This window comes from Trachurus trachurus (genome assembly GCF_905171665.1).
Source record: "Trachurus trachurus genome assembly, chromosome: 10".
Lineage (NCBI taxonomy): Eukaryota > Metazoa > Chordata > Actinopteri > Carangiformes > Carangidae > Trachurus > Trachurus trachurus.
Window position 1 is genome coordinate 7,749,926 of NC_139894.1, and position 121,896 is coordinate 7,871,821.

General features: G+C 40.8%; 1 protein-coding gene across 1 annotated transcript; it reads left to right on the forward strand.

The window, feature by feature from the left end:
• Positions 1–40,518: 40,518 nt before the first annotated feature.
• rxfp1 (relaxin family peptide receptor 1) lies at positions 40,519–117,998 on the forward strand (the record flags this gene model as incomplete). The annotated part of the gene is made up of 18 exons (XM_083981187.1): positions 40,519–40,561; positions 53,717–53,854; positions 83,978–84,061; positions 95,334–95,439; positions 98,591–98,662; positions 99,517–99,588; positions 103,531–103,602; positions 103,887–103,958; positions 104,150–104,218; positions 104,363–104,434; positions 104,646–104,717; positions 107,287–107,358; positions 108,206–108,277; positions 108,726–108,797; positions 110,347–110,576; positions 115,982–116,392; positions 116,610–116,828; positions 117,568–117,998. 18 exons carry the CDS (start codon positions 40,519–40,521, stop codon positions 117,996–117,998), a joined length of 2,379 nt encoding a protein of 792 aa, XP_083837313.1.
• Positions 117,999–121,896: the final 3,898 nt, after the last annotated feature.

The window sequence follows — 121,896 nt, forward strand, 5'->3', positions numbered from 1 at the left end:
TTTGAAAGCCAGAAGCCTACTCCTGGCCTCAGGTGCGTTTTGGTATTTCTCATAGTTTTGTAACCCTGACTTTCTGACTTCCTGCCTCTTTTTCTCTCCTTCATCTGTCAGACTTTCAGTTCTTTATTCATGTCCTTTAAAGGGCCAATGTAAAGTTGGCAAACAAATTTGGTCATTCATTTGAAAACCTGTGAATTCACTGTCAGTCATTTTACTGTGATGCCACAGTTTGCTGAAGTACTGTACTGCTGCAAAAGGATCAGTTCTCACATAAATAACATAACTAACATAAAGACATGAGAGCTCTCTGACGATCCTTCAGCTCTGCTTCCTTAATCCATGTACAAGAGGGGAACAAGTTTTCACAGAGGTAATTTATTGATATGCAGCTTGTAAATTCTACTTTAGATTTTCTCCTGATAATAAGGGTGGAAGTTTGCACTGCTTGACATGCTTGATCGCTATGAAAGTAAATTAGGGCCAGAAATGTTTGACAGCCAGAAAGGGAACAAGAAAACCAACCAAAAAATGTGAATGTAAAAGCAAGAAGAAGCAAAATGATGAGTGAGGAATAAAATCAAAAGGAACGACAAAACAATTGAAATGACTTGTTCTGTTTTGATTACTGTAACACTACCAGGTTTTTCACTTGTGGATCCCTATTTGCTTTCATGGTTCAATTCTTTCATTCTCAGTTCATTGTTCTTTCTCTGTTTACGTTTACAGCTTTGCTTTCTCTTTTTTGTGGTTTGGTTATATATTTGTTATGCCATATGTCTCTTACATGGTTCAGTCGTATGTTAATCCAGCAGCTTTATACATATCATGTATGTGAGCAATCAAAGAGGAGCCTCCAAAGTTGTTTCGGGTGATGCCAGTGGCTGAAAAACATGGTTGCAGTGGTGTTACAGTCAGTCTGGGGTCCTATGTTAACAACAAGTCTACATGCTGTCCTGAGTGTGTTCTATACACTGTGAGCTTAATTAGTCCGGTCACAGTGATTGACACAGTCCCGCTGCTCGCCAGCTTTTTGGGAAATTGTGTTTTGCTGCCACGTGGCCTCCGGCTAAGAGTCCACGCCCTGAGGCTACGAGTCCTGAGGCTTCCCACTGCAGAGAGAGTCTGCTTGTGTGTTGACCCGGGTTACGATGTCAAATGTCAGCAAACTCTGGCATTTACTCGGTTTTGTTACCTGACGTCCTTCTGCAGGGAACTCTGAGCATGGCGGCTGACATGGCTGAACTGCCATGCACTTGTTAAAGAGGAACTATTCAAGATTTGTACCTTAAAGGGATAGTTCACCCAAAATTCAAATTTCACTCATTATCTACTCACCCTCATGTCGACTAAGGGCTGGGAGAAGTTTCAGAGTCCTCCGTGCCTTCTCTGAGTTACAGCGGGGCTCCGTGCAGCACTGCATGTCCATACGGTTGAAAACCTCCATAGTGCTCGTCTGTAATGATTTGGACAGACCAGGAAGAGTAGTGCTGGGAGCTTCCGCTACAAACAAGCTTAAAATACAGACTTATTGGGGCGGTGCGTGGCGCAGTGTTTAAAAGCGTCCGCCCCATGTAGAGGCTACAGTCCTCAACGCAGGCGTCCCCGGTTCGAATCCCGTGACGGGCAGACCTTTCCTGCATGTCATTCCCCCTCTCTCTGCCTGTCTATTTCTACTGTGTGTTATCAAATAAAGGCAAAAAGCCAAAAAATATACTTAAAAAAAACAACAAAAAAAACAGACTTATTTAATTTTTTTTCGGAACAATTTCTCATGTTGTCTTCAATACAAGAGGGACATTACAGACGAGCACTATGGAGGTATTTGGATGTTTTTTGGTGTGTCTTTTTGAACGAAGAAAAGTGAGCCCCGTTCTCAACCGTCATATGGACATGCAGTGCTGCACGGAGCCCCGCTGTAACTCAGAGAAGGACTTCTTCCAGCCCTTGAAATTTGAATTTTGGGTGAACTATCCCTTTAATTAAACAATAAATAAAATAACTGTGATGGTTAAATGACTTGGTACAGGGAGAATGGAGGCTCTCTGCTTTCCACCTAGCATCTCTTGGTCGAAAAACAACCTTGGAAGATCAGCAACTCCGACCCAGTGTCACAGATCTCGTCTTGCAAGAAACATGGACTGCTTTACGGCACTACGGGCACTACGACACAAACACAAATTGTAATTCTAGGATAATTTCAGGTTTTCTCATTCTCAGTCAGGAGCAGGAGTTCTTTTATCCAGCAGTGCAAGCACATGAGCAAACAGAGACGAAAGAAGCTGCAGCCAGTGTTTGGTATTGTTGTTGTTTGCAGCTGTGCTCTCTGCTGATACATTGTTGTTTTGTTTTCTTTGCATTTGATTTCCTGCTGAAGCAGCGAGCACAGTGTGAACACAACACAGTCAATTTCTGTGAATCCGTCGGTGTAATATGAAACGCTGAGGTCAAATTGTGCCAAACAATAAATATACTGCTCATTTTTAATTTTATATCTTTTATTGATCCATGAATTGTCAAGTAGGTCCAATGCCTGAACTATTTAGCATCTTTAGTGGGATGTATTTGAGGTCTCATGTCCTCTGAACTTAAGCGATTGAACCCATCTCACCACAGCAGTTTTCATGTTAAGTCAAGTAATTTTATTTGTCCCAACTTGGGCAATTTGATTGCAGTAAAAAAAAAATGTTTCCATAGCTAACTTAGTGGGCTAATGTAAGCCCTCCATCTCTAGAATAAGAAATATAATTGTCCATTATGATCACATGTTGAGAATACAGGTTAATAGACTGAAACAGCGACAGCATAATAATTGTAGACCTCTAACAAAGTAACTGTCATTCTGATGAATTGTTGTGGTTTTTGCTCATGGATCATCAATGACAAACAACCCCCTCCCCCCCTTTTCTTCACACATAGATACAGGTAGACATGAAACATTAACAGTGTGTAATTCACAATCAGCTCATTCTCCAAGTTGTGTGTGCACGCGTGTGTGTGTGATTGGTCTCCACACACATAAAATAATAAGCCAGTAGACAGTTTAATTGGATACAGACACACACAGCAATGAAACACTTACTTCCAGGTTGCATTGAGAACAACTACTGTAAGTAAACTGATGTAACACATAATTCTCCATTCTCACTCAAACAATTATTTTGGCCACTGTGGTTTCAATTGTGAGCAGGACTAGCTCACCTCACCATTCAACCACTCACCACCACCGGACACCAATCAGCTCTACTTGCTGTGCTTCTTCAGAACAGCTCTCTCACCAGTTGGCAATCTGTGTCCTCAAGTCAACCTTTGGGTCCTTTATCGTTTCAGTAGCTCACTTGGAAACTCAACAGAGGTGATGCCAAAAATACAAAAATAAAAACAACATAAAAGCAGAGAGTCAAGCTGAGCAGGTGTCGTGCAGTGAGTGGAGAAAGGCTCAGCCTCCTCTGAACGTCACTGAAGGACAGAATGTAATCACGAGAAGAATGAGCAAATGCCTTTTCAGGACTTTGCATGAGGTTTTTCATTCACTTTGTTTAAATCTAATTATTAGATTAAATTTGTTGACAGAAAATGATTAATAAGTCATCTGAATAATTCCCATTTTCAAGCTCCCTATAGCTACTGTAGTCATGAAGGCTCTTGTGAATGACCAAACAAATTTATAAGATCCTGGAAAAAATATAATTGGTGTATTAATAGAGAGTGAGGATGCACTAAACTCTTTTCCTGATATTCCTCCTCCTTATTGTGTGGTCTTTCCCTCTTTCAGCTCACACGGCTTTTCGACGTCCAACAAAATACATAGTTATGTGATCTGTGGCTAGTATCAGACACTGATGTAACAACAACCTTAATTGACTCTATTATTCAAAGGGGGGCTCGGAGTTCACAGACTCCTTATCTTTACACTCTGTTCCTACACTTTTGAGAATGAAATGTTTTAATCAGTGTCCTAAAAGCAAGACTGACCTTCTCTGAAACCTTACACCACGGTATTAGAATTTCAAACGCAGACACTTGGACAAAGGCAGTTATGAAATACTGGAATTGGTTTTATTTTTTAAAATTGCCTTTTTTGTGTATTGTGCATTAAAACTGTACCGCACAAATGGGTTTCCAGTTTGAGAACAAGCCGGCCCATGTTAAATGTTTTATCTCCGGCTCCTCTATTTCATAATGCTTATTGTACTTTGATGTTATTGAAATTCTCCAATCTTCCTTACAGCCCTGTCCTTTGTGTCTTAGCATCAGGGGTTGTAACTGCAATGAGACACACACACTTTACAGTATGTGGTCCTCATACAGTACACTGAGCCACAGGCACAGTTCATGAACACACATGTCCCACTGGTTGAATATTTATTTGAAGGATCTTTTATCGACATCAGCATTTTCACAACTTTTAGACTTCCTTTTCTTTTTTTCTTTTACTTTCTCCACCTCACTTACCAGCAGCATGCAGATCGGAGGTCCACAGGGTTTGAATAAGTGATTTAATCTAATTGGTACTATGGGAAAGCAGCACTTTTCTGGATTTAGTAGAAGATAAAGTAAGTTTCGATAAATTGCCTCTTTTAACGCCTTGTTCCCATTTTTGGATTTAAAATATTATTTTAAAGCAGAAGTAAGCGATCCGGTCGTTTTGGCTAATGCTGCGTTCCAGGCAGGCTTTTGAAACCGTAAATTACAGTTTCAAGTCACAACTTACGACTTTGTAGCGTTCCAGCAACCCACTCGTGTTTTTCCGACCTGTTTTACCTGTGAAAGTCACTATAACGGCCACTCGTAACTTCCGACCCGTGAACTCGTACCAGATCGAACTGGTACGACTTCACAGGTCGGAAAAACACGAGTTACGAGTTTCCTTGAACGCACCATAACAGTCCTCGTCCCTACGTCACCACATTCACGGCGTCCCTTGGCTGCACACACAGCCCTGCATGCCGTTCTCTCTCCTCATTGGATAAAAACTGTAGGATAAGATAAATGTTTTCTCCTCGGCTCAGAGCAGAGCAGAGGGACTGGGAGACCCGTGTTTCGGTCCAAACACTCTATGTAAGTGATTGCTGTCGGAAGATATAACTATTTAAGACTTATATTAACACAAATATATCACTTACTTCTGCTTTAAGTAGTTTCTGTAAAAAAAAAAAAAAAAAAAAATGTAAGATCTTCTGTCAGGAAAATATATAGATAGCCTCTCGCTGGTCTGGCTGAGTCTGCATTAATTCTGCATTCAGGCAGGTTGTGATATAGCATATAGGCCTTGAATTGGAATTCAGTAAAATAATACAAAAGCTGAAGAAAAGTTGAGGATATGTTTTCCTGTATCTGAAGTTGTCATCAGAACTGAACAGTTGCCAAAACAGCAAGTTCAAACTGAAGGTGACTTTTTTCCTGTGGTGTTTGTGTTCTCACTATGTTCATGTAGATTTCCTCCAACATCAGAGGAGCCATGTTGCTTCTGTTGCCCTTGACTTCCTGTAGTGACGGCGTTTATCACACCACAGTATCAAATGCAGAGAGTCTATCGATTATTCATCCCCTCTTCAAACAAAGAATCTCTTTCATTCCTAATATTTAGGCCTAAAACATATCAGTCATACTGTGTTTGCCCCACACTCACACAGGTAAAGGGAAACATTTAGACATAATCCACCGGGTTGATCTGCTGTTGCAGTGTGAACCTGTGACCTTACAGCTGAGTCACTCTGGTTCAAGCCGGATATCAGCATCTGTGTGGTTGACCTGCTGTAATGTCCCTGGGTGAAAGGCTGCACGCTACAATTGTACAGTAAGACATGTCTTCACTAGGGCTGCACGATATGACCAAGTAACTATTATGCCAAGATGAAAATGTGATTCTTTTGATAAGAAATTTATAATGCTGTGATTTTTGTTGGATTTTGCGCTAAATGATTTAAACATAGCACAGCATCTGTAAAAACCACAACCTAGATATTGCAGGTGTTACGGCCGAAAGGGGTTCGCCCTTGTTTATAATAATTAATTGTGCATGTTTGCATAATTTTTTTTTACAACAACTGCTGTGAATTCTCTAACACAGCATTGCATTCATCTGTTCATCAGGCACAAATCCCACTTCCGAAAGAAGCTGAAGGTCTGAAACTGGTTTGAAATTGGATTATTATACAAGCATTGACCTTAACTTCCTCCTGAACTCAGACAACAACAACATAATTAAATGTTTTTATGTATTTTTTTTTTCATTTCTGATGTTCTCTCGCTCTGCATATTTTTTACCTTTTGGTAGCAAGACGTCTTGTTAGTCCCGCTTTTCTCCACCGGTCCAACTCGAACCCCAACAGTGTGGCTGGACTGAAACCCCATGTAGCCTGAGGGTGAGACAAACCTCATCTGAAAGGTCAATGCACGAGCTGGAAGAGGTGATGGATGATGGTGAATGCATGGGGTTGAATTGAAATAAGAAATCCACCAGTGTTTTGAGCAGGTCTCATGTCCTGTGTGTTCTTACAACACTGTGTGTGTTTTTTTTATTCACTTACCTACTGTATTTGAGTGTGAAAGATCCAAAGTATTTTGGTTTGAAAGCTGTTTTGACTTATTTCACACTTTGGTGGTTTCAAAAAGGCAGGAAGTAGGAAACGTTTGAATTTTGACAACAATATTACCAGGCTGTAAACTGTGTGTTGGTTGGATCTGTAATGGCGTGTTGGTTGGAGATGCAGAAAAGCTGTTTTACGACTCGCTGAAGAACTCGCACGCTGCTGTGAATTTTCAGTTTCACTTAAGTTTCAGTTCATTTCCTCCAGAGCAACAACCCGACTCCTGATCATCAGTGACATCAGCCAACAGACAAAGACACCATAAACATGACATGAAGCAGAGCAACGACACGCATAATAGGCTGTCCAAAAAAAAAAACTCATGACACATTTCTGTCAGTTTAGTACTAAAATCCAGTCTTCAACACTGACTGTGACCTCAGTTTCAGTATTTGTTCGTATATGTAAGGAAGTTATTGAGAAAGTTTGACGTTGTTGACATGTGCCATGTGCAGCTTCTGTCCATCAGTTCTACTGGGATGTGAATGGCGGCCTTTGGATTTGATGTGGGGCAAACTACCACCTGACACATGATTCATTTCTACAGCCGGTTTATGGCAATTTTCTCTTCAATGAAAGTGACAGGAAACGTTGGTCCTTTTGAAACAGTTAATCAAAGTGCCTGGCATTTTGACAATATATATGTTATATATGTCTTTTCTTCCAGCTCTGGTGAACGACAGGACTGATGATGGAATCAAACATATTGACACTAAATTGCAGGGAAAAATTGCCGAAGACGAACCGCTGATAATCCTGGGAAGGAGTGCTGCAGGAAGACAGAGTGTTTCTTCTTTCCTCAGAGGATTTATGACCTCAACTGGAGGTAAATCCGTAATGTCACTGCTTTAATTTTAGTTTGTGGCTTTCAGAGCCAATGCAGCAAACCCAAAATAACGACTTCGTGTTAAATTCTCCTAGAGCTGGTTCCACTTGTTAACAATGTCGGAGCACTGTAAAAAGATGAAAAAATCATGAACAAACAAGATTTTGACATTGCATCCCAGCAAGTAAAACAATGCAGCTAAGGTGTATGAAATAGGAGGCTCATATCTAATTTGTGAGGCTCATATCTAATTTACAATTACACAATGCTATTCATCATTTATGTACATGTAGCTACATGGATTTCCCAGACTTTTGAATTAATCCTAAATCAACATAACTGTGAAAATGTTGAAATATCTCCTTAAATCATCCTCTAATTCAGCTTTTATGGTTTATTACTAAACATCTGTTTTGTAGTTTTGCCTTCCAGCTCAATCACACTTTTAAGTAAGTTCTACAAAAATATGCACAAGTTGTTTGTCGTTCCTTGATTAAGTGCAGAATAACACCAGTGCATGAGAGCATTTCCTCTGTGGTACATCTTAAACAGATGTGAAGATGTAAACAGAGGGAAAATCCAACTGTGCTTGACCAAAAGTGTAAAATATACATCAAATCAATCCATCAGAGTCCTAGAAGAAGGTCCATCAAAGGCTTCACCCCAGATTTAAGGGAATATTCATGACACTGGGGCATAATATCAGCAACTGTTTACAGTCGGTCACATTGATTTGCATTATATACACTTCATAAAAATCATGTCTCCTGTGTAAATGACAGCAGCATGTCATTTTCAAAAGAAAATAGAAAAAGAGACCAAGAGTACTTCTTTTTTTTGTACAAGGCTGTAAAGTTTTTTATTCCTGCTGGATGATTTTTTTAATTATGTTTATTTTTTTACTGGGGGGGGGGGGGTAAAGGTGAATTCACTTCCAACAAGTATTCACACAGTCTGCTGTAAAAGCTGCATAATAAATAAACCTGCTGTCCCTCTCAAGTCATTAGTCATTTTATCACTGACTTTGCAGTGGACGACATTGAATTTGTCAGTCACGTTAATGTGTGTATTTTTCAAGGTTTATATCAATATAACAAAAAATTGAATATCACCAGATTTCCACTTGGATGGTGCTCATGTTATCACTTCAGCATTTTTTTTATTCCAAATGCAGTGAGGTCTCTGGACAATATTTCTCAATGACTTATCATGCTTAATTTGGAGAAATTGAGCTTTTTCATTAAACACTTGAAACGTATCCCCTTAAGATGTCTTGAACAAATAAAATAAAATAACCAACTAAAAAGTTGGATTAATTGTGGTTAAAGCAGAAGTGAGTGATCCGGTCGTTTTCGCTAATGCTGCGTTCCAGGCAGGCTTTTGAAATCGTAAATTACAGCTTCAAGTCACAACTTACGACTTTGTAGCGTTCCAGGCAACCCACTCGTGTTTTTCCGACCTGTTTTACCGGTGAAAGTCACTATAACGGCCACTCGTAACTTCCGACCGGTGAACTCGTACCAGATCGAACTGGTACCACTTCACGGTCGGAAAAATACGAGTTTCCTTGAACGCACCATAACAGTCCTCGTCGCTACGTCACCACATTCACGGCGTCCCTTGGCTGCACACACAGCCCTGCATGCCGTTCTCTCTCCTCATTGGATAAAAACTGTAGGATACGATAAATGTTTTCTCTTCGGCTCAGAGCAGAGCAGAGGGACTGAGAGACCCGTGTTTCAGTCCAAACACTCTGGGCCCTAGTTTCCTTGACCGCGCGAAGTCTAAGTGCAGCGCAGCTTCGCCACGGCAACGGGGCGTGGACCAGGTCCATTTCGCAAGATTGGTGGGCCGCGCAGTCAGACTTAGACCAGCGTAAACCCTCCCCTCGTCCCTCCCACCGGCGCAAACGGCAAAGAGGGAGGAGAGAGGGCGGGAGGGAGACAGGAGGAGGAGAGAAAGGCGTGGAGTGGGTTTGACACAGCCGAGTCAGATCTTCACCAATCAAATGAGCTCCTCTCCTCACCTTTAACTGCGCGGCGGGTGATGCGCGCTGCAAGTTTGTCATTTTATACTTTGACATGGACGGAGGAAACAGCGACGCCAGAGGCCGAACCTCTCCCCGGAGGAAACAGCTGTTTCCCTGGAGGTCCGAGCTCAGAGTGACCAATAATGAGTTTACTAATATACTTAACCAGGATTGATCTGATACACTGAGAACCGGTGCTCAGTGTAAGAAACAACAACTAATAAACTAATAAAGAAACTCACATTTATTCAAACTCTGTGTAAGCAAGATGAGAGGTGTAGCCTACACTAATCACAACATAAACACCATGCGGAATGAAATCAGCTTAAAGGACGCGCTCTCTCTCTCTCTGTCCTCCTCTCTCTCTCTCTCTGTCCGTCTCTTTTTTTCTCTTTTTTTTCTGTGATAGAGAGTATACTGTAGTAGGCTATATACTGACTATCTGATACAGAGGCTGTGGTGGACTAAGAGAGATGATGATTTGTGTTTTGTTTTTCATTACGGCTGCGTGATGCGGTCGCTAGCTCTAATGAATTAATAAGTAAATAAATAAATAAAGCGATCATCACAAGGGCAGAGTGGTATCTCAACACGGCAGCGACATGCAGTCATCCACCCTCAGTCCTGCTTGGGACATCCACAGCTGCTTTTCAGTGCCAGTTCGTCCCTGCTGTGTTAATTCAGGTGGAGTTTCCTTTACGCGCCGACAGCCTTTGATCTCTGCTTTGATCTGACGTCAGATGTGACGGGACAATCTATATAGATATAAATTCACGTGTTGATTCCATTAGTTGCATTAAATAGTGGTTATTGTGGATATTTATTGCATTGAAATGTGTCTTGAACTGTGGAGATCTGCCTGTGAGGTCTTGGTGACGTGTGTGCACTGCAGGTCAGTCAGCCAAACTTCCACTGCACCTGCTGCGCTTCGCCCTGCGCTGAGACTAGACCTGGTTGGAGGTGGCGAGCTTTCAGCGCAACCTCGGTGAGACATTTTCGCACAAAACTTCCACTGCACCAAGCTGAATCTGTGACGCCTCCCCCTGCTGCGCGGCCACGCCTATCTCAGCGCGATCTGCCAATCTTCCAATCTGACTTTGCGCTCGGCTGCGCTGGTCGAAACTTGCATTAGACCAGCTGCGCTACCTTGCGCTACCTGCGCTGCGCCACCAAACTAGGGCCCTCAATGTAAGTGATTGCTGTCGGAAGATATAACTATTTAAGACTTATATTAACACAAATATATCACTCACTTCTGCTTTAACTACTGACATTCATGTATTTAATCATGATTAGAGCCTGAACAAACTATGATTTAATAAGGTGAAGTGCTGAAGCGAGGTCTAGTGGAGATGAGCCAGATATTCATACTAATGTGTATTATCATAACTCTAAACAGAGTGAATATTGAATAATATATTCAGCTACTTTCCCTCCAGTCTGCCGCCAGCCCACCATTGCTATCACTTCTCCTGACACATTCTCATCTTTACATTGAGTCCTTGAACGCAGCAGGCGCCTCTTTTGCCCAAAGTCAGGCTTTGCTCCTGGCAGGAAAACCCTCTTAAAGGCCTCCTTATGTCAAGCAGGCACAAAGTTGGACGGCCTGGCAAATATAACTGATCACAGAGATGACTGGAAGATGCTGAAAGAATGAGAGACGAGCCCTCTTCATTTTCAATAACTTTAACCCTCAGTCAGTATAAAATAATCACCAACTGCTGTCGGCCGCTTGAGAGCTCAAAGCAGTTAGATTTGCATATATTCAGTTCCACGCTATCAGCCTTTATACAAAAGCCTATAATCAATCAGATAGGGATGTAGAATATACAGTAGACCGATGATCTCATATACATATCTTTGATGCACCTAATTTATTATACATTAAATCCAGTGCTATTCATCCTGCAGCTACAGACGCAGAGTTTAGAGGCCTCATAATGTTTAGGGCAGACACGATCTGTAACTAGAGTTTATCTGCAGTGTATAAAACAACTCCATCCAACTTCTTAGTCACTAGTTGAATTGTGAGGACCTGACTTCCAACTTAAGTGATCAGTTGTCACAGTCATCGACATAATAATTTTAAATTTCAGCAGCCACAACATCTTCATATCAGTTTGTGGAAACAACAAACTCCCATTTTTATTTGATGAACAATTACTGGAGGATGAATATTTTATGGACACTCTAATGCTCAAACTATTTGTGTGTGTGTTGGTATAGTCACAGTGACGTATTCTGCCTGTCTCTAAGCATCATTCATTTCAGTCTCTATTGTCTGACAGTGATGATGATGTGAAGAGTTTCCCATCAGATTTCCATCTGCTTTGACACAAAGTTCAACACATTTGATCTTTTGCTGCATAATAGACACCACCACACACACCACACAGACTCGCAGCCCTTTATGCATTTTAAAGCCGTAAACAAACAAATACTGTGAGGCACAGTAGTGTCACAGACACACGATATGAGAAGGCAAATGACTCCTATTTTTAGGACTTTTCTAATTGAATGTACTCTGAGAGGAATATCTAAAAAAAAAAAAAGAAGAAAAAAAACATGCTCAAAGCAGATGGATTGCTGGACATGACCTAAACTAAAAGATTATCTAAGGACTTGGCCAACAACTCCACTAAAAACAAAACAAAAACTAATAATTGAGGGCAATATACCTAAAGATGACGGCCCCGTCCATAGAGGTTTAGAAGACACTATTCAATTAGGATGGCTGCGGAGCAACTTGTAATTTAGCGATAAATTTAGAAAAAACATTTCATAGCATCCATTCAGTGTCTTTTACAAATGTGATATAACGTCTGTCTTCATTAGATTAGATTAGAAAACTTTATTGATCCCCAAGGGGAAACTGCTTTGCCACGCAATAAAAAACACAAACATCCACTTAACAAACAATACAAACATTTCCATACCATTGCACAAAACTTATCAACATGATTGGATACTTCATACAACAGAGATATACTTTCGCTATATACGTATCTTACTGAAATAAAAAATAATCTCCTTCTCCCACTCAACATTATCACCATCAGACACACTACACAGGATACATTCAGGTTAAAACTTGTGTTAACTAAACAGACTGGAGTGTATTCTAATGACATGTTTCTGAGTTTTCATGTGCATAATTGTGAAAGTTGAGTGTCTTGAAAATACATTTCAGAGCATGAGCCACCTTTGCCTGCAAAGTGCCCTTCTGCTAATGTCGTTAAATGAGGAAAAACTTCAGATTTCACTGACTGAGCTTTGGCTTTACAGTAACCTACTAACTAAACACAAACACATCACTACACTTAAAGAAGATGAGATTTGACGGGACGCGGTTTCACCTCGACTCAACCCTGTTTTGGTCATGATTAATTACACTGAAAGCGTTGTGGTTTGTTTGTGCAGCCTTTGAATGGTTAATTTGTTCATGACTCGCCCGCCCACCATGAGTCCAGTTCAATTCTGTCCACCTGTTAAAAGGAAGTTTTTCCTCCCTGTCACAAAGTGCTTGCTCATTGTAAAGAGTAAAGCACAGTCTGCACCTACTGTATTTAATTTCTCCTTTATTTATTCAGGGAAGGTCAATTGAGAGCGAGCTCTCTTTTTCAATGACGCCCTGATTACAAAAACACAATTATACAATATACAAGGTCATGATTCACAATTACATACAGGTTGTAAAACATTCGATAATAAGTTTTTAAAACTATCTAAGGAAATAAGACGATCCAGTTTCAGACAGTTTTGTAGGTTATTCCACTTTTGGGGGGCATAAAACTGAAAGGCAGTCTTCCCCAATTCTGTCCTGATACTGGGAATTTGTAAAACCAAGGTGACATGTTTATGAAGAGTATCCTGAGATAACTCGGCTTTGTATAAGTTCAATGCGGGGAAAGAAAAAATAAAATCCTTATCAGATCAGATAAAACATATTGGCCTCATCTGTCCAGTCTCTGTGCCTCTAGCTCTGCTGCCATCAGCTGCTGAAAATTTAGCTCCCATACCAGTTCCTGCGTCCTCATCCTGCACTCACTCTCCACCAAAAACCTTTTTTGAAAACTGTGTCGGCCTGAGACAGTGAACGTAACTGCTCTGAGACAAAATAACTTCAATAAAGCTTGAATATATGAAGAAATGAGACACTGGACACACACATCAATTTAGATTTGATCCAGTGACATGTCACTCCACTTTCCCTTGATAACAAACTTTAAAAAGTTATGGCACAGCCCGACTGAGGCCTAATTTGGCAAATTACAAAGTAAGAGGATTTTTTTTTTCACCTCCCTTCAGGCGGTAAAAAGAAATTGGCACATTGAAATACAAGCATTTGAATTTTCTGGTTTGATTTTAATAATCTAATTATAATAAACTCTTTTTTTTTAGTTTTTGTGACTCACATTGACATGCTGAAGAAGGATGAAAATTCAAGCCAAGAATCTTTTGTAGTTTTCACTCATGAAAATGCTCCCCGTGTTTCCAACTGCACTTGAATGATGCCTAGATGTGCATGTTTAAAATGTGCATAGCATACTGTATACAAAACAGCCCCTACAGTAAATATAAGCAGTAGCAATGAAATGAATCTAGTTTTTCCTCAAGGGAAATGTATTAACTGCTGATAATACATGGTCAAAGATTATGATTTCCTGTATGCTCATACTGTACATTATATCAAAAATTGTAATAACTTTGACCTGTAGGTTAATCTTTCATAATCTCTTCCAACAGAGATTTTACAGTGTTGTAGATAATCTAATCAGTTTTTCCATTTTTTGAAATTCATTATGCATTCTCTTTATATGATCATTATTTATTTATTTATTTATTTAATTATTTGTTAGTCTTTACTGCTCCCCACTTATTGTCTATTATCTCTGAGGAGAAACTAGCTGCGTTAATACATGGAGGTAATTAATTCACAATAAAACAAACGTATTTAATGTACCCTTCAATGCAATGATGAACTTCACCAGCTCTGATACTGTAGCTGCTCTGAACCACAGCAGCTTTTTTGAAGCACAACAACAGGCTTGTGTTTTCAGCTATTTCTATTCCTGGACATCTTTCATCATCATCTTAGGCCAGGGTCCTGCTCTGTGGAAGCACTTGAGGTGCATTTTGAAATTGTTTGGGTGTCGTCACCTCCTTCCTCAGGTCTGAAAACACAGCGACCAGAGAGGAGAGAGTGTGGTTTGTAAAACAATCTCGCACTCTTTGCTGTGTGGGATCATCAGTGTCTTTGTGTTTGTTGCACTATAGTGACATCCACCAGTCAAACAGCTGCTGGCTTGGCCTGAGAGCCTCTCTGCAATGCCGTAAACATTGTGCACTCACAAGTTAAATTATTAATTTGTCTGAACTTGAACTAATGAACTTTTTGAACCAGACAGACAATTTTTTTTAGCTCAGCCAAAATGCAAAATGATTCAATTAATATTTATTTCTTTGTTGTGTCAATAGAAAATATAATCTGGTTTGCAAAATGCATTTGCTGCTATATAGTAGCTTTTTTTTATATAAATGGACTTTGTAAGAGACGCAGTTTAGTTACTGACAAGCATCAGGATTAACACTGAAAATTAACTTTGCCTTTTGGAAATTGAATTTTTGCAGACAATACAAAGGTAAACAATACAAAGACATACTTTGATCAGCTGAATCTTTGTGAATATTGAACCTTTTCAGCCCTTTTTTTAATTGTACCTCTACAACAGTTGTGTTTGTAGTTGCATCAGCACTGCAGAGCTCCTGCTGTCAATTTCTACCTCTGCAATGTTGAATGAGCTTCATAAATTATAGATGAAACAAGAAAAAAGAGACAACTTTAATTTGACAAAATAGATCAATAAATAAACTATGAATTTGCAGTTTACACAGTTTGAAAGCTACAGTCGTCAGACATGAAAAAAAATATAATCAAATTACACAAATTCAAGACAGAAGTCAGCTCTTCGTTCTGTTTTAGTTCTGATTTGATGCACAGGACAGCATTATAACAATCACTACAGTGGCTTTGAGGGCACCAGCCCCAGATGTGAAGATAAACTAATATCAAAGGGAGCTTTATGGACACTTAATGGCATATATAACTCTATCCAGACTTAGATCTACAGGAAATCGTATTAGTAGAAGAGAGTATAACAGGTTAGGTTGACCATTGTCTTTATTCATTTTTCCATCTGCCATCATTGATTATTCTTACTCTTATCTAAGTGCTTGTGTGCAGAGGTCAGAGCTTTTACAACATCGGTACAGTTATACATTAGATGGGCTGAAGGCTAAAAGTTGTTTAACAACATCATGTCAGATGTCAGAGTTCACTATGAGTCGGTTCTTGTACCTTTGTGGGCTCTTGACTTTTGTATTTACTTTATATTAGTTTCAAATTTAACCAGGCATTCCATCAGTGTTTTACATCATTACATATATTTTTTTTTTTTTTTAAACACACATTTCAATATTTTTAATCAAAATCTCATGCATCCCAGTTTATTCAACTTTTTTTGCATTAGTAAATTACATTTTGGATAAAACTTATATTGCTCAATTGGCTTTTGATGAACACATTTTTCATGATGTTTACCACCAACAATTTGACATTTATTTTAAATTTAGCCAAAACTCACAAAATCTCCCCAACTTAAACCAAATGCTTAAGTCCTGAGCTCTGTGTGTACTGAGCTGACCCCGGTGTCTTCTTCATTTGATCATTTTAAGGACATTTGCCAGTGATGAAAGCATCAATTTGGAGCGGCAGAAGTTCCCCCCCAAATCATATTTGCCAAAGCAAATCAGTGGAATATAAACACATTTTGATGTCGAGAGTTTACTCAGCATAAGTGGTAGAAAAATGAGCCTGGCCTGAAATGAGAACTGTCTTGTTTTTCAGATTCATGTTGCAGTTGATTTGATGAAGTGTTGTTGTGCTCGTCAGGTAGTTGCTCTCTTACTTGACTGTTCATTTTCTACACTGTCTGTTTATCTTTTTCCTTTAGTTTGATTAATCATTATCAGTCCACTAAGTGGTTCTGTTTTATATTTATAACAAGCATTAGCTTTGATCTTCTGACATGAAAACTCTTTTCATCGTCCAACCTTAAACCAGAACTTGGTTTCCACCGTGATGTTTGTTTGGGAACACAGAAAGAGAACAACACAGTACACTGTGAATCTTAATTACCATCAGATTTCTTCAAGGTGGTTTTGAATATGATTCACACGGCAACTGAAGGGAAATTCATCATCTTTATCTGCCTTTGTGCACCTGTGGATGTGTCACATTATCCATGAAGATGCATTGCAGAGATGAGTCAACTGATTTTTCTCTGTTTAGATATAGCTGTCAGTCATTTTGTCAATAATGCTCCTTTGGATTCAGTAAGAAAAGATGTAATTTGATATTTGCATTTGAATTATTTTGTGTCAAAATGGCATGAAATCAATGAAATGATTATTGGTTACTTGAAATTCAATACACTCTCACAGAAACAATGTTGTTGTTTTTTTCAGTTTTTCTTTACGAGCCATGAAGGTCTTTGTCTTGTCTCAGTCTTGGTTGAGCTGGACTCTGCAGGGAAATCTTTGTTCACTCTGGTTCATGTAATATAATTCAATAACTTTAAGATAATTAAAATTTTTCTACAAAAGTATCTCCTTGTGTGTAGCCATCTAAAAAAAACTTGGTTGCTCCAGTGTCAGCAGTGGGAGACTTCAGCAGATTATGTGCTGTGTTATTCTGTTCAAACTTTGTTTTGATAAAAGCAGAAGTAAGCGGAATATTTGTGTTAATATAAGTCTTAAATCGTTATATCTTCCGACAGCAATCACTTATATAGAGTGTTTGGTCTGAAACACGGGTCTGTCAGTCACTCTGCTCTGCTGTAAGCCGAGGAGAAAACTTTCCTTGTATCCTACAACCTTTATCCAATGAGGAGAGAGAATGGCATAAAGGGGCGGTCCTCTCTGTGTGTGCAGCCAAGGTATGCGCGTGAATGTGGTGACGTAGGGACGAGGGCGGGGACTGCTAACTTCATCGGCTGACAAGAAGTTAGCCAAAGCGACCAGATCGCTTACTTCTGCTTTAACTAACATATAGATTTTATATAAAATGATCTTTCGTTTGGTCTTGACTCGGTCTCAACCCCCTTAAAGTCTTGGTATGCTCTGGTCTTGATCTTGACTTGGTCTCGTGTTAAGTGGTCTTGACCACAACACATGATTTCTAGGTTTTATAAACTGCAAAAAGAGGGGTTTGTATATGCACGTCACTGTTTTTTAGGTGCAGGGCCATATAAAAATGCCATAGTGATCCACCGTGATGGCCACTAACATGATGGACACAAATTTCATTTGCACCTCCTGCAATCAGTCAAGACAGATGTGTGTTGTTTTTTTAAGTGAACTTAATTGCAACAAGATCCCAATTATTAATTTAGATGTTGCACAAATGCTGATACTAAAAGTTCAGTAAAATGTTCAGACATAAAAAATTCTTGCAACATTTGGTTATGTGAGCTTCCAGATTCAGAGTGCTTCATTATGTTTATGCAATCTGTCAGTCAGCCCTGCCGCAATGCTACAGATCACTGCGTATAGATAACTGAGAGAATGAAAAGGTTGAGTTGTTTCGCTGATCAATACTCCGACCTGCCGTCTCTCGAGTTCAATTTCAGTATCTCTCCTTTCTTTGCAGCTTTTGCAGAGACTCTGGTAATGCATTCATCATCTACCTGTTCACTGTGCTTCACTGTAAGAGAGTTGACTTTAGCCGTACATTCATGTGTGCACAGGAACATGAACATAGCACGGGAACAGATACTGTATTCAAAACTACATGTAGGCAGACTAGTAATCTCCTTCAGGTATAGAATTGTTAATTATCCTGCACATACTTTAGGTTTTGAATTGGCATAACACACTGCAATGACCTTGCTTCATAAAGCACTTTTAAAAAGTTTGGAATTAAAAACTAAAAGGGATCTTTTCTGAAGCACCTTTCAACTCAAAAGTATAAATCTCCTCTGTATGGGCTCCTAATGAGCAGGTGCAATAAGTGTAGTGTGACTATAGAGGTCAGTTGTATGGCCTACAATGGATACGTGCTGTTTAAAAGGTACATTGATTAATTCACAGATGAGAGACTTAGTTGACCTCCTCAATGACCATATATCATGTTCTTTTTCTACTCATATTTAATTTTGTAGAACAGATCATTTAAGGTGGGCCATTATTTCCCTATGGGGCCCATTTTATTGTATAAAAAACTCAGTTCTTATAGCTGTAGAGTGATCAAATGAATGCACTTTTTTATAAATGAATGTGAATCATTGTTTCCTGAACCATCATCTCATGTTCTCGACAGGGCTGCAGTGATCTGATCCAGGAGACCTCACCATATGGGCGATATGACTGATTAATTGTTTACTGTCTGGATGTTGTATTACTGTTATGTCTTGCACATTAATGTTTGTCCTGTCCTAGTACCGTGTCTAACATTGTTTTTATTGTTTTGTCTTTCTTGTCTGTGTAGTGCACTTTTATGTATTTCGCTATATGTATTGTATTTATTGTTTTGTTTTTATTCCTTGTGGTGTACTGCTGTATTTTATTTATTTATTAGGGACGTCGGACGCAAATTAGCCGCCTGGCTATAATCCGGCATATTTACAGCAGTATTTCTTTTAGTTATACTAATGTTCATTAATATGCACTGTCCCTATTCAAATAAATGCTATTATTATTATTACCAAGCAGACTGTCCCTCTGTCATGACATCACTGGTCCACAGTCAATGCAGTCATTGGAAAAAAAAAAAAACGTTCAATCATCCTTTACCAGTGCAATGCCACAGCCTCGCGATCTCAACACAGTGAGGTGAGCACATTTTTAACTTGACTAACTGTATTTATTTTAATTACAAAGAGAGCTGCTGATGATAAGGCTGCGGTGTTTGGTGTTAAACAGCTGTAAGGGAAGAACAAATGACAATCCTGTAAGGTTAAACACAGTGGACTCAATGATGCACACAACTCTGTAGTTAATGAATAAAGTGGACGTAACATCACACTGAACAAAGGCCTTTACACTAACTTTATGTGCTTTTGTGTTCAGATTTTTTTTAAGGTTTTTTGTTTTCTATTACGTCACTGACAAAAGTCCTTGTGCCTCCATAGTTAAAAATACACGGCCCCTTAGAGAGCAGAGCTCTACAGTAGGCTGCCTTTTTAAAATCATGAATAGTGTTTCAAAAGCAGTAAATAGTTACTCAATTTGTTTCAATATCCTGTCTTTTTCTGTGAAAGCATAATAGCTAAAGCAGACATGTATCAAGGTGCAGCTTGTTTACCCCCGCAGGGAATGTACCGTATCGATCAGCACATATAGAGTAAGGACATCAAATACATACCTTTCATACCTGGGGCGTGGGGGTATGGGGATTGAGAGAAAGCTGCAGGCCATATCAGTGTATGTGGTTTGCATGGATGATGAGAAACCTTGAGTGCTGACAGTTTCCACATATCTGTGTACGCTCAAGTCACTAATTCTGCCTTCACAGTGACGTCTGGGGCTGCATCCATTATGCTAATGCTCCTTCACGACCACTGTGCTCCACCAAGCAACATCTTCTGGTAGTGCCACCCCTACAAAATGACTTATCTTCGAACAAATAAGGAAGATAATCAGCAGTAAATGTATTATCAAAGGCTTGGTAAAAATACATCTTTATTTCAGGTTAGCTGTTATATGTCTGTAATGCTGGAACAATGGAGGAGTAAAATTTGATTCTCCAGAATGAGCCGAGATGAACTTGAAGAAAAATAGGAGAAAAGTATAAAAGAAAGGTATAATGGGCCACAATTACATTTTCCAAGGACTTCATTAAAAGAAATTATAGGAATATTACAGCCACTGTTCAAGAAGAACTATACCAATGTATGGTACGGGCTGAAGTGCATTTTAGAGACTGGGACTTTCTATATGTTGATAATTTTCTGGGTCAGGAATTGATTCATCTCTCACGTTCAAATTTGTAACAGTAGTTTTAAGTAGTAATATATTGGATTATATTGTGTGGTGTGGTGCATCACAAGTTTAGGCCTATTAGAAACGCCTATTTGTGTTATACCACAAAATGTAGCACAGAACCGAAGCTGCATGCTCATCTCTGAAACAAACACTGGAAAGCTTCAAGCATGTAGCATACTGTATGTTGCAGGAATCTTGCATCATGCAGGTGTCTGTTTACTGTTTGCAGGTTTCTTGGGATAATGTCCTTAAATCGCACACATTACTCACAGCCTCTCAACAAGAAGAACTTTACCTCTTTTCTGTTTGCTGTAGAGGTGTGATACATTTTGATATGAGAATTAGGAAAACTGCGAGGGTCAAGGTGAAAAGGAAGTGAAAAATGAGGAGACTTGTTTGGTACTTTATCTTTAGATAGCAGTTTGTTTTGGCTGCAGCTCTCAATTCTTTTTATCTGACGGCTTCAAAATCACCAAATTTGGAATTGCATGGTTCACTGAACAATAATGGGCTTTTTTCAGAATATGTATTTGAGTCTATTGAAGGTGGGGAGGGAAAAAGTTTGGAAATGTAATAATGTGGTGAAGGTTGTAATGAAGGCCCGTCTGTTTTTTTGGATCTGGCAAAGAGCAGGAGGAGCTCCTGGCAAACCATGAATTGTTTTTCTCCACAAATGCCTGCAAGGAAGAATGTGTCGATCTATATTTGCCTCCTACATTGTCTCAGGGCGGACACATGCATCCCCATTTCTGATGCATGAAGAGCACAGTGTTGCTGAGACTATACCTTATGTAGCTACAATATGTTTTACAGAGAAGGCGCTTTATAATATTGTATCAAGGAAATGTTGAGAGTGGTGCACTAAGGTATGGAAGCCAAGACCTTTATTACTATTTTCTCATGATAACGACTTACATTATTATTTCGTTTTCTCGGGATAACAAAGTCTGTTTTCTCGTGATAACCGGCCAGTTATGTGGCCGATTGGCCATAATCTTTTGACACATCACATTGGTTAATTGTCATTCAGTCAGGGGCTGTCAATCACCCAGGTACTGGATGGGCTGGGCTAATGGCAGTGTCACAGCAAGGCTGGTCTCAGGTGACGACATGAAAAATCAACCTAGCCCACCCCTGCCTGGAGCATGCAGACTATGTCAGCCAGTTGCCATCCCTTCTGTGCAATGCATTATGAAACAGCAGAGAACATTAAAAGATAACTAAACAATCATCTTTTCATTGTGAAAGTGCAGATATCAAACTCAGAATGTGCAGAAATGAGAATGAATAAATGTACTTTAAACTCCTTGGTATCATTGGAAAAATCTCCACCAGCCAGATGGTAAAACAGTTTTTCTTTTTAGAGCACATTTTTAGAAATACAAAAATATACCAAACATACCATTACACTGTCAGCCAATGAGGGCTGACAAGCCCTAGATTCACGACAGGGACAGTTTGTATAAGTATCGGTTTTATGTGTGAAGAGAAATCACATCTCCAATGTAATGGACAGATTTATTTAAAAGTGTCACTTTAACATAGTTAAAGTGTGTGTCACCACCCACAGTGGGAAACAAAGTAAAAAGCTGTGTCAGTTTAGACAGTTTTCATCACCTGTGCTTTTGTAACTGCCGTCTATTCTGGGTGTATGTAAGAGCTTTTACATTTGACACAGTATGGAAAATTCAGTCCGTGTCTGTAAAACAGAAAACATCAGCTCTTAAAGATCTAGTGAATTAATCAGTTTCATATCCAACTCTGTCACAGAGAGATTAGTTTTGCATATAAGTACGTGCAACAGCAAATGAGTTTTACAGGAATTATAATTGGTGGCTGGATTATGTTCACAGGTGTGTCTTGCTGTGCTGCTGTTAAAGAAGCTGCTTTGTGTGGATGGTAGACAACTACGACACTAGTGTTTGCATCCAGAGTCCTGCCTGTGTTTACTTTTAGGAAACAGAAGCAGCTTTTTGTAAAAGTGTGTTTGATAAATGTAATTAAATGTGCTTTTTTAAAGATTAGACTACATGACTACATGTGGATACAGCTGGAGGACTAATATATAATGAATATGTTACTGGTAAGCTCAGCGTCAAATACATAAATTAACAGCAGACAGTTAAAATGTATATAAATTTAACTTCTAAGAGACAAGAGATGCTTAACAAAAGTTTGAACAAGGACACACATGAGCCTGTGGAGTCATTAACTATACAAATACCAGTAAACAACAGATTTACTGTTTTAATTTTGGCATCTTCTCTGAACCCTCTGGCTTCTTAGTTTAACACAAATAAAATCTGTTCTGCTTAGTATTCAGCAGGAAATTACAGGATTACGTCCTGCCGGTGCGGTTTTGCCTTTGTCCTCTTCCTTCTGGTAATGTTCATCCACAGTTTGTTCAATGTGTGTCAGCTGGGTCTGGCTTTATGGATGCTGCTCCCTCTGGTCTCCACCAGCATCCCCCCTTCCTCAGGCTATGGACAGGCTGTGAACATCCATCCATCCATCCATCCATTAGTTATACTGCTAATCCATATAGGGGTTGTGGGACCATCCCGAGCCAATGTAAAGAGACAATGGGCACTTGGAGAGTCAAACCTCAGTGTGAATGTGTTTGGACAGTGAGAGGAACAGGGAGAACAAACTCCACCATGCCACCCCATTTCAAACATTGATAAATAATAAAATAAAAAATAAAAAAACATCAAATGTAAAACCAGCAGGAACTGTGAAAAAAAAAATTGTAGCACAGGTTGTTACTTTCTTTGCCTTAGCATTATGGTCATTGTAAGGCTAGTGTGTTTCATTTATCAGATTTACAGGTGTTTCATGTTTGTACCAGTCTGCCTGATTATCTGCAGACTAAACTATAACATATTGGCTTGCTTAGTGTTCCTCTGTAGCAACACAAGCTCCTAAAACAATAATTTATTTGGTGCTCAGCAAGCACATTAAGTAGCAATTATTATAAATGCTGTAAATACTAGTCTTTGAAAGTGATCATTTATCCTTGAGAATGGCGAGATTTAATGTTATAAATGTTATCTTGCAAACTATTGTGTAAAGAAAGCTCAGCTCTTCAACGTAAATATATCTATTTTTTTTATAAAGTAAGGCAAAAGCATGCAATCTTTTTACTTATCTGGTCTGAATATTCCCTCTCTGGCTCTGGAAGACATGGGGGATCTCAGATCATCTGTGCATTAGATTCTCCACCCTGCTTCATTCTATTTCCAAACCTCAGTCATCTGCCTCATACTCCTAATAAACACCTCTTCAGCTAGTAAATTATCTGAGGCCTTTGCAGCCTCGTCTTTATCCACAATGTCTAGTTCCCCTTATCAATACTGAGGAGCTTTTACAGTAACCCAGTTCAACTCTACCTGTGCTCTTATTTTAGACTCTGTTGCCCCCCTTAAGACTAGGCAATCTAAAATTAAAACTCAGCCCTGGCTTAATGCTGACACCCGTGCACTGAGGCAGCCAGGAAAGCTGAAAATAGATGGAAAAGTGACAGGCTACAAGTCTCATACGACATCATGAAGGGCTGTCTTAACACTTACCAGCAAGCTGTTAAGGCAGCAAGGGCAACATATTTTGCCAATATCATTCCAGAAACTCCTACTTCTCAAAATCATTATTCAAAACAATTGACACAATTCTGAATCCTGTTGCTGCCCTGTGCCTCCCTTGGTCAGCTGTGAAGATTTCCTACATTTCTTCATAAATAAAACTGAGAACATCCGATCTGCCATCTCACCTTCAACTTTTGACCCCTCCTCCTTCCTGCCTTGCACCGCTGTCTCAGATTGTTGACATTGTCTCCCATATTAGGCCGACTACCTGTACCACAGACATTGTTGTTGTTCAGCCAATTATCAAAAAAAACAAACCTCCTGCTGTTCTAAATAATTTTCGGCCAATCTCAAAGCTCCCTTTTCTATCCAACGTCATGGAAAAAATTGTCTACTCCCAGCTTCTGTCCTTCTTAGATAAAAATAATATCACAGATACATTTCAGTCAGGTTTCAGGGCACAGCATAGCACATATTTAGCAAGTCACGACCAACCTGCTGCTCTTCCTTGAGTCTGGTACTGTAAACCCACCATATTAATCCTCTTAGACCTCAATTCCGCCTTTGATACTGTTGACCACTCCCTCCTGCAGAACCGGCTTGAGCAGAGTCAGTATCCAAGACAGCGCTCTCCAGTGGCTTGCCTCCTACCTTTCAAACTGATCTTTTTTCTGTTAACACTGGTAATCGCTACTCCTCATCCCCATCTTATTCACCCAATACTTGCTCCCTTTAGGCTCCATTTTCCAAAAGCACAATATCTCATATTATTGCTATGCCGATGACACACAGTTATACCTCCCACTCGAACCTGGTCATAGTAACAACTCCACCTCGGAGTCCATTCTTGACTGCCTCCAACACGTTAAACTGTGGTTGGTAAATAACTACCTCCAAATAAGTGATGGGAAGACAGAAGTGGTCTTTTTTGGCCTTCCAAACTCCTCTAAGGGTATAAAAAATCACTTGGGTCCCCTGGCACCCAATCTTCATACTCATGCCAGAAATCTTGATCTTTGATTTGATAACTTCCGTTGGAACTTTTCCCCTTAACTCATTGAGTGCCATTGACGTCTATGGACGTCAATCAAAATCCAACGCTTGAGTGCCATTGACGTCCATAGACGTCAAATGCACTTTTCTGCGGCTGGTAAATGGGGACGCTCTCGCGCACACTGTGAGTAATTTTGGGGCTTCTGGGATGTGTAGAACGAAGAAGACTGTAGATCAGAGCAAGAAGTGAAGAAGGAGGAGAAGACGAGCGCGGTCGGTACAGAGATAACAAAGTCGGAAAAAGTTTCTATTTCTAGAGAAAAACGACGGGCAGAGCCTGGAACAAGTGTAACGTGGAGCTGGAGGAAAGCTTAGCCACAGATGCTATTAGCATAGCTTCAGCATGAAGTGATCAGAGGAGGCAGGAAAGGTAAACTCATCTAGATGATCAGCACCAAAATGCCGAAGCGAAAGCGGATCGCGGAGTTTCACCAGTTGCTGTAAACCGACGTCGTGACGACAAACCGAGAGATCAGCGCGGTGCGTCGCTGCCGCGGCCGCGTCCAGCACAGAGGCTGAAGACGCCATGACGTCTCCCTCCCTACTTCAGAGACGATGCAGCAGGAGGAGAAGCAGGAGGAGGAGAGGGGAGGGGAGGGGAGGGGGTGGAGGGGGGCGTAGGAGAGGCTGAGGGGGCAGCAACTGCCACACGAGTGTTGTATTTTAGTTGTTGTTGTTTTGTCTTTGTGTGTGTGTGTGTGTGGGGGGGGGGGTGAAAAAACATGTGAAATGAAATTTTCAGACGTCTTACATGTTTTTGAAGCCAAAATTAAAACGGATAAATCACTATTTTTCTTGAGAGACTCTCTTTCACAAAATTGCACTTTTCTCAGCTTTCTAGAAAAAAAGTGTTTTTTTTGGTGCAACCAGGCTCTATTCAACTTAAGATAGATCAAGAATGGAACAAGGTACAAACAAATGGTTTTTCCCTAGTTAAATAGAGAGTCTCCTCTTTCCTTTGAGCTGTTTGGTGTTTTCAGAGTCATAGTACAAAATATTCTCTGGGTCTTGACATATTACTCAAAATGCCCCAAAACGCTGGCACATGGCACTGACCATTTTATAAAAGGTCTGGCACTCAATGAGTTAAAGGGATAGTTCACCCAAAATTCAAATTTCACTCATTATCTACTCACCCTCATGTCGACTAAGAGCTGTGAGAATTTTCAGAGTCCTCCGTGCCTTCTCTGAGTTACGGGGGGGTCCGCGCAGCAGTATTTGTCAATATAATGGTTGTCAATGGATACCAACTTTCTTCGTCCAAAAAGACACACCAAAAAACATCCAAATACCTCCATACTGCTCGTCTGTAATGTCCCTCTTGTATTGAAGCCGCGACATGAGAATTTGTTCCGCCGGTCAGTGCAAATCACGCGAGATTTGCACTGACACAGGAAGAGCAGTGAACCGAGACACTGGGAGCTTCCGCTACAAACACGCTTAAAATATAGACTTATTTAATTTTTTTCGGAACAATTTCTCATGTCGGGGCTTCAATACAAGAGGGACATTACAGACAAGCAGTATGGAGGTATTTGGATGTTTTTTGGTGTGTCTTTTTGGACGAAGAAAGTTGGTATCCATTGACAACCATTATATGGACAAATACTGCTGCGCCCCCCCCCCCCATTCACATAATGAGTGAAATTTGAATTGTGGATGAACTATCCCTTTAAGTACCTTTACAGCTCAACAAAAGAGAAGATGATTGAAGTGCAGCATGGCACTCACCTACTGATTTGTATCTTCCGGTTATTTAAACAATCTTTTCAATTTACCTGTCGTCTGATGGTCAAGAATTCACATTAGTCAAGAAAGGAGAGACACAAAAGGCTGCCAATGCAGTTTTCCTGTGAATAATGAAAGATTTTTGCTGTTGCTGTAGGGCTATTATATTCACATAACCATAGCTTTTCAGCACATTAAATACTGGAACCAATGGCCTGTCCCCATTACTCTATCTTAACATCCATCAGAACATTAGCTGCCATCATCAGTGGGAGAAATAAGGCTTCTTATCTTCTCAGCACAGTGCGTACTTAGACTGAAGAGTTTTCCAAAGAAGCAGCAGATACGTTTTTTACATTTTCTTCCCCAACTTTATTAACAGACCTCCCTGTCTTTGCGTATTTGTAAGCCAAGATTTTGTCTTTCTCATTCTCTCACAATGCAAGCATCTGATGGGATGATTTGGGAAGGTTATTCTCGGTAAAGTGTTTCACCTTTGCATTTGATATTTTTTCCCTCCAGGCTGGAACATTCCCCATAATGGTTTCCAGGGATTTGAGAGCATATCTCTACACCACAGGCCTCTACATGTACAGACATCACTCGAGTCGCATATAAGAGAATCGATCATAAATACAAAGATGGAAATCAGAAGAAATACAGTGAGACTTCTACATATCTTTCCTGATATCTAATGTTAATATATCAGGGGAATAAGTGTTTGTCAGAAAGTACAGTTCATCTTGTTTAATGAGGAAAAACCTGTCATGTCTGTAGTTCAAACAGTGGGTTCAAACAGTGGGTAATGACGCTCTAGAGACAACCTGAATGTCGGATACATGTGCTCTCACGGGCCTTGATCTTTGTCATTCATACATAATTGTAAAATCACAGTTGAAAACTAGGTTTCATGTAAACATGACCAGGAAGTCTCGGTTTTGTACTTCCTCTAATCAATGTAGCCTAATTGCAGAAACCTGGCTTTTCATCTATTTGATGTTTAATGAATCTGACAAAGCTGTATCAGGTGAAAATCCCTCCTAACGACTAAAACCAGCAATTAAGATCTGATATGGATATTGTCCATACCATGGCTTATTCCTCATAGAGCCATGGAGCTGTTGAACGAGCCTATTAGAGGCCTGCCTCTTCCAGCTGACAGATGACTCTTGACCCTTTATGGCACCTGCTGCCTGTTCCCACTCTTCATCTTTCACACTCGTCGATTTCACACTGTTACGTATTGGCCGAAGCCTCTGCTTCGTTGCGTCACTTTCTCATTTGAAGGCATTTTGAATTTTAAACCTTAATAAATTTTATTTGTAATGCACTTTATATTTACCAAAAAATCTCAAAGTGCTACAACAGCAACCAACAACCTTGTACACACTTGATGTGTAATTTGCAGTTTGCATGCGTATAGCCTCTTTAAAACAATCATGAATATTGAAGTATCTCTTTTGGTAATTTGTTAAACTAAACCTGATGTTCTTTGGGTGAGTTTTTACATAATAAGATTATTTCAGAGTCGACAGTGCTGCCTCTCCTCTGAGGAATGTTTATGCAACAACTAAAATCTTATGAAAGGGGTTACTGATGCATAAGTCGAGCACATGCATTAGCAAAATATAATTATTTACCAGTTTTCATCAAATTCAAAATAAACAGCTGGTTGTCTGTCTTGTGTGTGTGTGTGTGTGTGTGTGTGTGTGTGTGTGTGTGTGTGTGTGTGTGTGTGTGTGTGTGTGTGTGTGTGTGTGTGTGTGTGTGTGTGTGTGTGTGTGTGTGTGTGTGTGTGTGTGTGTGTGTGTGTGTGTGTGTGTGTGTGTGTCAATACAATGACATTTTTGCTTTGAAATGATTGGGGGTGGTTAAGTATAGTCTCTGTGTGAGGAGGTAAAATTACACCTTCATGACTTATGCACTATCAACAACAACCTCACAGGAAACATCCTATCCCTCTGAAAAATAATTCCTCTCAAATGACCATTTGTTTTGTGTCTGTGGCCAATTTACTATCTGATGGCATATTTTCTTATTTCTTATCCCTTTTCATATCTCAAAATATGAAAATATATTAAAGCAGAAGTCAGTGGTCCGGTCGTTTTCGCTAATGCTGCATTCCAGCCAGGCTTTTGAAATCGTACATTACAGCTTCAAGTCACAACTTACGACTTTGTAGCGTTCCAGGCAACCCACTCGTGTTTTTCCGACCTGTTTTACCGGTGAAAGTCACTATAACGGCCACTCGTAACTTCCGACCGGTGAACTCATACCAGATCGAACTGGTATGACTTCACGGTCGGAAAAATACAAGTTTCCTTGAACGCACCATAACAGTCCTCGTCCCTACGTCACCACATTCAGGCGCATCCCTTGGCTGCACACACAGCCCTGCATGCCGTTCTCTATCGTCATTGGATAAAAACTGTAGGATACGATAAATGTTTTCTCCTCGGCTCAGAGCAGAGTGACTGACAGACCCGTGTTTCAGACCAAACACTCTATGTAAGTGATTGCTGTCGGAAGATATAACTATTTAAGACTTATATTAACACAAATATATCACTTACTTCTGCTTTAAGGTTTTCCCAAAAACAAAGCACCAGCTTTAGTGTCCAGATTAAAAGGGTTAATCAATTGCCCTTGTAATAGCCTTTGTGACCCAGAAAGAAAAGCAGCCATGTAACGCATGATACATCACGTCTTTTCTGACTTGGATGGATGCAACAAGTTCACTCCCCCTGTGCCCTTCCTTCCTGGGTTGTGCAATAATAGATGTTGAATTGATAAGGAATTGGGGCACACCAAAAATCAAAACTTCTTCACTGAGTGTTCAGTGGGTTTTTTTTCTACCAAAACTCTCATCATTTTTGTTATGTCATGTCATGCTGGCGTGACAGCCGAATATTGAGGCTGCAGGAGATGTCTTTGCTATCAGCTTATCCTTCATTGCTGTCTTGTCCATCACATGTATCTCCCTTTTTTGCGACTGATTCTTCTCTGCAACTTTTTTTTTAAGTGTCTCTCGCAGCCCAATTCACTCACTTTGATCACTCTGTTTGACTGTCACCGTGTGAAGCCGGATGGAAAAGCAGGTGTCAGAGATTATTTTAAAGGAGCGCAGGCAGGCAGAGAGAAGAATAGACAGAGGGGAAAGTGATGGAAAAAGTGAAAAAGCAGAGGTTTGCACATCAAAGACCTCCTCTTAGATATTATACAGTACTTGGCGTGTTGACACTGACTCTCTGGTTTTTTTTGTAGTATTTTTGGCCTATCTTTCCAAATCCTATAAACACTTCAGAGGAAGGTGTGTCTCATGTTTGAGATTTGAAGAGATCACTTTGACTTGTGTGATGTTGTTGTTGTTGATGCATGTGGGAAAAGCTCAAATCTGTCAAGAAAACAGAAAATGAATAAATATGAAAGACCAGTCTGTATATTGCCGTTTTCCTCCTGCACACTGCATACATCATACTGTACTCTCACACTCACTTCTACTGCTGTTTTATCTTTTGCATCTAACATCTTTGGCTGAAGTGGTGCATTTAGCTGGCTGGTTGAGGTACGTTCAGCTTGTGAGAAGGCCGTCAGTCAAACTCTGATACGTACTTTAAAACTACACTCATATCACCCAGGTTCAGGATTCTGTGACAGTCGATAAAGCCATACTTGATTTCTGTGAAATAGTGTTAAATCCACTTTTTTGGTAGGGGATTTAAGTAAGTCAGAGAGTGTTTTGCAGTTTCTCATGGAAAAACTGAACACTCAGTAACTTCCCATCTCCCATGGTGACCGTCTCCTGTTTTTCTCTATTCATCACAATTTATGATACACATGTGGGATGCAGCCATAATGGTTATAATCAATTATTCCTTTGTCAGAACTAAATATTACCTGTTTACCTGTCACTTCCTCTAACATGTTGTTTGAAATAAACCCAGTAGTACCTTTGCATACTAATCTCTCCCTTCATCAGTATTAGTCATGCAGAAGATGCTTCAAGTATCCTGCTAAGAATAATTGTAAGTGTTCAGGAGAAGAGCTTGCACATAAGTAGATCATAATCTGCAGGTTTATACATTAGAGCCTTCCACCTGCTCACGTACTGTGAGTTGCCCTATAAACGACTGGCGGCTTAATGCCAAGAAGGTGACTTCAATTTATTTTTGAGTTGCCTTCATCGCTTGTCGGTGGGTGGTCGCCATGGAGTCAAACTCGAAAATGTGGGTGGTGTTGGTGTCATTGATCCATAAAAGATCATTTTTTCCTAACTTGAGTGTTACTGAGCCGCTGCAGGTCTTGATCAATATGTGAAAAGTTTTTCTTTGATCATATTATTAGAGGTGTCAACCAGCAGGAGCCCTCTCCAGGCCTGTCCCAGTAGAAGACTGAATGCTATTTTTTCCCCCACTGAGACTTATCTTTTCTATTGTTGTTCTGTTATATAATATAAATACTGTATGTTCCAATATTACTTTTGGATGCAACAGAGACCCATTCTGTAATTTATTTTTTTGTCTTGCCAGTTCCTGGGTGGAGGAGAGCCACAGTGGCGTCCCATGGCAGTCTGCAGGTAACCCCATTTCAGCCCACACAGGTTGGTGGCAGCCTTTTTATATCTAGTTGTTTCTGATGCATGTGAGCAGTTGTCTGTTTCTGCAGTTGGAGCATTTGAATATAAGATGCAACAACATCTTACATGCAAGTGAGACACAATTCACTACATGTCTAATTTACCATCATCTCCATGTAGAACATAATGTAATTAATTAATTAGTAGGAGAGTCACTAAGCAGCATACAGTGATGTGGAACAAACAGACCTGACCACAATACAACCTGAACACAGCTATTGAGAGGCACTATACTGTAGCTCTATGCAGCTCTAGTACAATGCAGGCATTTGGGTGTTGTGCTGTACTTATTTCCCTATTTCAAGGACTTCCAACGGCAAGACATTTCTTTTATCAGACAACCGATTCTAAGACCAAATTGTATTTCAAGCTATTTCTTTTTTTTTGTTATTCAGCCTATTCACTACTAGTGAAAGCCCCTTTTTTCTAAGTGGGCTGCAGATGAAATATAAGTAACAAAAAGGCAAAGAACACTATGGAACATACCATGTATATGGAAGTGCAAAGAGCTATGCATTTTAAATCCTCTATTCCACGAATAAGAAATTTTATCTGGCTTTAAACAGGCAGAGAGAGAGGAAAGAGAGAAAAGTTAACTTCTCACTGAGTTTGATGACAAAAGGTGAGAGTTCATGACCACAATTAAAGATGTAAAAAGAACAAAGTTTTGCATATTAATGATGGTGACAACTGTGCTACTCCAAAGATGTGCACATGTTCTGACAGCCACACACACGCCTGCGCTTTCTCTTCCCTTTTCTCTCTCTTTCTCTCTCTCCTGACACACATAAACTAATACAAGTCATTTTTATTTTCACTCCACATCAATTTAATCACTACATGTTTTCAAATTCATGGATTTTCAGGAAGCGATAACATCAAATGTATAATTTATTAGCAGCAGTGACAGCAGACAAAGTTGATCCAATCATGCTGTTGGGGTTTAAAAAAACTTTTCCTCTGTCAGTAATTCGGTTTTAGGCCTGAGAAGCATCTCTTTTCTCCTGTACTGTGTGTAAATGCAGTGAACTGGAAAAACAACTTCAGACACTAAATGCACTGCAGAAATCACAACTTTAACTGCAGCCTGTCAAACGCCCCTCATCATGAAAACTGCTCCAACTCCCGTTCTCTCGTAGAAGCTTTAAAATCATTTTCTACAAGATGCTTGTTCTCTTTTAATAACTAATATTCTTTATCTTCAGCTACAGGATCCAAACTCATTTTTCATTCAGTTTTTGATGATTTCCCATGTCATTAATATCTTAGAAAATATGCCTAAGCTTTAGTTTTTTTTCCCCCTCAGCTGATGTGAGGATGTGAGGCTTTTAATTCTGCACATTCTGCGTTCTTTATCTTTTGCGTTTCTTTAAAGGTTCTTGAGGCAGGATTTGTGAAGAAATGCACATGCGTTTTAAGTTTTTTTTACTGCTAATGGGCGATGAAGCGTTCAAAACCAAAAAGAATGAGCCCACTCGCGTATCTCTCTGTTGCCTTGAACAGGCTGTGTGCTGCAAAATGCGCTGCAATTCTGGGTCCGAATTTCCCGCGCTGTCCTGCGGATGTGACGTCAAATGACGCTGCATGCGCGTCCTCGACAGCTTTGGCTTTCCACCGCTTGCAACCAGCGGCGGTCGGCGGATGTCTTGCAGCCTGAACAGTTATGTGAGCAGCGAGTAGAGAAATAAACTTTCTTAAATTTTAATATTTTTTCATGCGAGAAAGTGACAGTTTAGATTCCCAATCTGTTGTCAGTTTATCCAAATAACGTCTGTAAGTAGATTTGCTCCGACATTTTTCGGAGGAGTGCAGAGCCACACACGCAGCAGCAGCAGCGGCTCGTCACAGAGGCTGCAGCCGGGGAGCTGAGCTCATCGGCCGGGCAACCTATATCCTCCACCCAGGGAAGAAAACGAGCCGAGTAACTTACCCACAGGTTTTTAGAGGTTTTCTGCCATATATATTGTTTTTAGGAGATAAATGCTGGTCTCATTGATGAAATCTAACAGTTGTGGCAGTCGCATTAGTTCATTTGAATGAAAAGTGAAGCTTCAGGTGTGTGTGAGCAGCGCAGCCTTGGGGCTCTGTACGTACAAAAATCACCATATTTAGGCTACTTCAATAAATAAATAAATAGTTTTACAATGAGCTGATTGATTCATCCGTGGTCAGTTTATCCAAACAACGCCTGTAAGGAAATTCTCCGATGTTTTCGGAGGAGTGCAGAGCCACTAGAGAAGCCGAGCGGCACCGGCGGCTCACAGAGGCGGCGGCCGGTGTGCTGACCTGATGCCTGGGCGGTCAACCTCCGGGTGTCGCGGTAAATTGAGCACTGTACAATGAGCGCGGCATGGCGCATTTACTGTTTATTAACAGCCAAGCGCGACGTGTGTGTGTGTGTCGTGAGAGAGACAGCAGGTAGAGGGGCTGACTGGCAGAGATGAGAGATAGTGAAAGCTGTTCTTTTTTTCTGTGAGAGACTGCTGCGGCGGGCCCAAATGAAACTGTGGCGGCTGATTAATGGAAATGACTGGTATAGTTTGCCGTTTCCAATTCAGCCACAGTGTCACTGTCACAGCATCAGCTGCACTGCTGTGGAGAGTTGATGCGCGCTCCCGCACCAGCTTGGCTGATGGCTGCAGTAACCCTGATGACCGCTACGGCCGTTGTAGCGCTAATGAGTTATATTCCTTGATCCTGCCTCAAGCTCCTTTAAATCTGTCATTCAACAGAAATTGTTACGCACAGAAAACTTGCAAACTGAGTTTTTTTTTATTATTATTATTTATGAATAATTGACAAAATAGTTGGCAAGTGGTCAGGATGATTTTATCTTCTCACGAATAAAAAAAAATACAGGTCAAAGCAGGTAGAAATTCACAGGGAGAAAACAGGAATAACAGAGTCTTGGAAATAGTGAGGGCATGATTTCCTCGTCCATTACATCTTTTTTCATTCAACAGTTGATCATATCCTATAGATTCAAATCAATTCCTGAACATGAGGGTCTGTTTTCTGTTGCAATGCACTTACAGTAGCACAATGCCAAGAATAAAGGGCTGTGTATCTGTGAAGGTCAGACAGTCTCTTTCTCTTCTGTAAAGGAGCACAACAGCGAAGAGAGATATGAGAACGTCTGGCAGCGGCACAACAGATGCCTGGGTAATAATTAACACAGTTTAGAGCACAAATGCTTTTGAATGCTCATAAACTTTTGAGCCAAAAAGGGTGGAGGGGGCTGCAAAGGAAGTAACACCCTGCATCCCTTTGAGATGACTGAAAATGTTTGGTAGAGATATAAGAGAGAATACAAACTTGAAGTTTACAGTCCACTATAACAACAACAGCTCCGTGAGATCCAAAGCAATATGTTTCCTCAAGTTAGTGGTGTTACTTTTTTTTTTAGTTTGAACAAAGCCTGATGTGGCAGTAACAAAGCAACAGGGTGGAGGAAAGGAAGCTGAACAGGAGCATGGCCAAATAGAAATTATGAGTCAAGAGGTTCAGGCAGGCAGTTCAGGAGGAGGAAAAAGGGAAAGAATGCATCCACAGCCTGGAAGATAAAGCAGTTTAGTCTGCAATCAGGTGAGAGCTGCTGGTCTAGAGTCAAACTGAAGACAAAAGGATAAGTGCATGTATCATTGATAACAGGAAGTGGAAAGCAACAGTTGCTCCAGAAGAAAATACAATCGTTTTAGAGCCTTAGACTTTCACAACACAACTGAGAAAACAGTGGACACCCTTGACTCTGAGATCTCTGACCACAGATTCAGTGTGTAACATCAGGGAGGCCACAGGCCTAGAGACTGACATAGATGTCTAAGTCCTTAATGGACTGGGCATGATGAGTCACCACCATTAGCAAAAGATGACTGGGCATTGTAAAGCTCCAGCACTGTGGAATAACCCACCTCAACATGGCTCTACAGAAGACAAAGAAGCAGCTTGTTTGTTTGTTTTTTTGAATGAGACTCAGTCTTGCTTACAGGCAAGTCCAGTCTGTCAGTCACCTTTCTGACATTGTTGTACTTCACTCTTATGAACCACTGCATTGAGCTGAGCTCTATGCAGCAGTCAATCATTTCCAGCATCCTCAATCACGCTTCTTCTAAAATCCAAAGAGAAATCGACTGCATGTTGTGAGGCAGAGGTTGGATATCTAGCAGTGGATGAGAGACTTCCAGCTGCAGAGCTGTGAAAGCCGTGGAACAACAGTATCCTGCCATTTACGAGAAGCATCTGTGAACCCGAACAGACTTTACACAGAAGCTCATGTTTCGTGGTTTATGCCCATGAGCTCCTTGGTCCTGTCTTTGTGCTCAAACCTAAACCACTCATGTTTAATGCCCTGGAAGAACTGCCTGACTTCTCCTTCTCCCTGCAAGACATCAGTATAACACTTCACAGGGCCCTTCACTCCGTCAACTGATTTGGGAACTGAAATCCATGGCTGCCTCCCAGGGTCTGAACACACATGAGGCACTGAGGGCAGTGGATTAAAAAGTGTGAAAACAGTTGCAATAGAGCAAACGAATGTGAGACCGTGCACTCTGGGGTTGGGTTTAATGCCCTGGCTGGAAGTCTTGAACAAGAACTGGGATATCTCTACAAGGCAACCAGGCGAGCTGCAGCGTGACAGAGATAAATATCAGCAGATCCTCACCAGTACCAAAACCCTGTTGACTCCCAATGAGGGGTTCAGGGTGAGAGATGCTGGAGCGAGCAGAAGTGCAGGAGCTCTGCACATTCTCCAAGCCTGAGAGTCAAGAGGCACAGCAAGGCACGGGGGAATAAATAAACTGATGCAGGCAAGGCCAGGGGGTGAGGACCGTAGGCCTATACGAAGCAGCTAACACCCCGTCTGCAGATGGTCAACATAATGGTTTTCTCCACCATGATAAACCATGATAAAGTAACTGCAACCACAGTGGCAGGCTGAGGTTCAGGAGCTAGAGCGGGTGGTCCTCTAATCAGAAGGTCAGCAGTTAGATTACCAACTCCTCCAGTCCCATTCAAAGTGTCCTTGGCCAACGCACCAAGCCCCAAATTGCCACTGATGGATCATCAGTGTGCGAGTGTGTGAGCATGTGTGAAGCGTTGTGTGAATGAAATGATAGTGATGTATGAATGTGGCTCCAATTGTAAAGCACTTTGGGTGGATAATAGAACGAGAAAAGCTATAGCTGCAGCCCATTTACTGTACCACTATTATAACTGTCTTCCAGATGAGTAGCCTGGCCATGAAATAGCAATGTTATACTAGAACTTTTTACACATTTTTGTCCTGATATTGTCGCTCTGTGCCGTGCTTTCATAGTTTTGATTGTAAGCTTTCTGATAAGTAATATTGAGTTTTAGATCGTCTGTATGGCTTATATTCCTCAGTGTTTTGTATTGTGTATTTATTTACCCTTAGCTTCACTGACAGGGAACATAGTTTTTGTTCCTTTACTCTTACATGCCATGTCACCACGTTACATGACCCCTCTCAAGTGTTTTCAATTTCAGATCTATATCTCATTGTACTTTTATCTTTGACTCTTTGTGTCAAAACACAAAAGTTATTCTGAGTCATCTGTGGGTGAAATGAGGATTTCTAACTGTGCTTTTTGAGGAATTTAAATGATGTGTGTCACATAATTTGAAAAAGACCTGTAATGTGAGAAAACTCCTTCAGTTATGAAAAGGTGATTGTGAAAAACATTTCTTCCTTTTCTTCTTACAACAGAGGGTGCATCGAATGTGAGGGTGAAGTATTTTTCTGGCACCAATTGTCCTCAGCACTATAGTCTTTATTTACACACAAATGTATATCCGTGCTGTGTGTGTGTTTGTGTGTTTAAGAAATGACCTTGCTATTCTCAATGGTACTAGCTACAACACATGCTTGCTTTACACATTTTGCCTTTTAAGTCATAAGTCAAACCATATTTGACATTAATCAGGAAATCTCTCCTTATTTATCTCCGGGTTTTGAATCTGTAAGATCAGAGCTCTACCATGCAACCGGCTAAACACAACCGAGGGACATTTTGCATACTAAAGCAGCAGAAGCCTAAAAATAAATGAGCAATCCTCTTTTCCAAGAACAAAGAAAAGATTTGAAGATACATTTGAGGATGCCTTCAGTGGTGTAATTCGTAATTCATTGACTCGACTGCCAAAAACATCACAAGCTACCGCAGCTTGCCAAAGCCCCCACAGGCCTTGTTTGTATCTAATGATCTGACAATCTGAGGCTTGTCAAAGATGTTAAAAAGCCAGAAACAAACACATGTAATGCATTGAAAACCAAGTGTTGTGGAAAGTTCAAAAACATCCTCGAACAAGCCCTTGAAAATGTTTCCGGCCTTAGTTGGTTATTTCATACACCCTATGGTGCAGCTCGGACACATCCTCAGTGATGAACCCACGGTCATAAGGTGTTTCGGGTCTCAGATCATCAGACTTGTGTCCGAGCAGCGCTACACCATGGATCTGCCCTTTTGATCCACAGCCACCTTGAGGCTTTTTCCTGATGGTTCTAGTGGTTTTCCTTTCCTGCAACCCTCAGATCCCAAGGAGCCTGAGTGCCCGGTGCAGAGATTGCCCTGGGAAACCCCTACAGCCCACCTCGAAAGGCTCGCAACGAGCCCTCCAGCCATTCTCCCTGCAGGCTTCCACCAGCTCCAGGTATTTGGCCTTCTTGTGCTCATAGGCCTCGCTCATCCAGCCTTCCCAGGGGACTGTAAGTTCCAGCAGCACAACTTGCTTTGTGGAGTCGGATGTTAAAACCAGGTCTGGACCTGAGTGATGTCTTTGCAATGTGCTCTGGAAACTTCAGCTTCCTCCCCAGGTCCACCTTCAGTTGCCAGTCACAAGGCTAGCAGCCCGGTTGAGGCCTTCCGCTCTGCTTGAGGTTTCTCTCCTGCCCTGATGAAATGGATGTTGTGCCTTGCTGGGAGCTGATGTTTGCTCTGCTGGGTTCCTGTGCATATGGTGTCAGCCATTGCCCTCAGAACCTGGTCATGGTGCCAGGTGTACCTCCCCTCTCCCAGGGCTTTGGGGCAACAGCTCAGAACGTGCTCCAGGGTGCCTATTGCTGGACACAGTGGGCATGCAGGCGTTTCTGCAAGGCCCCAACAGTGCAGGTTGGACGGGCGTGGGATTGCATCATACACCGACTGGATCAAAAACTTGAGTCTTAGATAATAGTTGTAAAAACATCCACAATATCAGAACAAGATGGTGAAGCTTTTTTACCCAGTTCTGCATATATAAAAAGAAAATCATTGTCAATTGTCAACTTCCATGTTTCTTTTTGTTTTTTGTCATCAACAGTTTGCTACTTGAAAAAGTAAACACAATATGATTCCCTGAACATGTTTGTACATACTTTTTTTATTATCTTTTTTTAATTATTATTATTGTAAACAGCAACTATAATAATCGACAGAAGTATGTGGGCACTTCCTTTTGAATTGGTTGGTGTTCGTGTGGGTGGGGGGTATGGAGTAAACAAAGCCTTAGGTTTGTTCTTTAAAGCAGTAATAATTGATGGTGTTTTGTTTTGGGGTTTTTAGCCTATTTATTTATTTTTATTTATTGAAGGCACTTGTTGGCAGTGGAACAAGCTGAGAAAACATTCAATTACCAAAGAAAGTTGTTGTTATCATAGTAAAATTGTTAGTGCACAGTTTGCACACCCAGCAGATATGGAGCAACATTAGCATTTATTTGAAGTCATGTTCCTGGCTGTCTCCACTGACTCATGAATAATTTCTGGCTTTTTAACTACTAAATGCTCCACTGTTGTTCACATCAACGTCTTGCCAACTTTGTGTGCCTGCTGTGTGGTGCTTAACAGATATAGACAGTGGGTTTGTATTTTCTCACTGGAAATTAAATTGCTGAAAATGTGAATGAGGATGGAAAAAACTTAAAGGTACAATTCACAAAAGTATAACAAGCAGAAAGACCTCTCCCACAGAGTAGAGGCCGCAATGCATTTACAGTAGCCCAGAATGGACAAAATAAAGAGGTATAGTGGGCTGCAGTGTGCAGCATCACCACTAGATGCCGCTAAATCCTATGCACTTGCCCTTTAACAGATGAAAGAACTTCTCAAACTGATGAGACTGAAGTAATTCGGATCAACACAAATAGACAGAGAAGAGAGACCGAGTGAGTGGAGAAAAGATGAATTGAGTCAATAAACAACTGGGAATAAGATTTCAGTCATGGCTCATTCTGTCTGTCGGAGCAAAGACACATACACTCCCTTAGAGCAGGTCTTTTATCTGTGAGCAAATAAACAGCAGCCGGGGATAAAGCAGCAGAGACGGGACAACACATCCTGCTGCTGATTACTTAGGACTTAAAGCGCAGGTCTGGCACGGGAAGGGGAAATTCTCTCAGGTATAATGGTGCCAGGTTTTAATTTCCCCGAAGAATAAATCATGAAAGGTATCCCAGGCTTACAGAAATTACAGGTTGTGTTTCACTGCCCTTAAATACATTGGTCATGCACTCCGTGAATTGCTGACATGCTGCAGGTTTAAAATGTGTTTATTGTGCCTCCATTTGTCATTACGCAGGACTGAGCCACTGCACCTGATGAATGCAAACCAGCAGAACAATTTGATGAGCAGGTCAGTTCTCATATTTTCCTGTTACACTCAATACTCCCGCCCCCCCTCTCTCTCTCTCACCCACCCTCTCCACGCGCTGCACCTGTGCTGCTGCTGCTGCTGCCGCCGCTCGTGCGTCAGATGATGGCAACTGATTCTTTAAAATCTTTCTCGCAGTCGAACTGGCGGCAGACCGCGTCCACCTCGCGACGAGGCGCCACTTCTCCTCCTTGTCTCCACTCACTCCGCGTGTTTTCTCTCCACGCTCCTCCACGCCTTGGTGTCACAGCGTCGAGAGGCGAGCAAACTTTTGGTGATATTTTTACGCACAGATTTGGACAAGTAACTGAGAAGAACTCTGTTTCCCTCTTTTTTTTTGGCACCAGTCACGATTTTCCACAAAAATAAACTTCGGAAGGAGCCATGCAAGTTTATGTGGCTGTGATGTTCGCTTATGGAGTGTCGGGTAAGTTCGCCAACTTCTATTTTTGACCAAATCGTGAACTCATTGCGGCTCAATCTGTGCATTTTTCCGGGCGGTAGCGATTTCACATTAAATTCCCAACATCTAAGAGATCTAAGAAGTAGCCTCGAGATTATAATTCCATCTATATCTGTGAACTCTGTGGTATTTCAGAAACCGGGAGGGATTTGAGATTTGTGTATGATGCCGAAGGGGCATCATCACTATTATGAGGAGGCTGTGGTTTGCACAGTAAACTCAATGTGCTGGTGTTGGAGCACCAGGGGAGCATTGGCACGTTTTCAGTTCAACACTGAAGCCACACGCTGCGTGGTAACTGCCTGCATATATATTGTTGAATTGTCTGGAGGTGGAGGAGAGGGAGAGTGATCAGCGGGAGAGCTCCCTCAGGATGCTCAATCACTGATATGAGATATCTTAAGTACCAGACTCTAACTGTGAGAACTGGATCTACACACAGGATATATTTCCTAATGTGCGGCTGAATGTAAATGAGAGCTTAAGTGTTTTTCTCACCCACAGTGCTGGTGGTAGACCTCATTATATCAGTGGTAGGTGGTTTCTGTCTGTAAAAATTGGGTCTCAGGTCCATGGAAGCATTACATCAGTCACTGCCTGCAGGAGTCAGTGTGTGAGATGCTGTCAGTCACTGTCCAGTAGTTCTGTTGCATCTGGTTCGGATGAAGCAAGCGCAGGGTTAAAAGGTCTGTGAGAAGCCTGAGGGAATAGGATTCAAACAATGAACTTGCTTTGCCAGTGATGTTTGGACTTAAACTGACAACATAGTGCGTGTAGTTCACAGAGCAGAGGGACCTGAATTCACTTTGTTCTCCGAAATCAAATTTAAACAGCTAACAAGAGCACAATTACATTTGTCAACTAAACAGCCTCTGGAAACTGATGTGTAGCTTTATCTTAAATCATACTTTTATTTTTCAATTAGCCACAGACAAGTTAAGTGCATTTCTCCTCAGACTTTTGTATCTCACAAGGATTTCACTTTGCTTAACACATTCATTCATAAACTCACATACGCTGTTGCATAACTGTGTCTGCCTGCACTCTGACTGGAATCATGAATCCTGAGGAGGGAAGAAAAGAAAAAAAAACTGAAAACATTAATTGGCCAGACTTTGTGCTAGCTTGTGGGGAATGGATCTCCAGCAGAAGGAAGCAGCCCATTATGTTTTTGTCTCTTTTTTTTATCTTGTCGAACAGATGATAGACTGCTCCTCAGACACTCGTGCCCTAAAGATCTCTTGGACTCTTATTCTGTCAGCTCTTGGCAGTGCTGCCTGTCGTCGCCCCTTATCAGCTTCTGTTTGGCTGTCTCAGCATATTAAATCAGGGGAGGAGAAGATCAGAGAGAGAGAGAGAGGGAAGGAAAGGGAGGGAGGGAGACATCTGAGTGATTGACAACCTTGTGAATCATTGTTTCCACTCATTTAGTGCTTTCTCATGTATTTCCCCTTCCCTTAAGCAAAAAGACAATGAATCAACAATGCAAAGCAGACTTTTCCAGGCAATTTTGATAACAAATTTCATATGTCATGTCTTTGGACAGTGATAGTGAAAGTTGCTTCTTCCAATGCATGTGCACAGCATGCAACATGTTTGCAGTTGGCTGGCCTTCAGCTGTGTTCAAGGGCGAAACACAGTAGCCAGGCTAGCGCCGCCTACTGGTTCCGGCAAATTTCATTTGCCTCAAACATGTAGTCAGGACACTAGCAATGCGTTTCGGTTTGCTCCGTCCGCCAGAGCGGACGGACCAATCAGCGAACAGACGGGTAAGTGAAGGCGATGACGTTGAACTCAAGCGCTCAAGATTAACCTATGAGCTTAACCGGTGTATAGCACACGTGACCACCAAGCAGCAGCGATTAGTTGAAGCAAATGTAAGCAACCGCCTCCCGGAAGCAAACGAATCCCTATGGCTCGTGTTCAGACGCTATATGAAATGTAATGAAGTAAGCGGCTGATGCATCAGGCTAGAAACACAGAGCATTGCCTGGCTTCTCCACATTAGTCAACAGAACAGACTTTACAGTACAACCAGAGGCTCAACGGTGGTCAAATGTGATTGTGTGGTGTAATTTGTGAGTGATTTGTCATACCGTAAAACACCAAATAAGGGCCCGGGCGTTTATTTGCTTAAATCGCTCAAATCAACCGGCGTTTATTAGGGACCTGCGTTTATTTGGGACCTGCGTTTATTAATAGTGTTCAACCTGGACCTCCTTCTGGGGAAAGAGGCTTCACTCTGTGGCGGCAGGCGGCGGTGGAATGATACGTGCGTTTCTCAAGGCATTACTGTAAATACGGCCAGGGCGGTTTGTTCTCTCTCTCGCTGACCTCCGCGGTCCTGGCCCGCACAGTTACCACGGTCCTCCGCCCTCTCTGATCCGCCGCAAGTTGCAAAAACCCTGTGGACGCCCAGTCTCTCCACTCCTCTCCCACACTTCAGCACCTGTGTTGGCTCGCACCACCGTCCTTTTTTTTTTTTTTTCTTTGATTGAATGAATGAAGTAGGCCTATAGCCTAACTAATAATAATGCAAAGTATAGCCTAACTAAATACGCGTATGAGTAGAGAGAGAACAGTAGGCTGTTTACGCTACTTTTAAAAGTCATTTAAAACGAGGAGTGAGCCGAGCCGACACTGTGCAGCCCAGGACAGGTGCTGAAGTGCGGATGAGAGGAGTGGACAGACCGGGCAGGAGCAACCAGCCCAGAGGCGTCTCGTCGGTCCTCGGCCGTCTTTAACGTCACGAGACAGCCGCTATATTTGCATAGAAAAAATTTTGGCAACCAGAAAAACAATGTTTGACCCGGCGTTTATTTGGGATGGGCGTTTAATATAAAAAATATTTTGCTACACCCGGCGGTTAATTGGGACCGGCGGCAATTTGGGACTCGGCCATTATTTGAAGTTTTACGGTATTTGTGTTTGTCAGTGAACAACACACTGTAAAAGCAGGAGCAGTGAAATGGCCGCGACAAGTTGTAACAATGTTCCAACGCAAACATTTTTTCATTTACTATATCTTTTTATAGCGTTGCAGTTTCTCCAGTTCCTCCAAACTCTGACAGTCCACAGTTGTCCACAGCTATTTCTAGCCAAAAAAACAACAACAAAAAAATGACGGAGAAGGGCACTCTTGCACGTCAGCCAAACAATCGTCAATGTTTCTGGCCCAGGACAAAATGGTAGGTGCTGGATCAAATGGGCCACTTCAGACACTACTGCGTCTTCATCAGAGTCAAAACGTTAGTTTGTTTACACCTTATTAAATCTCGGCTATCTATTGAGTGCTCCAGCCTCTTTTCATTTGGGTTCAGTCACTTAGAAGTGGCCCATTTGATCCAGCACCTAACAAATAAATGACCTCTGTTAGAAGTCGGCTCTATTAGGAACATGCAGTAAACCGGACTTTATAAACCAAACTTAAAAGAAAAGTAACCAGTAATAATAATTTTCAAAAAGTTATTTCTGCAATATGTGCTGAACAGTTAGCCTCATGTCTTAAATATTTGCACAAACTTTGTTAGGCAAATGTACAGCATGATGTAATCACTGGTTTTCTCTTCCTCTAATCCTATATGAGGTGACTCTTCTAGTATAATCACAAACTTATCATTTGCATTGCTGAAGATCCGTAGACTGAGATGATTTATGGTGCCACACGTTCTCCTGGAAAAATTTCACATTTGCTGATAAATCAAGTTTAAACTGTCGGAGAAGGTGATTTATGTGGAATGTGTGTGTTGGAAAGCAGAGACCGGCTCAAACCTTTCCTCCTGTCCTATTAGGAGGAAAAATTGCTCTTGATGTTGGTCATTAGTTTGTCTCCTGTCAGGTGGGAGCATCACAGTTCAGTGCCAGCATTTAAGTGAAGATGTAAAGTAAAGCAAAGTCAGTCATGGATGATGATTTCTCACATCATACGGGATCATTTATTTAAGTTGTAAGTGGAGGTGGAGGTATTAGTAGTGACAGTTTTATTGTTTTTTGTTTTTCCATGAAAAAAAGTCATAAAACTCATCTATAAATATAGTTGCAGTAGCTCATGCTGAGTTTGAAATTTGTGAATGGGGGAGTAGTCACTCAGAACTGCTGCTCTCAGATCCCACCCACTCATAAATACTGTATCATAAACTTTAGGCAAACTGCAAGTTAAGTTTAGTTTTGGCCCCCGAGTAATTATGCAAAGTAAATCTATAGGTCCGGCATCTAAATCAGTGTTCATACTGCTGTTATTGGTTGCCATGGTGGATAAAAAGTTCATTAAGTTTATGAAAATGTTGCTTTCTTCAGGTTGTTAACTACTGTGCATCCAGTCATTGCCTATCATGCTGAGTGTCAGTTATGGCACACAGCAACAGCACTTTGGTTTTCATTAGCTGTCGGGGTCAGAATCACCCGTTGTGGTTTCACTGCTGTAACATGGTGAATCATCTCAAATTATACCGTGGGCAGACGTGCCATGTGACTGCACTACATTATGGATCATTACTGCCCACAGGGTTCCTCCTCTGTTATTGGTTTCCACTTACATAAATGACTTTTTTTTTTAATTTTGGGTCATGCTTATAGACTTAGATCCAGATACTGAAAGAATGGCTCCAGAATCAAGTGTTTTTGACATTTGTCCTATTTTGTGTTGTTTTTTTTGTTTTTTTAATTTCATTCCTTATTCAAGGTCCATTATTCACCCCCATGTTGCTAGTGGTTCATGAACCCAGCAACCTCAGATGGAGTCACTCTGCATGTCTCTTGTTCCCTCATTTCCTGTCTTATCTCCCCTGACGACTTAACTAATAATGATGCGTAATTATAGTTGATGCTTAAAATATCAGCGTATAATTTTCCATCACACCACTGATGTTTGACCTGTTATTATAAAAAGCAACAAAACACATCCAAGACACGTCCACCAAAAGTTTTCTGTCAAAGAATACTGAGAGTATATGTTCTGGTGTTTGATGTGTTTTGTAGTAAACAGGGTGTTATGACTGGAGGGAGTACTTCGTTTCACAAGAGTATTTGTATGATTGAAGCAGCCATTCGATTGCTTTAAAATCCCTGGTTTTTTATTGGATTGGAGCTGTATTTATGCCCCCAACAACAACATATGCTGCTGAGCAAATCTTATCATTTTATAGGAAAAGAAAGCATGGATTTTATTTGAACATGGCCTCCAAAACGTATGTTTGTAACACAAATAGTAGGCCATGTTTATATATAACCTAACAATATGCCTGTAGAAACTGGTAAACAACATAGAAAAGCTATTTGTGTTGTCATGGGACCCTGAACTCTACACTCCACTAGGCTATTACGGTTACAGAGCGTGTTTGTGCCGCAGTGTGCAGAGACGAGAGCTGGGAAACCAGGGTGGCAGCCAGGTACTACACTGATGTTGCAAGGTTGGTTTCCAGCCATGAGACGCCAGGTGGAAGGCAGAGAGTCTCCATTCTCACTCGTAATAAGGTACAAGTCATGTAGTTAACTATCACAATTAGTCCTGAGCTTTTTAACCCATAAGGACCCACGGTGACACGGGTGTCACACCGCCTTCAAGTGTCCTGGAAAGCCCCTTACACATATTGATGTTGAACTTTTAACTCATGAAGTCCCTAAGTGACATCTACTCAACATCCTGGTGCAGTCACATGACTCTCTGTGAATCTCTCTATCCATGACAACATTTCCAAGATGGTGGCCAGCAGAGTTGGCAAATTTCACAGAGGCAGCTACTTTTGAAAAGCTTGCTTTCTGTCAATAAAATAAGCCACCACCCATTTCACAATGCAAATCCTTTTATAACATGTCCCTTGTTGTATTTAACCTGTTCTGACCTCATTTTTTGAAGAAACTCATATAAAACAACTTAAGAAAATATTGCTGTGACATATACGTCACATCGGGCCTTAGCCTTAAAAAAGTCAGGAAAAATACCATGTGACGCCTATGTCACAATGAGAAAAATGGGAAAGAACTGCTCAATTAAATTAGGTGATTCAGGTATTTTGAATTAATATACTCTATGTTGTTCAATTTAAAACATAATTTAAAAATGTTAACATAAAAATAATGTCAAATTCAATCAATATTTAATAAAATGATATATCAGTCCGGAAATTGAACCACAGATTTAGCAGAGACACTCTTCTCAGTAAATGAACAAGATTTTAGTATCCCATGCTGGTCCCATATTAATGTAATTATGCTTTTTTGCTGTATTTTTTGTAACAAAATAGGATACAGTGTTCAGGATGTACTGACGATCATCAGACGTGCAATAGATGTTGTATACAGAACAACAAATAAAGCAAAGAAGAATGAGAGTTAACATAAGAAAATATTAGGAAACAAATAAGAAAAGTTAACACAGTCAAACAGTCATGAACCAGGTTTGAGACAAGGGGTCTGGACTGCTGTACTGATGGAAGAGAGGGTCCCATGTGGTGCATTGTGAGAGAAGGACGTTTTACCCAGCTCAGTTCTGACGAATGGAATATGACCCAACAATCAGTTCTGTGAGTGGGGACCAATGTTTTGTGATTTCATAGTTAACAGAGATGATAAATAAGGAGACATGACTGTGACAGGGCTTTAAAAATGGATAAAAACCAATGCTGTTTCCCCTTACTGTCAGAAATGACCAGCCGACATTTTGATAAAGAGTGCCGTGATGAGTATTATATGAAGCATTGGAAATGAAATGTAAGGCTGAGTGGTAAACAGCATCCAGTGGAATCAAAGTGGAACTAGCAGCTGTTCCATAGATGTCATCTCCATACTCTAAAACAGAGAAAAAATAGTGTCTCCAATTTTTTTCCTGTGGTGAGTAGGGAAACGGTGCTTATTTATGTATAGAAAGCCAAGTATTGTTCTTAGTTTAGCAATGAGGGTGGTGATATGGTGCTTAAAATTAAGACAACTGTCCATCCAGATGCCAAGGTATTTGTAGTTGGAAAGAAAATTGTGGTTGCACAGCTTTTAAGGCTTCAGTAACTGGTTAAAGCCTTCAATATGAGGCAATATTCGCATTTCTATAGTGTTTGCCCTTTTTTGTTGTGAAACTTGTCTTAAAAAGGTGTTAATAGTAACCAGCAAATTTGTAATTTTGATATATGTTATGGAAATGCAAATAAAAGGTCAAATTTGTGTTACAGAGCAAAAGAAAATGTCAAGCCCATTTATTTTCAAGTGAAAATTTAAGTTACCAAAAACGCCCAATGTGACATATATGTAACATTCCAGATCTCTGACAATAGGTGGCGCTATTTCAAAAAAAACTTCAAAAATGTGTTCCATGCATTCCACTTGGTCTGTGTTTCACCCCACTTAATTTTCCTTCAAGTATAAATGGGTCTGGGTTCTTATGGGTTAATTAAGGTAAAAATGTAGTATAGCCACAAGAAAAATCCTGCTTAGTTCCTCTTTAAGTCTGAATAAAAGTGGTTAACATTTCTGAGCACCTCTCAGTCGACGGTGAATGTACCCCCTAAACAAACATGGTGAAGGAGGAGTCGGAGGGAGGAACAGATCGAGAAGACAAAAGAGGAGAAGCAGATGGAGGATTCTGCAGAGGGTCGAGCTGACATCACCACCGAAATTCGTGAACTTGAGGAAGAAATTAAAAGAGACCGAAGGGACTAAAAATAAGAACTTAAACAACCTCAAGGATGAAATTAACTGGAAATTGTTGGCAAATTTCATCAATGAAATGTAAGATCCTGTGTGAGGCTACAGGAGAAAGCTGGAAACAAGATGATGGAGAAACAATGTGCATATTGTACAGTAGGAGTATGCAGAGGGTGCAGAAGGAGACTCTTTACTCTGGAGAAAAAACAGGAACGTCAGACGGGACCTGTGTGCAAAATTCAACTAGCACTGAGGAAACTTGGCCCCAGGAAAGCATCGTGATCTGCAGTGGTTCATTTCTTAACAGTTTCTGAGCATGACTATGCAGCAGCGGGGACCTAGGAGCTCATCTAGACACGGTTAAGAAGGAAATTAAAAAAGGGAACTGGAGGAGAAAAAGTTGTTCAAGTTCCAGAAACTACTTAATAAAGGTGAGATAACAATGCAACAGAAATGGCAAGAGAGTTGACGAGGAGGGAACTGGACATCCAGGTGATTACAGTAAATCCAGGAAGAACATGAGATGGAGGACTGGATACAGAGAGTGTCGTCATGACAACATGTACGGGGTGCCAGGAGCTCAAAGTGAGATGACTTGATGAGCAAAGCAGGAACTGCAGGAGTTTGAAGAGATGAATGAAGAAAACAAGTGACAGGGATGTGAGGCGGTGCTGTGTGCAGGACACGAGAAAGAAACCGCACTGAACAGAGAGAGAGAGAGAGAAGCTGAGATTTAAAGTTATTTATCAAAACACACCAGGTTATGGGGCTATATATTGTCTTCCAGGTATTGTTAAAGCTGAGCACAGAGGCTGGATATAAAGCAGCAGCTGCAGGTTTATCTTAAGATAAAATGCAAGTGGGTCAAACAGAGGGAAGTTTGACACAAAGAAAGATCTTTAATATCCTCTGTAGATACCTCTAGTGAGGAGCCCTTCCTTCAAAAGAGGGTTATCATTCTTGTTAGAGGTCAGCAAGAAAAGGGTCCTTTTTAAGAAACAGGTTGAATACAATTTGTTTGCCTTGAAATAATCTCTGTTTAATGTGAACAATCTAGTGAACAGAGGGAAAGAAAAGAGATGCGCTCTGCAGGAACATGAATCATTCAAAAAGTTCGGCTTTAAAAATGCATTCCATGACTCATTGAGATTATAAAAGAGGTTGAGCTATTCTTCTCATACAAATACAACAAAACGTTGGATGCCTGAGACAAACCTATCACAGAAAAGGCTTTGAAGGAAATAAAATATTAGCCAGGTGAGTTAGAAATAAAACAAATGTTCCTAAAAGCAGAGACCCTATATCTAACACTTAAATATTAATTCAGACGCACCTGCTGTGGATGAAAGGTAAAATAAATTCATCCACCAGTAATAGGTGAGAAATAGAATCCCATTATTGACTCAAATATCACAAGAAAGAAAAATGGTAAAAGCAATTAATGGATGACATTGAAAAAGGAAGTAGTTTCACTTCTGAATGGTATGAAATGCCAACTTCACTTCAATACCTTTTTGTATTAATAAAAGGCTGATTGCTCTCTCATGGAAAGAGACAAACTCTCCCTTGTGTCTAAATGAATTAATGAAGACCAATCTGGCATCTTTCTCTTAATCTTGTGTTAACTGTGTTTGGTATGTGTCTTAATGAGGCCTAATATAATTGAGGAAATGCAAAGAGAGCTGGAGAGTGCCATCCTAATTTGGGTAGTAGACCCAGAAATGGTTTTCGATATTGTTTGTTGGAAACTTTTAGATCTCTGGAAAAATGTGGCCTCAGTCAGCTGCTTTAAAACACTGCGTCAGGATCCAGTGTCAAGACTAGAAATAAAAGGGAAAGAGAGTATGCAGTTGCAGTCTGTCCCTGGCCATCTTGTGATTTTTCAATGCAATTAAAATATTTAGGAGTTTAAGATAAAGGTGTAGATGACAAGTCTGGGTTGTTCACAGATGGTATCATGAACTTATTGCAATAGTTCACCAGAGCTACAACTAAAAACCTTGAAGCCTGGAATTACTATGCAGTTACTGTACACGTGCAATGTAGCAAAAACAATGTCTTAGATATTTCTGAAAATGATATACCCCTAAACCAGGAGCCCAAAGAATATATAGAAAGATGTTCGGCACTTACATTGGACTTTTTCTTAAATTTATTGCCAAGATTGGACCACTCTCTTCCGGTATCAAGCTCTAGGAGAGGAAAGAAGCTAAGGATTAAGTGTACTATTCCTCAGTTCTTCAAAGATAGGGCAGCTGGGGCTTTAGTAAATCCTAACAATTACTAACGATGCTCCACAGCTTCAGCCTTTGGTCGGCCAGAGCGATACGATATCTACTACAAAATGGAAAGATGTTGGATTGAATGTGGATGGATGTCCAAAGAGGGAAGTGTCCATGAAATGAGGAGCAGCTTGGCTCAGTCATGAGATTAATTTAGGAAATTTGGTATTCACTGTTTTTTAGAAGGGGAATTAAAAGTTCTGAGAAACCGTCACAGTGATCAGCACAGTAATTTGAAAATTTCCCCAAATTTAGAAGAAGAATTAGAAGAACCACCTCGTGGTTGTCTGCTTTTATTACCACTAAACCCTGTTCCAGTGTCACATTAACCATTTGTGTGTAGGTTTTGTCTTGATTAAAGCCACAAAACAAATAGCGAGTTTGTTACTATGACAATTGTTGACCCTTGAACTCCAAAATTTGATTTGTCCATGAGTCCCAGGAGTGCAAAAATGTTGAAGGGATTCCTTTGAGGAGTTCTGTAGCTTTTGTATTTATAAGGAAAAAAAGAAAACGTGTTTTGTGAGATCACTGTGGTCTTGACCTTTGACCTTTAGTCACTAAAATCAATTTGTTCTTGAGTCCAGTTGAACAATTTTACCAAGTTTAAGGAAATCCCCTCCAGGTGTCACACAGATACAGTGTTCACTGGGCCAAAAATGTTGATCTCTGACGCCCCCCCAGGCTTGATGGCATAACAAGTGATGATGAATGAAAATGAGATGAATTCATACATTTAAAGACAGTAACAGTATTCTGTTTGTGTTGTAAGTGATGTCCACCAGGGATGGACTGGCCATAGGGCAATATGGCAGCGTAATGATGCAGCCGGTGGAAGTCCTGCCTTCCTGTTGCAGTTTTCACAGTCCCCTCGGAGAAAGGGAACAAGGAAGAACCATGGATATTTCAACATGACTGTAAAGATACTGTATCCTAAGCGTATGTTTACGCCATTTGTTATTCGTTCTGGCTTGTTTGCCACCCGGCCACAGCAAAAGTTTTATCAATCAAGCTTGGCCCATTGCCCACCCCACCACCACCCTCCCCGCTATGGCACCGGCTACAACGATTGTGATTGGTTGAAAAAATTCCAAATGGCTGGGGCATTTTTTTCTCCAATAGCAGAATCATAGGCTGACCAGCCAGACCCGAGCAAGACTAACGGCCCAGGCCAACTCTAGAAGTAGGAACACATACTAATGGATTGGAGTAGGAGCATCGTTACTGTAGCTCACCTGATTGGGCAGTTTGCCCTGTGATTAGGAGATATGGTCCAGTCTGGGTTCAAATCTTGCTATTGGTGTTTGGAGATCAATGCATTTTCTTTTCTCATCATTATTATGATCACTGCTATTTGTGTATATAGTATATGGCCGTCAAAATTGCCAGGGCCTCTTTTTGGTGCCCGTCCGTCACTGATGTCCACCCACCCTGTGATCCATGGTGCTCAGTGTCGAGGGGCCTGAAGCTGTGGGCACCAACATGAACATAAATTACACCCACATACTCAAGACCCTCATAAAAATGTAGCTTGTACAATCTGTATTCTGCTGTGAAATGAAAGGCACCACTTGATTTAAATTAAATCAGTCTTAATGTGATCTTCAACAGGAGTTTTAAAAACCAATTTTTCTTCCAATCAGATGCAGGTACTTGTCACAAGTGGATTTTGTAATTTCAGTAAAACTTTCATTTTTCATTTGGGACCTTGTCAAAAATGTAACTGGTTGGTGGATTTCAATCAGGTCAGTTCAGACGAACTTTAAATTAGACAAACTTTGTCATCAGAGAGCGCTGATGTGTAAAATCCTGTGGTAACCTCCGTCAAATATTTTTTCAGTAGCCTATCTACAGGTCAGAGATTTTTAGAAAGACATGAAACCAGGTTTCATTGTGATTCAAATAGTGATTGTGACACTGAGCAACACAAAAATCCTGTGTTTTACTCCAAACTCGAAGTCAAAACATAAATATCCAAAAGTTACATGTCTAATTCATATAAGACACAAAAAATTTAAAAAGATTTTGGCTCCAACAGGAATTCTGCTGGGGGAAAAAAAAGTGGTTGGATTTTATTCCTCCTAAAAGGAGAGGTAGATATTAATCTACACTGCCATGATGGATGTTGTTTAATGTAGATTGCACTGTTTGAAAATGAGAAAGTATTGGGATGATGTATGGTGCAGGCAGCTAACAGCAATATTACTGTATGTGATGTATCACCCAGGACCTTAGTGCAGATTTATTTAGGAAAAGTGACGCACAAAAGGATGGATGACATGCACATAAACTGAAGAAATGTTGTTAAGGACACCTGCGTACTCTTGTGCACTGGCTTCACATATTGTCGAAGACACACGTGATATGAAAAGACTCCTTTTTTTAATTCAACAGCTGAGTGAGATGTGAGACGCATCAGAGGCTGAGTGAAACTACGCTCACAGTGACATTTTGAGCTCCATCACTAACTTGTGTACCTTGCTGGGTTTAGTGCTCTTGTATGTTAAATAATAGCAATGAAAATCAATATACGTTTTATATAAAGAACCTTTATATGTGCAAAACAGTCAGAAAAACGTATTAAACCTACAGTAAGCACAAACCTAAAATATTTCACCAACTTGCTCTGCATGTAATGAGACGATGTAATATGAGAGTCTCATTTGAACATAACATGATCAGGGATTTAACATAAAGCCAGAAAGCTAAATAGAATCATAAATTCTATTGTGTTAATTGAATGCAGCACAGGTGGAATATCTAATCTGCAGCTGGCAGATTGAACAGGTTGAACGCCTGTTTGCTTTGTAATGAAGGAATTTTCCTCCTAATCAAGGCAGGATAAGTTGAGGGAATGAGTCGCTCTCTTTCTCTGCGCTTTGCTTTACTTTCCCCCACATTTGTTGCATCCATATGTTCGGTTTGTTCAACGTCTCTGCATTATTTAGACTGCCGAGTAAAGAACAACAGCAGTCACAAGTATGTTGATTAAAGAAACGCAGCAGCTCAGCACGCACAAAGAAGAAGGAGAGGCGCTCTCAGGCGACGTGAGATGGTACAAAAGAATAGAAAAGCCCCCGTAATGAGATGCACAGACTCCCCATATGTACTCAGATCTTTAATAAGAGCTTTTAATATGCACTCTAATGAAAACAAGTGGATTAAAATGATGCAACTCATAATTGTGTTTCTGCTTTGTTTATAGCACTTAATGTCACAGAGGAGAAGGCGACATGCCCCCTTGGATATTTCCCCTGTGGCAACTTGACTATGTGCCTCCCTCAGCTGCTGCACTGCAACGGCATCGATGACTGTGGGAATCAAGCGGACGAGGAGAACTGTGGTGAGTCACTGTTCCTGCTACAATGAATGTTAATGTGACCACGTCTGTTTAACTTCATGCCCACGCCTGTAATGTAGCAGGTCTGTGGGGGCACTTAGGTAATGATGTGTCTACATGGAAAACAAAAGAAAAATCATAATGGACTCTAATTTGAAAGAACAACTTTCTGCACTAAATCTACTTTTGAGGTAATTATATTTGCATCTACTTTGTTATGTTATCACTTTTTCAAGCTAAAACAGGGTGTGAAGTTGCTCTCTGCAAGTCAGCGTAAAGCCATGGTGGACTTTAAATATATATAGAAATATGCATAAAATGTATAAACACTTACTGACAAAAGCAGCTATTCCTTTTGAAATCTTCTAATTTGCTGCACCTCAGACTTCTGCAAAGCTCAGTGCTGAACTTAACTTGATCTATACCCCCAATCAGATCAGAGCGGTGTTGCTGCCGTAGGCTGTATAGATAAAACTGTGGGGCATCGGGGTTCTTATAGTGACGCACAACTGCGTGGGGAAATAAACAAATGTTAAAGTAAATTTACAAAGAGAACAAAAATTGTAATGCGTGATCCATTTTATTTCTTTTTTTAATTACCACACACACGAGGGATTACATTCCCTCTTGTTCATGCCTCGTCAGTGCTACAGTACTGTTTCTCCAAATCCCTGTGTACTCTATGCACAGCTGGTGTGGATAACTTCATCCATTATTTATTTCACCTGCCACGGCCCCGGGATTTAACAGCAACCGACCCCTGTTGTTTTTTACACAGTGGTGAGATGCTCTTAAAGCTGTTCAAAAAATCCAATTATATCAGGAAAGGTGAAAAGGACACAAAACAGTCTCTCTCTCTCTCTCTCTCTCTCTCTCTCTCTCTCTGAGTAATTTCAGTTGTGACTAATTAAGTTTTACCCATTCTCAATTGTTAAAATATATATTTTTTACAAGATACAAACAAGAACCCAACTCGGTTTAAGACTGTGGTTGTTGCATAACTTACTGTAAGACAATACCCAAAACAGACAGTCAATTTCAATACAGAGAAAATAAAAAAAATATGGTTTGAAAATTTACATGGTTACATATTGAAACACTTTGAAACAGTGACCTCTGTAACATCTATGAGCCTCCGCCTCTGCTACACTGCTGCTCCAGTTTTCTTAAAAAACAGGATTATGCATGACTGATCGGCTGAATTTATCTGACTCTGACTGTGATGAAACAGGTGCAGCTTGAAATATAGCTGTCAAATTGTAATAAACGACATTAATAAAATATATAACTTCCGTCCATTCCCCAGGCGCTCCATTTAGTCATACCACAGGAAGTATTATGATGTGATGTCGGCTTTTTGTCAAGTAAGTGCTCGGGGTTTAAAGTTAGGACCATTTCATTTCGCCGCCTGTTAAGCACACCACACTACCATTCAGTGGAGTACCACCACAAATATGATATTGGCATATTGGTGTCCAACAGTGTAATAGATTATAGGGAGATGTACATGTTAATTTCCTGTTGCTGGTTTGAAGCCCCCCTCCCTCCCTCCCTCTCAGGGTTTCAGCTGCACAATCCAATCACACACAGCAGAGCAGACGTCACAGCAGCACAATAACCGTCGTGGGTCGCAGTAGTGGGCAAGTAGAGCATAAATACTATTAATCTTTTCTATCAGCTGGTGTTCATGCAGCACCACAGGTATTTTCTGGGCAGAATGCCCATACGACTGACAGGCTGGACTCAGGCCAGGCAGCAGCTCAGCAGAGGCCTCTATTGTCTTAAAGCGGCATTACTTCACATTATAGATCCAGTGAGTGAGGAGTCTCTTGTCTTCGGCCTGAGTTGGTGAAGATGATAAATCAATATTGGTCTCGTATTACATTTGCTGGATTGCGAGAAACACAACCGCAAATCAATGCAGTGCACGTTGTTTAAATAAGTTGCTAACCCGTTTTGCTAAATCAGCTTCATAGTGGAATATGATTAAATATTAGTTTGGTGTTTGCATTTTGTTGCACTGCCCTGATGTGTCAAAAAATGACTGCAGGTTAAAAAACATAAGCTGTAAAGTCATACACTCCTGACAAAACAGGAAATGTAACTAACATATCCAGGAGAGATGCAGCACTTTGCAATTCAAAATACAGATAAATAAATAATATTATTTGGATAGTTTTTCGAGCTCTTTAGAGCTCTTTCAGTGTATTTAAAAATATATGTTTTACCACTTTTGCTTTAGCTGCATTCTTTCATGACTTACTTTTTATTTATTCATTAGTAGGAAATCTTTACTAAACTAAATTACACTTTGTTTGTTTTTTAGTATAAAAATGTAAATCTGCGATTGGAGAATGAAGCAGTAGAAGCTGAAATGTCTTCTGCTTTTCTACAGCAGCTACTGTATTCACATTCACAGCCTCAGACTCTGGACCTTTTGGATATTGCTCTTGTCAGGAAAAACACATTTCTCACCTCCAACTTTGAGGGTGACTGATTAAATCCTCCTGGGGCAGTTTGACTGTAGCCCCTTTTTTCAAGCATCCCTGAGCAAGACATTTGGTTTAAATAGTGTAAATGTATCAGACTGCCTCTCTCCATCATGACCTCCCACCGAAAATAGCAGCCTTCGCCCCGGAGGGCGAGATACGCACATGAGCAATGTGTGATCAGCTGCTTGCATATGGTGAATAGTTCAGACAGAGCAAGCACAAGCACCACGGGCAAAATGGAAGAGCCACACATTCAGATTGAGTTGCCATGTCGTCACCTCTCCAGCATCCAGTCATTCAGGTGTTGCCCTCTTGCCAGCCATTTTCCAGGAGAAGGATTTGATATCCAGCAGGTCAGCACAGGAGATGAGTGTCGCTGCAGAGATACATGTAGCAAAGCTACTAACAGTAACAGCAGATACTACTTTACAGTAAATACGTATCTAGATCAGTGTTTACTGTAGCCTATTATAAAAAGAAAATTCACAGCTCCAGTGTCCAATAATCATGATGCAGTATTTTGCACTTTTCCAAAGTGTTTATTTCTATTCAGACGAGCACGGCCAAAAGCTGAGCACCGGGGTATCATACTGATAGAAATGACAGATGACAGATCAGACAGAAATCTTAGCAAATCGTCCTTATTCTGCATTCAGAGTCTTCGGATGAGCTGTCACAGTGCACTCCTGCTTAAAGTCTCATATTGTATAAAGTGAGATTTCCATGTCTTACCATAAGGCAGGTCTAGGTTCTATATTAAAGCAGATATCAGCTTCACGGCCGTTTCGGCTAATGCTGCGTTCAAGGCAGGCTTTTGAAACCGTAAGTTACAGCTTCAAGTCACAACTACGACTTGGTAGCGTTCCAGGTAACCCGTAGCTCGTGTTTTTACCATCCTGTTGTCTGTGAAAGTTCCCTATAACGGCCACTCGTAACTTCCGACCCGTGAACTCGTACCAGATCGAACTGGTATGACTTCACAGGAAGGAAAAACACAAAGTACGAGTTTCTTTGAACGCACCATGAGTTAGCAGCCCCCGCCCTTGTCAGGCATCAATTGGTCCTCGTGCTACGTCACCACATTCACGCGCATCCCTTGGCTGCACACACAGCCCTTCATGCCGTTCTCTCTCCTCATTGGATAACACTTGTATCCCACAAGGAAAATTTTCTCCTCGGGTTACAGCAGAGCAGAGTGACGGAGAGACTCGTGTTTAGGCTGAAATACTTCATGTAAGTGATTGCTGACGGAAAATAGGACTATTTAGGACTTATATTAACAAAAACATTCCACTGATATCTGCTTTAATACTGTGAAAAATCGAAGCACCCAGTCTGCAGTGAAATGCACAGTCTGTATTTAGCCACTGTGCCTTAAAATAAACCATCAGCACTTGGTGATGTCACAACAAACAGCTCTTAGTCATGGCCCAAGCCCCACCCACCAGGACCCACCACCCAACCTGCAAAAGAAGAAGAAGAGAAGCATCTTTAATCTGTCTAACATTAAACGCGTAATGTTTGCTTTTGAATACCTGAAGTTTGACGTGAGTGCAGTGAGTCGGCAGGGTGGATAGAGGTCAAATAAAGTGCACAGCTGTCACACCACAGACCAGAGTTCACCTCCACAGAGTCGGTGGTTGTTGTTGTTGGTTAAGGCAACAGATGCACTCTAAGCCACGGGAAAGTCTAGATTTTGCAAATAAATTGATAAAAATGCAAATAAACACATGCCATAATCTTTCACCAACCTTAACCAAGTGTTGTGTGTTCCTAAATATCATAAAACCAAATACTCTCTCTTTTACATTTTAACCCAACATCAATATCAATGCGTTTGCCACTCATTCAGTATATAAACTAACAATATACTCATCATCTTATTAGAAAACGTTACCCAGCCACAAATGTTAGTCTATGATGCAGTATATTTAGTAGGGCTACTCACTCTGGCATGTGTAGATGCGTAGAGAAGAGGACACATACTTTTATTTTATGCTTCGAGAAAAGGTTAAAATGTTAAATGGAGTGAAAGCATCAGTAGCTGTGTGTTGATTTTACTGTCGATTGTGCAATTTTGACCTATGACATGAAAATGATACAACCCCATAGTCATGTTCTGATATTGAATATTATCCTCAGGTTTCATCAGTGACCTTCTAGATCTCATTTTTCTTTCCTCTGTCGACATAAAACTAGCTGATATTACTTCAGCCCAACAGTGGTAAATCCGGCGGAGGTATGTTTCTATGCAAGTGTATACAGTTGCTGTAATACGCTATAGGCTCTTCAATTTTAAGACCTCATCCTTCGCCTCCGGCTTCCAAAGAGCTTACAGAAAGAGGATGAGACAGGGTCAACCACCTACAGTACATCTTTATTAAACAGGCTGAAGGAAACAAATGGAGTGATTCGATTTTGCACAAAAACTGTCCATTACCTGTGTGTCAAATGTCAAATTGCTTCTGTTAAAATATAATTTAAAAGTGTGGCGGCTATTTTAAAAAGGATACCATTATAAATGTGTTACTCTTTGCCTTTTACTTTGACTCCTGCTGTATTCAATGCACTGCTTTTGCAGATCTCCCGCTGATGGATAACTGAAAGACGACAACTGTTTGTGTAGTCTGCAGGAGGAGACAGAGAGATTGTGGTTGAGGTTTCAATATGACAGCTGGTACAGTATGTCTCTCTGCAATGTCAGAAAGACTCAAAAGTGACATGATGTAAGTGAATTAGTTGGAAATAAAAATCATGTTGACATCAAGACCCAAATTTAGCAGAATCTCACAACTAGATGTCAATGTGATGCAGGACGAAATGTCAAAGTTAGCTGTTGTCACATCAAATTCACATTGTTGTTGGTCATTGAATGTTGGTTCATCGATGTCACAACCTACATTCAACCAAATATCAACAATGTTGATAGTGTGTGTCAGTGACACTGTGTGACACTCTGTGGTAGTGTCACAATGTTTCAAAACTGCTCTTCTGAAACCTACGAGTGACGTCACAGAGGCTATGTCCATTTTTGTTCAGGGTCTATAGTATCCACACCAAAAGCAGAAGAAGATGAATGGGCTGTTTGACATTTCCTTTGAAACCAATGTCAGAGTCGAAATAAATCAAGCAGATTCTCATCAGCAATACCCCATGCTGATCTGGCTTTCCCTGTCAACATTTTCATCAGCACTTCAGAGTCAGAGAAACCTCTCTAAAGATCATCAAAGCATCAGGCGGCTGGAGTGGCATGTGTCACATGAACAGAAGGTGTAATGAGCTTGTGTGTTGTGTGTGTCTTTCTGAGAGTGTTTTAACTAGGCGCATGCTTGTGGCTGATGGGATGGGTGATAATTTCCTTGCTTTGATGACGGGTATGAAAGGAGAGGAAGTCTCTTAAGGTGAGGGAGGATAATGCTGTAAAGCTCTTCAATGAATTCAGACGCATCACTAGTTAAAACCTGTGCTTGGAAAACATCTAAATAGTCAGTGCTGCATGAAGATTAATGGAAATGTATGTGTGCAAGAAACACTGCAGTTCATTGCATTTTATTTGGGACTCGCAAAGTTGCTTATATTAGCTAATTTCCTAATCTTGTTGATTTCTGACACAAAGCAGAGATAGTTTTTCATTACAACAAAATGAAGGTGCTCTGATGTTAACAGACTTTTACTAAATAGAAATGTTGTTGTTCCAATGCAGTTTAATACGTAACATTTTAAAATATCAAGTTTTGTGTGGGAACATCCGTCCTATGTGATTTCATATGAGCCTCCAGGATTCATTAATTCAGAGAAACCTGCAGCAATTAAACAGAATTTAAAATGTTGTTCATGAAATTTATTGAAATTGTAGTATTTATTCCGTCTTTTCCCTGAACTTTGTGAATAATATAACACTTATGAGGGAGCGCTGGCCTAGAGCTTTAGGGTAAACACTGTTTTAGTTTTGTCCGATTATTTTAATACTTGTAAAACCTTGAAATGAAGATGAATCTGGAGTTACTCCAGGGTCATCTCTGGTAAATCCCCCTGCAATGACATTTGTGCTTCTTCCCCCATAACGACACCTGGGATTTGTGGATACTGTTGTTGTTGTTTTTGGCCCATCTGTCGCGCCTGAGTGACAGACAGGATGTATTTATTCAGAAAGAGAAAGTTAAAGGAGAACTATGCAGGTCTAGGTGGGGGTCAGGGCTTTTTTGCAAAACAACAAAACAGCCCTGGCCCCCAGTCATGTGCATTTGTTTTCAACAAAGCTACGAGAAGGCAATGTACTGTGTATGTAGTCTTATCTGTTATAAACAAGAGATTATGGATTACGGGGTGCATTTGTGGTGTGGTGCATGCCGCCCAGTTGAGATCTGGGACACCGTGTCGGAGGCGTTGATCTTACAAGGTTGGTTTTCGGCCAAGAGACGCTAGGAGGAAAGGCAGAGAGCCTCCATTCTGCCTGTAATAACCCATTTAACCATCACAATTATTCCAAAGCTGTTCAGTGAAAACCTAGTTCCTCTTTAAGAGAGTTGCATGTTCCAATGTGTGTGTTAACGATGTAGTTAAAAAACACTTTGAACTGCAACTGTTCAGCATTTAGAACAGCTAGCATGCTAATGTTCAAAAATTAAGATTGTAAATGTAGAAAACATTAATGCTGCTGAACATCAGCATGTTAGCTGTACCTACGTATTGCTAACTTGTTATTCATACATTTCTTTAAGGAACTATGCACTTACTCAATGTCCCAGATTTCATCTCGCAAGAAACATACACGGCACCACTATATGCACAAACATGTGGGTTAGCGGTAAGTTTTTACAACAGCGAAAGTATGCACTCCAAAAGTGTAGGGGGAGCTCTGTAGAGAAAAAAGGCACCAAAATAGCGGAAAAATTGACCGACTTCCATAGTTCCCTTTTAACTCCCTCCCGTGTGGGTTTCTACTGAGTCCGGCCTTCAGGAAATGGCGAGATGGGACCGATCGCCATGAACGGGAAACTGTCAGACAGCCTACTGCACCTGTCAATCACGCTGCCTCCCACCTGTACGAAACTGTGAGATGTGACCGTCTTTGGCTTCCTCTTCCTCATGCCACCGTGACCACCACAGCTTCACAATCTGTGCACGGAGTGACAACCCATCATTTGGCTTTCACTGCACTGACATGGGTGAGAGCCACACTGATGGGAAATATCTTCTCGGCGCTGAACGGCACCACGCACAGGCGGTTTCCATCTTTTTTCACATCCTTTAATATTCCCCTCAAGATGCTTGTTATTCAGGTGAATTGGGGTGAAAAAGTTGTCTCTCGTTCCCTTTTTCTTCTCGCCATCCAAGTCTTCATCAGACATAGTGACACTCTCTGTTGTGCTGTTGGCAGTCGTTTGGTGTCAGCTTCCACATGATTGGCCTTGGCTTCCTTCCGCTGCTGCCAAAACCTTCAGTCCAAACCATCAGGTTGCAGCTGCTCAGTCACTGTGATGCTCACCTCAGCTTGGTTGGAGGAAATGACTTGGCTTTTTCCCCCCCCTGCTCTTTCTCCCATACCTTCAACGTTAGCACAGAGCTTTATTTTGCTGATGCACAGGCCGATAAGTTTCCCGATTTACAGAGAGAATTTTAATTTGTCTGAAACTCTTTCTTTTCATCCTGACGTTGAAGCTGAATCTCATTCTTCATCTCAAATCTTTTATAGATCTGTGATTATTCCTGGCTTTCCATTCATTTCACTTTCTAAAAGATCAGCCCGGCCACTTTTATTCTTCATCTGTTGCATCCCAACTTCTGCTGAGCTTCAGTGTCAGCACAGTTTCTCTTGAGCCGAGATGTGATCATACTCCATGGACAATATATTTACAGTATATTGCTAAATGCATTTTCCTCTCTCCACTGATTGATTGAGTCACTCCATGTCAGTGCAGAGCTGCTGGTTTTTCTCCAGTTGCTGGGTGACATTCAATGGGTTGAGGGTTCATATCGGTCCGACGCTCCATACAGTCCACTACGGTTCATCCCATACATACACAAAATTGTTTACCAACCCCTATAAAAATCAAAAAGTCAATAGGAAGAGGAAGGTGACAAGAGAGACTGTTATGAGAAATGGTTAAAAAAAAGAGAACAGCGCTGGTGCCTATTTATTGTATGAAATAATAATCATAAACTGTATTTGAGTAACACTAGATCTCAAGTGTTAGGGTTTGGTCAACATAGACTTTTACTCTGTACAGATTCTGACACACATCACACGGATGGATCTTCGTAGAAATGCAGACATGGAAGTTATCGATTGACCTAAACTCTCCAATTACATTCGCTCAGTTGGTTCTGAAAGATAAGAAGCTGATACTAGTGGTATCTGATTCATCAGCCCTGAGGGGGGGAGCAGCTGTATAGCACAGAGAGGATTAACTGCCAGAGACATTGACCGAAATGGATCAGTGAAAAATAGATGGAGTAAATATGGTTGATAAAAAGTAATACACAAAAAAAATAAGTGTACAGTAGGGCTTCAGGTTTTAAAAGACTTACAGCTTACGGATAAAAGCCGTGGATCCTTCTCAGCCCAACACAACAGCTCTGCCAGATACATCATTATGTGGTCAATAAGCTACAGATCTCCAGCCTCTTGGATTTTATCCTTAGTGATACCAAACAGCAACTGAAGAAAACAAAAAAGCTGTATTTCAGGAAAATGCAACATAGCAACTATTGTTCAAAGATTCCTGGTATTATATCATTCCTAAACAGCATTCTTCAAGAAATACCATAATTGAATTTACATACCATTTTATCTTTCCCCCATTGCTTGTCCAACATAATCTTGTTCCCATGGTGACTATACTGTAGCAGGTAGTGATTGCTGTTATCCACTTCAGCAATTCATATCTGCATCACAGCAGTGTAACCCTGCTTTGTGTAAATAGCTTAAGACAATGATTGGGACAATGTGATCTGAAAAATGCAAAGCTTCCAAAGATGACAAGGTTTATTCTGAGGCTGTCAGCAGTATTTTAATTGGCCCAATTTCCACACAAGAGCCTGTAACACAGTGTTTTGGCTAATGATGTGAGAACGAGTATCCCAATTGTGACAAAGATGGAAAAACACAAGAGCTGGAGCTGAAATTATCAAGCAGCTCAGAGCAGAATAACAGACTAAAGACTCAAACCGGAGCAGTCATCTTACCGCCTGCAGGAATTAGGTAAAAGCTGGGGTTCCTGTTAAAACTTCCTTATAAAGTAATTTAACCCTAAATCCAAATTCTGAGTTTGTAATTTATATGTACAGCCGCTTAACCATGTTATTACTTGATTCTAGATGCAGTCTTGTTTTATTAGTTTTATTTGTTAGGATCCCCATTAGCTGCACTATAGAGCACCGCTAGTCTTCCTGGGGTCCACATTTAAAACCAGTACAAACATACATCTACAGTCACAACATCACAACACGAAAAAGACAAGTCAACAAAAACTTACATTAAATCTGCACAATTGGATTGCCATCTACATCAAAGAACGTATGTAATATAGGCTACTCCAATGTACTTGTATTGTCCATTGCAGTTATATGTCTTTTTGTAAGAGAAAGTCAAGTATTACTGAAAATCTAACATTGCTCGGCACAGCAGACGTCCCTGATTTGGCATCAATAAGCTCTTAAAAAAGAAGGTCACAGTTTGGAAATGTAGAGCTGTCGCCCTCCTTACTCTGTCAGCCTGTAATGAGTGTAAGACATCCTGAGAACAGGTTGTGAGTCCTTCAGGTTCATCTGTCCTTAAAAATTATGTTTAGCCTTCACCAGTGTCTAAGTGTCTTGTCAAACATCCACAAGGGATTTGTTATTTTCGCCATTTCATTCCACTCTCCTGCACAAAATTAGAGAGTGCTGACTGTCTCTACCTAAATTGTGTTAAACAAAACCCTGAGCTAAGCCTTGCATTTTCCAATAATAAAACTGACGCATGCAGCACACACTGTCTAAACCAATACAGTGACATTTCCATGAGTTTCTGCAGAGTCATTTGTTCCTTGTGTGATGAGGTGTTGCACTGAAGTAGTTTATGACTCATCCTTTTTAGTCTTGTGCAAGCAAAACATGAAGGGCAGCAATTTGTACCTTAATACTACCATTCATTTTGTTACCACTATTGTGCGTACAACAAATTTGTATTTGTATTTGTATTATAATGAGATATCTGTTTCTGCATGAAATATTGCACAAGCCCCAAACAAAGTAATGAAAACTGTAAATAACTTTGTCCACCCCAAACACATTGATTTTAAGAAAGTTATTAAGGTTTTTAGAAAACTTGAATCAATCATAGTGGCGACAAACAGTGAATGGCAGCAACATGTATGAGGTGACCCTTTAAAGCCCCCGGGGGCTCGTATGACATTTAGGTTTGTTTGAATGTGCTCAGGATTTTTAATGTATGATCTATGTAGCTTTGTAAATGTTACCACTGATAATAGAAACTTGGCATTAGATGGATTGATTTACACTGTGGCCAACAACACACTCTTAATTTCCATTTTGACCCTGGATTGGAGGGGATTTTCTGCACTGTATCAGCATTAACTGTTTAGCAAAGCGTGGGTGATATCAAAGCCCCGAGATTCAGACATCTGAAAGATGCAATGTTGTTTCTGTCCTGAGACCTGCTGAGCAATGAATACCTCACACAAGCGAGGAGGATTAAATAAGGTTACACTGTTGGCTTTTATACATTGATGCATTAAGTTAAGCATTGTTAAACATAAAGATAAAGAAAGTTAAATGGATCTGGGAGGAGAGTGATGTGATGTAACGGTCAAGGAGAACATCTTGCACAGAAATACTCCAGGTTCAGTTGCATCAAACATAATGTTCCCTGTTCAAGTGTCACTAACAAAGATACTGAACCACCGACCTCTCACCACCAGTATAATGAGGACATGCTGGATATATAGATGTAGCTTATGTCACAAGGAGCAGGCGCTACAGCTGGCACTGACTGTATCACTGAAGAGGAGATAATCACAAACACATTTCCATATCAGAAGTGCAGGTTCTAAATTTTTTAACTAGCTAAATTCTACTCGTAATTCTACTCACTGATTAGCTTAAAGCCCTTTTACTCTCACTGGCATGTGTTTGTTTTCATGGCAGAGTCGCAGAGTGTCATTTCCCCTGGTGTCGAACATCACAAAGGCTAAAGAATATTCTAATTGGCGTCACTTGTGTTGTTGCTTTAATTAAGTGTGTTTTCTCTCTAACATTGTGAGACAATGAAAAACAAACGATGTAAACAAAAAACAGCCTGCGAATTTGGTCGTTGATTTTCATATGACGTTCATTACCCCACGCTAAGGATGTGTGCACTGTGTAATTGCACTTGATGGGATGCTTGTGTCAGACAGTCTCCAAATAATGACTGTGGCTCGGTGTGATCTAATGTTATGTTCACATTAGATGTTCCCATAGCGCCAAATGAAAAGTGCTCCGATTGAATTTCAACATAAAACATCCTGGAAAAATGTGTAAAATTCCACTTGACTTCCACACAATAAAACACAGTGAAATAGTCGGTTACTGTCACTTGTTTTAGCTGTAACAAATGTGTTGAATGCATTTCCTCTTCTGTAAAACATTTTCAAAGCTTAGTTTTAGCAATTTAAATCTAACATATTTGTTCTTGTTCACCAGCTCCTGCCTTTGATCAATGTTCTCACATTTTTACCTTTAAATGTCAATGTCAAGCATTTTGATAAACATGCACTTATATAAGACATTTGTCGTCTTAGTTAAAGCAGAAGTAAGCAGAATGTTTGTGTTAATATAAGTCTTAAATAGTTATATCTTCCGACAGCAATCACTTATATAGAGTGTTTGGTCTGAAACACGGGTCTGTCAGTCACTCTGCTCTGCTGTAAGCCGAGGAGAAAACTTTCCCTGTATCCTACAACCTTTATCCAATGAGGAGAGAGAACGGCATAAAGGGGCGGTCCTCTCTGTGGGCTCTATTTTCCTGGCGCAGCCGGCGCAGTGGTATTTTCGTCCAGTGCAACAACGTGCGCAGCGGATTTGATAAATTGGCAGACTGCTGTGCGCCGAGATGGGAGTGGTCGCGCAGCAGGGGGAGGTGTCGACAGATTCACCTTGGCGCAGTGACAATTTGTTGCCAATAGACCGCGCCGAGAGTGCGCCGAAAGCTCGCCAGCTCCAACCTGGTCTAATCTCAGCGCAAGGCGAAGCGCAGCCAGCGGAGTGGTAATTTGACTGCCCAGCTCGCAGTGCGCCCACGTCACCAAGACCTCACAGGCAGGTTTCCACAGTTCCAGGCACATTTAAATGCAATAAATAATCACAATAACCCCTATTTATTATCTGAATCAACACATACACGTATATCTATATCGATTGTCCCGTCACACTGATGACAGATCAAAGGCTGTCGGCATGCGTAATGGAAACTCAGCCTGACTGAATTAACACAGATGAAACCATGTGTAGTGTCAACACAGCAGCAACATGCAGTTATCCATCCTCACTGTCCTGCTCTTGAGAAATCCACGGCTGTCTCAGTCCCTCCCTGGTTTCATCTGTGTTAATTCAGTCAGGCTGAGTTTCCATTACGCATGCCGACAGCCTTTGATCGGTCATCAGTGTGACGGGACAGTTGATATAGATATACGTGTATGTGCTGATTCAGATAGTTACAATAAATAGGGGTTATTGTGATTATTAATTGCATTTAAATGTGCCTGGAACTGTGGAAACCTGCCTGTGAGGTCTTGGTGACGTGTGCGCACTGCGAGCTGGGCAGTCAATTGCCTCCCTCTTCCACGGTAAAATCAAACTTGCGAGGAGAGGAGCTCATTTGATTGGTGAAGATCTGACTCGGCTGTGTTAAACCCACTCCACGCCCTCTCCCCGCCCTCTATGCCACTTGCGCCGGTGGGAGGGAAGTAGGCGGGCCCCGCTGCGCTTCGCCGTGCAATGAAGGAAAATTGCAAACTGCTCCTGGACACTCCCCGTTGGCGAAGCGAAGGCGAAGCGTAGGGCAGATCCGCTGCACCTGCGCTAGTTTACGAAAATATAGCCCTGAGTGTGCAGCCAAGGGATGCGCGTGAATGTGGTGACATAGGGACGAGGGCGGGGACTGCTAACTCCATCGGCTGACAGAAAGTTAGCCAAAACGACCAGATCGCTTACTTCTGCTTTAAGATTAAGATTAAGATCCTTTATTGTCATTGTATATCATACAACAAAATTTCCATTTGAGGGCATTCCCAGATACACATAGCAGCATTTAAAATAATAATAATAATAATAATAATAATAATAATAATAATAATAATAATAATAATAATAATAATAATAATAATAATAATAATAATAATAATAATACTCATCCTAAAAGCCTAAGCAATAAATACTACTAATAAAAACAAACAAAAAAACAAAAGAAAACATATATAAAGTGCAGTGTGTCGGTGTGTTGCCACAGTCCACCTCAGGCTTCCAACAGGGCTTTCACTGCCCTGGGGAAGAAGCTGTTTCTCAGGCGATCAGTTCATGCCCTCATGATCCTGAGTCTGCCAGAGGGGAGGGTGTCAAAGAGACATTGTCCCAGGATGTGTCATGTCAGACCAAATTTTTTCGGCTTGGTTCCTCAACCGGGCCAAGTAGATCTGTTCCAAGGGTGGGAGGGGGGCACCGATGACCTTTTGAGCTGCTCTGATTATACACTGCAGATCTCTCCTTTCCTCCATGGTGCAGCTGGAGAACCACACTGTGCAACCATAACTTAACACACTCTGTATGGTGCACTGTTAGGGTGCTTACACTCACATTCATACATCACATCCGCACACTCTTACACTGTAAGCCAGTGTAAAGTTTTCATATCACTGCCACTCCTCTATGGTCAAGTCAACACTCAACTACTCATAAATTCCACAGCTATTTGTCGGATTTTAAAGGGATAGTTCAACATTTTGGCAAATTGGCCCATTGCCATAATCCCTATAGTCATAGCAGTAGGTTCGTTACCTTTATTTGTTGGTGCAAGCTATTTTTAGAACAGCAGAGCAGAGCTGCGAGCTGCTCAGAGCTACGCTACGGAGGCTAACGGGATTTCTTGGTTTCCCTCATCAAACTCATCAAATACACAATTCAACAACTCCAAAACGCTCTGGTGGACAAGTTGTGACCTGCACATTCACCACGCTATGAGATAATAACAGAACGTTACGAGACGGAGCCGTTTTAGAGGTAAATTCATGCAAAACAGCTGATGCGTGTTGCCTTCAGGGACAGTTTTTCAGCAAGCAGTCTCTGTATTTACCTCGAAAACAGCTCCGTCTCGTAACGTTCCGTTATTATCTCATAGCGTGGTGAATGTGCAGGTCACAACTTGTCCACCAGAGCGTTTTGGATTGTGGATTGTGTATTTGATGAGTTTGTTGAGTGAAACCAAGAAATCCCATGAGCCTCCGTAGTGTAGCTCTGAGCAGCTCGCGGCTCTGCTCCACCGTTCTAAAAATAGCTTGCACCGACAATTAAAGGTAACGAACCTACTGCTATGGATTATGGCAATGGGCCAATTTTCCAAAATGTTGAACTATCCCTTTAAGCTTTACAGTAAGCACTAGCCTTCTCTCAATTCAGTAGTGGGAGAAATAATAACCAAATGCAGAACGACGCACTGATAATAAGTGATAATACTCTCATTTTAATTCAGGGCAACAGTGCAGGAAGACTTTATCTAATCCAGCGTTATTAACCAACTACTGAACCGACAGAAATTATTAAGACAAACAAGGACAACATCATTATCGTCACCGTAATCGTGTGGGGTTCCCCAGAGCTTGTCTCGCCCACTAAGTTGTTCCCCTCCTTCCGATTCCTCGTCATTCCATGATTTATTTTTATTTTTTTTTAGTATATTTTTGATAGCGCAGTGAAGAGAGACAGGAAATGGGAAGGCAGAGAGAGAGAGGGAATGACATGCAGCATATTGTCCTCCGAGTCGGGATTCGATATGGGACTGGCTGCTGCGGTAGTAGTGGGGCGCCTGCTCTACCAACTGAGCTGAACGACGCCGCAGTCATTCAATGATTATGCGCACTGACAAAGTCTATTCCCACTGATAAAGCTGTAATACAAAACAGCTCTAAACCAGTAAATCTTTAGCAGCAGGCTAAATCCTCCTGGAGTACATTAGACCAAGTGGGTGCTACTGAAGTTCTGCCTTCCATACAACACATCTGGTTAAATACACAGCCACTCCTCACACCACCTGCTGAGTGTCACTGCAACATCACTCCAAACTCCCCAACTCAGTTTTGTCTCGCTGGTCCAGGGATCTCAAGTCCAAGCCCTGAAGTTATACAATTCCTTTTCTGAAACTCCTTTTATTCATTCAGGTATTTTTGTGATGATATCCCTTTAAATAAAGATGGATGTAGCCTCTGTGACAGTACTGACGCTCAGAGTGGTCCTCTCTAGCCAGGACATGACGCCATCAAACTCCAGGCTAATCCAAAAATGGGCAAAGACTCCGTCGTACAGTAGGCATGTGATCACACATCTGCCACTCAAAGCAGCCTCAGCTATGCAGAACTTTGACCTTCTGAGTCCTACCACTACTCTGCCAGCCAGCCCTGCAGCAAATGTCATCCATCAGTGCACTAATGTAAAAACATGTTCATGCTGCACATCAGATTAAACGGAACTCAGCGACTAAAATTGTACATTTCCTCTTTTCAGGCAGAAATACAATCTTCCATTTCTGCTGCATGCCAGCTTTACTTCTTCTGACCCAGTAACATTTATATCACACTTACAAATCTGAACAAATCTCCCAGGGGTTCCCTTTATAACCATACAATGATTATTCAAGTATGTCTTGTAGTTGTAGATATACTCTGTTAATTATGGGCATGTCATTTTTGAGCGGAAACTCAAAATAGAGACTAATTTTAAACGGGTGAAGCCTCAGTAAAATTTACACGAGTTACTGTATATGAAAGTTCTTCTCCTGTACAGTTGTCATGAAGTAGGAACACATATATTTCTTGTCATTTTAATATGTGAGCCAACAGGGCTTCACTGGCCTTTGTAGCCAGCCTGTAGTGGCCATTAGAGGTTTCTGGTATTCCCATCTTTTAACCTTGAATATTGCTTCCTGGCCCCTTGAGATTTCCAGATGTGGACATGCTCACGTCATCTTTGGATTTCCTGTTTATTAATTTGTCTGAATGTCCATGGAGAAATGAAAAGAGGACGCCATGTGACCTTTTGGCCATCATCTCTGTTATCTGTTAATGTATCTGATGCTATTTTCAGAAACATAAAAAATTTAGCATTGCAGGAGAAGAGGAGCTGATTCAGTATTTTAGTATTCATGAAATAAGGTGTGAGAGATTTCTTCTGTTTCAATGAGAGGGGAAGAACTGTAATTGAATGTGCTGTGTGTTTCTCTTAGGAAATTGTTCATTTTCACTCCTAGAAACTGTGCAGTCCAATCACTGTCACTGACTAAAGCCAGATGTTGTACCTGTTATGTTTTGTTTTTTTCTGATATTGCCCGTTCTCTGTATGGATGGCCTGCAGTGCCCTTGTCTTTAAGTCTCTAAACTTTCCAGACAAGAGCAAATTAAAAAGAAATTCAGTTTTCAAACTCGTGTTACTTCATCTCCATTCACCACTGCAATTTTTCTCCAAGAAAGGTTGAGACTTGCAGGAGCACTTTGTGGCACATCAGCCCCGGAGTAAACATCATCCTGACATGGATAATTTTCTGAATCAAGCTGTGGGTGTGAAAAGGGTTTAAGTGCAAAACCTGAGCTGTTTAAGACAATCTTTCTAGGCATCCGCTGTTCATTTGTTCCACATCCAAAGTGAATTATACCCATTTTTTGTGTCAAATCTTAGCAGCCAGTCATGGCAGCTTAATCCGCCCAGAGAAGATCAGACTCAGTGTAGTGTAAGGAAAACCATCCAGAGTCGATTGCCAACTGTGCACAGTGTACCTGAACACATCATCTTGCATCAAGCCTCAAATGTGGAGGTGTGATGATTAGGAAATTAAAAAGACTCAAAGGACTTTTAATGAAGTGGATGGTATTGGGGAACTGATTCATCTGACTTTTTCAGGTTGCTTTGTTCCAGGGTAGTGCTCACACATTTTCTCATCCTATAATAACCATTTGCATGGAAATGAAACACATGCACCCATGGAGAAGCCAAATCTCTTCCCAGATAAGGTTGGAGGTGTCTCCCACTCGCCGCAGACAAGAGTTGTTCAGATCCCCTGCTCCGTAATTACATTATCTCACCCAATCCCTGTGTCGACTGCAGAGCACTGTGCACATAGAAAACCCCTCTGCCCAATTAAACCAGAAATATTTCTATGCTTTAGAGCCAGATCTGTCTCCTGTTTGTGTTAGGGCTGCATCCCTGTGGTAATCGCATCATTCAGAGTAGTGTTGCACCGATACCGATACCAGTATCGGTCGGGGGCCCGATACCGCACTAAAATGCTGGCATCGGTATCGACGAGTAAAACAAATGACGCACCGATGCCATTTACTGATATGAACGCTGCACCTTGTGTCTTCTCTCGCCCGACACTCACTGCTGTGTGATCACACGTGTTCAGTGAATGCCAAGCCAAGTAAGGATGTAAACAATTCAATTAATTGCAGTTAATCCTTTTCAAGGAGTTTTTTGTGAAATGTAAACAAGCAAAGCGACATAAAGTAGCGGGATCTCTATTTAAATGTGTGCGCACCGCACTGAGCACCGCACTGAGCAGCGCACTGAGCACACAGGGGAGGGGAGAGAGGAGGTGAAGAGACAACAACACTGTTACCTGCTGTATACTGGCCTCAGGCTGTACCATCGCTAACACACAGAGACCAGTGTGTAACGAGTCAAAAAGCCGCCGTCACCGAGCTGCCAAACCGACGCGGATCCGGTGTGTTTATCAAAGCTTGTTCGCCTGCTGAGACACCGGTCGATTTGAGCTGCGTTCAGGCTGCAGTGACGGCGGCTTTTTCACTCGTTACACACTGGTCTGTGGCCAGTATACAGCAGGTAACAGTGTTGTCTCTTTTCACCTCCTCTCTCCGTGTGCGGTGCGCACACATGTAAATAGAGATCCCGCTACGTTATGTCGGCGCGGTCGCTACCGGAGCTTAATTAAAAAAAAAAAGAAAAAAGCGCTCGTTGCGCTGCAGCTGAGAGCAGCGGAGTTTCCTCTGCTGCAGCTGATCAGCTGTGGTCAAGACGAAGCTACAGAGTAGAAACTGTGTGGTATCGGAACGGTATCGGCATCGGCAGATACTGCACAGCCGGGAATCGGAATCGGTATCGGGGGCCAAAAAATGGCATCGGTGCAACACTAATTCAGAGTTTTTAAGAGCAAACAATTACGATAAGAAACGGTCACACTCACACATATCGTCTCTAACAGGAGTTGTCGGAACCAAAACCCTGGGACACGCAGTGATGCTACTGCTCTGCCTATACCACCCAATTACTTTTCCTTGGCATCCAGGGTAGCACCTGATTAGGTGGCTAACATGGAAACCAGCAGGAGGCTCCAGGTCATGAGAACCTGAATTTAAGATGGAGGGCCACTGCTTTACAGGGTAATTGTAATTCAGGTCCGATGTGTGTTTGTATAATGCGCCAATGTGCGATGTACTGTAGGTCAGAGCTATCGACTGAAACCATATCTCAGTCTGCTCTCCGTAGATGGAGTGGCTTCGTTTTAACATATTCACAATGAAGTGCGCTGACAGATGATCGAGGGCACTTTGTTATCAGAAATAAATTGATTTTTTTTTTCTTTTTTTTCTCTGCAGGCATTTGGTTGTTTTGACTTGAAATAGTGTGAAGTCTACCATGCATCACATCACAGATTGTCTATCTCCCTCCTCCTTCTGCTGCTCCTCTTCTTCCTTTTGTGTCACTGTGGATGTTGATTTCTGAATCTTGTTGATGGAGCTATCATTTTCCGGGGGCAATTATTGGTACTTGACTATGCATCAGTCTTAACAAATGTCTATCATCACAATAACATAATGAGTCACAAATGAATCTGCCTTTGAAGCCAAAAGTTCAAAGTGACTCCGTGAATTTCTTATAGTTTCACTTTCATGGCCACTCTAATTAGACTGTTGACTGAAAATAATATAAACACTGCAGTATATAATATTGCAGTGGATCGGGTGTCAGCGGGGAGCATTGTAAAAGCTAAAATTTTCTCTAGGATGCAGCTAGTTGTAAGAAGCGCAGGCTCTTTCTCGGTTATCATAACAGCTTTGAGAATACACAAACATACAGAGACACAACACAAAGGAAAAATCATCAAGATTGAGTATATTTGCTTTTTTATTATTATTCCTGATGCATTTTGCTCTTTGTTTGCTGACGCCCTCTCCTGTGCTGTGAATGTCCAATCATAGCTTAGCAACTGTAACTATGTACAGCAGTCTGCCAACCTTTGTCCACAGGAAATACATGGCACTAAGGAAGTACTGTAATGATACCACCTCAAGGGAGCTTTAGCAGCTTTTGCCGCCTACTGAATGACTCTAATGCAATGTCAAGGTATGAACAACCCAGTCAACCCCTCTGTGCTGATTTAGTATGCTGAAACATTGCCTTGATGTCAGGCGAATCTCGAATGAGCTCAATGTATAGGCCTATGTAGAAAAAAACAGTCAGAGACTGATCTCACAAGAGACAACAAGGGGAAACTGAGTCACTGGATTTTTTTGGGGGGAAAGAAAAGAAAAGAAGACATTACTCATGAAATTACACTGAGTCAGTTTTGCAAAATTGAGATGTTGCATTCAACAGGTGTGACCATCAGGTTTTGAGTGAAACACTGACATGTCATCACTTTTCAGAATGGATGGATAGGATGATAGACTTGTTGGCACAGGTCCACATCAAACAGCTTCAACATTATCATTCACTTAGAGTCTGGTTTCTGTTAACCTGTCAAACGTCCAAGTCAATAGGCTACTCATTCTCTCTCTTGGCTCTGTCTTTTGTTTGTTTTCCTGAGGGGGATATCTGGGGCTCTTAAAGAGCTAAATGCTGGATGCTGTTCACCAGTTACCTGTGTCTGTCTGCTGCAAGGTACTGAGCATGTAGTGCACACTGGACTTTTACTGTTTATTTTTATGAATAGAGCTGCTTTGCAATGGTTAAAAATCTGACTATAGCAGCAGATGAGAGTGAACCAAAGCACAATAACAACTAAAGAATAACCTGTGGGTTTTCACACTTTTCACACGTCAATTACTGCACACCCAAATCTACACAATAATGTTGCAATGAGTTCTCTTTAAGTAGTATTTGGAGTGTTTGTTTCATTTTGCTGAAGTAATATTATCTGAGCATCAATCAGTTTCTTCATGTCATAAGAATCGTATTGATCTCCCTGAAAACAATTCTGTTTATGTGTCTTGGCCTCTTGTGCTTCTGTTTCATCCCTCATAAAACAGTTGCTGTACTTTGTTGAGGTGCTGCATTGGGTTGCATCATATACTGTAGCAAGGTGTTTCATGTTTTTATGGAAGAAATAAACACAAAATTGTTGTTTCAGTCAGAACAAGACCAATAGAATAGGGGTTTGAAATACCTGAATGTTGCTGTGTTTTAATTGTAGTCACACAATTAGCTCTTCAGTTTGTTTTCCATGCAGCCCAAGGATCCAATAATCTGTTTTCCATTAGTGTTTCTCATGAGTCAAACTTTTAATCAAGATGCAGAGACAAGACCAAGAGCTGTTAATATGAAAATCATGAGGAGATCAGGGGAGCTGACCTGTCATGAATTAACAGGAGCAAACCATTTAAATAATGTGCACTTCTAAAATATAATCAGCATTGTAAGAGTGTGCTCATGAATATGTGACCTGCACATCGACTGGTCTGTCTTCATGAGTTAGTGTCCTAGTTTAGCCGACACGCAAGCCAACTCTGGTTCACTGGAGTGTCGTCATCTTTCTGTGGAGTGCAGAGCTGCAGCTTGAGTGGCACTTGAAAACCTTGTAAACCTAATCTCAAGTCAGGCATTCATTCACACGGGCCACAGTGCTCGCTGTGAACTTCTCTTATGAGATCGAGATTTATGAGTCATCGTAGTAAAGTTGTTTACAGCTTAAATAAGAACTGACGTCACAATTTGCCCCTCACAATTTCTGACCAAAACTCAGCTCCATCTAACTAGCTGCTTTTTTAAAATTTTACTCGATGATTGACTTCATAAATTAAATCTCAGGGCAAGAGAGGAAATGAGGAGAAGGGAGAGAATTAGGTCAGCTCAAATATATCAAAACGTCCATTGATTAAACAATGGATTGTGTCAGCAATAAAACATCCGTCTATCTGTGGGTGTTTACATGTTCTGTGTTTGTTAAGTGGGCGGCTACACTTTAATGGTACTCATGCTATACATTCTATACAATGGAGAGAGAACTCTATAGCACACAGGCAGGCAGGGCCGGTCCTAGGATTTTGGTGGCCCTAAACAAGATTTTTGTTCGTGGCCCACTCTAAGCGCAAACACCAAATCACTGGTTAAAACTGAATACAGACATGTTTATGCCCTCTGAGGTTTGAGGCCATTTTCTCGACTTTTACATATTTTCTTAAATTTATCTTTTTAAGATACTTGCAGATGTAACAATACTCAAGTGTTTTATGTCTAAATATTAGAATGTCCGCTGTAAGCACAAGTACAGAAATATAAAGTGCCAAAAATAATACAGAGCCAGACTAAGAATAACAAGAACATGGCTGAATACTTTGGACTGTGGCATTAAGTAGAGCTTTGAAAACCTCTATTGAAATGAGTTTGTTAAGTTTCATTAAGTCCTGTAGTTTATTCCAGCGGTACGGTGCGTGGACGGTGAAGGCGGTCTTTCCAAAATTGGTGTTCACATGAGGAATTGTTCAGACTGATATGGCTCTGTGAGCGTGTATGGAGTCCAGTGAAGCGGAGATTTAAAAGTGAGGTTAAATATGATGGTAGGTTCCCAAGTAGGGCCTTGTAGATAAATAAAAAACAGTGCTGGTCTCTGTGGGTAGCAAGAGAGGGCCAGCCAACTTTACTATATAAAGTGCAGTGGTGAGTAGAAAATGGATCCCCAGTGATGAAACGTAGGACACTATGAAAAATTGCATCTAGAGGTTTCAGAGCAGAGGGTGTGGTATTCATATCGCCAAAATCATTACAAATTACAGAGGATTGTACAAAGATTTGTTTTTACAATGTGAGGAAATACAATTATTATTTCTGTATAAAAAACAATTATGGCTCTAAAGGGGTGTTCACACCAAACGTGATGAACGCGATTTTTTCGCGCGACAAATGAGAATCCTCCCCTCTACTGTCAATCCAGCTAACAGGACGGATGTAAAAATGTGTTGAGACCTTTTTTTTTTACAGTCTATGGTTGAGACACATAAAGTGCACTCATTTTACCGTAGGCTTGACAATGGACGAGGTGAAGCTGATCCTTGACATCCTGGTCCTGGTGTAGCAGGTAAAAAAAAAAAAAAAACTCCACTCAGCCCCGCTCGTATCGCGTCGCGGCCGTTGTACGGTGACTGTTGCTAGGGTTGGTGCCAGGATCTCCAGGCAGGACACCAACTAAAGTTTCAGGCGCTTCTTTTCAGCTGCAGAGTGCCTGTCCATCTGTCTCCGGTGAGTAGCAGTCGGTAGCAGTGTATTGTTGTGTCAGAATCTCAACGCTGATAGGCTGTCGCGTCACGGCGTCACGCGATGTCGCGTCAAAAGTTCAATATTTTCAACTCGGGCGTTGACGCGATTTTCGCGGCATCGCGTCTAATTGCGTCTGTGCATTGACTTTACATGTAATCTCGACGCGCGACAACGCAGCATCGCGTTTGGTGTGAACACCCCTTTAGTTTCTTAGTGAGGTGCTCCACATGGATGCAAAAGGAGAGCTGGGAATCCAGCCAGATGCCAGAAGGTATTAGTCGACAGTTTCAAATTGGTTCACCATGCAATGAGAGGAATCACTTTTTCCGGACCTTGTGAATAGCATACATTTAGTTTTATTTGAATTCAATACCAGTTTGTGGGCAATAAGAGATTATTCTAAGTTATTAAAGGCTTATTGTAGGTTCTCGACAGCTGATTTAAGAGTGGGTGCAATACTGTACAAGATTGTGTCGTCTGCATAGTAATGGACGTTCCAAACTAAAGGGGGGAGCACAATATTATGAATATACAGAGAGAATAAAAGAGGGCCGAGAATGGATCCTTGTGGAACACCATTATGTGATAGAAGCGATTTGGATCTAACTCCATCTGCAGTAACGACTTGAGATCTCCCAGAGAGATAATTGGAGAACCAACTGACAGAGAGGCTATCCAGGCCGGTGGATGAGAGTTTTCTGAGTAGAATATCGTGGTCTACAGTATCAAAAGCTTTTGACAGGTAGATGAAAAGAGCTGTGCAGTGCTGGTGAGCATCTAGGCCATTTACAGTATAATGTACAGGTACAGGTACAGGTACAGGTACAGGTACAAGAGACTTTATTGATCCCTGAAGGGCAATTTAGTTTCTACAACCCACAGTGACCATACACATACAGTCAAAACACACACGGCCTAACACACATAGCAGAGGTAGCATGATGGGACGTAGGAATGTACAAATATAGCTCATATATATAAATAAAACTCGTAACTTGTTAATGTTGTTAACAACAAGCGTTGTGGCTGACGTTGTGCTGGTCTGAACCTGGATTGTTGCGGTTGGAGGATATTATTTGTATATGCTTCACCTCCATTTTAACAGGCACTTTTGAAATTACTGTTAAACTTATCTCTGGCTTCTGTGGAGTCTGTGGATTTGTCACTTTCTATTCATATTGGCAGAGAAATCCACTGCCACATATTGATGAAAGGATTACGGGGATGTGAGCACAGGCCAGAGCTAATTTGTCTGATTTTGATTCACTTTTCCGTATTGTTTTTGCAGACGACACACAGGGATGTGTCATGTAGCTGCCACACTATGTTTGTCAGGTTTCCTCCTCTCTGTTCTGTGCTAATGTTGATTTCACATGGTAAACAAAGTGTTGTCTTAGCTCAGCAGTAGAAAATTGAACTATATGCAATCAAATCACACACATTTCTTCACTTTAAACCAACTGTGTAACAGCTTTATCTGTGAAGACATTGGTGTGTCTAATCGTGATAGTGAGAGACAGCAGAGAACAGTCCCAACATGGAGACCTACATCGATGCTTCAGTCGATGGTTTTGTTTTCTGTGAATTTTGTGGTTTTGGAGTCAGTGAGCAGAAAATACAGACCTGTATCTGCAAATGAGCTTTCTGTTTTTAATATTTTTCTTCAGTGTGATTAACTGGAAAGTGCGCTCTGTCAGTATCTCACAAACAGCTCAGTGAAACTTGTGTGTCCTACATTCGAACACGCTCACATTCATGGAGGAAGCTTATCAATTAGTGCCGGGGGCGCTGTCTTTTTATATCATAGCTGCTTTTATCACAACTGATGAAGTCACAGCAACGCCACTTTGTGAGATTTGTACTTCCCTGCCACACTGCAGCGAATGTGTGAGATCTCCTGCTGCCTTTGAAGTATTGCTATCCACTGAATAGTAAAATGCTGAACATAAATCTAAATGAGAGAGGGAGGGCAAGGTTTCGCTGCCCCAACAGTCTCGCTGCCGCGGCTTTGATCACAAACCCCAGCAAAGTGTCTGTAGACAATATTCACGGTGATATGTGATGGACTCACAGAATCACATGTGGTCTCTCCACCTGTTCCCAAGGGCAAAAATATAAATGCATAAAAGACACAGACCCGGCACATGAAAAAAGGGACTTGCTCTTTGAAGTAAATCACAGGTAAATGAGGTTTTACAGGACAAAGGGTCATTTTTCCTGTTTTTTGAAGCAGGTTTTTATCAGTCTGCAGCCACACCAGTCACTCTGTTGGGCTGCGCTTTGAGCAAAATGCTAACACCAGTGCTAATTAGCTCTAAACTCCAAAGTGCTGCTGAGGCAAATGGGAACACCATTAGCTTCGCAGGTATCAAAGGATCATATTTGATTCAATTCATCCTCTGGGTACTATCAATTTGTCGACCGCACTCCTGAAGTTTGTACCTCACACATTAAGGTCCTGCACATTTGCATCCATCACTTTGTTTGAAGCTACAGCAGTTCAGCCTTTTCTTTTTAATTTCACTTTTCCTAACTTATTGTGCTAATGTATTTGCTTGCAGGGATCATTTATGTTCGCTGATTCTTATTCTGATCGCATACAGTTTTATAGATTACACTACACAGAATTTGGGGATCATTTTCTTGTCCAGGATAGTGGGACATGCAAACCTGCTGGCTCTCCAATTAGCGGACAACTCACTTTATCCTCTTGAGCCACAGCCGCCCCGGTGTACATCACTGTGTTTATTGGTGCAACACCATACACACAGGCAAGAATACCGATTAAACACGAGCTGCTGCAGCCTTAGGTTCTACTGTGATTTGTAATAATCTCAGAGGTCACTGATGTTGTTAATCCTGCCTTTGTTGGCTCTTTGTCCGTTGTTAAACAAAGAAAAAAAATCAATGGAGATGACACAAGCACAAAGAGGGCATCTAATAAATTGGTCCAGTGTGAATCAGTAATTTGAGGTCTCTCCTGTATTTTTTTTTCTTTTTTTGTGGAGCTTCAGTGTCAATCATTAAAAAGCTTCAATAGCATTTTTGGCAGAAATTTCCAGAAGCTCCTACAGCTATTCAGCTTGCAGACCCATTTGGGGAAAGACCAATTTCTAATTAGTGAGCCAGCAACTTTCTCACAAACAGACTTTGTTTATTTCACACAAACACAGTGGGGACACAGATTCATGGGTGTAAATCCCAAAATCAGCTGGGCTAATTCTACTGTGCAAAATTTGGCTTCAGATAAAAAAAACATGCAACTAATCCTATGATATGTCAATTTGATTGACTTTATTCAGGTTGAGAATATTTACTATGGGCCATAGACATCAATGTATAGCAAACCACTGAACTGTGCAGGAGAGCACAAGAGTAACGTGAAACTCCGAAAACCCTGAATTGTTGGGAGATGATATACCGTAATTCAAATTACTAAAAAGTCTTTTCTGCTGATAATACCCACTCATTTCACTCGACTGTGTGCTGAAGAGTGAAAGAATATCATGATGTGGTCAATAAGCTTTGAGTTGTTTTTATCTGCCTTTGTTTTATTTTGCTTTTGACTTGTCTTCTGTTTTGTTCTTTGCACCAGGCCTCATTTACAGTCATTTTTCCGTACATACACTGCTACTGTTAAAATATACCTATTGTTTTCATTCTTTTTATTTATGCACATTCTGAATTTTAATCTGAAACCTCTTTGCAGTTCACTGTGAAGTTTTTAATGCGCTTATTTTGTACATCAAACATTTAAAGCAGAAGTAAGCGATATTTTTGTGTTAATATAAGTCTTAAATAGTTCTATCTTCCGACAGCAATCACTTACATAGAGTGTTTGGACCGAAACACGGGTCTCTCAGTCCCTCTGCTCTGCTCTGAGCCGAGGAGAAAACTTTTCTCGTATCCTACAAGTTTTATCCAATGAGGAGAGAGAACGGCATGCAGGGCTGTGTGTGCAGCCAAGGGATGCGCCTGAATGTGGTGACGTAGGGACGAGGACCAATAGATCCATGACGAGGGCGGGGGCTGCTAACTCCATCGGCTGACAAGACGTTATGGTGCGTTCAAGGCAACCCGTAACTCGTGTTTTTCCGACCGTGAAGTGGTACCAGTTCGATCTGGTACGAGTTCACGGGTCGGAAGTTACGAGTGGCCGTTATAGTGACTTTCACAGGTAAAACAGGTCGGAAAAACATGAGTGGGTTGCCTGGAACGCTACAAAGTCGTAAGTCGTGACTTGAAGCTGTAATTTACGGTTTCAAAAGCCTGCCTGGAACGCAGCATTAGCCAAAACGACCGGGTCGCTTACTTCTGCTTTAAGTCCAGGTTTTGTTGCTCAGTCACTGGAATTACACTATTCAGATAATCTGACTTTATCTAACACCTACTTCAGTGTTAAAGCAGCTCCTACATCCAGCTGCCTCCAGCTGCTCAGCTGGTGTTGATAGGTCTTCAGAGCCAGTTGTTGCCTGTCGCCCTCATATGGATTTTTTTGTCTAATCGTGTTTGGTATTTGCGCCTTTAAGGGCATCAGTTGTGTGTTACCTTTGTGAGACATGAAGATATATTTGCTTTAGCATCACAGTTCACTCATCTCCACCTGTAGATCACACAGTTTCCATCCAGGACTTCAAATCTCTGCAAGCCTCTATCACCTAAACTCCCACCAACTTTTGTTTTCTAAACCCAAATACTCATAGTTCATTAATAAAATAGTTACCATATTAATTATTGATGAGCATAGTTGTTAGCAGGGGTGGAAAGTAACGAGTTACATTTACTCAAGTTACTGTAATTAAGTAGCTTTTTTGTGTATTTGTACTTTTTTGAGTAATTTTTAAAATCAGTACTTTTACTTTTACTTGAGTACATATTGTTGGAAGAAATTTACTTAGTTACATTTTAAATAGCTTAAGTTACAAAGTAAAAAAAATATATCAACTTGCACCGCGTCTGTGTGGGTTGTCAGAAGTAGCTACGCTGCTGCCGCCTCTCTCTCTCTCTCTCTCTTTCTCTCTGTCCCTTCACAGACGCACACAGCAGCAGCAGGTACACACCTCTCCCCTCACCGCTACGTGAGTTTGTGCATAACAGGGCTCGTTGCTATGTTGTCGTCTTAATATTAGCCATTAGCCACAGCTAGCGGTTAAAAGCTGACGTTAATGATTAAGGACAACGTTATCAGGTATGGTACGGTGACCAAACGTCCTCTTTTGCCCTTCTCTTCTTCTCACGTCCTGTCCGAGGTGTCCGGGCCTTATTTTTGTAATGAACTCATGAACATGTCCGGCTGTGTTCGGTAACGGGACCGCTGACCCTGCCAGACACACCGGGGCTGAAGGCTGGACCGGCGGTCCGTTGAGTTAAATGTAGGAGCCCAGTCAGATCCATGGCAATGCTCAGAGGAACAGACAAGCAGCCCACTGCTTCAGAGCAGTTACAGTAAAGAGGTGTGTGTGTGTGTGTGTGTGTGTGTGTGAGTATGAGTGTGAGTGAGAGAGAGAGAGAGAGAGAGAGAACCTACAGTAACCCCCCCCCCCCCCCCCTCCTCCTCGAGAGCAGACAGGAAAGACAGTAAAAAAGAAAAAAAAACAGGTGTGTGAGTGAAAGAGGGAGAGAGAGATTTTTCTTTTCTCTTTTTATCCGTATTGAAAATGGTATTGTTGAGTATCGAATATTTTCCTTAATATCGATATTGAGTTGAAAATGTTAGTATCATGATCATGATCGTGACAACCTTAGGCCAGTAACTGCAACTGTCCATCTGATTGGCTCTGGACAACTGCAGGGTCAGAAGGTCAGAATCAAGTTGGTGCCACAGGAGCTAAAAGATGATGGAGACCAGTGTATCCATGGAGAAGGGACGGATTTGGAACACAGAGACATGCACGGAGAATGTGAGGCCAATCTCTGGCCATTATACCCCCCCCACCAAAAAAAAAAGTAACTAAGTAACTTTTACTCTGAGTAAATTTTAAATGAACTACTTTTTACTTTTACTTGAGTAGATTTTTACACCAGTACTTTTACTTTTACTTGAGTAAAATTTCATCAAGGTAACAGTACTTTTACTTGAGTAGATTTTTTTGGTACTCTTTCCACCCCTGGTTGTTAGATTGTTGCTGACCCTGTCAGTCCTCTTATTTGTTTTTCAGGAAGTCTTGTTGTTGTTTGTCCTTATTAGAAAATGAAGGTCGTTGTCCTCCATCCTCTGACAGTGACTTGCCAGATGGCTATATCACTTGTGTCTGTGATCAACACTGTCATTATTTCCATTTATGTTTGTTCCAGTTGACCTGGCCCTATACTTTTCCCCCCAAGATGGTGTCACAGCCAATGAGTCATGTTTGCAGAGTCACAGTGGGCTGGCAAGCAATTATTTGCAATGTTCTCGGTTACGTATTAAATGATACACCAACACTAATTGCTGCAGTGATATGACCGATTCATGGTTGACATGTAAGGTTGAGAAAAGTGGGAGCAGATAATTAGAGATGGATGTCAGAATCAAATTCCATACCTCTGCAGAGATATCAATAGATCAACATGTGCCAGCCTTTTTTTCTTTTTGAAAACCCTGTATTGCTGGTACAAACTGCAGAGTTGAAGTTATTGTAATGGTTTGCTAGCTACTTCAGTGTTCAAGGCAACGCAGATTGTTCGTCATTAGTGGGCCTTTCAAAATAATAAAGCTATTATACTGTATATAATCTGCAAGTCCAGTGTATTCATGTTTATTAATTCCTTATATCCATCCACACCTTCATCCAGAAAATAGAAAACAGGAATGACCTTGTTGACAGACAGGAACATTTGATCTGCTATACCTGATTAAAGATATCTGAGGTACAAATCTTTTTTAAACTGCATCTTTCTGTCTTACTTTCTTTTCCAGGAGACAATAATGGATGGCCCCATCTTTTCGACAAATATTTTGGCATGCCGAGCCATAACGCCAGGACCAAGTCCAATGTATGCTGTAAGTGCTGTTATTTTTCTTAACTGTCGTTTTAAAGATGTTTCTTGGTCTGCTGCTGCTCAGAAGTCGACTGAAGGAAATGGTCCTGAAAGAGCTGAGCTGACTGGGGCAGAATCATTGAATCATTTTTATCTAAACTGCAAATGTGAACAGGTTTACCGGTGTAATACCACCTCAAATTTAAATGGTTCTGTGGCAGGACATATTGAAGTTTTAGTATCCTGACATGGCATTGGCTCACACATACTATCAGCTTTAATAGTGTATTAGACAATAGATCATTGCCCTGAGATATAAAGACGGTTGAGTTTTCCAGGATTTCCTCCTTCCTGTCTGTTGTCCTATGGACCAGTAAATAGAGAGCTGTTCCTGAACGAGGCTGCAGGTTGAATGCTGTGGTTCAGAGTGGCTCTATTAAAGGAAACTGGGGCGCAGAAGTGTGCAAAACATTGGTGTCTGAAAAACACTCCACACACACCAAACTGGTTTTAATCACTATCTGCAGTTGCAGCTGAGGCGTGTGCATAATCTGCTGTGGATTGGAGCTGGTGGGGGGATCCTGTTCCAGCGACTGTGGCTGGCTGGTTTGCTGCCCTCAGTGGAGGTGGGATGAGGTCTTCACCGTAGTCAAATATAAAAAGCAGGGGCTTTTTAGCTTAGTTGGTAGAGCAGGCGCCCCATCTGCAGAGGCTATAGTCCTCACTGCAGTCAGCCCCATATTGAAGCCTGACTCGGGCACCCCCTTGCTGCATGTGTAGCCGATGTTAATCTGCGTTGTGTTTCGGTACAAACTGCCCCAGGTGGGGGTTGAACCCTAGTCTCTCCTGCACGGCAGGCGACGATGCAAATCGTTTTGCCAAGAGCTCAATGAGCTGGTTTGCATGTCCTTATGGGTGAATGAGTACACATGTCATTCCCCCTCTCTCTGCCTCCCCATTTAAAGGCAAAAATATACTTTAAAAAAAAAATTATAAAACTCCAACCAACCATACTGTTGAAATGAATATAAATCAAGGGCATGTAGCCAGCCATTCATCCCAAAATTCAAAATTTAAAAGAAAATTCCAGTGCATTGAAGACATTCTTCTCTTTTAAAGGTTAGATCGTCATTTAACAAACCCTTTCACTTTAATCCACTCTCATTCAGTTGCAGACAGCATTGACTGCAGTGGTGGATCGTATAAAGGTTATTTATACATTTAATTAGTGAGCCAAGAATCAAGTTTTGCATCAAAGAAAACATCACAATGACATCAGGTTATGAACTTTTTGCAAGACATGAAGGGGCTCTGTACACTGCTTAAGATATAAAAGCTAAAAGTCTCCACTTCCTGTCCAGTTCACATTATTTTTCTCTGCAATTTAAAAACTCAAAAGTCACAGGACGCGTTGTCCATTAGGACCCACACTCTCGCCACTCTCTGGAAATCACAGCCCAGTCAGTCATCGGTTCAACCAGCTGGCACCAACTAGCTACTGCATCACAAAGACAGAGGAAAACTAGAATTGCACAATCTACAGTGATATTACAGCCTGAGCAAAGATAAAATGATAGACGCCTTCCATCGTGCTGGAAGCTGACTCGCTGATGTTTGCACCTGCTGTGCTGCACAGACATGTAACTATATACAACCTATACAAGTATAAAAAACAGGAAAAAAAGATTAACTCTTGATTACTGGTTTGTCCTACTCATCCCACCACATGTAGAGTTTAAGTTAAGACTGAATGGACTTTATTGATTTTTGGTTTTAGATTAAATCAGTTCTCATCCATCTTATAAATACATGTATGTGTTTGTGGTGACGTGCTCTCCTGCACTATTCTTTGCATATTAACAAACCCATTTAATTTCTCATTAACTCAGCTCCTCTCAACGTGTTGTTGTTGTTGTTGAAATGAAACATATCTTGCAAATTAGATATAATATTAGTACTAGCATCAGCAATTTACTCTCAGTTTAATGGTTTGTGAGGTGCTCTCCACTGATGCCATTTTTACTTTGGTGGCAGTGAATTTATATTGGTTTGTCAGTCTTCATCTCAATGTAGATGGTTATTGCACATTGGGACTGTTTGTTGATATAATTATACTTTTAATTTGCCATCTGCAAAAAATTAGAAACTCACAAACATGAAAGGGAGAATCAAATGTTGTCAGGTTTTATTTGTCGTTTTCCATCAACATCTGCTAATTTGTCTCCTCTCACTGGAGTGTATGATTTCCCTCTTGAGTATGTGTGCTCTTGACTCTCTGACATCCAAGCAGCGTTCATCGAGAGTCCATGGCATGCCACCCCCTTAATTCATTGAGTGCTGCGCTGTTTTACAAAGCTTTAATCCTGGTGCCAGCAATTTAGACCATTGTTGACTAATTTTGTGGAGCCATACACTGTAAGAAAAGATACACCATATTTACTCAATAAAAATGGGGCAACAGATTACAAGCAATATTATTAATTACATTTCGCAATGTTTGGTATTGAGTAAATATTAATTGTATTGAGTAAATGAGACCCTTAATATTTATCCATTTAATGAGTAGATAAAAAAAAATATATTGAGTTGATTTTAACTGCTGAGTGTGTAAATAATATTAATAAAAATTAATTGAATTCTACATATCAATGATATATAACTGAGTAATAATCATCTGTGCATTGATTTGAATTTAATCATCCATCCATCCATTTTCATCCGCTTATCCGGAGTCGGGTCGCGGGGGCAGCAGTCGGAGCAGGGATCCCCAGACTTCCCTCTCCCCGGACACTTCCTCCAGCTCTTCCGGGGGGACCCCGAGGCGTTCCCAGGCCAGCCGAGTGACGTAGTCACTCCAGCGTGTCCTGGGTCTTCCTCGGGGCCTCCTCCCGGTGGGACATGCCCGGAACACCTCACGAGGGAGGCGTCCAGGGGGCATCCTATACAGGTGCCCGAGCCACCTCAGCTGGCTCCTCTCGATGTGGAGGAGCAGCAGCTCTACTCCGAGCTCCTCCCGGGTGACGGAGCTCCTCACCCTATCTCTAAGGGAGCGCCCCGCCACCCTGCGGAGGAAACTCATTTCGGCCGCTTGTATCCGGGATCCCGTTCTTTCGGTCATGACCCAGAGTTCATGACCATAGGTGAGGGTGGGAACGTAGATCGACCGGTAAATCGAGAGCTTTGCCTTTCGGCTCAGCTCCTTCTTCACCACGACGGACCGATACAATGACCGCATTACTGCGGCCGCCACACCGATCCACCTGTCAATCTCGCGCTCCATTCTCCCCTCACTCGTGAACAAGACCCCGAGATACTTAAACTCCTCCACCTGCATTTAATCAATGCAATGAATTAAATCTAAATATTCTTCTTTCTTAGGAATAACTAGTCTATATCCAGAAAGAACAGAACTCAAAATACTCAAATGACATTTAATGTTAAATAAATAAGACCTCACCTCACTACCAAAAAAACCAAAAAAAAGTCCAATTTGTACGGAGTAAAAATAACATTTGTACTTTGAACTAACTAACCATGATAGAAATGTCACAGACATTTGTGGGATAAGAGTCCAAATCATCAGTGCTGACTTACAAACATAGCACTTTCAAATGTGAAATTCTCAAGCTCTGTGAAAGCTGAACATTGTGTAGCACAACATGTAGGCTACACTGCGACTACAGTCAAATTTTCAAGCCAGAAGTTTGCTATTGGGGGACTGTACTTTGTTTGACAGCTTTGAATCATCCAGTTCCTAGAAGAGTTTTTTGAATACCTCAAAGGTGCTCAGATGTCTCGGATAATCAAGATTCAACGTGTAGTAATTCCAATGTTCTTTGGCTTGTAGAAGCTCTGGGTTTTGTGGTCACAGTAATTGCTATTATGAGCTCTTCAGGTTCCTCCAAGTTCTCAGTGTAGCGTATTCTATATGGAGACATACTATGGCCCGTTTGAAAGGTGAAACTTTCTGCTTCCAATGGGGACAAACCGTTTATTTCTACATGCCTTCGTTCCTGAGCAACCCCAAACTAAACAGTGGCCAGTTTTCATCAAAATCCCAGCTTGTTTTCTAGAAATGGAGATATTGTGTTATGAAGTATGCGCTGTTTGTGCCTGTCGCGTGAGATACATGTTGTTGTTCTATTCACAAAACCACCATGGGGGCGCTACAAAGCAACAATAACACAACTACCGCCGAGATCCCTTCCTTTAAGGCTCCGAGCTGTGGGAGCCTCAAGGGTGAAAGCGGAGCAAGGTGTGTATGGGCTGTTTTATTAAGCAATGTTTGGCGCAGAGGGTTGCGTGCACCACTGATTCGACCCGATGCGGCATCCATCAAAAGCTGAATTATGATAAAATGTCCAGATCGTGAGTTTTCATGAGTTTTTGATCATCATCCATTTCAGTTCTATTCATCATGTTCCCAAAATCACACATAAGGTGTGTTAGAGTGTCTGTTTTTGAAATTTAAATTAAACTTTGTACTTCCAGAAGTAAAATCACAGCAGGTTTTGTCTGGTGTTGGAGGATTAGAGGTCTGACTCTGTGACGCCAGAGAAAAGGGTAACATTACAACTACAGACAGCTCTGGCTCCAGAAATTATGTTTTCTTCATTGAGATTGTGTTTTTCTGTACATTTCCATGACGTCTTCGCCCTCCTACAGAAAAACTCCTACATTATTCAAAGACAGTATAATTGCCTACACTTAACATTCACTGAAAACTGTGGTAGAATACTAAGGAGCAGTGGGATTGACATGATTTCTGTGGTCTTTGAATTTATCTGCATTAGAGTATAACACTATAGAAGTACTTGTACATTCACCATCTGTACTTATCAGTCTCATCTCTCATATTTGAATTGTATAATGCATCACCGTATAGCTTAGGCAGCTCACACATTTTCTCTTCCATTCCTTTTGTCTTTTAAGGTCAGCCTGCAACAATAACCTAACCTAATGTTTCTTATCAGTTCAATGATGCATATTGTTAAGGTATCACAATGAGACTCAACTGTATAAAGCCAATGAATGTTATGTACTGTACACAAACTCTTAACTTCCCACTGGGGTCAGTAAGTCTGTTCAGTGTTTTTATGTAAACAGCAGTTGATTCACAATCCAAGAAACATGTCATTATTTATCGCCAACAGGGGAAGTTTAAACTGGTTGTTTGTCACAAATCCCTTCCAGTCCTTTAACTATAGACCCTTAAAGACAGAGGCTGACCTATAACAGGAAGTGACCTCCAATTTCAAGTGGAAAGTGGAGATAGATTGCTTTGTTATTACTCGGAGCGTCCCCAGGTTAGACCCCTCTTCAGTTGAGTACGACACCCTCACATCACTGCACGTGCTTTATCAGTGTCAAACCCACTATCCCTCTGACCCCTTGCTAATGAACAAGACCCCAAAATGATTAAACTCCCTGGAGTGTGGCAGCTATTTGATCCCCATACAGTAGGTTCACCTGAGAGTGGGTTTGGGGGAGTTTGTACACTGCCCCGAATTGAAGCACATCTTCTTGGTTCCATTTTATAAACTGAAAACTGCATGTCCTTGTCCCCAAGCCTCTCCTCTGACCTTCATTCAGATTCCACGTCCCTAACCTCCCTTGGGATGCAGATGATGTAGCATTTGAAAATCTTTCAGACAGGGGCATCTGCCGGACATTCCCATTTTACCCTCACTATCACAACAGCAAGCTGAGAAGTAAAACCCGACACTGCATACCCAAATAACAAATGGCAAATAAGAATAGAAAGGACTGGAGTTCAAACAAATGTCTGCTCCCCTCCGCCCGTCTGAATCAACTCAGCTGTGTTTCGGGATCATAATGGAGTTAGATGAGGATATGTGAATATACCGATCCAAACCCAAATAAGCAGACTGTCTGGCTGCTGCCAGAGGTCAGTACTGCGACCTCATCCTCACAAACTAGCTCTGGGTTTACATCCCTCCATCCAACAACAAAGCCATGGGTCAGACTGCAAAGGCATCCGCTTGCCTTCTTACCAAGCATCACACACAGACATTGATCTTTGCAGGTGTGGAGCTCGCATGGCAGCAGGTACATGTTGTTTCTTCTAACCCTGAAACAGATGGAGGCGGTGTGTGAATAAAGAAGTTGTTCAGAGTGAGAGTACCAGTGTGAATTTGATTGTGGTGTAGGTACTTTGGGGAGGAGTGGTGCCATGTGAGCCACGTGAGCTCATCCTGTCGCTTTGCACGTCAGGGCAGCAGGACAAAGAAATACCTTGACAGACTGATCCTTGGCTTTGGTAACTGGCTGCTGCATGGGAGGGACCCTCACAGTTTGAATGTCAGTGTTGTGTTGCTAATTAAACTAGGGCTGACTGTGGCGTCCCTAGTGGTGGGCTGGTGCCATACCGCTGGTCACGCCCTCCTGATCGCGCCCTCCTGAAGGCCTGCCCGTGACACCTGGGCCCGGTGTCACCAGGTTATAAAGCCAGGCCTGCTGACTGTGCTCTCACTCTCTCTCCTTCTCCCCTCTCCTGCAGGTACCGGTGACGGCGATGCAGTGTCCTTAGTTTACTTTGTTGCACCTTTGTGTTATGCACCTTACAACACCCCACACACACATACGTCTCACACTCACACAACATGCTCTACACACCTATTTACTGACACTCACACCCCATGCTCCGGTCCTTTGTTGCAGTATCTTATTATTTATTGTTAAATAAACATTTGTTAATTGTTGCCACGGTGGTCTCTCCCTCTTTGTCATGGCTGTAAGAGCCAGGCTGTGACACTGACCCAAAAAAAATCGAAGCTTCGAAGCTTCGTCCATTGCCATGGTAATCGATCATGAAGTCCGTGATCGTTTTTTTTTTTTTTTTTCCTTTTTGACACTCTCATCGGCAATTGTTAGATTAAAATGAGTAGGCTACTTGGTTCAGAGCTACCTGAACCAGCCCTAACTAAAAGCTCTGTAAAGGAAGGACAGGAGGCAGGAGCAAAGAAAGAAGCTGCAGTGATGTGGTATAAAGAGACGGATGTAGGGAGCTGAATCCATGAGCATTGAATACAGTATTATTAATGTAACCAGGTATATTGACTGGAAAAAAATATGTATAATAGTCCAATTCATGTTCTTTTCCTAAACCTGACCAAACAAACCAAGCCAAGATCATGGCGCTGATCAATACACCGTCCTGGTACGATCATGATTTTTATGATAAAACCCAAGAAGTAACAGAAGAAGAAGAAAATGAAATAGAGGGAAAGTTTTTTTTCTTTTTTAAAGCTTCAGGATGTCATCCTATAAGTCGCACCACAGGGTTGTGAGATGGGAGGACTTATTGTCCTGTCACTGTGTCATTCTGGGAGGAGAGTCTTTTTTTTCCCTACACACAGCTCCCAGGGTCACAGAAGCATACAAATTCCTCTACAATTATTCATAGAAGGTTTGTGAATAATGTTTTCCCTCCATTTCCAGTCTCTTTACCTTGAAAATGGCAATAGGTTAAAGTACAGAGATGGACCTCTGTACTCCCTTCAATCTCACCTTTAGTTCTTTTTCATGTGAATCCAAAATCAAAATTTTCCTCTCTTTTTTTCAGCATGAAAAACGCTTTCCTCTGGCAGTCAGTTCACTGTATTCAATAACGCCTAGATTGAACATAAAGACATAACTCTGTATGTATGCTGTCATTTCCTCTGCCCCCTCTCTTTCCAAACAGACCTCTGTGTATTTGTGTATTTTAAAACTCTTTTTCATTGCGTGAGATTTGGTGTGGTACCCAGGTAAACAGTGGGCGATGTGTTCAGTTTTTACCATCAGGGACAGATGGGAGCATCAAACCAACACACACGCACCCATGTTGACTTCCCAAAAGACATTGTTATAGGACACTTTTACCACAACTGTGACATCTCTATTTCTACAATTCCATTATTTTCCTTTCTCCTTCTTCCTCCCATCTTCACCTTCATGACTCTTTTTACAACTGTATCTTAAAGTAACAGATAAAAACAGTTTTATTATGGATAGGTTTCTTTAGGCAACAAACCCGCTCACAGTGGACTTACATGACCTTTGATTTTTTTTTTTCATCTGAATTCCTTTGCAGTGTGTTACCAGGGCTCAGCTCCAAGCGGCGGTTCATACATTGCCAGATAAAAATGTCAGGAAACTGACTGACACCCTGGACTTGTTTTCGAAGCATGACTGAGGCACCATCACGTTCAAAACAAACAAGCTGCTCCTTTGTCTTCTGTAAAGCCACAGTGTGGTGGGGTGTTCAACAAAGCTGTATGAATCACCCCTGCAGAGGTGACAGGGAGCTCTACAATATCCACAAAAAACATCAGTGGCTCCTTGTTGATGTGCTCTGATAATATTTCCCTCAGGTATTTTTTTTTCTCAATGTAAAGGTCCTTCCGAAGTCCAGTCCACTTTAACTCAACTTTAAAATCTATGTCTGTTTCTAGGTCAGTGTGTGGCCGTCCAGATTTAATTAACTGCGTCACTGGTTCCAAACATCAGTCTTGGTCTGGTTTCTCAGTGAAAGTCTGATGCTCTGCACTTGTTGTTAACACGCTCTGCCTTGATGCACTCCTCTGCAACATGTTTGTGCTTTGTACTTTCCATCCTTCGCCCAGCAGCATTCATTCACCTTATTGCAGGTTGAAAACACAAGTGCTCCAATTTACAGGCCATGGATGTGCTGCAGCTCCTTTTTCTCCTCACCTTGCTTTTCTCTGCTTGCACTCTGGGAAATCACCACTTCTTCTTTCACCCTGATCACTTTCACAATGTGAACTGGATGAACTTCCTATTCATTATATTGTAGCCTACTGCTGCCCTCTATCCTATTGAACCACCTGCTTGGTCTCCTCCACCTTGTTGAGAGTCAGAGCTGCTGTGCTGCTTGTTGACTGTAAACTACATGTTACCTACAAGACTGTCCGACTTCCTCCTTCCTGTCTATGCTTGGAGGGGGTGTTGTCATGCATTTTTCATAAGGTAGTCTATTTTCTGCACTGTGATTTGATTTTTAAGGGCAGATATTAAACCCTGACATGACTATTACATTATATTGTGCACTCAATGTGTTGAACAAAGATTTGATTTATTTGAAAAATAACAAGCAAGACTGCAGTTGTATTTTCAATTTAATAGCACTGCTATTGGATTAAATGTATATTTTGTGTGAGTCACGTATATATTAATACCCAGCATATTCCACCAATATTTCAGAGTAGTGGTTTGGCCAGAGGTTCAAATTTACACCCTCTCTATTCATATTATTATTCATTCATAAATGAGTCAGGAGGAGTAGATATTCCTGCTCTCTCTGCTGCCAGGGGATGGACAGGGAGGGTGACAGGGGGTTGGTTTCCCCTGATCCCCTCTCTAGTCGCCCCCTGGCTGTAAATCCCCCCCTTGCATTTTAAAATTAGTTGATATCACTGCAGCCTGTTAATGTGTCTGCAGGATTCACAGTGGTAGCCACTGTTTTGGTCAGTTAAAATCAAAGCCCTGTCACTTCATAGGAATAGACCACCATGTATTCAAAGCACTGTTACAATGATCGCTGTTCACGCCAAAGCAATCTTTTAAAACACTAGTGATAGAGCCACTCTTCAGGCAGTGGGGAATCACTGCAACACTTTATTAACCATGAAGCCTGAGGGTCCAAAAATATGTCCCATAAACACCACACGTTGCTATTTTCCAAACCATTAAATGCTTTCTCCATGTTTTTTTTTATGTTGTTGTTGTTGCTGTTGCTGTTGCTGTTGTTGTTTTCTGCACAACAAGTGCAGTGCTTGGGAGCTGCCAGAAAGGCAAATTATAACCCTGTAGAAATGTAATTGCAGAATATATACTATGTTTCCTTCTGGCAGTCACATCACTGTGATTTACCTCAATGTGGATCCATTCGTATTGTTTGAAAATGGCTTCACACTGACAACTGCAGCATTATTCATCCACAGGGACAACTTTTTATTGTCATTTTCAGTTCAGTTTCAATGTGTATAGAGTATCATTATCTGAATGGTGATGTCGAAGCTGTGGTTGTTCTGCATTACAGCAACACTGCATTGTGTCTTATTTCCTCAGGGATTTATCTCATTAAAACAAAGCTAAAGCCAAGTAAATGTCATATTTTATTCTCCAGCACTCATTCTGGATCAAGAGTGTCGGGGCAGTGGAGCACAGACTCACAGTTTGTTTGTGTGCGTCATTCTTATTGGAAGTTAAAAGACCTTTCAGTTATTTTAAAGGATGCTGTTCTGAATTACAACCATGGAGCTGGAAGTGGGAAGTGGAGTCACATTGGGAAGCTTCACAGAGAAAATAATTATGAAAGTTGTTTTGTTTGATTTCTGTGTTTTTCTCTATTCTGCTATTCATCCTGAGTGAACAAAATTATTTAAATTGATTTAGTTGTGCATCATCTGCTATTCAGAGCTGTGATTTAATCACAAGGAAAGTCTGCTTCTTCTTTTTTTGTCCTTTTTTATTTATTTATCCAAAACATTTATTTCCTATTGTCAATGCCACACTTTCTCTTAACCACTTAACCACTCTGTGTGTCAGGGCACGCATCCATTGCTTCTGATTTAGAAATGTAAAACTGTTTTATAGTGAGCACATAAACCGGTTTGAATCAGGTAATGAAAGAGCCACCACTACATTTAAATATTATAATAAAAGATACTTAAATCCATTCCACCCCTACTGAGAACTGGTGAACCTGCAGAGAACATTCAGTGTAATCATATATATTTTTTCTCACTGTCCTTGTTCAGTAATAACTCTGACAGCATTCAGTTGGCTGAAATCAATGGGAGTTAAATATGACTTGTCACAAATTTGTAATTATCTCAGTAAATGAAAATGAAATGTGTTTGCCTGACAGAGGGGAGCCTTTTCATTAAACTTCCTACCCCTGTGGCTCACGTCTGATATGTCCTCAACTATAATTTGCCGTTATTGGAGCCAGGAAAAGCCCAATTAAACAATTGTATCTGTTCCTTTTCATCACATCTCACAGGAAGGTTTTAATCAAAGGTAGCTTAACCCCGGAATATTCAATAAGCAATATTAAGAGGCCAGTGTCTATTTTCTGTTTTATTTTTGAACCACCGCTGCCTTGTGATTCCTCTCTGAGTCACTTTCATTTCAATCTGTGCCTATATTCTCCTCCAACAAGACACAGTTTCCATTTGTACAAACAGCACGAGTCTTGACATGTTGGCACTTGAGTGACCAGTTGATTGATGTATCCTCTGATGTCCCCCCTCCCACTCTGTCTCCAGTGCTGGGTGTCGTTCCTGAGCTCTGCCAATGCCGAGACCTGGAGCTGGACTGTGACAGCACACAGCTTCAAGATATCCCAGTGGTGGCGATGAATGTCACCATGATGTGAGTAGAAAATAACTGTTTCCTTTTTTTCTTTTCTTTTTTCATACTCAATATTTTTAATCTCAAGCTATCCCCAGGGCGGCTCTCCATACCTGACTGTGACTGTCACAACATTCGCCTTTCACTGTGAGCAGCTGTGTGTGTGTGCCGGCAGACAGAGCTAAAGGTGACTCTGCTGATCATGAAGCAGCCTCTCTCATTAAGGTTATGAGCAGTTGAAAGTCTCGTAGGAGACAGCAACTCACATTTTGTTAGATATATGCATTTTTTTTTAAATCAATCTTTATTTTACATGCAAAGGCAGGACGGATCTGTAGATGAAAGAGGGAAGCACAGTGCTTACATAATGTGAGAAGCTAAATTAAATGAAAGAACATTCAAATAACAACACCCTAACACAATTTACAAAAAGCCTGTGAATATTCTCATTTGTCCAGGTCATAGATATCTCAAGGAAATTTTAAATCGAAAAGCAACTGGACTTGCTTATTTGTCTAGGAAGACGTTTCACCTCTCATCCAAGAGGCTTCATCAGTTCATGTACATGTACATGAACTGAGAGATGAAACGTCTTCCTAGACAAATAACCAGCAGTTGCTTTGCGATTTAAAATTTCATTGAGACAATTTACAAAGCATATGAAACATTCAGAAAATTGCAGCAGAATTAACAGCAGTAACACTTCGCAAACACTTAATGCTGTGGGGGTTTTCAATTTATTGTGAGTGAAGCATTGCCAGTTAGCAGCTTTTTCTGTTCATGATACTGTAACCTTTGCATAAATATATATCATGGAAGGGATGACACTGTAAAACTTTTCTTTCAGGATAAGTGGGAGTTAGAAACAGGCAGCGTGAAATTAATGAGTCAGTTTGGTGTGTCTATGTCAAATGTAGTAGCAAACCTTTAGCTGGACAACCAGACAAACCAGATGGTTCTTCCATCTAACTTGCATGCACAGTTTGCTAATCAGAGTACTTCAGGTAAATAAACAGGTGTTTTAGGGTCTGTACACGTGCATGTTCACCATTGAAATGTTGTGTGACATCACTCAGTTCTAGTCAGATAAAAGAACTGTGTAGATTTTAAAAGTGCCATTAAAAAGCTGCTTTGAAAATGAAATGCATTCATCTCGAGTGTTCGGTATAACACACAATGGGGCTCTTGAGTCAGACTGACAGTACAGAAACTTATTATAGGCTCAGCTGCTGTTAGGAAAACGTCCTCGCCTCGACAGCCTCAGGTTCTGTCTGCGGGATTCTGTCCAGTGTCACCCTGCTGTGTTGCATCAAGCAGTGTAACACCAGCCACTGGGAGCTGTAATATGCACTCAGTATGATTTTCATTATCAGCCTATTATTTTCAAATCATGTGTTTGTGTGTGAAAATACCTGTTTATATTTTTCACAGTCCAAGTTGATGTCTTTACATCTCTTGTTTAGTCCAGAAGGCAAAGATGTAATTAACATGAGAATAAGCTGCATGCTCTCAGATATTGGACACTTTTGCAACAAAAACACCCATACAAGACGATCCAATTATGAGTCATAACTAACAACTAATCAACTAATCATTGTATTTGCAAGGCTAATGATCAAATCTCTCAAAATGCAGCTAACACAGAATACTTACGACAAACTAGAAATGGACAAAAATGAAGAGAGACTTAAGATAAGAAATGTCCCTGAGCCTCAGTTCGTTTTGGTAAATAAGCTTGTTTGTTTGCAGGAATGCACCAGAGTGTGTCTCAGAGTGTTAGTGGGCCAAGAAATACACTGTCCTGGAGTGTTTGTGTTTGAGAACAGCGAGCCCCGAAGAGACAGTGTCAACAAGAAGACGATCTTCATCACCATCCCAAAACTGACCACTTCCAATAACAGCTTGACTTGACTGTGTGTGAGAGAGTGTGTGGGTGAGCCTCTAATCACCCGTTAATCCGTTAAAAGCTTTGGAATCAACAGATCACATCGAGATGATAAAAACGAATTTACAGGCCACGGTTTGTTATGTTTATGGATTTAATGTCCTTGTTATAGACACAGTCATTTTTGTTTTTTTATTTTTTTGGAATTCTTTGTTGTGTTTTTATTGACAGAATATCGACATGACAGAAAGTGAGAGCCCAAGTGGAAAAACACTGAGATCTGAAAATGAGATTAAGGAATTCAATAGATATTCTCTTTCTAGTTTTTTTTTTTTCCGTGCACCCACACTTATAGGCGCGTTTCCACTGCAGGAACTTCGGGGTAATTTTACGGGGCCGGCCCCGTTGGTGCGTGTCTCCACTGCAGGAACCTCCCCCACAGGGCCATTTACAGGAACTTTTACGGGGGCCAGCGGAGTACCTACTCCAGGGTAGGTACTCCGTTCGGCCCTGAAAAGCTCCTGGGTGGGGCTCGAGGTTAACCCGGCACTGATTGGCTAAAGCTAGAGCAGGCTCTGACGCTACCAGAAAGCACCAAAACAACCGGCATTTTTAAAAGGGGGAGCAGAAGGGGAGCATTAGCCTAGCAGACACCGCTGTAAACAACAAGAAAACAGCAGGAAGATGTACACAAATGGACCGATGATGAGGTGCAGGCATTGATTGCAGTCTACAGCACCGAGGAGATTCAGAGTCATCGCGGCGAAATGAAAATATCAGCGCACCTCGACACACTGGGGATCCATCACGCCGCAAAACAATGCCGTGAAAAGTTAAACAAAAAAAACAAAAACTCAAGCAGGATTACAATCAACCGCCATGTGCACAAACACACAAACCAGAAACGCGCCTACCGCCTCAGCTCCTTCCATCCTTCTTCGTTGTTGTTATGATTTGTGTGCATGTGCTTGTGACCTGCCTGGGTGACGTCACGGTCGAAACAGTCGCACAACGATCGAAACTCATGACGTCGCCGCGGGGTCCTACTCTGCAGTGGAGACACGACCACTGAGAGGGCCGAGTGAGAGGACGGTTCCTGTAGAAGTCCCTACCCCCTCCCTTTACCAGGAACTCCTGCAGTGGAAACACGGCTATAGAAGCCATGACAGTCTGAGCAAATGGACTGGTGAACTTTTAAAATACTGTTGTCTTTTCTTCTGAATCGTGACAAGCTTTGTTCATGGTGTCGTTAATTATTCTGATTTTGAGCCTCTGTCCATCTCGCAGGTCTCTACAAAGAAACTGGCTCCAGAAACTGAGAGGACACACCTTCTTTAAGTATCAGAGCTTGCAGAAACTGTGAGTTTGGCATGAATTATGAATTTATGTTAATCAACTGCACAGGCTATTTTATTCTTCATCATATTTTTCCCCTTTTTACTATTTGCTGTTGTTTTGTCTCTGTGATTCCACCTCCATTATGTTTTCGCTGTTCTTTATGTTAAACATAAATGAGCTGATATTAGTCCATCATGATGTAACAATGCATTGAGTATAAAAACCTATTAGGATCTCCACTGTTCATTCAGTAGAGCATAATACTGTCATGATACCGAGAAGAACAAGCTCTGAGTGACAAATACAACAAATGAGTTTTGTAACTACAAAGCTGATATGTATAAGGCTAAGAGGACTTCTAGGACCGCTGACAAGTGATTGATTGGTTCTGCATACAGATCCATTCATTCCCAACTTATGTTGTTTATCAGTCTCACACAGCGGCCCTGGCTGTGTCGGCAGCAGAGTAGGTCTGATCCTCTGCCAGGAACCGATTGGCAGCCGTAGTGTCAGACTTCAGTCGCCACTCAGTTTGACAGTTTGAACGCATTGAAAACCTCCCAGAAATATGCATAAACAAACATCCAGATGAATAACCAGGTGTGTAAAATACACTAAGGGACAAAACACAGCTGTCATCTGAGCTTTGTTGAGCAGTGTGTGCAATACTAAAGACGATGCCGGGTATTAAACAGATACCACAACCTCATTTTCCTCACCTGGTCCAATATCTTCTATTTGTTTTTCATGTACACAAACCATTGTGCAGCCATGTTTCTTAATTGAATTACTAGGCTAATAGGTTGCAGAAATGTTTTTCCCCATTCAAAAGAAGTACTAACTGTTTTTGTTTTTTTTTGTTTTTTTTTACATAGATACCTTCAGCACAACAGGATCCAAGATGTGAGTCCAGATGCATTCAGAGGCCTCTATAACCTAACAAGACTGTGAGTTTGTTCATTCTTCTAACACCTACTGTTCTGTGACAGGGCAAACAGTCGTGTGGGTCATACCTCTATGTGCACAAAGTCTTAGTTAGCACTACTTGGCTGCACTGGGGTTAAACGGTGATAATCAGCTGCTTCATTCATGCCTCAAAGTCACAGGCTCATTCACAGCTCAGTGAATGATTCAGTTGGCCAAACACATTCATGAAACATGGACATCACGACCTGGCACTTTTATTATTACTGCTGATTCACCAAACTCAACCTTCACCAACCTAGACCTACTTACTGTGTGTGTGTGTGTTTTGTTGATTTTGGTTATTATAGGACTCAGCAGCAACACAGCAGAGTCTGTTTATAACTATGTTACTGTTTGCTGTAATAAGCAGCCATTTTCTGCCTTTTGCTTAAAGGTCCAGTGTGTAATAATTGGCTAGGTTTATTGGCAAAATCTGAATATACTACCCATGAATATATTTGTGTAAGTGTATAATCGCTATAAAATAACATTTGTTTAGTTTTCGTAGCCTTATAACTATTCTTACATGCAAGGGTCTTGCGTTACAGAGTGTCGCCATTTTGCACCGTCATGTTTGTAATGGAAAATCCAGCCAGCCAGAGAGCACATTTTACGTTCATAAATAAACCACCAAAGAAGAAGGAGTAGGAAACAGCATATCGTAAAATGGTTTAGATATACAGTATGTGCTACGTTATGGGATATGTGCAATGCTATTATGTCTTGAGTTTGCTGGGTTGATATGGCTGAGGTGTATTGTTTTTTTTGTAATTGTGGCCATCAAGGCTTTTATGGCGCAGCTACAGTGTCCAAGACAAATTTCCCTAAATGGGACAATAAAGTTTATCGTATCGTATCGTATTGTATCGTATCGTATCGTATCGTATCGTATCGTATCGTATCGTATCTTCACCTCATCACTGGATGCTCCTGAAACACTCCCAGTCGTCCCAGTCGTGGTAAACAATTTTTTTTTTGTCCTTGGAGGCCACGTCAGGAGGGGTGAGTGCAAGTGAGCGAGCGAGCGTTGCGATCTAGAATCTGAACGCTACAGTAGATATCACGGTTTTCCCCCCATTTTACACACTGCAACTTTAAGTGTTGTATTTAGTCCATTAAAATTAAAACAATGTGCAGTGAGAGGCCACAGTGCTTCAGCTGTTGAATGCCAGCTCAATGTCAGCGCCAGACTCTTATTACCATATCTTTACCAAGGAGACCTGAACACAACACTTTCTCTAAGCTTCCCTTTGTATTAGTGCAATGTGCCTTGTCCTCAGATCATTAGAATATTATGATGATTTCTAAAGGATTTTTTTCACTCAGTTACACCAAACTACTTTAACACAGTTCTGCAGTATGAAGTTTTATGCTCAATTTGTGCTGAAATTGTTTGTAGTGATGTTGAACTAATAATACACTTAACTGTAATTACATGTATTGACTATAGCAGCAATAAATGAACAGATAACAGAATTTAGAAGTAGACTATGCATTTCACCAAAAACACAGTGGACCTACCTACTTTGAAACTGTCTTTCTTGTTTGGGTAGCGTCTCTTAGTTTTAGTTAAAGAAGTTTTTCTATTGCTGATCTTACTCAGAGTAAATATTGTGAGCTGTCTGCAGAGGTGGACAGCAGCAGCAAAGCTATCACGGCTTTTCTTTGGCACATTATCTAACACACACTAACCACCTTGCCCTGGTCCATGTTGTCTATTTCAGATAGCAAGTCACTGCACCCTCTAATCTCATTGTTCAGGGGGTTTATTATTACCACCTCTCCTGGCTGTGAATGCACCTGTAAGAGACTGGGTTCAGCAGCAGAGGAGACGTACAGATATCTCCTTTAAGGAAAATGATAAATCTGTACTTACGCCTTAATGACTTTGTGTGACAGTTTGTTCCTATTTCAACTTGACATCCGGCCCTGTGGAGAGAGACAAAGCAAATTAAAATGTTATTGTGTGTTGACTTGACTGACGGGCACAGAGCATCTCACCTCAACTTTGAGCTGAATGTGTTTAAGAATACATTCATTATTACCATAGGAACTCTTGACTGTGTGTTTATATTCAAATACATCATGTAGTATAGAGGGTTTTATTTATAAACCGCAGGATCTCATGACACTAAGCAGAGTCAACACTTCACACTACATCCTGTTAATTATTTAAGTTAGTCTTCGATTAATCATTCAGGCCTACTTCCATTTCTACACCTTTGGGATGACTTTAAATACCAACTGTGTGCTAGGATTTATCTCCCTGCATCAGTGCCTGGCTTTACTAATGCTCTTATGGCTGAATGGAAGCAAATCCCTGCAGCGAGGTGGAGAAACTATATACGTTTCCAGAGGAATGGAAGCTCTTATGGCTCCAGGTTAATACTTGTGGTTTAGGAGGGAAATGTTAAACAGTTACACACCAATGTGATATTTTCGCATTGACATACATCTGTCAATCCATGAACTTAGTTACACACAGTTAGTTTATTGTTCCTTTTGGGAAATGCATTTTCACATTTTTCTGTGCACATAGGTATGAATCGCTTTAGAATAGAAGAGAATAGAATAGAAAATACTTTATTCATCCCCTGGAGGGACATTCAAATCGTCGAGCAGCTTACATAACCTAAAATGATATAAATGCCTAACAAATGGCATTGTGCATCTTACAGTAATGGCAGCAGGAATGAAGGATTTCCTCTGACCTGTGAGAGTCTTGTGTAGTTGTGTGTTTAGGGTCACCTGTTCAGGGGCTCCACTCCCCCTCCCATCACAGAGCTACATTTCTTGATGAGCTTTTCTAGTCTGTTCCTGTCCCTGACCCTAATATTCTTACCTCAGCAGACAATGGTAAAGAATATAACACTTGCAATGATGGACCGACATGCGCATGCAGCATAATACATTACACATGTCAAAGAACCTGAGTCTTCTCAAAAAGAAGAGCCTGCTTTGTGTCTTTTTGTACACAGCACTTGTGTGTATACAGACCAATCCAACCTGTCATCAAGGTGTACTCCAGGGTACTTGTATGACTGAACCCACTCAATGAAATTGCTTTCTGAATAGGATTTAGGTGCACCTACTCACAGAAGGCTTTATTAGCCACTCCCCCTGGTATCTCTTGCATTACTTGACCAAGGTCCTGTGCTGGCCGAAACGTTGTCTATTTAATCCTTTTCACTTGGAGCTGAGTGTGGTGTGGTGTTTTCCCTTTCCTCCATGTCTGCTCCATCATGCTTTACTCTCATTCCATGAACCCACTCAATGTCCACCCACGGCCGCAAGGATCTCTCGGACCTGCCAAGATCAATAATAATTTATTTGGTCTTTGATGCATTAAGCAACAAGTTGCTCTTGTTGCACCAGTCCGTGAACACCCCCACCAGGTCCCTGTGTTCATCTTCCTGTCATTTCTCCCTTCTTCCTTCTTCCTTCGTCAGAGTACTTCTGAACAGATGAAGATTCAGATTAAGATGTAAAATCCGCAGTGAACAGTGCTACTGGTCTGTAGTCCCTGATTCCTGGTGGCCTCCCCACTTTGGGAACCTTGTAGTCCTTTTCATTTGTGAATGGCTGTTGGTCTTTGATTGCTTTTCTTTTGAATGTCCCGTGTGTGTCGATCAAGACAAATTTCCACTACGGTGGACAATAAAGTCTTTCTAATCTCATCTAATCTAATCTAATCAAACCTGAATGTATTGTCTATTGTCAGTCCAAGGTATTTGAAATGATCCATAGTTTCTATGTTTTCAATGACGATTGAATGTTGTTGATGTTCTTTTGTTTTATTGAGATTGCACCACTTAAACTACTATTTATCTTTATTAATGTTGAAATACTTACAGTAGCTGTGTATGATAACCAACAGGTATCTTGTTGACAGAGAGCATGGTCTTCCTCCTGTTTTCTCTTAGATACCTGAGCTACAACAAGATAATTGTCTTGATGCCGGGGGTGTTCCAGGACCTGCACAAGCTGGAGTGGCTGTAAGTTTAATCTCTTTTCAAAAGAAAAGTTATATTAATATAGTATACTTTATATTATGTAGATATCTGGTTTGCCGTAGGCAGATAGGGTTGGATGAGGTCACGAATAATTCTAACCGACAAAGCAGGCTCAGTTTTTTTTTCTTCCTTCCTCATAAATTCTTTTGTTATTATAATAATAATTGTTATTCAATACCGGTAATGCTACTAATGCAGTTTCTTATTCATCAATGGAAATTAAGCTGAAAAATTGTGTCCTGTTTTGCTTGTGATTGTTTTTGTAGGATCCTAGAAAATAACAATATCCATCGAATATCCTCCATGACCTTTTCAGGACTGAACTCCCTGGTTTTACTGTGAGTCCTTGTTTCCTTCATCTCTTTGTGTTTCTCTGTGATCTCCTCTCAAATTATCAGAAGCACCACTATTAAGATCCTTTGTTGATCTGTTTAGATTAAATGAATGCTCCTGCTTTGAGGAAACACACTCCACCTTCCCACATCACAGTTGTGTCTCTTTCTTGTGTCTCTCTGTTTCTGATTGACAGGGTTCTGTTGAACAACTCTTTGACAAAGCTGGACGACATCTGTCGGGAAATGCCGAGATTGAACTGGCTGTGAGTAGAATGTGAGATCAGAAACTGTCTTGTCACAAAATTGACATGCTTTTTGATGAATGAATTCTGTCTGTGTGTGCATGTGTGGGTGTGTGTGACTGTATTTGGTCTCTGTGTGTGGCGTTTCGTAACATGTTATTGCAGGGATTTGGAGGGAAATCACATAGAAACCATTGGAAACATGTCGTTCTGCTCGTGCAGTATGCTGACAGTTCTGTAAGTACACATACATTTACAAAATCTATGTCTGAGGCAAAGTTTCTGCTTTTTTAAATAAATATGTCTCACTCAGAAATCTTTGAATTTTGCAGCCAGTGGCCTGTGCGTGGAATCAGTGCTGGCAGTTTATAAAATGGGATTTTTTTTTAAAGTCATAAAATAAAATGGATCTCTCGTTTTTTTTTTTTTTTTTGTCATATTTCTCCAGGGTTTTACAGCGAAACAGGATCAGCCATATACACGAACAAGCCTTCTCAGTCCTCCAAAAGCTCGGAGAATTGTAAGTTCATTTCATTTAATCGATTTAATAAACTTCAATCTATCCCAACTTTCAGGATTGTTCCTACAAAAGAAGCTGATGTGAAGAACTGAACTGAAGACAGAGAGATAGTTTAAAAGTCTGATTTCTCCTTTAATTTTATAACATTCACAGTCTTTGCTTATAATGTATGTAAACCAAGATGCAGTAAGTTTATGCATATAGATATATATAGCTATAGCTGCAAGCAACAGGGATCCACATGTACTGTAGGATTTAGGCGTCACTGAACAAATGCATGTCGTTAATGAACAACATTAGTTGTCACTTTCAGCCCGGGGCTGGACATTTGGTTTGTTGATGGTTGAGCTCATTCTTCTGCTCCTCTAAAACTTTATTTATTGAAAAACTTTCTTACAAAAGTCAGGGCCAGACTTTAGAGCGAGGGGGATTGATATTGATTTTGGTGACTTCCTTACCTTTGGTTCACAGTGAGGTCAAAACGTCACGTTGGACAAATCTTTGGTGAAATTTCTCTTAAACTTCTGGTTGGATTTTCCACTCAAATTTCCAACTGAACTCAAGAAACAGCTAAATCTAAATGTCAGATTTTGATGAACCTTCAGACTGAACTCATTTGGAAACGTATTAACAAAATTAATGAAGAATGATTGAGTGACAATTATAAGATTTTTCACAAACAAAACTTTTCCTAATTCACAATGATGTGTTAATGACCTGTCCATGATCTTTCTCTTGATCTCTCTTGTGATAATATTGTTAGTGTGCATCATTCAGCTGCCATGTAAACCACAGCAAATTAATATTTTTTATTATTAAACATCAGTGCTTCTCTTTATAATGAACTTCAAAGGACATCACTCCTCTTGATGTAACTGACTCCTATAGGTCTGCGGGAGATGCCTGCAGATCTTTGCTTTTTACCTTTGATGTCATCGTCATCGACTCTTGAGTATTACACTCTCTTGCTGTGATCTTTTCTCAGTCCCCTGTCTGTACTTCTTTTACTTCATGTGCTTTACTGTCTGACCAAACAATCACTTTTGTAGCTGTTAAAAGCCTAGTGTCTTTTGACCACTCTTCTGTTCAACTCCTCACAAATCTATATTTTTTTTCCTTTTTTGGCTCAGTGGATTTTGCTTTGAAGATCTTTTTTTTTCTTGCTCCACTTTTTTTTCACAGAAATAGACGTGTTGTATTGTTAAAGGATAAAGAATATAGGTGTTGATGATGATGATAATAATAAAAATGGTTTACATTTAGCGCTTTACTATTGATACCTGATACCCAAAGCGTGTACAGAAACCATCATTCATTCATACCACATTCACATACCACCATGCTGAGAGACTGAAACACTGAGAATAACAAAAATAGGAGAACACTTCTCATTATCTGTAATATTGAGGGCAGAAAAAATGTGGTTGAAGTCAGTATCGCAAGAGATATTTATATATTTATATATATAGAGAAAGATAATGAAATATGACAAATCAATAATAACATATTATATACAGTATGGTTGGCTAATGATCATATTGATATTACCTGCTGCTACTGTGGGTTTTCTCTGAACGAGGATATAATTGGAAGTAAACAAGGAGAGGGAAGTGAGAGAGACATGGACAGAAGTGGCTCCATTTCAACAAGTTCATGATGAAAGAAAAGTTCCAGCTCAAATACTGAGGGCTGTTATTTGAGCCATGACTTTGTTCTCCTCTTGCAAAACTGATTATTGTGGTTCACCATTTCAGTAACTCACTGAGCAGAGCAGGTTGGTCACAAAGAGGAAGAGGAGGAGGAGAGTGGGATTCACACTGTAAAAAAAATCATCATCCCTTTCCCTCTTAGTCTCCGGGATGATGGGCCACATGTATCCTCAGCGGAGATGAATGTGTCACAACATGTTTTCTTAGAGCTCAGAATGTCATTCTCACTTTTTATCCACTGTTGAAATTGACGCTTTCCAGGAGCGATGATCATTATCAACACAGCGCTTCTAGCCCCTTTTTACACATAAAACCCTAGAGCAGAATAAATTGAGTTGATGCACAGACGATCAGGGGACTAATGGAAACTGTGAGAGTATCAAAGAAGTGAATGCATTATACATATGCTGTACAGGAAGTAGCCTAATAATTGCTGGGCTTACCTAACATACAGTGGTCGTTATGCAATCTGCGCATCCATACGTTGGAGAGGTTACATGGGGTGGATTTGTTGATTAATTTTTATTTGCACTCTAACACTTTATTCCTTTAACCACTAATGCCTCTTAGCACATTTCAGGTAGGCTTTTAAAACCGTCATGTTGTTATGTATGTATGTATGTTATGTTACAGGACTACAGATGGAAATTAGCGGCTCCGCTAAATCTGGTGCAGCCATCTTTTTATTGTTTTCAATAACTAATGCAACTGCACACTGTCCTTTTTAAATAAATAAATGAAATGAAATTTGACTTTGAAGATCTGTGTTTATTTGTCACATGCTGAGCTGCTGTACATCAATATCTGTCTGTTGTTTTGTGTGTTTTGGGAAACCGATGTGGATTCATGTTGCCGTGCAGGGATCTATCCAACAACAGACTGGTGGCGATTCCTCCCAATCTCTTTGTCTTACTGGAGGATTTGCTACAACTGTGAGTTTTATTTACACTAATACACTGGGATGTACAGTTCCGTGTTTGAGCGTGCTCATTCAATGAATATTTAATCGACTGTGTCTCTTCATGCTGTCAGAGAGCGACAATGGAGTTCATCAATCTCCAGAAAAATTGCTATTTATGCAACAGTGAAATTATGCAAAACACTCAACTCGATAACTTCAATTAAGTGAAATTTGCTTTCAAGTGAATACACTGAATTAAGCTGTAATCCTTGAGGTTTCAGTCACAGAGCAGCAAAGCACCATAAACGCCAACCCTGTCTCTTTTTGTAGATGCACTCTTGAGGTCAGCGCTAACCTTGTTGACTAATTGTATTACGGTTCCTTTGGCTGACTCACATTAAAAGCCACGCTGTGTTTCCCCCCAGTTGAACACTTTCAACCTGCAGCAGGGAAGTCGTGCTTGTTTAGCACTAACGTAAAATAAATCTCTGATGTGGTGTTAGGAGAGGAAAAGAGTGAAATAGCAACGCTGATGTTAATTAGATCATCTTGATGACAAGTCTGCCATGTTTCCTCAGGCAAAACAATCACCACATAGAGATAAAAAAAAAAAAAAGTGGTTGTATGTATTGAATGAAGTTGTGATTTCATAAAGATCTTAATGGTTATAATTCGGTCTCCAATTATAAACCAACACTGTGGTCAGATGAAGACAGGATGCTCTTGAAATAATAAGCAAGGACACATCTTCAAAGCATACGAGAGGTCAGTCCTCATCCTCAACATCAACTGTGCTGCTTTGTGCATAATGCATTGTATTGATTTCCATGTTACATAATTGATTTTAATCATTTAGTTTCTTCTTTATATTTCCCTAGGAACATATCATATAATCCCATCGTGGAGCTCCAAGTTGACCACTTTGACAAGTTGCATAAACTCAAGTCATTGTAAGTATCCCCTTTCCTAATGCCAAATGACACGTCCTGTGGTGCATTTGGGGGGGGGCAAAAAAACTAGGTCTGTGTTGAAAAGAAAAAAGAGGCATTTGTAGAGCCCTTGTGTCTCTGCCATGTGTAAAGGTGCAGGAGAGGAGCTAAACAGATGACAAAGTGGGATAATGAAAATGAAAAACAGCCTTGACAAGCTGGAGGGAGGCCATTATTCTGTCAGCACTGATCACAGCCTCTGTGTGTTGCCTGGATATGATGTGGTTAATGTGCACTTTCTTTTATTTGAGAGTTCACACAAAAGTCAAAAGTCTGAAAAAGAGAAAATGTTTGTGAAAATGTTTCTCACTAAAAGCAAAAAGGCTGTTTGAACATTTTTGTAATTATAAACCATTAACCTGTGTGTCATCTAAGACAAAAAAAATCAGATGTGTTTATTATTCTGCAGGAGCATAGAGGGGATCGAGATTGGAAACATACAGCGACGGATGTTTGAACCTCTCAAATACCTGACTCATATGTAAGTGCTCAATGTTTATACTGTGAATCCACATGATGTCGTCTGGACTCATACACATACACCATAAGGCCACTCACGTATCTCAAGCCGGCCTTATCGGTACTGTCAGGCTTCTCCTCCAGCTGGGAGATGAGTAAGTCAGGCTTAGTGTAATCCATTTACTGTGTGCAGCTCAAGATACACCCATGCAGTTTTCTGGATAGGATGCAACAGAGGGAGAGAAAATTCCTTTTCAACTTCTACTACAAACATAGAAGCTCTTGAAGGTTTCTTTTTTTTTTCCAATAACGTACAGCTAAATGGAAATACTGTTCACCAGTTATTCATCCAGGTTTTGAAATACAGTACATGCGCCTCTTCCTCCACACATCGGGGCCGAACTGAATTTGAATTGAATTGAATCATTTATTTGTGTGAATCATTAAAATATTTATAACATTCAAAATGTTCAAAAGCAACACCTCGTTACAGAAACAGTTGGGAAACAGTCCCTGTGGATAATACACGTGGTTTTGGAGATGTCAGTGCTGTCAATTGATTACAATACCACTTTGGCTTTTCAATGGATTGCTGTGAAGTTTTGTATTATTATTCAGTTCAGCGGGTCATGCTTTTATACATGTGAATTTAATATTTAGTATGTTAATGATATGTTAATTTTGCAAGGGAGAGAAACAGGAATCAATAGATGTTTATACAGCGAATCATCAAACGCACTATTTGCTCAGTTAAAGTTGTTGAAATTCAATTAACTAGTAGATTGGTGTTCAACAAATCATGTACAAAGCTTGTTGCAAAAAGGTCTCGTCCAACATCTGGAAAAAAAAAGAACTATAACTTAGAAAACTATATTTAAAAAAAACAAGGACAGGAACAAATTGAAGGAACGTGTAGTTCAGTGAAATGAATTAGTCGATGGAGGAATCTCAACTAAGAAAACAATCATCATTAAAAGAAGAGGAGCATGAGAAAATGTGAAAAGTGTTAATTGAGTTTTGTTCTGTTCTGTTTTGTTGAGACAGATCATTCATTTTGTGAACTTCTTTAATGTTATAAAAAAAACTGTAGCCAAGTAACAGCGAGGTGTGAGTGTCTGTGTGGGCCATAATTACAGTATAAAGACATTGTGACAGATTGTTTGAGAGTATTCTTCTTCCTGCTTCTTTTCAGTCAAGATTTAACAGTTTATGTTGATTATTAACAACAATAATAACGTATTGTGTTTATACAGCGCTTTTCATGATACTCAAAGAAACTTAACATGATCATATTAAAGCAAACACACACCAACAAAAGAAAACACCATTATGGAAGTTTATTGTTTATTGCTGGGTGGATGAATTAAATAATCTTGTCACCCATTTATAGATCTATAGATCTACCACCATAAGGAAATATATCACTGGTTTGTTTTAGGTTCACTCTCTCTTATGATGCTCCCCCACAGCTGTCTCAATTTGTAAAGAAAGCCCCTAACACAGTGTGTGTAACACATCCTCTCCCTTCTCTTTTCCTTAACCCGAGCCTCTGTCTTAATCCGCTGTCACAGCTACTTCAAGAAGTTCCAGTACTGCGGCTACGCTCCACATGTGCGCAGCTGCAAACCGAACACCGACGGCATCTCATCCTTTGAGGATCTGCTGGCCAACATCGTGCTGAGGGTCTTCGTCTGGGTGGTGTCCGCCACCACGTGCTTCGGCAACATCTTCGTCATCTGCATGCGCTCGTACATCCGCTCAGAGAACAAGCTGCACGCCATGTGCATCATCTCCCTCTGCTGTAAGTCACTGCATGTAAATCAGTGGGGGGTTGTTGACAAAAAACATACCTAGGTCACATCACAGCAACTAGCTTTTTATTTATAACATATCAAAGTATATTACTTACAGTAGTAGTATTTACTTCCCAGTAACACATGTTTTGTTTTGTTTTTAAGCTTAGACAAATTGATGGCTGCTTGCCTAATGAACTCTGGTTCACAGTTTACCACATTTATATTTACCACTTCGTTATTTATGGGCCCGACTTTAATCTTTTGAAGTGGAAATAACAAATTACTCAAAGTACTCAAGTTCCAGACTTGTGCAGTAAACAGGCCTGCAACTCGGTTGGAAATCTGAAATTAGTGCCCACCCCAGTGTGCTTATCAATGTGTTTCATCAAGACTGGTTTCATTTTACACACACTGTTAGACACCCTCATAAATATACAACAAACAAAATCTAATTTCAAAAATGTAATATCTGCCATCTAAATACAAGGATTCACGTATTATTCACAAACCAAAATTGACACAAATTACAGTAACTGCTCGAGCACAACGGTCCAGGAAGGTCGATGGCTGATTAGATTAGATGTATTTTCACTTTCTCATCTGCCAGATACAGCTCACAGCGTCTTTCTATCACTTTGATTCACATACAGTGTGAGCTGAAGGAAAGAGGCTCAGATGATTTCACAGGTCAGAATTATTTACTTAATGATTTATACACAACAAGGAGGAAGAGGTGAGCAACACAGTGTCAATACATGAATCAGATTTAAACCCCAGCGGCTCCTGAACTTATTTGTCCAACAGATTGAATGTAACCGTGATGTCACACAGCTGCAACACACACTTCATATATAGTATGTGTGAAAGCTATTGAGTATTGTCACATTTCCTTATTCCCATTCAACCATTCACGTTTGTCTACACCTGTCTTTTGGTAGATTTCTGTACGTTTTACTTTTCCCCATATCCTTATCTATAAGACCTTGGTCCTCATAGCTACAGAGGGTGAATATGGACGCCATTTGTCTTCATAAAAGCTAAAGAGTGAGTGAGCCATCTTATTGGTGTGTTAGTGTGAGTCAGGAAAATATATGTGTATTATCTAACATTTATATTTGATCTACTGTAGAACCTGCATAATTAAAAAGTTGTGAAATATGACACAAAGCCTGTAGACATGGCCATAAGTCACTCAATACTTTCTGTTTAAAGTTGAATACAGCAAGCAGTTCAACCATTTTTTTTTCCTTCTAAACTTTCTAAACTTTCAAACACAGACTGGCACTCTGGCTCCTATTTATATAACGTAACATCGTAAGGACACTGACAAGTTCAAACATGACTGACAGCGCAGGACTTTGCCGTAATAGAGTATATTTTCTCCTGTGATCAAAACAGTGGATGGTCTAACACATCCACAGAAAAGTTGTTCTTCTTACTAAAAGCTCCAAGGACTTCTGAGAAATGTGGTGGAGTAGAAGCCGTAAGTTTCCAAAAAATAAAATCCTCAAGTGAAGATTCAGATACTCGAAAAATATACTTATAGTACTTAATGCGCTTTGTTACTGTTGTAGATGTTCAACACAAATGCATTTCCTTATAGTGGAATGATATCAGCAAAGCAGCGAGGTGTTCGGATGTGTCACCTTATCTGTGATAGGAGATGTCAGTCAGAAAGAGCCGGGAGTGAAAACAGATTTTGAAGCTCTTTAGGAAATAGAGCGGCATTGAAGATGAGGCTCTGGAGTTTGTTGGGCTGAAATATACGAACAGTTGATAAATACGATGTGTGTATTCCCGTGGAAAGATGGGAAATTACTGAAGCACTGATGCCGAATAGGTAAAAGTTTGATATGAGATGGAGCCACTGAGGTTAAAAAGGAAACATGCCACATTCCCACATGTGACATCAGTCAGATGAGGAGAGGACTTCATGATTGAGAGAATACAAAGCAGGCAAACTCAATTAAAAAAGGACCTCCAGAGGGCCGGAGGTCATTATAGGTAAAACTAATGGTTTATGGTGATGATCACAAAGACAGGATGGAATCTGACTTTCAAGTGCACAGAGCAGGAAAACATAAAAGCACAGAACATACTCTGAGTAACACATCTCCATATGCTTGTGATGGACCTCCACATCTATAAATGAAATACAAGAGATCCTATATGTACTTTCTACAAGAGCTGCTGAGATCAAAAAGCTCATGCAAAGCAGAACTCCTATGTTATGGTGATTTCTGCTCTTATTCCTGCTGCATCCATGACGAAAACCAAAATCCTCGACATCTCATTTTTCATTATGCTTTATGTCTTTAGGGCTCACTTGCTTATTACACCAACCTTTAAAAGTTTATAACCAGAATGTTAGTGGGGTCTTCCTTTTGTAGCACAGACAAAAACAAATCTTATGGTAATTAACACAAGCGACGTGACCAAGATATTTGTAATTCTATGCTTCTTTTTAACAACAACGGATTATATCCCTCTCATGAAAGCAGGGCGTGCTTGCATGTTGCATTTAATCCTGTTATCAAAGGAGTGGAGCAGAGCTGAGCCAGGAAAGAGAGATGAGTCATGAAGATGGATGGACAGAGTTGTATTCACTGTTATTGCGGTTCTTGAGCTGATTCTTCCTGAGTTGTAAATGGTCATTTCATATTTTTATATCACTCGCATCATTTGACATAATTATCCTCCATTATACTCTTCCCCCCCTCCATCCAACCATTTCTTTCCAGAGATCTTCTCTATTGGTTATTTCTGATATCCTTTTTCGCAGTATCCATGCAACTGAGCCCCTTTGCCCTCAGATGTGACTTTGAGGTCAACTTTAATCTTTTATGAGTTGAAGTGCTTATGGGAATTTGACGTTAAAGGATGTAGAATCAATATATGATATAGAAAAAAATGGTAGGAGAAAAAGGACAAGATTGAAAACATACTTAAGTATGGCCTAACTGTAGAGGTAACAGCTGTCTGAGAACAAAGCTTTCCATTCACAACATTCACTTGTATGAAAACATACTGTGAGTCCCTAATGATGATATGCACTGAAAAATTAAAAATGCTCTTGATGATCAATACCTCACATATCAAGGGAATGACACTCTGGGGGATTTGACTTAAAGATCTTAATCTATACTATAGGCAGTAGTCGAGTTGAGGGGGGATGAGGGGGGATGGCATCCCCCCTGTAATAAAAACGATCAAAATCATCCCCCCTGAAAAAATGCCATCCCCTCTCTCCATCCCTCCCATTTTTACATTAAATGTTGGACATATAACTTGTAATTATAGGCTGTCAAATCAATTTTAACAGCGTACATTTTTTTTTTAAATCTATTGATAGTTGATTTCATTAAAAAACATTTGCACAAATCAAGCCTATCCACTTTTCCATGTTGATAAAAGTATTAAAATGATAATTCAAGGGATATTTAGGCTATAATAGATTAAAATGTGCGATTAATTTGCGATTAATCGTGAGTTAACTATGACATTCATGAGATTGATCGGGATTAAATATTTTAATAGATTGACAGCCCTCATTATTTCATCATTAGAGAGTAGGCCTACGCATGTTGAATAAAATAAATAATAAAATCTGAGGGCACAAATAAAAAAATTCAAATAAACTTGGCTTGATTTGATTTGAGAGGATTAAGAAGTCTTATTTTCAGTGTTTTGTTTTGATATTGAATTTACATGAATTGACCACCCCCCCTGAATTTTTTTTACAACTCGACTACTGTATAGGCCTATACATAAGCCCACACTGATCTGTGACTCACAACTTCTAATCAATTCGTCTTCCTTAGGTCCAACTGGACTCATGTCCCTGTGCGATGAAATTCACCTGAGGCGCTCCTGATATATTCCTAATGCAGTCAGAATAATGGGCTAGTTCAAGGTCACCATAAGATCAAACAGGCCTGAGTGTGAATTGAGCTCTGACAGTTTCCAGTAACCCTGCGTGATATGATTCTGCCGCATCAATTTTGTGCTAATAAAGATTTGTATTCCCTCAATTTGTGGGCATAGCAGCAAAATTGTGAGAGTGTGTGGGCTCTTTCTCTCTGCGCTGTCATTTGCTTCTCTTTGTATCACGTCTTGTCTTCTAGGACTTAGCATGCCGACTAACGAGCCTATGCCCTGCCAGCCCCTCTGCTGCTCAAAGGGTGTATCAGAACCTTTTGTATCTTGTATTGTAAACATAATGAGACTGATGGCATGCAAACACATTCAGCAGCAGAGGAAACGTCCAAATAGCCTCTTTGAAGAACATGATATAGCATGTATCAATGCAAAAGGTTTAGAAATGTTATAACATAGAAGCTCTTATGATACCCAAATCACACACCGCATCAGTGTGCAAAGCTGCAGATGCAAACTTTCTGTGCATCCATCATTCATACATCTGGTCCCTGTTATGTAATCATCAATGACTCACTGTTACATATTCATTTTTATATTTCTACATCTACAGAATACTACCACCAAGGCCACTGATTATTATGGTTGAGCTGTTTTGCAGATTCGCAGATCAAATGGCTTTTTTTTTTTTTTTACTGATGATATTAGCAATTAAGTTTCATTTCATCTACTATATTATATATAACCAGCTTGAAAAACTGCAGTTACATACTATTTTTATGCCTCAAATGTGCAAATAACAACCATGGCCAGAGGCTTTGGGTTTAAAATCTGTTGGTACGTTGGTTTGTCGGTCCATTCCTGTGAGGGATTTCTCAGTAACATGATTTTTTCTAAATCTGGCACTGATTACATTTTAGAAATGTATTCTTGGCCTAACCAAGAATTAAATACGCAGAACTTATTATGAAATTCCTTAAAACTCTTCACTGCTGCATATGAATCTGGACAGACATGGATGTAAACTGCAGTTTTCACAGGCTGTAATTCCAGATGCGGCTTATGCTATGTGCTTGTTTTTTTGTTGTACTTTCTCGACAACAAAGCCTGATGCTCTGTGCAGCTCTTTGCTGTTATTTACTTTTTCTATGGGTCTTAAATACAGAACACATGAAGGAGTGGCTGAGCTGTTTGTCCTTGGTTTCCTTTTCCAGGCTGAATGGCTGCTATCTGTCGTTGTGTCATCATTGATCATTTATGTAAGGCCTTTCATGTTGGGCCATTTGTCTGCGTGGTTTGATTCTGTTGTCACTTCCAAGAAATCACTGGTTTCCTTGAGAGAGCAGGCAAGTCTGTGTGTGTTTTTCGTAGTGTTCAAATGAGTTTCTGTGCTCACTTGTTGAATTAATGAGCCAAGCTGAGGGAGGAAACACTCCGAAGTTTGTTTCACCTTTCACCGCACTTTAAGTCTGGAAAGTCAGATGTTTAATCTCACTGATAAATCCTCAAAATTTCCTCTTTTTTTGGCCTGCAGGTGCAGATGGGCTGATGGGCATCTACCTCTTCATGATCGGTGCGTACGACCTGAAGTTTCGGGGCGAGTACAACCGACACGCCCAGGCCTGGATGGACAGCAGCCAGTGTCAGGTCATTGGCTCGTTGGCCATGCTGTCCACTGAAGTGTCCGTCCTGCTCCTCACGTATCTCACCCTGGAGAAATACATCTGCATCGTCTACCCTTTCCAGTACTTGACACCTGGCTGGAAACGAACTGTCACCATCCTGCTTGGGATTTGGGTGTTCGGCTTCATTATTGCCTTCCTGCCACTGGCCTGCAAGGGGGTGTTTCGTAACTTCTATGGGACCAATGGTGTTTGCTTCCCGCTGCACTCGGAGCAGCCGGAGACGCTATGGGCTCATGTTTATTCCATAATTATTTTCCTAGGTAGGTGATTTGTACTTTCAATAGTCCCCACTCCCCAGAGCTTTTGTTGTTGTTATTTTCTTTGTGTTAAAAAGTCATTATCTAGTGGATGTATTTGTATTTATTTGCATATGAGAAATGCACATCCACAGGGCAAATCGACACTTTTGCAGTTGTTTAAAAAAAGAAAAAAAAAAGAAAAGGAAACAGGAACTAACCAAAATATCTCTCTGTATAGGTCTGAACCTGGTGGCATTCCTCATCATCGTCCTATCCTATGCAAGCATGTTTTATAACATCCAGAGAACAGGCACTCAGACCACAAAATACAGCAACCACATCAAGAAAGAAGTGACCATTGCCAAGAGGTTCTTCTCCATCGTCATCACCGACTCCCTCTGCTGGATCCCCATTTTCATCCTGAAGATCCTGTCACTGCTGCAGGTGGAGATTCCCGGTATAGTAGAAGTGCTATAACCATTTAAAGGAATACTCCACTGAAAGTTTACATGAAGAGCATCAGTTGTGCTCCCTCTGTGTCTAGTCTGTTTCTTCACAGAGGACAGCTTCAGGGTTGTACCTGCTGTAGAAAGCACTCAACATGACCCCGACTGGAACAAATCAGGATGCCTGATATAGTTTGACATGTCCGTTTTCTACAGCTTTAGAGCTGCGTTTGGACTCCCCTGCCTCTGCTGTGAATCAGAGCTATAAAAAAAAACACAGCAAAGAACTGGAAAAATCTATATTTTCTGTGGTGTATTCCTTGAAGTATTCTATCGACTGTGCATCATTTAATCTTCCAGCAGCCTGAGCTCCATTAAGTGCAGGCCATTTAAGTGCAGTTCACATGGTTAAATTGTTTTTTTTTTCAGAACACCTCTGATACTTTAGAAAGAGCATTAACCCGTAGCCACCTCATTGAAGTTTGCACTGTATACTCAGATGACCATTTGTTGATGTGCAGAATCCATTCAGCTCGACATACACTGACTAGTGAGCTGTGACGCTCTAATTAGGCTCCCTGTAGTGACAAAAGGGATTTCCATTTTTTATAGAACTGCCATTGGGGAGAAAAAAAAGCCTCTCCCCATGCAGAATAACCATGTAACATTTATTCATCCCTATACAGAGACTTTACACTAGCTTTGTTGTTTTAATCCCCCTCCCTCTGTCTTTTCCCTCTCCTCCTGCAGGCACCATCAGCTCCTGGGTTGTCATATTTATTCTCCCCATCAACAGCGCTCTTAACCCGATCCTGTACACCCTGACCACCCGACCTTTCAAAGAGACCATTCTGCAGGTGTGGGCTAACTACAGACAGAAGAGACCCCTGCTGAGCGGTCACCCGGCTCATCACCCATCGCTCACCTGGCAGGAAATGTGGCCCCTGCAGGAGAACAGCCACGGCCTCACCCCGGGGAACCCTCTGGAGACGACGTGCGTGCAAGCCAAGCTCACCCCTGTGGAAAATACCAACGACGGATACAATGACATTACCGTTAGCACACGGCAGCAGCAGCAGCAGCAACAGAAGCAGTGCACGGCGGTGTCCGTGATGTCGCAGAAACAAACGGTGTCGCACACACACACTCAGACACACATACACTCAAATGAACTCATCTAGGTGACTTTACACCAGTTAAATGTGATTCAGGTCCATTCAACTCCACAGTTGAGCGTGTTCATCGTGTTTAGAAGTACACTTTTGATGAAAAGGACACTCTTGTGACTCTTTGTGACCAGATTTCTCCTTTGTTGTGGAAAATCATTCATATTCATTAGTGTTTTGGGAAATCCCACTGTGTGCCTGTCTTGCTTAAGCAACAGCAGCCATAACAGCAGATGGGTGAAGTCAGTGCAGAAATCAATTAGAGGGCAGCACAGTTCCCCCAAATGAAGACAACATGCTGTCTCCAAAGGAAATCTCTTTTCGTGCAGAACAGAAGTCCTGCCCCACTTCTGGTTGAGCTTTTATCCACCAGCTTTTAATACTGAGTTTTGTTGTTATTCTTCCATCAAAGTCCACAAAAGATTTTCTGTCCAAGTTCTGAGCTGGATATTCATCTACAACCAAAATACTTGGCTAATAAGGATCCTAATAATGGTGTCTTAAGCAAATATTTATCAAACATGTTGTTGTTGAGTGCGTTGAGTAACAAAATGTTTGTTGAGTGTCGATCGTCATTCTTTAAACAGCAAAAAAATCTTCATTCAAGATTCATTTAATAGCCTTTGTTTGAGCTGTCAGATTACATCTTGCATACTTCCTCAGCAAATTGAGTTTACTCAACAAATAAGTAGTGTTATCTTTGTTGAAATGATGAGCTGCTCATTAGTTATTATTGTAAATGGAGCTGCAGACAAATTCAGGTTTATTTTCCAGCATCCTGCTTCGAGCCGCAACATAGAAAATACGACTCCAGTCAAATGAAAACAACATTTCATCCAGCCATCTCCTATTCATTGATCTTTCGGGGCAATTATTCTGGGATTGTGCCCCTGAAACTGTGCATTGAACAGCAACCAATTTAGAAAAGTTTGACCTGATTTATACAGATAGTCTTAGGGGACCACTGAATTGAAGTGTCTACCCGCATTAACGTGTCACAACTAAAATAATGACCCAGAACTTTTGATTCTGGGGCCTCATGCACTCACTAGCAAAGTGTGTTTTTCTAATGGCCTATACATCACAGAAGTGTTAATAGCTACATTTATCTGGGATTATGTTTGTGTTAAATATAGACCAGTGACTAAAGCAGAATTTAGCTGTTTAGCAGGATGTTGTGCTGTTAACAGACTGGACACTCTTGGATTGACGGAAATAAATACATTGTCCACATCTGAAGGCTGAAAACCATGATGGGCTATTACCTGCCTAAACCTATATTATTTGCGGTGTCCCTGCTGCAGAAATCATTGATTGCAGTGTCTCTGTAAGTAGACACACTGTGTGTCCTGTGGCTCTTCATGCTGTTTTTCCTGGTCTATAACTTCAAATCTGACTTAAAGGATGTAATCAAACTTATTTGAGAAAGATTCAAAGTGAGTTGAGTAATGGAAATGTGATACACTTCGTTTTTGGCACCACTGCTTTTCTCATTTATTTTTACATGGTTTGTTGCATTTGCCTTTTAACCAAAGTTACTTAAAATGGCTAATTGTTTTTTGATTGTTGCTATACTGCTGGCTCAGTCAGTTCAGCTCCTATGTGGACACTAAAATGTGACACTTATCTCAGCTCAATGATGTAACTTTTGTTGTTGGTGGTGTTTTTCCACGGCAACATTTCAAATTCCAATTAGATAGTGACAGAAAAGTTACAGTCTATTGCATGCACTGAGATCCAGTACTGTGATGCATATAAAACCTGCTAACAGCTGAACATTTTTATTTATTTATTATTTATTTATATCTTTATTTATTTGTGTGTTTATGTGGGGACATTTTCTAACTAACCCTGTCACATTTGCAAATTGGTGTAAACCAAAAATCAGCCAACAATTACCACAGAATCAGTCATAATTGGTTAAACAATCGGTGAAGGAAGTGACCCCAAGGGTTAATGGTAAGAGCTTTAGTTTGTGGCTCAATAAACAGTTCTGTCTGTTCTTGTCTTTTCGTCACCATCCCATTGTTGTGAAATGAAATGTCATTCTAATTGAATGATTTTGCATTTCTACAAATTGCCTAAGTTTCAGGAGTCTAAAACAAGGAAATGTTCTGCTGATTTTGTAACTTATTCAAGCAAGACCGTTTGTTGTTTCATTGTTAACATGTTTACTGTACTACATATTATGTGAAAAGATCATAAAGTTCACGGCTTCCTGTCGGGCACTGAGTGTAAATGCAAAGAGTGAATGTTGTGTTTCGTATTTGTAACAAAGCAGTGCAACAGGTCAAAACACTTCCAGGCTTTGAAGTGTATCATTTTAATATTTATCGACAGTTGTTAGCGCTGGGGGCTCTGCAAGAACACTCTCTGGGATCCAAGTCCATCGACTGTATGGGAATGAATGATTAATGTGGCTGTTTCATTGTTGTATGTTAGGCCCACATCTTGAGACCTCGCAGTGTTGTTGTTGGACTGAATGTGAGAAGCATATAAACATGTCCCTCATCTGCTTTGGGGCAACAAAGATGTTTATTCAAAGTATGTGCCAAAGCCTTTGTTTTAAGGGGTTTCTGCATGCAACAATGAAACTGATGTTGGTCAAGGACCTTAAGTGTGTCTCTGATGCATTTTTTCATGGATTTTGCTGCCAATACTTTTTACAGTTTGTTGTTGCAATGCCTGATAAGGAATCGTGGAGAAAATCCTGCAGGAACAGTGTATTTCATATCTTTGTTTGTGGGAACAAGCAGGGGGTTGAACTGGGGAATGAATGCAAGCAGAGACGGCCACCATGGCTCGATAGACAAAAAACAAGGACACTCAGTGTCACTGCTGCAGTGTGGGCAGCTCCGGTTCAACTGCATAACAATAACAACTTCTGAAGTTTTTTGACATTTGCACCACCTGCAGGTGAGAAATAATAGGCTGCTTTCATTTCTTGTTAGCTGTTAGCCAATGCACTAGGGGTGATGAAGGTCAATCAGTCAGTTCACCTCTTTGGTACAGACTAACAATATTTGAATTGCCCATAAATTTGTGGTGGCCAGAGGATGAACAATTTAGTTTTTCATCTAGCACCACCAACATTCTTGTCCTATAAAAGTGAAATAATATAGCCTACCTATTGGCCTCAGTGAAGTTTATGACCCACAGGCAGTGAACCATTCTAACATTTCCACCATTAACAGGTTGAAATTTCAGGTTGTCGGATCAGCAGGTTGTGTTCAGTGCTAGTCAGCATAAGCTAAGTTGTTGACAAGTTAAACATTACATCTCCTTAACATCGAGTTGTTAGCATGTTAGCGTGCTTATGTTAGTATTTTGGATGGTCTCAAATCCTTTTAGGCAACAAAAAAAACCTCTCACACTGTTAGTCACATGATATCAAGTGTCTCTGTCAGAAATTCTCCCGTGTGAATCGTTGTTTAGAAGAATTCAAAATGTGGGTGTAAACAGTGACATTGGCCATTTACCCTGGTAGTAAACTAGTGTTGGCTAATGTCAAATTTCACAAGTGTTAAAATAGACACAGCTTTGTCTGTAGGGGGCAGTATGTAAATCTGCGTGTCTGTAGCTGTTCCTCTCCTCTCCAGTAGGAGGTGCAGGCGGAGATGCAGAACTGAACCTGCGATATCTGACAAGGAGTCGTGAGCAAGTTCTTTGTGATTCTGTATGCAAAAGTGCTCCAAGATTAATTAAATTAAATTAAAATGTATAGATATATAGATCCATAGATATCAAATTGCTTAATCTGTCTATTCTGGCCCATGAAGTCACTGAGGTTACATGTTTATTGTTGATTTTATAGTGGCTATTGATTCTTAATACATTTGCTGTAATTAGCTCATATAATTTTATAATGACATGTGTGATATGTTTCTTGTGCCATCTCTGTTGACAATAATAT